This window comes from Sorex fumeus, unplaced genomic scaffold, assembly GCF_029834395.1.
Source record: "Sorex fumeus unplaced genomic scaffold, SorFum_2.1 ptg000128l, whole genome shotgun sequence".
In the NCBI taxonomy this organism is placed as follows: domain Eukaryota; kingdom Metazoa; phylum Chordata; class Mammalia; order Eulipotyphla; family Soricidae; genus Sorex; species Sorex fumeus.
Window position 1 is genome coordinate 5,699,580 of NW_026606185.1, and position 144,179 is coordinate 5,843,758.

Sequence of the window (144,179 nt, forward strand, 5' to 3'; positions counted from 1 at the left end):
AATAATAAAATTTATGTGGTTAAATATAATAATTTTACCAATACTGAGAAAGATTCAGTTATAAAAATTAAGTAGGAACATATATAAGTACCACGCACTAACCAATTGCACCACCGGAGCTCCATATACTTTAAACACCAAAGAAACTCCAATTAATAGAGAACAAAGCTCTAACTCTGCAATCACTGGTCCCTCCTTCTCCGTGGTATGGAAGTAGATGTTGTAGTCACACTTTTTAAAAATTTAGTATGATAGAGGCCTTTTTATTTATATTTAAGGAAGTCACACTTTTTAAAAGTTAGCATAGTTTGGGACACTTTATTTAGATTTACAGAAATAAAGGTGAAATATGATGAGACATGGGTTATGTGCAACACTAAAGAATGGGGTATAGGAGGGAGACTGTGCACTAGTCATAGAGAATAGAACAGGTACTCTGGAAATCTGGTTCCATGCTGTACATTTTATAATTCTGTGTCAGGGTATAGGTAAAGGTAAAGGCCCTCCCGTTGATCATCGATTTGCTCGAGCGGGCCCAGTAACGTCTCCATTGGAGACTTTGTTGTTACTGTGCTTGGCATATCGAATACGTCACGGGGAGATTGCCAGGCTCTGCCGTGCGGGCGAGATACTCTCTGTAGCTTGCTGGGCTCTCCGAGAGGTCAGGGTATAGGGAAAGGTTTTTTCCCATGGGATTAAACTACTGCAGTGAAACCAACAAAATCCACCAATGGATATGAATCCTGTGTATAAAGCAGCTCTTCAGCTGTAAGGATTCTGCCCTTGACAATGGAGGAAAATTAATTTGATGCCTAGATTTGCAAAACACTGAGGCAAACTCATTCTATGTCACAACAGAGTGATATAGAATCCTTACAGCTGAAGAGCTGCTTTATACACAGGATCCATATATAGGACTGGAGCGATAGCACAGCAGGTAGGGCATTTGCCTTGCACGAGGCTGACCTGGGCTCAATTCCTCCATCCCTCTCAGAGATCCTGGCAAGCTACCGAGAGTATCCCACCTGCACAGCAGAGCCTAGCAAGCTCCCTGTGGCATATTTGATATGCCAAAAACAGTAACAAGTCTCACAATGAAGACGTTACTGATGCCCATCGTGCATTTTTTATTAGTGAAGCACCACCAGAAAAGGTAATTATATCTTTTGTAATAAAATAATAAATATGTAGAGACTGGAGGCATAGTACAGTGGGTATGGTGCTTATCTTGCATGTGGCCTATCCATTTTTGATCCCCAGAAACATATGTGGACCCCCAAGACTAACCAAGAGTGATCTTGAAGAGCAGAGTCAGTCTCTAAGAGCCAGCCCTGAGAATCAGGTGTGACTCAAAAACAAATAAAAAACCCCAAAAAGTAAAATGTGTAATATAACTTAAAACATATTTAAAACTTAAAACACAGGCCAACATAAAACATTTTCAGCAAATGCATATTGCATTCAACCCATTCACAGAAAGTTGAAGATGTCCTACCTGGAAAAACTCTGAACTATAATAAGAGATTATTTTAAAATAAAACAAAGATCTAATTTAGCTTCGACGCGAAGACTGAAAGTTCAAGTAAAATGGAACTCAGGTGAGCAAAATAAGTACATATAGAAGTGGAAACATTATAAAAAAAGATATGAGTCTGGAGAAACAGTGCATTGAGCAAGCACTGCTTAGGAAACTGTATAAGGTCATATGGAATTGCTGAGCACAGAGCAGGTGTAAACTCTGAGTACTTCTACATAGGCCCCTAAACAAAATCAAACAACAACCAAAAGAACCCAAAAATTAAAAATAAGTAATCATTGAGAATGCCACATGACCTGAAAATAATAGAACTGGAAATTAGTAGATGTGTTTCCTTAGGAAAATAAGAACACGTAAAACAATTAAATTTATTAAAGGCCAGATAATATACAGACAGTTGAAGAAAGAGAGACCAGATTCAAATTAAATAACTTAAAGAAAAAAATGAATAATTATAATGAGGACAGTAAAGGATCAAAGTGGATATAACTCATGGAATAGGAAAAATGATATAAGTAATATTCTAAACTATTCCAGTTTATAATTTTTATTTTCTGTTTTCACTTGTTGTATATTGAAAAAGTTTTAACTTTTTATTTAAATGTTATGCTATTTAAACTTTTCATGACAGTAGTGATAACTCAGTTGTGAATATTACTGGCAGTCAATTTTTTTAGTACTTGTATAATATTTTCCTTCTGTTGAACCATAAGTAGTGTTGAGACAGTTATTTGTAAGGGTCTCTGTTAGTCCTCTAGTCATTCACGATAATTTACTTTATGGGGGACTCTGTGCCTTTCCCCCCTGTCTAATTAAATGGGAAAACAAGTCAGAGACCTCTAAGTATCACTTCTAAGTACTCTGTCCCAGAAGTCATGAAAACAACTATCTTCAAAGAGCAGAAGTCTGCTGTGAACTTACTTGCTAAGTTGCATGCATTATAAACTATGAGTTCAGGTTATTTCTTATCACTACATAATAACTTATTCCTGATTTGTGCAGAAGTATAAAAATCTAGAACATCCCAAGGGGAAGTCTATGAAGCCATCTTCCAACTATGAATGCCATAAATATTTTATCTGTGATTATCTGAATTACATGTATATCTATGTAAGTATGAATTATGTATGAAAATTCTTTACTTTGTTACTTAACATATATTTATTTATTTATTTATTTATTTTTTATTAGTGAAGCACCATGAGGTACAGTTATAGACTTACAAATTTTTGTGCTTGGGTTCCAGTTGTACAATGATCAAGTACCCATACCTCCATCAGCGCCCATCCTCCACCACCACGGATCCCAGCATCCCTCCCACCCCCCCCATTCCCCCATCCCACTTGTGGCAGGGCATTACCCCTTTAACATATATTTTGAAGCCCCATAATTTTCTGCCTTGCAACCCATCACACAAGGAAAAATTACTGTGTTTAAAAGTGTTCCTATTTGTCATTTAACCTTTTACTAGGGTGAGTCCTTACTCTGTAACATACTGAGGTAAACAATCTCTGTTCCCGAGATAGGTTGTGCTTCTCTTTGTCACAGCCCTCTTGGGGTTCATATCTGAAGATTCCTGTAGTGATGCCTAGTTGATTTTTTTCTGATTATAGAGTCTTGCCCAAATTTCTGTTACAAAATTTTGTATTACTAGTAATACCTCCAAATTATCTCCCCACTTGATTTTTTTGGTCCATTTTTGTTTGACTTCATCCCAGCCCTTAATATATTCAAGAACAGCTCATTAATATTGCTCACTGCCTCTGGCTAATGCTGTTCTTCCACATTAGTGTAGAGATACTTGGCAAAGGTGGAGAAAGAGAACTTTTCCCTACCAGAGCCTCGAGTAGATCTGTCACCTGATTTTGCATCTATTTTCAAAGTTATTAATCCAAGAAAGGACACTTGATATTGTGCTGCATTTCTTGTTGACTGCTCCTCAATCCACCTTCCTATCTCTACTATTATTTAATTAAACCATCTCCAGTTAGTACTGGCACATTTATGACTTTTTCATAAATTAATTCTAGCAGATAGGATTGAGAGAGTAAAGGATCTTTTTTAGAGAAATGCCCTGAATATGAGTATTTCATTAACTAAACATGAAGTTATTATACAAATAAACTGTTTTATAAGTACTTTTAAAACATCTGTTTTCTTTTGATGTTCGTTGCAGTGAGTTTTAAGTGTCCATAATAATTTATTGAGCTTTATCCCTGATTGTTGTTATTCCAGGCCTAGAGCATAAATTTCCTATGTCTTATTGGGAAATGAAACCCCTACCAACACAAGAGATTAAATATTTGATAGCCCTCTCTGTGAACACAGTTTTAGTGGATAAAATATTAAAAACATGATATTTATTATGTGATATTTTTTGTTTATTTCTCCTTAATAGGTATTTTTATTTCCCTGATAGAAAGGTGTTGTTTATCTCAAGGTAGATTTCTCAACACTCTGCAATGTCGAATCAAATCTAAGTATTAAGATAAAGTTGAAACTAAAACATAGGTAAAAAGAAATGTCTCTCTCTTGAAAGTTAATTAATGAATCCTCACTAAGCAATGCAAACTTCATTTGTTTTAGTCTTAAATTGTATAGTTCATCTTTGAAAATTTTTCTCCTAATAATTTTACTGGATTTAAAATAAAGATACAGCACTGTTTTGTCACCTTCTCTAGGTATCAGGTGGCAAACTAATTAACTTAATGGCTCAGTGTAAGCTTAAAAACACAGATGAGTAAAGAACGGAACACACATCTTTTTAATAACAGATCTGATCCTCATTTGTATTAAAGGAATAAAACACCCATCTCTGCTAAAGGTTATTGAGGTTTTATTGTATTGCTAGTTATCCAAGGATAAAGCAGATATTTTCAGATGGATTTCTCATAAAAAGTTTAAATATAAAGCTTCCTCACTTTCCAAATTCTTTTATTTTGGGTCTTTACCTAGAAATCTTATAAATGATAACACTTCTAATATTATTTTATTAATTTTATTATTATTTTGCTTTGGGGTTACATTTTGCAATGCTCAGATAAAGTTAATCCTAACTCTATGTTAACTGATAAATACTGGGTATCATGGGGACCATATGTGGTGCCAGGGATTGGACAAAGGTTGGCCACCTGTAAGGCAAGTGGCAGCTCACTGTATGATCTCAGCCCTTGATTAGTTTGCTTTAAATTAGAAACATTAAAAGCCAATTATTTGGAAAGATGCATAGTTACTTTGTTTGTAATGTGTCTTAGAGGTATTTGTAAATATGTTTTAAAACATTAAACTCTACATTTATATGCAAAATGAATGGAATTGTAAGATATCATGTTGAATGAAGTAAGTCAGATGGACAACCGCAGAGTGATCTCACGTATATATAGTATGTAGAATAACCAGATGAAGCAATGCAATGTTTGGAAAGAAGTAAACCTAGATAACCCTTGGGCCCAGGATATAAGAAGAAGAACAGATAAGGAAAAAAAGCAAAAGGGAGCAGGTCTCAAGGGGTTTGAATACATGAGTGAAGTCAAAGAGAGATATAGATAAATATCCAAAACATGTAGTCAACAGTACTGAAAACAAGAACCAGACACAACACACAAACTTAAAAATGTGCCAGTTAAGGTGGAGGGCTCTGGATGAGGGGGTGGGTGAAAGGGAATCTGGTAACTGATGGAGAGAAGATGACACTGGCGTTTGTATTTGTGCCAGAGCATCGTGTGTATATAGCCCAACTATAAATGACTTTTTAAATCAGTGTGCTTAAAATGTGTAAAAACAATACTAAGCCATAAAAGCAAAAAGTAGGTGTATATGCTGCCAAGCCCATGTGCTGCTTGTGCCCATGTGGCTGAGCAACTGTGTCAACCACATCTCCCCTTATGAGGTGTGTACTTCCATGCTTTCATGTCTAATGCTGGGATGTGTGTAGGAGCTCTCTCCACCCTTGCAAAAGCCTGGGTTCTCTCTCACCCTCTCTCTCTCTCTTCTCTCTCTCTCTCTCTCTCTCTCTCTATATATATATATATATATATATATACACACACACACACACACACACATATTCATTCATTTCTTGATTCATTCTTTCTTTGAGTTTCCCGGTCTCCTAACATTTGTTTGCCTTCCACATCCTCAGATAGTTCTAAACACCATTTTTAAAAAATTACTAACTTGATACCTAAGATTGCCTAAACATGATTTCTAACTCATTTATATTCTGGGTTAATAGGAGGATAATCTAAGATAACTATAAAGTGATATGTTAAGTTAGGCATTTAAGAAGATATTAAACCCTAACTCTGAAAATACCACTTCAAACTCTTTGAAAAGAACTTTTCATAAGAAGAATATGCACTACTGTAGAACGCATATTGGTCATATGATATTTATCCACATGAAACATTTGTGAGTTTAATGAATTGATAGAAAATATAATAATACTGACAAGAGATGTAAGAATGCCTAATCGACTTAGTGAGTTAATTGATAAAAGATACATAGCCAGACAGAGATATAGATGAGGTATGGTTAATACCCAAAATTAAGTATTTTTTCCCTAAGCCTCTTGGGGAAGTTTCAGCAACTTTGGTTAAGTAGAGTTGTGCTAAGTGAAGGAGAAACAGTCTGGAGAGGAGGTGCAGTGAATAGACTCAAGGCTGAAAAGAAGTGGAATCTTTGAGAATGAACCCAGAGCTAAATTACTACAATGCTTTAATACTAATTGTATAATTGCTAAGTGTATAATAAAGCATTTATCATTAACCAGGTCTTAACTTGCTTATAAATTTATATCAAATTTTGGATTTCAGCACACTACTATCCTATATTTCTCAGACTACTGCTTGCAGGGTGCAAAACTTACCAACTTTACTTGAATTTGATATAGCAAATTCTAATTGTAGTTTTTCACTGCATTGTCGAGTTAAGTTAAATGGATCAGCCAGGTCTCCAAACAGATTGACTACATGGAAACTATTTTTAAAGTGAGACCATGGGGGCAGAAAGATAGTTCAGTGGGTTGGGTACTTCCCTTGACCCGGATTGATCCTGGTACCCCACAAGGTCCCCTGAGATCCACCAGGAGTGATCACTGTGAAAAAAGTCAGTTTTATTTTGTGGGAGACACCCATTGATACTCGATAGTTGCTCCTGGCTCTATGCTTAGGGTTTGCTTCTTGTGATTACCTTTACCTTTTACCACTTGTATATGAATTTCATGACTTCATCTTTTCTAACAGCTGCATAGTACTCCATTGTGTAACTGTACCAAAGTTTCTTTAACCAGTCATCTGTTCTCAGGCACTCAGTTTTTTTCCAGATACTAGATTTTTAAAGAGTACTGCAATGAACAAACAAGTGCAAATGTCACTTCGACTATACTTTTTGGCCTCTCTGGGATATATTCCCAGGAGTGGTATTGCTGGGTCAAATGGGAGCTCAATTTCTAATTTTTTGAGGATCATCCATACTGTTTTCCAAAAGGGCTTAACCAGTCAGCTTGAATTGTTTTTTCACAGTTTCCATTTTATTAATTTCTGTACTATTTTATTTTATTTTTCGGGGCTTGAAAATGCTAACCAGTGACCCAAAGGAGAGGTAAAGGCCCAAGTGGACAAACAGGATAACCCATCCTGATGTGGGTGAAACACCCAGATAGGAGCTCGGGAGAATGGGCACCTCAGGGGCTGCCAGAGGGGCACAGATTCTGCATCCAGAGAGGCACCTCTAGGAGCAGATGGGCTGGTGTCTGGAAGACAGACTCTGCAGAGAGGCCAGCAGGCATCCCCGGAGACTAGCCCTTGTCTAGCTCTAGTAGAAGACCTCCCCCATAGAGCAAGGCAAGAGGGGGTTGTCCCAGGTGGTCCCCCAAACCACCTGGATCTGTCTCAGAGCACGGACGTAGTTCTGGGAGAAGCGGGCACTGAGCCCACGTAGAGCCTGGGCATAGATCTGCAGGGTTCAGAAGGAAGATGGCAGACCAGCTCAGCTGGACCGTGGTACCCATACCAGTAGTCCTGGCAATGCCTAGCAGGAGGCTGTGGGTGAGGGCACGGGAGCAGCGTGAGGGGCCCAGGATGGCTCTTGGGGTCAGTAACCTTGCCCACCTAAGACACATGCGCAGCCGAGGACTAGCAGGGGACAAGGCAAGGAGGCTTTGACAGAGCCAGGCAGAATAGTGGTGCTCTTGGGCGGACCCTTGCACTCACCCAGTGGAAGCAAAACATAACCAAGTCCAAGGAACAAGCACAGGAAGACGGACACAAGAAGAGACTCTGTTCCACGCTGTTTACACTCGGGGTGCCCCAGAGGAGGGCAGGTGAGAGCTCGCCCCTGCTCAGGGGACCCAGCCCAGGAAGCTGATCTCCACTACCCAACTGCTGTCACACTCCAGGCCGTTTTCCAGATCTCGATACATCATAAGTCACTCCCTACCCATTTTCCATAATTACCACACCATATTTCATGATATTCAGACAAATCATATAGAGAAATATATATATATATGTATATATATATATATATATATATATATACATATATATCGAAGAGCCTGGCAAGCTACCAAAAGTATCCCGCCCACATGGTCATAGCCTGGCAAGCTCTCCATGGTGTATTCAATATGCCCAAAACAGTAACAATAACAGGTCTTATTTCCCTTGACCCTGAAAGAGCCTCCAATTGTTGGGAAAGATGAGTAAGGAGAGGCAGCTAAAATCTCAAGGCTGGAAGGAATAGAGACGTTATTGGCGCCCGCTCGAGGCAATCAACAAACAACGGGATGACAATGATACAGTGACAGTGATTTATTTTATTATTTACTTCCATCTGTTATTAGAGTTCAACTTGCAATTCATGCAGGGAAAGGTATAAGGAACCTTGCCTATTCTTTCATATCTTTCAGGCCAGCAGTACCTCGTCACCCACCTTGCTCCTCCAATTCCTATACTAGACATGCATGCAGCGAACAAGAGAAACAAGAGATGTCCTGAGGGGGTCTCCAGGGAACTGCTGTCCATCCCACCAACTTTGTCATGTTCTAAAAGATATTGGTGCTCAGATGATGCTGAAATGGTGTGGGTTCTGCTTACTTATTATAAAGACCTCAGAGTTGAGTAAAGAAATCTGTGGGACTCCAAGATGGCAAAATCACTCTCATTGTGCTGGAACACCCCACTGTGGCCATGCAGTTCTCTGCATAGTTGACAGCAGCAGCTAAAACTATCATGGCAAGTTTGGAATGTTAAAAAGCATTCTGATAACTCATGTATGTTGGATTCCTAAGATCTTAAGCTCTAAGACTTACACACTTAGAGTTTAACATTACGATCACTGTACTAATGTAGGATTTCATCATAAATTGGAAAATTTTTGCCAGATTTGCCTCTTAGCCTGCAAAGTCTTGCACATTAATTTAATTCTTTTGTTTATTTGGGGGGAATGTGGATAAAATCCAACTTTGACTATAGGAATATTGATTTAATGGTTTTTAAAATGAATTGGAAAATGAAACACTAAATTAACAAAACTTAAAACAATGTAATATCTTTCTGGAGCCCTTATGAAGTTGTTGGTGAATGATTTTTAATAATTTATTATGAACAAATTGCATAGACAATTTATTTTCAAATTAATTAATGGAGTCACGGAATGGTGGGATTAGAGATGGGAATATTGTATGTCTCTAGTTCTATGAAAATCAATTTTCTAAATCTTTGCCTAAATTAGAAAATTAGCATATGTGTATACAGGAACTAACATTAAGTACCTTTAAGATACTAGTCTGTTAAATAAAAAATAAAGAAACCTTGCTACCAGAACAGATGGAAGCAGAAGCCATGGAGAGTGAGCAGAGTTCCTGTGTAGTGCACCTGGTAAATTCAAAAACAGGCTTTTCACTGCAAACTTAATTCCATAAAGATGAATGACTCTAACTCAAACAGCAGCAGTCATTTCCCTCCAACCGAGTGCTTGATTCATCGCTGTCTAACTTCACTGGTGTAAACCCACTTTCTTGCAGATCCAACTGACCTCTCTGGCTCTTTTCTGAGAGCAGCTGTTCTGTACCATGTTTGGGAGAAGGGAGAAGAGGAAGCAGGAGTCCTGTGGTGTGCCTTGTCCTAATTTCCACATCTGCAAACATGCTGAGCACACCAGGACCCTTCTTAGCTTTAAGACTTAGAGATGCCTGCGAATGAGCAGGCAGTGAGTGTCATGCAATTCAGAGCTGGAGCTCCCTCGAGGGAGTAATGGTGCTTGTTGATTGTAACAAGCATAGTTTCAATCCCATAAAGTCAGGCCAAATGCTGTGATGTGATTCAGGACTGAATTACACATGTCTTTTTATACTCCGAGAAATGAAAGAACCTGAATATTTTAAGTGAAATTTCCATATTCATCTAATTTTCCTGTTCAGAGCATATGAGGAAAAAAACATTTTAATGGCAGCAGTGACCTGAAAATAAAAGGTCGAGATGTGAACAGGTACTAACATGGGAAAATATCCCCAAAGAACATTACGGAAATGGATCAAAATATCATCTCTTATATGGAAATTTGATATGTTTTCTATATAAATGTTAAAAAGGAAGAGAACTGTTAGTTATGGAACTCTTTAATATAACTTCAAAGTTTGTTGAAAGATAAATGATTTGGGAGTTTTGCCTAATAAATATGTACACATGCAAAGCTGAAAGGAAGAAAAGATTGAAAAACAATTGAACTTATAAAAATATTTTATTATCATATATATTGCTTTTCAGTGCATTAAAAATCACTAAAGAAAAGATGAAAACTAGAAAGTCATGGACATAAATACAAATTTAAAAGATCGTTCTTTGAAAACTACCCAATCTTATTAAAAAATTCTTATATCACTAAAATAATAAAACTTTACTTAATGTGTTATCTTATGCAACATTTATCTCTAGCACTGTCCTCCTGTTCTTCATTGATTTGCTGGAGTGGGCACCAGTAATGTCTCATAACAAATTGTGAGACTTGTTACTGTTTTATTTTTTTCATATTGAATATGTCACGGGGAGCTTGCCAGGCTTTGCTGTGCAGACGAAAAACTCTCGGTAGCTTGCTGGGCTCTCCGAGAGGGGAGGAGGCAGGATCGGCCATGTCAGCTGCGTGCAAGGCAAACACCCTACCTGCTGTGCTATTGTAAAAATGTACTGATTATTCATTGAACTATTTCATATAAAATGATACAATTTTTAGTGTAAATTGCTCTACAATTATAAAGAATATTTGGCAAATTAAGTGTAATCCTCTGACTTGTGTCTATTTTCATTGGAGAAATTCCATTTACAGAGTAACTGTAAATGAAAAGATCATATTTTAGCAGATTACAGTAAATAGTCCATATTTTTAATTAGAAACAAGCTAAAGGAAGCTAACTTACCAGTAATTTGGGATTTGATGTTATTAAATTTTGCTATGACAAAATATGCTATTCCAGAAAGGTACATAGAACCTTAGGTATGACTATTGGACATCATTTAGCTAATTTTAAATGACAATGAACAATTTTGTAAACGAAGTGGAATCTAATTTATAAAATTAATAATATATGAATTTAGTAATGTATGTAATATGTTCACTTAGTTTTGATCTATTGCATTTCTGATGTGTCAAGCCATGTTTTAAGTAAATATCATTCATGTTGATGCAGCTTCAGCTACAGATTTTATATTCTGTCAGAAATGTGTCTTATAGCTTAATGAAGAAAAATATTAAGCAGTGCAATATTTATACTATAAATTTTAGGCCTTTTAAATCAGATAATCTGAGAAGAATTTTATGTATCTGATTCAAATCTAAAGTACAACATATTATCAGCTTTAATTTATTCAACTTTGAAAGTTAGCTGAGGGGCTGGAGCAATAGCATAGTGGGTAGGGTGTTTGCCGTGCATACGGCTGACATGGGTTCGATTCCCATATGGTCTCCCAAGCACTGTCAGGAGTAATTCTTGAGGGCAGAGCTAGGAGTAACCCCTGAGCATTGCTGGGTGTGACAAAAAAAAAAGTTAGCTGAATATTCATTCTCAGATGACAGGGATTAGGACCCATGTTTTGGTAAATTCCTCAATTGATTTTTTAATTTTAAGGCAATTAAAAAATAGAGAAGTAATGTAAGAGAGACAGCAGAAAGGTTAATGTACTTAACTTGCATGTTGCCTATCTCAATTGAATCCCCAGGTCAAACTATGTTTATCCCAGCGCCTCTAGGAGTGTTTACTAAACATAGAACCAGGGCAAAGTCCTGACATCACAAGGTATAAATTCACCACCATCCACCAAAAGAAGAAAAAAACAATAAAAACACACTCTAGGAAATGATTTGAGGATATAATCAACACAGCTTAGCTATTTATGTGCATCTTCAGTAATGATTCTTATTTTGCTTCCACAATCCAATTAAGTGTGAAATTCTACTGATTAAAGTGAAGGGAAATTAAAGTGGTAGGCCATTTGCCTTGCACGCAGCCAACATAGCCAACCCAGGTTCGATTCCTGTGCCCCTCTCGGAGAGCCTGGCAAGCTAGGGAGAGTATCGCGCCCGCAGGGCAGAGCCTGGCAAGCTACCCGTGATGTATTCAATATGCCAAACATAGTAACAACAAGTCTCACAAAGGAGACATTACTGGGCCCGCTCGAGCAAATCGATGAACAATGGGAGGACCGTAGTTTTATCTATAATTTATTTTGGTTCATTTATTCTCATTGGAGTGTAAATTTTTCCATGATTATGCCACCTTTGTTGTTGTTACTGTGTTTGGCATATCGAATACGCGACTGGGAGCTTGCCAGGCTCTGCTGTGTGGGCGGGATACTCTTGGTAGCTTTCCAGGCTCTCTGAGAGGGATGGAAGAATTGAACCCAGGTCCACCTCATCCAAGGCAAACACCTACCCGCTGCGCTATCGCTCCAGCCTATATTCTGGAGATATTATAAATTTTCAATGAAATATTTACTAAAGTAAATACTAAGAATAAAAGCTATATCATATTTTTATCATATTCTTCTATATTTTCTAAATGTAGTTTTTGGGTCAAAATAATATTTTAAGACATTTTTAATAGTTGTATATGAAATATTAGCTTTCCTATATAATGCATGGCAAGTAAAGTTACTGCAAGTTCACATCAGGTGAAAATGAAGTAATGAAGATGTTCAATGAACTCAATAAAACAGTGAGACAGCATCCAGTAAAATAAAGAAGAACATAAAAGAAATAATAGAGAAAATACAATAAGAAATTAGATCAGAAATTAGAAAGCTACTCACATAAATATCACAAATAAAAGATTTGGTAGATGAAATAAAAAACTCAGTGTGTGCCCTCAACAGTAGAATGGCTACAGCTGAAGACAGAATCAATGAGCTGGAAGATGAGCAACAGGAAGCCTACAGACAACAACAAACAATGTCAAGAGATCTCAAAATAGTTCAAGAGCGAATGAGAGTCCTAGGAGATGTAAGAGGAACAACATTAGAATCATTGGAATACCAGAAGCTCAGGGAAACATTCCCCAATGAGAAAGCCATGCTTAAAAAAAATCATTGCTGAAAAGTTCCCAGAGCTGGAGAATGCAGGCATTCAGATTAAAGGAACCCAAAGGGTGCCAGCTAAAAGAGACTCTAACAAAAACACTCTAAGACATATCATAGTTAGAATGATGGATGCCATGGATAAAGACACAATACTGCAAGCAGCAAGGTCAAAGAAGGAAATCACATACAAAGGAGCAGCTCTTAGATTCACAGCAGACCTATCAGAGGAAGCCCTCCAAGCCCGAAGGCAATGATGGGATATAGTGAAAAAACTCAATGAAATAAACGCTTCACCAAGAATACTTTATACAGTTAAACTCTCAGTGGAACTCGAAGGAATGGTGTACTATTGTCCGGAAACAACAGCTCAGGAACTTCTTTGACTCAAAACCAAACCTAAAAGAAGGGCTAAAGGGGCTACTGTGAGACAAGATAAAACCCTACAAACACAACAAACCGTTACAGAAAGATGACACAAAACCCCATGACAATAATCTCTCTCAAAGTTAATGGTCTAAATTCACCAATTAAGAGACACAGAGTGGCAAAATGGATTCAGAGTTGTAATACAACATTCTGTTCCTACAAGAAACACATCTGAACAGTTAGAACAAACACAGACTCAAAATCAAAGGATGGAAAACAACCCTGCAAGAGAAAAAAAGCTGGAGTGGGCTTACTAATATCAGACAACATAGATTTCAGGTTGAAAAAGATTAGAAGGGACAGTGAAGGCCATTTTTTTATTAATCAAGGGAATACATACAGCAGAAAGAAATCACACTCCTAAACATATATGTATCCAATGAAGAACCAGCCAAATACCTACAACAACTGCTAACAGACATTAAGAAGCACATTACAAGCAACACAATAGTAGTTGGAGACTTCAACACTGCCATATCACCCCTGGATAGATCAAGAAGATTAAAACTCAGCAAGGAAATAATGGCTCTGAAGAAAGTAATAGGGGGCTAAAAGATGTACACAGGACTTTATAACCACCCCCCCAAAAAAAGTACACATTCTTTTCCAGTGCACATGGAACATTTTTCTGAATAGACATGTGCTAGGCCACAAGTCATACCTCAACAGAATCAGGAAGAAAGACATTGTATCAACTATCTTTTCAGACCACAATGCGCTGAAGATAGACGTTAATCATGTACATACACTGAAGACCAAATCAAACACCTGGAAATTAAACAACTCATTGTTGAACAATGAGTGGGTCAGGAAAGAAATCAATGAAGAAATCAACAGATACCTAAAACAAATGAGAATAAAGACACAAGCTACCAGAACCTAAGGGACACAGCTAAAGCCATGTTAAGGGTAAATTTTATAGCTCTGCAAGCATTTCTCAGGAAAGAAGAAAGGGCCCACATAAATAACTAGTCTTCACATCTCACGATCTTAGAAAAGGACCAACAAAAGGAGCCCAAACCAGCCAGAGGAAAGACATGATAAAACTTAGAGCAAAAATGAACATGAAAATCGAGAAAACAATCCACAGAATGGGAAAGGATATTACCCAATACCCATATGATAAGTAGATAATATCAAGGAAATACAAAACCCAGGTTAAATTCCACAAGAAAAAAAAAACATTCAGGCCCAACAAAAAATGAAGTGATGAAATGAACAGAAACTTTCTCATTGAAGAAACCCAAATGGCTAATCACTTAATCGCTTAAGTGACTAAGTGATTAAGTGATTAGCCATTAATCACTTAACTTCCCATTAGTCATCGATTTGCTCGAGCGGGCGCCAGTAACGTCTCCATTTGTCCCTCTCACGTGCTAGTGTAGCCCAATGGCATCTCTTTGCTCCGGGAACATGAAGGGCCTCAAACCGATCATTCATGATCTTGACGAAGAAGTCTGACCATCTGGTAGGTGGGCGGCCACACGATCTTTTGACATCCCGTGGAATCCAGTCGGTAACAGCTCCAGTCCAGCGGTCGTCTTTAAATCTCATTACGTGACCAGCCCATCTGATTTTCGACACCTTGGCAAATGAGACAGCGTCCCTGATCCTTGATCGTCGACAGATGTCAGAACTCCGGATTCTTTCTCTCATTTGAGTGAAACGTGATATTCCAAGCATAGCTCTTTCTATTCTTCTTTGGGAGACCTGAATAGCATTCTCATCTTGTTTGCATAGGGCCCAGGTCTCTGAGGCATAAGTTAATGCAGGAAGAACAGTGGAATCAAAGAGATGTGCCCGGAGCCAGAGGTTCTTTGTCCTCTTAGCTATTTCTTCGACGTTCTTGAAGGCGTTCCAAGCTGGTCTCTTCTTCCTGCGCAGCTCGGGTGCCAGGTCATTTGTCATGTTGACCTCTCGACCTAGGTACACATAGCTGTTGCATTCGGAGATGGTCGTTCCATTGAGAGCGAATGGGGCGTCAGGAACGAGGCTGTTTCTCATAAACATTGTCTTCGTAAGATTCAGCTGTAGTCCTACCTTTCCACACTCACGGTCAAAGTCGGCCAGCATTTGTGCCGCGTGGCTGATGTTTTATGTTATTAAAACAATGTCATCAGCAAAGCGGAGGTGGTGTAGTTGCCGACCATCTATCTTCACTCCCATTCCTTCCCATTCCAGTCATCGCATGATGTTCTCGAGGTTGGCACTGAAGAGTTTTGGTGAAATGATATCACCCTGCCGCACCCCTCTCTTGACATCAACGATCACTTCTTTGCAGAATGGTGAGATCCTGGTAGTGAATCCGCAATACAGCTCACGGAGGATCCTGATGTATTGGGCTTGAATGCCCTGATTGGCTAGGGCTTCAGTGACCGCTTCTGTCTCAACAGAATCAAAGGCCTTCTTTAAATCAATGAACGTTAAACAGAGCGGCATCTTGAACTCCCGAGAAACCTCAATGAGCTTATCGTGTGGATATGGTCGATGGTGCTGAATCCTTTGCGGAACCTGGCTTGCTCGCATGGTTGTCCTTCATCTAGTGTTCTGCCAATACTATTTAGGATGACTCGAGTGAACAACTTGTAGATGACAGACAATAGGCAGATCAGGCGATAGTTGCTAATGTCATGGATGTCTCCCTTCTTGAACAGTAGTACAATCCTGCTGGTTTTCCATTGGGACGGAACCTTGCATTCAGACAGGTAACGAGTGAAGAGCCGAGTCAGTGTATTGATGAGTACTGACGGCAGGTTCTTCAGGTGTTCAGGTCTGACCTTGTCTGGGCTGGGTGCTGTTTGTTTCTTTACCGACGAGATGGCGTGTCGGATTTCAGAACGGAGAACATTGGGAACGACATATCCATCCTGTGGAATTTGGTATGTCGGCAAGTGGACATGGACATGGCTATTGAAGAGATTTGAGTAGAAGTCATGGATAATCTTCTCCATTGCCGTTCTGGAGGATGTGATGGATCCATCAGGATATCAGAGGGCAGTCATCTTGGTCTTGTAGTTGGCGAAGGATAGGCGGGCGTTAGTAATACTTTTCCCGGCTTCTGCCGTATCTACCAGTACTTCTGCTCTTCTCTCTTTGAGGTCGTCCTTGATCGCATCTCTGCACTGCTTTGCGAGCTCGGATGTTAGCCTGCAGTTGCATGAGGCATACGCCAAACCACACTGTCGAATTAGCTCAAGAGTTTTCGAAGATAGGCGATTTTTTGTGGCTATCTCTCTCTTGGCGTTCCTCGCACATTCATGGAGGTGCTGAACCAGTCGATCGTATTCCTCATCAATGTTGTCAACAATGGCATCTTCCTATGTTGCCGCAATAGTGCCAAAGAGTTCCCAGTTGGTGGTCGTTCTGGGAGTTCTCTTTTTGAACTTTGCAGCCCTTTTCCCCCGCTCTGTGAAGTAGAATTTTGCACGAAGGAGACGGTGGTCCGATCCCATTCGAAATTTTGGGACGACAGCGACATCAGTCAGGCACAACCGTCGATTGAATATGATATGGTCTATTTCATTGTGGAATCGTTCACCGGGAGACTCCCATGTCCATCGTTTAGATTCTGCCTTCTGGAACTGTGAGTTACCATGAATGGTCTTGGTCGACATGATGAACTCAGACAGTCTCTCACCCTGTTCGTTCCATTCTAGGCCATAGGTCCTGATGTGAAGTTCTTCAGCTGATCTTCTCGGTCCTATCTTGGCATTAAAATCACCCACAATGATCTTGTAGAAGGTGTGGTCTTCTTTATAGAACTTCTCTAGCTCCATGTAGAACTTCTCGATTTCTCTTTCATCATAATGAGATGTTGGTGCGTAGACAACGAAGATAGAAACTGCAGGCAGTGAACCACATCTATTCAAATGTAAATGTCCGATTCGGGTTGTTAGGCATTCGAATTAATCAATGTTCTTGGCCAAGTTTGTGTTGACAAGGACACCGACGCCTCCAACACCTCTTTTATCACATGTTCTGAGGAACAATTCTTCTCCAGTGTCGAAAACGGCATGGTGAGATTCGTGCCTTCTTGTCTCGGTCAGATCAATGATGTCGTACTTGATCATTCGCGCTTGTACCACCAGGTCCTCGATGGATGCATCTGATGCTAGTGTACGTGCATTGAAAGTACAGAACATCATTTTTGTCTTCCTTCATTGTGGCAGCCTAGGTCGGCCTTGAGATCTTGTCGGCCTCTCCTTTCTCATCCTTCTCAATGCTGCCATTTCGGTGAAGCCTTCAGGGTCAGGTGAATGAGACCAGTTGTAGTTACTGGTTTTGGCATATCGAATACACAACGGATAGCTTGCCCATCTCTTCCTTGCGGGCAGAATAATCTCGGTAGCTTGCCAGTCTTTCCGAGAGGGATAGAGGCTTTTGGGGCAACCTCTAATCACCCTAGTAGGTGTTACCATATTTGAACCCTATCAAATACAGTACGATAAATCCGGAAGATGGTTATTTAGTGTCTTATGATGTGTCGCGCGGGTCCGGAAAGCTTCCTGAAGTGTTGTGATGGCTGGCTAGTGGAAGCACATGAAAAATGCTCACTATTCATCAGGGAGATGCAGATCAAAACAATGAGATATCATCTCATACTACAGAGACTGGCCACATCCAAGAGAACAAAAGCAACCCGTTTTGGCACGAATGTGGTGAGATAGGGACCCTCCTTCACTGCTGGTGGGGATGCCGACTAGTTTAGACCCTTTGGACAACAGAATGGACGATTCTCAATGAATTAAAAATTGATCTCCCATTTGACCCAGCAATACCACTCCTGTGAATATAGCCTGGAGAGGCAATAAAATACAGTGGAAAGGACATCTGAACTTTTATTTTCATTGGTGCACTGTTCACAATAGCCAAAATTTGGAAAACCCCCAAATGCACGAAAACAGATGACTGGTCAAAGAAACTTTGGTACATCCATAGAATGGAATACTACGCAGCTGTTAGGAAAGATTTAGCCATGAAATTTACATACAAGTGGTTCTACATGGAAAGTTTCATGCTAAGTTAAATGACCCAGAAAGAGAGTACAAACATAGAAATATTGCACTAATCTGGGGAATATAAAGTAACAGAATTGGAGACGAACGCCCAAGAATAGTTGAGATAAGTACCAGGAGTTCTGCTCCATTTCTTGAAAGCCTTCAGCACATGTTGGGGAAAAAGCAGCTCAAATAGAGAAGGGAACACCAAGTAAAGGATGTTTGGAGGAATCACTTGGAATGCGAGATGCGTGCTGAAATTAGACTATAAACCAAACACGATGACCACGCAATACCTCTATTGTAAAATACAATACCGTAAAGGAAAGAATGAGCAAAAGGGAATGCCCTGTCACAGAGGTGGGAGGTGGGGGACTTGGGGTGAGGGTTGGGAGGGCTACTGGGATCATTTGTGGTGGAGAATGGGCATTGGTGGAGGCATTGGACTTGATCATTGTATAACTGAAACCCAAGCACGAAAGTTTGTAAGTCTAAAAAAAATGTTGTAAGGAAAAAGGAACTAAATGCAGAGGTAAAAAACAATTTTACAGTGCACTTTGTAGCAAACTAAGAAGATATTTGCTTTCTTATCGAAATCCTCCCTTTTGGTATTTCTTCTACCTTGTTTTCACCTCTCAATAGGATTTCATTAAGTGTTGTGTGTTTGAATTATATTGTTTCCCGAGATGTACATTACCAGTAATAAACTAATGCTGTAATTATCCATTAAAAAAAGAAAATAGCTTATGGCTTTCTGAAAATAATGGAATTGAAAACATGATTTGGTGGAGTCATAAGTGCATCAGAAGTTGTACTCTTAATATCAAACAGCTTCATCTTCAACCACTCTAGCAAATAAATCAAAAGAAAAAATTAAACATACAATATACCTTTATGTTTTGATATATTAATATGTCTATGTATTTGAATAGCACTGCACTGTCCTCCCGTTATTCATCGATTTGCTTGAGCAAGCTGGCCCAGTAATGTCTCCATTGTGAGACTTGTTGTTACTGTGTTTGGCATATCAAATACATCATGGGTAGTTTTCCAGGCTTTTCTGTGCAGGCGAGATACTCTCGGGAGCTTCTGGGCTCTCTGAGAGGGGTGAAGGAATTGAACCCGAGTCAGTCGGGCTGGCTGCATGCTCTGCAAATGCCCTACTGTTGCGCTATCGCTCTAGTCCATGTATTTGCATATATTACAAAAATAAATTACTTTCTACAAATTACATAAATTCTAGTTGTAGTGATTTTCCCAACAGATGACTTGAAAATATATTGTCAGAGTTATTACGTAGTTCTAACTCGAGTTACACAATATGAATTTTAGAAATCAATCTGTTAATATATAACTTTAAAAACAAGTTTCCATTAATTATTATTTTTAAGTTTAGAAACAAGGCAGTTTTTTGGTAATTATATCTAAATATGAACACTTTTCTTTCCATATCATTCTTATCCCATTATATTCATAACCTTCAAATTAAATCTTATGAAATTGACTTAATCTAAGTCTGATAGTTTAATTTTATTTTTTTTTACTTTTTAAGGAAAAATACAACATTGTATAAATAATATAATTGGTTTAAATTGAATACATGTTAATGGAGCGATAGCACAGCGGTTAGGGCGTTCGCCTTACATGTGGCCAACATGGCCAACCCGAGTTCGATTCCTCCGCCCCTCTCGGAGAGCCCGGCAAGCTACCGAGAGTATTCGATATGCCAGACACAGTAACAACAAAGTCTCCAATGGAGGCGTTACTGGGCCCGCTCGAGCAAATCGACGATCAACGGGAGGGCCTTTACCTTACCTTACATTACATGTTAAATATTGGGTTTCAAATTATCTTTCAAATATCAAGACCTAATGTTAAATTTATTAATCATTAATTGTTTTTAAATTATATTATCGATCAGAGTAATAGTACAGCAAATAAATTGCTTGCCTTATGAACTGCTTACCAAGACTGTATTTCCAGCAACTCTTACAGGTCCTCTATTAGCATCATGATTAATCCCTGAGAGCTGAGCCAAAAGTAAGTTCTGAGCACCACTGGGTATGACTTAAAACCCCAAATATTAGATTAATAATATTGCTTTCATATGCATTTCTTGATGGCTGAGAATATGCTCATTATAGTTATTGGTCTATTAAAAATTTGGTATTCATTTGCTCGAGCGGGCCCAGTAACGTCTCCATTGGAGACTTCATTGTTACTGTGTCTGGCATATCGAATACTCTCGGTAGCTTGCCGGGCTCTCCGAGAGGGGCGGAGGAATCGAACTCGGGTCGGCCTTGTTGGCTGCTTGTAAGGCGAACGCCCTACCCGCTGTGCTATTGCTCCAGGTATTCATTAGCTTCCAAAAATATTTTCAAATATGACAAATTTTAACGAAGTCAATGTAGCAAGTACGGTTTGTGAATTCGAAAAGACTATGTCATCACTTAAAAATGTTGGTGTATTACTATTTATGAGAATCTCTTATTCATCTTCCATATTAATGAAAAGTAATTATTTGAGGGTTAGATGATTAGATAAAGGTGGCTTCATATTAGTACAACGTCTATAGAAGATTATTTAGAAGATGCAATTATGGTCTCAATGAGAACATGATGAGCTGAACCTGACATGAAAAGCAAAGACTTTCTAATTGAGGCAGCCACATAGCTGAGCGTGAGGAGAGCATAAAGATTTCACATAAGAAACTATAGAACACAATTTCAGACGAAGGGGGTACCATATTTTCAGTAGTCTAGAAAGGAATTAGCATGATGTAGGGTGATTTTACAGAAAAAAAAATGGACCAAAACGAGAGCAAGAAATTGGAAGATCTGATGATAGTGAGTGAGATAAGAGAAAGATGGAATGATTTTATGTTGCAAATAAACATAATATTTGAAGATACCAGAAACACAGAACAGTTTTGCAATCTCTGTTGCAGTTTCTTTTTAAATAAAAAAATTGAAAATAATTTTTAAAATGGCATTTATGTTCAAAAAAATGAATATATATTTAAATAAGTGTTTCAGATGTAAAGGGGAACTGAGCCAGTTTTGTGGTCATATTATGGGAAAGAGGTTCATAAGGTTACCTGAATTTTAATATATATAAGAAGAAAAAATAGACTTTACATTTAGTGTGTGATATAGAATTCAGGCTCAGTGAAACCAAAGCGGGGAAAAAAACAGAGTTGGTGAACTGAGAAAGCTGGGGTCATAACTAAAAATGCGTATCACTAATTAGAACTGATTTAGACTGGATGAACTCAGATTGTAGCTGGTACCTAGTGGTAAAGAAAATGTTCATATTTCTTCTTGACTCCTCCTCCCTGTGTACTTTTGTTTGTTTGTTTGTTTGTTTTGCCTTTGGGGTCGCGCCCACCGATGGGGTTACTCCTGGTTCATGCACTCACTCAGGAATTACTCCTGGCATTGCTCAGGGGACCATATGGGATGCTGGGAATTGAACCCTGGTCCTCCACATGCAAAGCAAATGTTAGACCCGCTGTGCTATCTTTCCAGTCCCTCGGCGTGTGCTTTTATTGATTCAAGTTTATTAGTAGGCAGTGAAATCTGAGAGTGAGATAAATACATTCTAAAATTATTACACATATAGTTCTTAGAGCTAATTCTCAAAATATAATGTCTGATGGCAATGGTAACCAACGAGCTTTATGCAACTTACATTTTGCCACCCAGATATCTCTTTCCTTGGTTTCATTATCCTTTTGCTATTTAAAGATTTCTAAGCACTTTATACAACAAATATTCAGAACATCAGTAAGTTCACAAAGTTTCAGAGTGATTTAGTCCAGTAAGAAATCAAGACCATTTTTTATTAGTAGGAACTTATTTAAGAAAACATCTATGGACCTTCCTTTCAGACTTTCTAGTATTTCTATGTACTTAAAGATACATATTCCACCTTATTTTGATTACATATATAATTTTATGTTTTCAACTTAGTTTCTTACTGAACAACTTACTATAATCTAAGTTTCAAAAGTAGCATTTTTTTCTAAAATCTTATCTTCGAAACCTTTTATTACTCCCTAAATTCATATAAACTCTAAATGATTATGATATTTGATAAATAGAAATATTTTTAGCTGAAAATAAACACTCAGTGCCCTATTTACCTCCCATCTATACGTCAACTACCTATATCTTTTATGGGAGAAATGAATGTGTTTTGTTACCAGGGAGGTATCATAAGACACAAGAAGTTTTGTGCTTTATATTTTAAATATTGATTTTATTATAATTTTAGTAACATAGCTGTAGTAGTATTCATTTTATAATTTTGATAAATAAATTTATTATTATTTTTTAACACCATGAAAGTGCTAGAGAACCTCCACCTCTGTCATTGAACTTTAAATGCACCAACCCTCTTACTTGCCTAGAAGAGCACACTCTCCAAAACACAGGCAGAGCACTAGCGGGATGACCTGGTCATCCTGCAGTATAACAGTGGAGCACTATGTTTGTGTACCTAAGCATTGATTATCTATCCCACTCACCTCAGTATTGATAGACTCACCTCTGGACACCCTGAGCACTGCTGCAGAAACTAACATCATTTTCTTTTCAATGAAGTTGTTTTAGAATTAAACTAATCTAATGTCCTTGGTTTTTAAACAAGATTACTTTGGGAAAATACGTAAAATTAGTTTGTTTGTAAATAGGCATTTCTAAGTGTTTGAAATAAATAATTATGTCATTGCATTTGAGTTAAGTGGTAGCCCAGTCTTCTTACTGGTAAGCAATTTAGTTACAAAAAATAAAAGTTGCTGTAAGAAACTGGCTTTGATTAACACATTTTTCATTAGTAGTAGTAGTACTAGTGTTATTAGTATTATTATGAGTGGTTATGCTATTGTCCATACTCGGGGCTTCTTGTACAAGGCAAGTACCCTATCCACTGCGCTATCTGTCTGGGTCCTAACTCTGTTTTTATTTCACTTCAGTATTGCTGGCATTCTCTCTGCAGCACAGTTAAAACACAATCCTTTGAAAATAGTAAAAGGAATTACTTCATAATTAATATTAAGTTAAGTTGGATTTATTGAATGTATCTTACACATATAAAGTCCTATGACTCTCAACTATTAGTCATGGACATTATACTGATCATGGTTTTGCTGAATTGATGATCCACTACCCAGTGAACATGATGCTCTGGACGCTCGAGCTGAGCCTCACACATGAGAGAAGCCCCACAGAGCAGGTAAAGCAGAACTTTGTGACCTTGGATTCCAGGCTCAGTGGGACCCAGAAGCAGAGATCAACTGCCTGCTTCCAACAATTCCCAGTGAACCAGAGGCCACACCCAGAAGACCAACCCTGCCCATGCCAGATAAATACCTCATTGACTGACCTCCACTACCAAGTCACCACCTTGATCCAGGCAGCTTTCCAGACCTTGTGGGCACACAGTAGCCTCATGACATATCATAAAACACTTAGTACCCATTCTCTGCACGATATTTGTTGGGGTTCAAATATGATGTGAACCATGGGAACACCTGTAAAAGTGATTAGAGTCCGCCCTAAAAGCCTCCATCCCTCTCGGAGAGCCTGCAAGGTACTGAGAGTATCCCACCCACATAGTAGAGCCTGGCAAGCTACCCATAGCATATTGATATGCCAAAAACAGTAAAAACTGGAATGGATCTCATTCCCCTTGACCCTGAAAGAGCCTCCAATATGCAGCATTAAGAAGGATGAGTAAGTAGAGACTGGTAAAATCTTAGGGGCGAACTAGATTGCCAAAATGAAGAATGACTAAAATGACTGTCTGTACTTTCAACACATGTACACTGGCATCCAAACATTGAGGACCTGATGGTGCAAGCACAGAAGATCAAGTATACAACATCATTGGTCTAAACGAGATGAGAAGGCATTGAACACATCATGCCATTGTAAACACTGGAGAAGAACTGTTCCTCAGAACATGCCACAGTAGAAGTGTCGGTGGTGTTAGTGTCCTTCTCAACAGGAACTTAGCCATGAGCAGTGAATCATTCGGATGTCTAACAACCCAAATTGGGTGATTACACTTGAACAGATGTGGCTCACTGCTGGCAGTTTCTATCTTCTTATTTACGAACCAACATCTAATTATGATGAAGAAGAAATTGAGAAGTTTTACATGGAGCTGTAGAAGTTCTATAAAAAAGACCATACCTTCTACAAGATCACTGTTGGTGATTTTAATACCAAGATAGTACTGAGAATGTCGCCTGAAGAACTCCGCATCGGGACCCATGGCCTAGAATGAAACAAACTGGGTGAGAGACTGTCTGAGCTCAACATGTCGATCAAGACCATCCATGGCAACTCACAGTGCCAGACGGCTGAATCTAAACATTGGACATGGGAGTATCCTGGCAGAAAGTTCTACAACAAAATTGAACACATAATATTCAATGGTTGGTTTTGCCTGACCAATGTTGCTGTTGTTCCAAAATTCCAAACGGGATCAGACCTTGTCTCCTCCATGCAAAATTCTACTTCACAGAGCAGGGAGAAAGGCTTGCAAAGTTTAAGAAGAGAACTCCCAGAATGACCACAAACTGGGAGCTCGTTGGCACTATTGTGGAAACCTGGGAAGATGCCATCATTGACAACATTGACAAGAAATAGGATCAACTGGTTGAGCACCTTCATGACTTTGTGAAGAATGCCAAAAGTGGGAAAGCAACAAACAGACACCTCTCTTCAGAAATTCTTGACCTCATTCACCAACATGGTTAAGCGTCAGCCTCAGGCAACCACAAGCTAACATCTGAGCTTGCAAAACTGTGCAGAGAAGCAATAAAAGAATACCTCAAAGATAGAAGAGCAGTAGTGTTGGACAATGCAGTAGAAACTTGGAAAAGCATTTGCAACACTCACATGTCATCATTCACAAGCCAATATTACTGCCCTCCAAAGTACTGATGGATCTATCACATATTCCAGAAGGGCAATGGAGAAGATTATCCACAACTTCTACTCGAATCTCTTTGATAGCCACATCCATCTGCCCACATACCAAATTCCGCAGGATAGATATATCGTTCCCAACATTCTCCCTTCCAAAATCCAACACCCAATTTTGTTGGTAAAGAAGTATACAATACCCGGTACAGACAAGGTAACACCCAAACACCTGAAGAATCTACCACCAGTGTTCATCAATACACACAACTCTTCTTTTCACATGCTACCTGTCTGAATGCAATGTTCTGTCCCAATAGGAAACCAGCAGGACCATTCTACTGCACAAGAAAGGAGATCCACAACCTTAGCAACTATTGCCTGATCTACCTGTTGTCCATTGTCTACAAACTGTTCACTTGAGTCATACTGAATAGGATTGGCAGAACACTAGAGGAAGGATAACCATAGGAGCAATCTGGGTTCAGAAAAGGATTCAGCAAGTTCAACCATATCCACAAGGTAATCAAGCTCATTTAGGTTTTGTGGGAGTTCAAGATGCCTCTCTAACGTTCATTGATTTAAAGAAGGTCTTTGATTCTGTTGAGACAGAAGCAGTTATCAAAGCCCTAGCCAAACAGGGTGTTCAAACTCAATATATCAGGATCCTCTGTGAGCTGTATTACGGATCAACACCAGGATCTCACCATTCTACAAAGTGATCATCCATGTCAAGAGAGGGGTTCCGCAGGGTGATACCATTTCACCAAAACTCTTCAGTGCTACCCTCCAAAATGCCATGTGATGACTAGAATGGGAGTGAAGATAGACGGTCAGCAACTACACCACCTTTGCTTTGCTGACGACGTTGTTCTAATAACACCAAACATTAGCCAAATGGCACAATTGCTGGTTGACTTAGTCTGTGAGTGTGGAAAGGTCGTACTGCAGCTGAATCTCACCAAGACAATCTACATGAAAAACGAACTTGTCCCTGTGTTCCATTTGCTCTCAAAGGAATGAACATCTCTGCATGCAGCAGCTATGTGTACCTGGGTCGAGAACTTAACATGAAGAACGACTTGGCAGCAGAACTGTGCAGGAGGAAGAGAGTGGCTTGGAATATCTTCAAGAAAGTCAAAGAAGTTGTAAAGAGGACGAAGAACCTCTGGCTCCGGGCACATCTTTTTGACTCCCCCATTCTTCCTGCACTAACATATGCCTCAGAGACCCTGGCCCTATGAAAACAGGAAGAGAATGCTATTTGGGTATTCCAAAGAGTAATCAAACGAGTTATACCTGAAATATCATGTTTCTCTCAAGTGAGAGAAGGAATCAAGGGTCCCAACCCTTTTAATGATCAAGAATCAGGGACCCCATCTTGTTTGCCAAGGTGTCGAAAATCAGATGGTCTGGACACATAATGCGATTTAGAGATGACCACTGGACTAGAGCTGTTATGGACTGGATCCCACAGGATGAGTAAAGGACACATGGCCACCCACCTATGAGATGGTTTGACTTCTTTGTCAAAATCCTTAACAAAGGGTTTGAGGCTCTTCGTGTTCCTAGAGTGAGCAGACGCCTTTGGGCTACACTAGTACATGACAGGATTGAATGGAGATGATACTGGCGCCCACTCAAGCAACTAGATGAATAATGGGATGACAGGGGATACAAGTAATCCAAGTGACCGTGCAAGAACAAAATAAATATTAGGAAACTCATTAATGAGAATAAAAATTTAATCTTTTATAATCTTATTTTAAGTTTTCTGCAATAAATAGGTGTTAATAACCTCTTTATTTTGGAAAAAATGTAGAGCTAATGGATGATGGCACCTCTGAAGACTGCTCAGCATAGTGTAAGCTGGGTTCTGAAGCCAGAGCTGTGATATCAGCACTTCTTTCGGAAAAATTACCATGTAACTTCCTCAGTTGTATGCTGGGTTTTGTATCTTTTCTGGGAAGTTCACAGGAATAAATGCCTAGTGATGATTTTAGTTATTATTGGTACAACGCATTCACCACTGTGATTTTTCTTTTCTGTAGGAGTACTGCTATTGCTTCAGCCACCCATGTTACTTTTTTTTTATCATTTTATTTATTGAATCGCCGTGAGAGCCATTACAAAGCTTTCGGGTTTAAGTCTCAGTCATACAATGAAACAACCATACCTTCACCAGTGCCCATTCTCCACCACGAGAAACCCCAGTATACCCCCATCCCATACCTTTCCCCTATCTGTGGGGCAGATGATTTCCACATTACTCTTTCTCTACTATGACTACATTAAATATTTTAACACAAGACCCTCCAATAGTATTTGGGATTTTACCCCAACACTCAGATCTTTTGAAAATACAACTATAGACAAATTGTTTTCTATTGCTGGTTATGAATAAAACATGATGTCACACTGCTGCAGTAGTGGCTGCATGATTTTGAAATTCCAGAATTTTAACAATTAAATCTGAGGTTATTTCTGCCAAAACCTGCTGGGTTCTGAGATTTGTTCCTGAGTCTTGGCAACAGTAACCTACTGCAGTGACCGGATGCATTTCTGCCAAAAGCCGCTGGGTTCCAAAATTTGTTTCTGAGTCTCTGGGATCATGGTCATTAAGCAGCTTGATCAGGAGCCAGAGAGGCCTTTCGTGGGCGGTGACTCGGGGTCCTATTGGGACCAGGAGGAAAGGGCCGGCTCCACCCCCATCCTGTGAGGTCACTGTGGGCCAAAACCTGACTATCCAATGGCCTCTGGTGGATGGCAACCACCGCGCGAACAAGGGGGAGCAGGTGGAGAGACAGCACCCTTTTCTCCCTGGGGTGGCCCAGCGACAGTAACCTACTATGGGACGCATTTCTGCCAAAAGCTGCTGGTTTTCAAGATTTGTTTCTGAGTCTCTGGGATAGTGGCCGTTAAGCAGCTTGATCAGGAGCCAGAGAGGCTGTTCATGAGCAGCAACTCGGGGTCTCATTAGGACAGGCAGGAAAGGGCCAGCTCCACCCCCATTCCATGAGACCTCGTGTATGTATCTCATCACTGCAGACCCAAACCTGACTATCCAGTGGCCTCTGGAGGATGGGCAGTCACTGGGCAGCCAGGGGAACAGGCCAAGGCACGAAACCTATTCCCACCTGGAGTAGCCCAGTGCCAGTAGCCTACTGCAGGAACAGGATGCATTCCTGCCAAAAGCCTTTTGGTTCCTAGATTCAATTCTGAGTCTCTGGGTTCATGGCCGTTAAGCAGTTCGATCAGGCACCAGAGAGGCCATGCCTCCAATTATATAGCTGAGCTGGAGGTGGTTTGTGGGTGTGTCTCCCACATACCTAACTTTTGGCCATTTATTTTCTTGGTGAACTTTGCCCCAAGTGTTTTGGTCTGGCCAAAAGGCACAGCAGCAATTTTGGGGTATCTGGAAGTCTAAGGGTGTCATGAGGCTGCTGATGCACTCACCTCACAGGTACAGATTGACCTGGTGGTGGCACCATATCCCCATGTCATTTTTTTTTTTTGTGGAAAATGAGTGATGTATTTCAGATACTTTTATTACTTTCACTAAAACAACAATAATTACATTTAAATTGTTCTGCATTTTACAACCTGGTTTCTTGTCTATTTTCTGATAGAATAGGTAAGTGAAATATTTACTTGAAAAAGTATCTCCTTTTTCCATTGATGGGATTACATGGCAAGGTGGGGGAAGTTTGTGGGAGTTCTCCTCAGTCATGCAAATTCAACTAATATATTCATTTATTTTAGTTATTAATTTGTCTACCAGAGATAATGAACAGGTAAAGGCATTGTCTTTGCCCTCTTAAAGCATGTTGTCTATTAATAAACATTTATTTATTTTATTATTTGGGGGTATTTTGGGGGTCACATCTGTCAATGTTCAGGGGACCAGGTGGGATTCTGGAGATCTAATCAGGGTCGGTTTCTGCTTTGCTATATTATCACTCAGGCCCCATTCAGGAATAATGGATATGCAGAGGTGAGCGAAACAGGCATTGTCCCTATCCTCATAGAGCACATTTTCTATTAGTAAACATGCATTTTATTATCCAACCCACACAGAATAAAATAGCTCAACCCATGGAGAGAATATAACCAGAATAAGAGCATATAATTAAGAAGATTGTTGTGTAAGGTAGGGTAAGGCAGGATGCGTATTTATAGATAAGCTGTTTTTGTCAACTGTGTTATTAATATATTTTCTTTGCCCTGTTATCAGTTCAATCTATCATCCATGGTTATCACTGTATCACTTTCATCCCGTTGTTCATTGATTTGCTTGAGCAGGCAACACTAATGTCTCCATTCGTCCCAGATCTGAGATTTTAGCAGCCTCTCCTTACTTTCCTAATGCTGCCATATTGGAGGCTTTTCAGGGTCAGGGTAATGAGACCCATTATTGCTACTGCTTTTGGCGTATCAAATACACCATGGATAGCTTGTTGGGCTCTCTGAGAGGGACAGAGAATGTATATAAACAAGTATGTTAAAACCAAACACGTGTACTTTAGGTACTTTAGGTACATCAGTGGGCTAGACTATAAGAGGTCTCATGGCCACAAATGCAGCCACATGCTTCCGGGAACTTTGTTTTATAGACTCTGGATCTTGGCCATTGATGGGATTACATGCGAGGTGGGGGAAGTTTGTGGGACTGACTACTAAGCTACTGGAAAATGGGGCATCTGGGTGGAAGAGGGCAAGTCCCGAACCAAGCATGCTTGGAGATCTCACCCTGGGTCCCGCATGTCTGGATTCCTCTGTCTGTTCCTTCATGCATGAGGCTCATCTGAGCATGTGGAGCATGGTGTGGCTGGGTTCTGAAGGTTTTCGTCTGCCAGAGTTTTGTTTGGGGTGGGTAGGGAAACTGAACCTGCCCCCCTCTGAAAGCTCTGGGGAAGACAGCCTGGCACGAGGGCAGGAGATTCTGTGTCCATGGTGATGGTTCTCCAAAACAAGGACATTTGTATACGAAAGATTCTTTGTTTCATCTCCAAAATTAGCTCTGTAAAATATTAGTTTATACATTTTTATTAATCCCCATATGCCCTTCATTCATTTTTGGGTAAAAGACATACATAAATCCTGGGGAAGAAAAAAATAGACACATAAATTGCCATAGATAGAAAGAAACTATGCCAGACATGTAATTATTTAGGGGAGGAGACATATTTTGATTTACTGTTACTTTTTTCCATCAGTAAGTGGAACATTTTACATCAGGTCATAGAAATCAGGTTCTGTTTAGAGGGGATTGGGACAGAGAGATAGTACAGTGGGTAAGGCACTTGCCTTGCACATAGTTAACCCTTGTTCAATGTCCCTCACTGCAGGGAGTGATCCCTTAGTGTAGAGCCAGCAGAAAACCCTGGGACTGCCTAGTTCACCTACCTCCAATAATAAAATGGATTTTTTTTAATTAAGGAGTTTTGCCAGTGCATGAAAGAGAAAAAAGTACACCTTTATAAACACATTCTCCTTTAACTCGTTTGCAATTCTTTGAGCAATTTTATGAAAAAAAAGTTCAGTTAATCAAACACTAGTAGAATGCAACCCACTTATGAAAATGAATACACTTAGCAGTGAGATTAAAGAAACTTTTAACATCCCTGAATTTTTGTATCTATGTGACTTGTCTTGATAACAGTGAGTAGAAGACCTAAATTCAATGAAGTCTGGTTTACCTACTTCTTATCTTCAAAAACTCACTGTCACTGTCCTCCCATTGTTTATCGATTTGCTCGAGTGGGCCCAGTAACATCTCCATTGGAGACTTTGTTGTTACTGTGTTTGGCATATCGAATACATCACAGGTAGCTTGCCAGGCTCTGTCGTGCGGGCAAAATACTCTCGGTAGCTTGCTAGGCTCTCCGAGAGGGCCAGAGGAGTTGAACTCTGGTCGGCCATATTGGCTGCGTGCAAGGCAAATGCCCTACCACTGTGCTATCACTCCAGCCCGTGACGAATTCAATATGCCAAACACAGTAACAATAAGTCTCACGATGGAGATGTTACTGGGCCCGCTCAAGCAAATCTTCAAAATGTAAAAAAAAAAAAATTCAGTATCTTTTTAATCTTTTGAAAAAGATATGAGCTCATAACTCAAGATAAACCATCTCCTTTGTCTCCTTATCAATGTCTTACTTTTGTACATTTAGTTAGAGGTCTAATTTTCTTCAATAAACATCAGTATTATTCCTGCTATGAAGTAGGTAATAACATATGTCTATTTTTGGACTCTGTAATATTTTTGTTCTACTTACTGTTCTCTTCACAAACATAACATTATGCCAATTAATGAGATTTGAAAATCTTGTATTTTCTTACGCTTGAGTATTACCACACATGAGAAATCATTACATCCATTTAATATCCTAAACACATACAAAGATCAGTGAGTTAAAGTTTTGAGAAGAATACTTATAATCTCATAATAGCTTCCCAAAATTGTGCCGAGGAATTACACAGAGAAAACCAATTGTGTATTTGCAATATAAAAGTTGTGAAGCTAACCACCTTCATCAAGAGACCAGTGTTAACATTACCAGTAATTAGACAAACATTACATGATTTCTGACAACATGCACAGAAAAAGAAAAAAAAAACTCTGCCCCAAATCTATAACATAAGTTAAATTATAAGAGAACATCAAACTTGAATGGAAGCTCTACTGACTTGTACTCTTCAAAAAACCCATGTCATCAAAGTACAAAAATGACTGAAGATTTTACAAGTAAAAATTGATGGAGACTTATAATCAAGCACATTCACTGTAAAAGCAATGTCCTGGTCACTGGACATCCCACGGTCCAGCACTAGTCATGATAAATTGCTACAGCTTTGTCCAGCATTCTACTTGCACTTGATGGAAAAACCTGAAACCAGGGGATGCCGAACAACCACTCTATCCTACATTGGTTTGAGTGACTTTACATAACCTGGGCCCAGTTTTAATGAGGATGGTAGTAAAATAGAAAGAGAAGAGTTAAAGAGAAAAAAGTGTGGGGGGTGGGGGAGTCCATATTGGGGCTGAAGAGACAGCGCAGAGCTTAGGACAGTGTGTTGCACGGAGCAACGTTGCACTGGATTTTATCGCCGTTATCCCATACCATCCCCAGAGCGTCATCAGATGTGGCTCCAAATTAAAATTAGAAAAAGAAAAAGTTCAAATACATGACCTAATTTTTCACAGCTTGAAAAATTAGACACAGAGCAATAAATAAATCTAAAAGTAGAAGGAAGAATGTACCAAAAGCTAAATCATAAATCAATGATACAGAAACAGTAAAATATATAATACAAGGGATCAATGAAACCGGAATTTATTAGAGAGAAAAAAAGTAGCTATTAATAAGACAGCTGATAAATACGCTCAGCTACAAACATCAGGGGGAAAGAAAACAGAATTAATTTCTGTTATTCTGTGTTCTTCAAAATTAAATCTATTCTACAAAACTTTTGAATTTCTTAATAATAAATTTGTCATTATAGGTTTTTCAAAAATAAAATCTCAAACTCTTTAAAGGGTGGTTTCTAAGTCCTCAGAACATGCTGTTTATGCTGCTTGACTTTTATAAAGCTCTCCTCTCAAAATATTCACTTTCATTCTGTATAATGCATTCTTGCATTCTATTTAGCAAGTAATTCCGTTCTTGTCTACTACTTAGTGATTACAGAGCTGCGGGCCCAAGAACTGGAAGGTCAATGTAGTGAGTTCCTGGATGCTGTCCATTGTGGAGTTGTGGTCTGTTCCAGAAACATGGGTCCCAGTAGAGCGACCCTGGGAGAGGGTCTGAATGCTTCTGCTGGTGCCTGATTAACAGCTGCTGCTTCGCTCTCTAGCCGTCGCAGGCTCTTCTGTGTTCGTGAGTCAGGGAAGCTCATGGTGCTGGAGTCTCAGGGTCTGGGGAGCACTAGCATTGTCCCAGAGCAGCGCTGTGTCGCCCGCGCCCACTCCCACCTCTCTGAGCTGATCTCTTCTGCAGCCTCTCCACTAGCTCTCTGCTGGGGGAGGGTCTTGGCACCTGCTGTTGTATCTCTCAGCTGTAACACTGCGGTTTTGCTCTCCCTCTGTTGCAACGGGATCTTCTTTCCCAGACTGGAGTTGCTCATAATTACAGCTCTGCAGTTTTGTTGTCTCTGTGCTCATTTTCCCCAGGGCTTAGGAGCAGAGGTGTCATCCTCCCCCTGCATCCAGGCTCTCCAAGCTCATCTCCAGGGCCAGGGCCAGCAGGGTTTTAACTCCCCTCCTTAGCCAATTGCAGTTCCCTGGCTCATTGCTCAGGGCTTCCTCCTCCCACCTTCCTTACAGAAAATAAGCTGGTGCAAAGCCAAGGCCTGTTTCCTTACAGATGCTCAGTCACATATTCAAAGATTTGCTGTATTTCTTGAGCCCCCCCTGCCTTGGTTTCTGTCTCCAAGATCCCACTGTTTTGCCCCAAATTTAGGACTCATTCCCATCTTGGGCTCTCAAAATGTGCTATCAGGCACAAAACCCTTTTTTTTAGTCAAGGTTTGACACGATATCACAAAGAAAAACAACGCTTTTACCAAAATCCTTATACTAATTTTGTTTCTTCTACCCAAATCTAATTTCAGAGATGGAATGCAGATTTCTTAATTCTTTTCCATTTGGAAAAGATAATGTGAATTGCTATATTTGACCTCCGTGATGGAAAGCAGATTTCTTAACTCTTCTCAATTTGAAAAAATAATGTGAATTACTAAATTAATTGATCTCCCTTCTAATACCAACATCATTATATTCTATTTTATCCCCAATTAAGATATTTATGCATTATTGTTTTGTTGCCTTAAACATGATTATAGATATAATATATAATATATAATATATATAATATATAGAGTATATATAATCTAATTTTAAGGTAACCAGATATGTAACTGAACTGTAATTAATTCTGATGAGTTCTGATTCCATATTTTACATTATTAGGACCTAAGAAATTCTGTTGAGTGACGTTCTTCTTAAGAATAATGAAAATTAAGCAATTAACTTTTATAAACATTCTAAAAAGGGAGGCCAGAGACATTCAGGAGTTAAGGTTAAAACCATCAGAAAACTGCAAATCTTTAGAGATGAGAAAATTAATAATGCTATTATCATTTGCAACTTTATAGGTCACATGGTCAACTTTTACCCTTTTTCCTTGGCAAGCCATACATGTTTTTATCCACATCTACACATCTCTGATGATCTGAGTGGGAGTTATTTGACTTACACTTCTACTACATTTTTACAAGTCTATTTTATATATCCCACTTCATACCTGACTGTGCACAGCTGGTATTGAGTGAGGGAAGTGTGCTCAAATGTCACACTAAACTCTTGATAAAATGAGTAAGATAGGATGCTACAAAATGTGTAAGGGGATGGAGCAGTAGCACAGTGGGTAGGGAGTTTGCCTTGCATGCAGTTAACCTGGGTTCGATTCCCAGTATCCCATATGGTCCCCTGAGCACCTCCAGGAGTAATTCCTGAATGCAGAGCCAGGATTAACCCCAGTGCATGACTGGGTGTGATCCAGAAAGTCCCCCCTCCAAAAGAAAAAGTAGAAACAGAAGCTATTGATAAAATGAAACTTTTAAAAATGTATTTATTGGGCCAGAAAGATATATATAAAGATATAGATATAGATATAGATATAGATATAGATATAGATATAGAAATAGATATAGATATATACAGTGGGTAAGGAGCTTGCCTCACATGGCTGACCTGGCCTCAGTCCCTGGCATCACATACGGTCTCCTAAGCACCTTCAGAAGTGATCCCTGAGCTCAGAATCAGGAGTAAGCTAAGTGTGATATATATTAGAAAAATAAGATTTTAAAAATTGTGTATTAACACTATATTACAAAGTATTATATTCATATTTTATTACTTTATTATCATAGATCAAACTCTGACCCTAAAACTCTGGATGACTAATAAGCTTTTATTCAATGTTATTTGGAAAGTAAATAATCACATACTGAGTTCTGTTTGTATTAAATATTTATGTTCCTAAATTATGAGCCACTTTCATTCATAAAGTATACCCATTTTTCTAGAACTACATTTTTAATAAAGAGTGAGAGAATATCATTTGTTATTGTAAGTATTCATTGACCTGCATGCAATATCTGCATACAATATTCTTTGTTACTGTAAGTATTCATTGATTTATTTGATTTTAGATGTTTCTTTTTTCAATTTTCAGTTTTAGTGCTGTACGTAAAATTTTCTGAATTCATTGAAATAAACTTATCTCTAGAGAAAAGTAAATAAGTTAATCTATATCTCTCCTTTTATCTTTCCATTATCCTCTGCACTGCACTGCACTGTCCTCCCATTGTTCATCGATTTGCTTGAGCTGGCCCAGTAACCTCTCCATTGTGAGACTTGTTGTTACTGTGTTTGGCATATCAAATACATCATGGGTAGCTTGCCAGGCTTTGCCATGAGGGCGAGATACTCTCAGTAGCTTGCCGAGCTCTCCAAGAGGGGCGAAGGAATCAAACCCGGGTTGGCTGGGTTGGCCCGCATGCAAGGCAAATGCCCTACCACTGTGCTATCACTCCAGCCCTCCATTATCCTCATTCTATATTTATGTAATATATTTAAATTTAAAATATTATTTAAGTTATAGTAGATGCTGCCTTGGAACAGCACACAAAATTACAGTACTAAATTCAAAATAAAAAAGTTCCAGTCTTTCACCAACCTCCTCACATAAATTTCCAGATTTAAAATAGAAATTTAAAATATACTATGACTTAAAAACAGTAACATATATATTGTTTTGAACAATTTTCTGGAGACTTAAGATCATAAACTGGTCATTGGTGAAAACATTTTGCTCCTTATTTTTAATTTTAATATCTCAAATTTGAAATAAATTTCCCCTTGTTCTCTCAAAATGCATTGCTTCTCTGGCTTGGCTCCTAGTTCTGTGCTCAGGAATCCCTTTTGGCAGTACTTGAGGGACTATCTGTGATCAGACTAGGGTTGGCTGTGAGCCAAGTAAGAAGCTCACACCCCTAAAAGACAGCTCAGATAGAGAAGAAACCACCAAGTAAAAGGTGTTTGGAGGGCCTGCTTAGGATGGGAGATGCAAGCCGAAAGTAGGTCAGACATAATGGTGACTCAACTCCTATATTGCAAACCACAACAAACCAAAAGGAGAGAGAGAGAGCAAAAGGCAATGCCCTGCCACAGAGGCGGGGAGGGGTGGGGGAGATGGTGTGGGGGGTGGTAAGAAGAATACTGGGATCATTGGTGGTGGAGAATGGGCACTGGTGAAGGAATGGGTACTCCATCACTGTATGAATGAAACATAAGCACAGAGTTTGTAAGTCTGCAAGTGTACCTCATGGTGATTCATTTAAAATAGCACAGCAGTAGGGCGTTTGCCTTGCGTGCAGCCAGCCTGGCTGAGACGGGTTCGATTCCTCCACCCCTCTCAGACAGCCCGGCAAGCAAAGAGTATCTCGCCTGCGTGGCAAGGTCTGGCAAGCTCCCCGTGACGTAGTCAATATGCCAGACACAGTAACAGCAAGTCTCAAAATGGAGACGTTACTGGGCCTCCTCGAACAGATCGATGAACAACAGGAGGACAGTGTTTGGCAGTTTTAAAATAAATAAATAATAAAAAGAAACTCACACCCCTCACAATCTCCAGCAACTTCTCCCTTTATTTTACATATACTTACCTATAAATCACTACAATATGATCATCTTAGTACAATACACATGGGAATCTTTGTTTAAACACTAGTTTTAATTCCCCTAAATTTTGTAAAATCAGAATCAAAAGGCCCTAAACTATTTTGATTGTAATTCCCTACTCAATCCATACTAACAGCCTAGGAATGGTGGGTGGTATAGTTGATAGGGCTGTGGAACAGATGGTTGGCAGCACTCTTACCGTGCATGTGGTTGATGGGAGTTCAAGCCCTAATATCCTAGGTGGCCCACTGAATCCACCAAGAAATGTGGATCACAGAGTCAGGAGTAATCCCCGAGCAAGCTGGATGTGGCATTCCCTCAGGGAAAAAAAAAAGATTCAGAATCCCATCAACCGTAAAACAAACCTCATTTTCAAAATTATTAAAAATAAAATCTGATTATTAATCATATTTATAGCCCATTTCCAAAAATTGAATAAATTAAATAAGCAGACATTTTCTCACAGGTCAATTGTTCTGTAAATTAGAAAATGGTCATTCCCAGTGGTGCCTAACAGATCTTCTAATATGGTACTAAAATATAACTAATATTGTGAAGATGTTTGTATTGCATATTGTTATAATAATTTTATCAGCTGTTAAAAAACTTACAAATTTAAAAAGCAACTTATTTCTAGAAAATAACAAGCGATTAGAAGTGTGAATTGTGCTTCTCCCACGCCAACTAGAGAGTCAAAGACATTTATTTGAGCAGGATGGAGAGTATGGGGTTTGAGCTCTTCCTGCATACATGGCCAATCCTGACTTGATATGGAATCTCAGTGTGGTTCCCTACTCAAGCTAGGTGTGGGCCAACAACAGCAACAGCAAAAACATCTTTATGGAATTGGATTTTTGGAAAGAGGACTTTAAGGTATAATCTCAAGATTTTTCTTTCATTCTAAAGCCATACATTAAGGGGGAGGTTCCTTTTCACACTTTACCTTATAAATTTAAGGTGAAATATGAGAATATATAAGAAAACATCTAATACTTACTCTCCATCTCAATATTGATTTGAGAACAAGAATCACACATAGTCAAATGATCCCCCTTAATGTGTAGTATAGATAAATTTATCTGAACAAATATTTAATGTGCACTTTCAATAAAACAATTTAAATATATTCTCTCTTAAGCAAACTAGAATGCAGTCTTTTTGTAGCTAAAATATCATCTGCTAAATTATATATGCAAAGTCATTGTCATATTTTATGTAATGATTTATTTTTATTGAACCATTTCCCAACTGGTGCACAATTTTCTCCTCTGTGAATTAGAACTTAAATGAATAAATGACAAATATCCAACAGGTTTTAATGTTATTTTATCATTCACTCATCTGAAACTTGGTCATGACCAAATCAACTCTAAATTATAGATGACTGCAAAAATTTGAATAAACATAACTTATTTTCCCTCCAGTTTTTAAAATTAGTATTAAAATTTGATTGAGGAGGTAAAAGATCTATTTAAAAGTAAGATCAAAATGGATTAATGACCTCAACCAGAATCCATAAAGTTCATTGAAGACAAAGTTGGCAAAACCCTCCATGATACTGAAGCTAATGGTATCTTCAAAGATGTCATGGCACTGGCCAAGCAAGTAAAAACAGAGATAGACAAATGAGACTATCTTAAACTAAGAGAAGCTTCTGCACCTCAAAAAAAAAACAGTGACCAAAATACAAATACGGTCCACAGAATGGGAAAGGATATTCGCCAAATACACATCTGACAAGGGGTTGATATCAAGGATATACAAGGTACTGGTTGAGCTCCACAAGAAGAAAACACCCAACCCCAATGGGGCAAGGAAATGAACAGAAACTTTCGCAAAGAAGAAATTCAAATGGCTAAAAGGCACATGAGAAAATGCTATACATCATTAATCATCAGGGAAATGCAGATCAAAACAACAATAAGATATCATTTCACACTACAGAGACTGGCCCACATCCAAAAGAAGAAAAGCAACCATTGCTGGCGTGGATGTGGTGAGAAAGGGACCCTCATTCATTGCTGCTGGGAATGCCTTTAGGAAAACAGTATGGACGATCCTCAAAAAATTAGAATTTGAGCTCCCATTTGACCCAGCAATACCACTCCTAGGATTATATCCCGGAGAGGCAAAAAAGTATAGTCGAAGTGACATCTGCATTTGTTTGTTCGTTGCAGCACTCTTTACAATAGCCAGAATCTGGAAAAAGCCTGAGTGCCCGAGAACAGATGAACGGTTAAAGAAACTTTGGTACATTTACACAATGGAGTACTATGTAGCTGTTAGAAAAGATGAAGTCATGAAATTCACATATAAGTGGTACTACATGGAAAGTATCATGTTAAGTGAAATGAGTCAGAAAGAGCAGGATAGACACAGAAAGATTGCATTCATCTGGGGAAAATAAAGTAACAAAATGGGAGACTAACACCCAGGAGTGGACGAGATTAGTACCAGGAATTTTGCTCCATGACTTGGAGAACTGCCACATGTGCTGGGGAAAAGGAAGCTCAGATAGAGAAGGGAGCACCAAATAAAGGGTGTTGGGAGGATCCTCTGAGGATGGGAGAAGCATGCTGAAAGTAGACTATAGACCAAACATGATTGGCACTCAATGACTCTTTTGCAAACCACAGGACCCAAAAGGAGAGAGTACAAAAGGGAGTGCCCTGCCACAGAGGCAGGGTAAGATGGGGGGAATGGGGGGTGGGAGGGATGCTTGGACCCGTGGTGGTGGAGGATGGGCGCTGGTGGAGGGATGGGTACTTGATCATTGTATAACTGAAACCCAAGCACAAAAATTTCTAAGTCTACAAAAAAAAAAGTAATTTGACTGAAAAAAATAATCCTCAAAAAAATGAAATTAATTTAGGCACCCTGGCTTATGCTGCCATTAATGATGGCTAATAGATAACACACTTCAGCAAGATATACTCCACCAGACTTTCCACTTCACTCTACCCATTTCTCGATGTCTCCACTCACCCACTGCTCTCTCCCTACCTTCTTCCTCATGACACGCTTCCACTGAGGACAATTTTCAGTTCCATTGCCTTTGGGTATTGGTTATAGACAGTTTTTATTTCCTTATATATCATATATGAGAGAAAAGAGGCAGACAAGAAGTAGAATTGCTGGGTAATATGCAAGCTTGATTCTTGTTTTTTTTTTTTTTTTTGTAGTGTCCATTCTGTTTTCCAAAAGGGTTAGGCCAGTAAGCATGATATTCTCACCAAAAATAAATGAGGACAGTTTTGACCCAGATTCACATAAATATAGGTTGTTTATTTGTGATGTGTGTCAATCTCACTGATGTGAGGTTGATATATTGTTGTTTCGATTTGCATTTCCCTGATGATAAGTGATGCAGAGCATTTTTATTATATGCCTTTTAACATCTGTATTTCATCTTTGAGGAACTTTCTGTTCATGTCTTTCTCCTTTTTTCGATAGGGTTGGTTGTTTCTTTCTTGATAAGTTATAACAGAGTACTTTATGTATCTTGAATATTAATACTTTAGTGGTAGGGTTTTTTTCCTTACGCACAGCTGGCCCGGCCGAGTTGGGTTCGATTCCTCCGCCCCTCTTGGAGAGCCTGGCTAGCTACGGAGAGTATCTCGCCTGCACGGCAAAGCCTGGCAAGCTACCCATGACGTATTCAATATGCCAAACACAGTAACAACAAGTCTCACGATGGAGACATTACTGGGCCCGCTCGAGCAAATGGATGAACAATGGGAGGACAGTGACAGTGACATCAGAGGAGTGGTGGATAAATATTTTCTTCTAATTTGTTGGGTATCTTTTTATTATGGTCATCATTTCCATTATACTGTAAAAGCATCTTATTTTATGTAGTCCCAATTCTGTATCTTCGCTTCACATTGATTGAACAAAGGCAATTAAATCTTGAAGATATTTCTAGCTTCTAAGTCATGGAGTGTTCTATCCTTGTTTCACTCAATATAACTATGGAGTCAAGTTTCATATAGAGGATTTGACCCATTTTGCTTGGACTTTGTGCATGGTATGTTACTGTGTTTGGCATATCGAATAAATCTCCAATGGAGACATTACTGGGCCCGCTCAAGCAAATCGATGAACAACGGGAGGGCCGTTACTTTTACTTTACTTGTGCATGGTATAAAATAAGCATACTGCTTTCATCATTTCTGCATGTGTTTTTACCAGTTTTCCTAACACTATTTGTTAAAGCTGCTTTCTTTGCTCCAATCCATATGTTTTGTTTCTTTATAGAAAATTAACTTTTTATATACCTGAGGGTCATTCTCTGTACTCTTTTCTATTCTAACTGTTTGAGTTTGTCTTTATAATATTATACTGTTGATTGCTCCTATTTTATAGTATTGTTTGAAGTTGGGGCAAGATAAACCTCCCTTGCTTATTTTTGACTATTCAGTGGATGTTATTCCTTCACATAAATTTCAACTGAATTAAATCTGTCTTCAAAAAATGTCATAAATATTATTGTAAAGACTTAATTCAATCTGTATAATGTTGTGGGTGTTATTCTTATGTAAACGTACTACAGATTGTAGAAATATAACAAATGTATTGCTTATGAAAACATAAACTATACTACAAGGGCAGAAAGAACTGTGTCATCTCCAGCACTGGAGGATTTGAGCAGTGGCACATCTTGGGCCTTTGTCATTGAATTTCCAGAAAGACTATTGCATGGCAATTTCCAAAATTGCTTTTGCAGTTGTTCAGGGTTAAAAATTAGTTAAAATGTTCTGTTTGATTCTATCCTGTTAAGGTCATAAGAAAGTACTTAAATTAAAAATTTATCATTGAGGGGATGGGGTTGAATTTCTACCTTTCAGAAGCCCATCTGTTGAAATACAAGAATTTAGTTTGTAAAATTTACCTTCCAGTTTTATATAAATTTTCAGATTACAAAATTCACTTTTGGAATTAGGAATCTGGTAATATAAATGAGTTAGAACTATATTTGACATCAAGTTACTAAAAGTTTCAAATGACAGCCTAAAATTTAATTGCATCATGATTGTAACACATATATTCTCTTTCAGTTAGAATTGAGTATGGGGAAGAAGAAATGAGATTTGATTTTCTTTTTTTTTAATACTGAATCCCCATAAGACACCAAGTTAGAAAGTCATTCATGACTGAGTTGGCTGTGTACTGTGGGAGCCATATGACCCTGAACGTGCCCGATCTTGTCTGATCTCGGAAGCTAAGCAGGGTCGGGCCTGGTTAGTACATGGAAGGGCTAGAACACTCAATATAAATGGAACATGGATTCATTATTTAAAATATGTAAATTCCACTAGTAAGCTAAGAGTAAAAAAGCTTTCTCAATCTAAGAGAGGGCACCCATGAGTACTATGAATGAATGCCACGTTCAATTCCTTACATCACTTACTAAGGAATATTTTTCTCTCCATTGCCCTTTCTTGCCTCCTTTGTCAAAATTAACTGTTCACACAAGTGTCTGTGTATTTATTGAATCTCAAATAGAATTTATTTGTTTGTGGTTGAGTTTTTGTTCCAGTACACGAGTTTTCAATAACCATCTTTCCACATAGTTTGAAGACAGAAAGTGAGATAACTTCAACTTGATCTTTATTTTAAGAGGTTCTCTTAGTATATCTGGAGGCTTGTGTAATTTCCATATGTTTTTATAATTGCTTGTTCTAATTTCTAAGAAAATGACCTCAGGATTTTTAGCAGCATTGTATTGAATCTGTAACTTGTTAGAGGTAATATGATCACTCAAAAAGATCTTAATAAAAATAGGACAGAAAAGAAAATTTAGACCAACTTAATTGTTCAACTAACAAAATATGTGTATTTTATATGGTCAACAAATTATTGGAGAATAGCACAGTGGCAGGGTGTTTGCCTTACAAGCGGCCAACATGGCCGACCCGAGTTTGATTCCTCCGCCCCTCTCGGAGAGCCTGGCAAGCTACCGAGAGTATCTCGCCCGCACGGCAGAGCCTGGCAAGCTATCCGTGGTCTATGCCAAATAGACCAAATTGATATGCCAAATCCAGTAATAAATGGATCTCATTTCCCTAACCCTGATTATGCAGAGTCGAGAAGGATATGGAAGGAGAAGCTGATAAAACACCAAGACAGACATGGGCTGCCAAAACGCAGAAAAACAAAAATGATTGTCTGTAATTTTAATGCTCATACGCTGGCATCTGCTGCATCCATTGAAGGCCTTATGGTACAAGCACGAAAGATCAAGTACGACATCATTGGTCTGACCGAAACGAGAAGACATCAATCCCATCATGCTGTTTTCGACACTGGAGAAGAACTGTTCCTTGGAACATGTGATAAAAGAGGCATCGGTGGTGTCGGTATCCCTGTCAACACAAACTTAGTCACAAGCATTGATTCATTTGAATGCCTAACAACCCGAATCGGACGATTACACTTGAATAAATGTGGCTTACTACCGGCAGTTTCTATCTTTGTTGTCTATGCACCAACATCCAGTTATGGTGAAAAAGAAACTGAGAAATTCTACATGGAGCTGGAGAAATTCTATAAAGAAGATCACACCTTCTACAAGATCATTGTCGGTGATTTTAATGCCAAGATAGGACCAAGAAGATCAGTCGATGAACTCCACATCGGAACCCATGGCCTGGAATGGAACGAACAGGGTGACAGACTGTCTGAGTTCATCATGTCAACCAAAACCTTCCATGGTAACTCACAATTCCAAAAGGCTGAATCTAAACGTTGGACATGGGAGTCTCCCGATGGACGGTTCCACAATGAAATAGACCACATCATATTCAATCGGCAGTTTTGCCTAACCGATGTTGCTGTTGTCCCAAAATTCCAAACGGGATCAGACCACCGTCTTCTTCGTGCAAAATTCTACCTCACAAAACGAGGAGAAAAGAATGCAAGGTTTAAGAAGAAGACTCCCAGAACAACCACCAACTGGGAACTCTTTGGCTCTGTTGCAGCAACATGGGAAGATGCCGTCATTGACAACATTGATGAGGAATACGATCGAATGATTCAGCACCTCCATGATTGTGCAAGGAATGCCAAGAGAGAGATAACCACAAAAAACCGTCTTTCTTCGAACACTCTTGAACTTATTCGCCAACGTGGCGTGGCACGTGCCTCAGACAACCACAAGCAAACGTCCGAACTGGCAAAACAGTGCAGAAAAGCCATCAAGGATGACCTCAAAAACAGGAGAGCAGCAGTACTGGTAGATGCAGCAGAAGCTGGGAAAAACATTCGTAATGCCCGCCTGTCCTTCACCAACTACAAAACCAAGATGACTGCCCTCCGACATCATGATGGATCTATCACATCTTCCAGAAGGGCAATGGAGAAGATAATTCATGACTTCTACTCAGATCTCTTTAATAGCCACATCCACTTGCCCACATACCACATACCACATGATGGATATGTCGTTCCCAATGTTCTCCCTTCCGAAATCCAACATGCCATCTCGTCGGTAAAGAAACAAAAAGCACCTGGCCCAAACAAGATCAGACCTGAACACCTGAAGAACTTACCATCAGTACTCATCAATACATTAGCTCGACTCTTCACACGCTACCTGTCTGAATGCAAGGTTCCATCCCAATGGAAAACCAGCAAGACTGTACTACTATACAAGAAAGGAGACATCCACGACATTGGCAACTATCGCCCAATCTGCCTATTGTCTGTCATCTACAAACTATTCACTCGAGTCATCCTGAATAGGATTAGCAGAACACTAGATGAAGGACAACCATGTGAACAAGCTGGATTCCGAAAAGGATTCAGTACCATTGACCATATCCACACAATAACCAAGCTCATTGAAGTATCTCAGGAGTTCAAGATGCCGCTCTGTCTAACGTTCATTGATTTAAAGAAGGCCTTTGATTCTGTTGAGACGGAAGCGGTCATGGAAGCCCTAGCCAATCAGGGCGTACAAACTCAATACATCAGGATCCTTTGTGAGCTCTATTGCGGATTCACTACCAAGATCTCACCATTCTACAAAGAAGTAATCATCCATATCAAGAGAGGGGTTCAGCAGGGTGATACCATTTCACCAAAACTCTTCAGTGCCACCCTCGAGAACATCATGCGACGACTAGAATGGGAAAACATGGGAGTGAAGATAGATGGTCGGCAACTACACCACCTCCGCTTTGCTGATGACATCGTTCTAATAACACCAAACATCAGCCAAGCGGCACAAATGCTTGCGGACTTTGACCGTGAGTGTGGAAAGGTCGGACTACAGCTGAATCTTACGAAGACAATGTTTATGAGAAACAGCCTTGTTCCTGACGCCCCATTCGCTCTCAACGGAACCACCATCTCCGAATGCAACAGTTATATATACTTAGGTCGAGAAATCAACATGATGAATGACCTGGCACCTGAGTTATGCAGGAGGAAGAGAGCGGCTTGGAATGCCTTCAAGAGCATTGAAGAAATAACTAAAAGGACAAAGAACCTCCAGCTACGAGCACATCTCTTTGATTCCACTATTCTTCCTGCATTAACATATGCCTCAGAGACCTGGACCCTACGAAAACAGGATGAGAACACTATTCGGGTCTCTCAAAGAGGAATCGAAAGAACTATGCTTGGAATATCACGATTCACTCAAATGAGAGATAGAATCCAGAGTTCTGATCTTCGTCAACGCTCAAGAATCAGGGACGCTGTCTCATTTGCCAAGACATCAAAAATCAGATGGGCTCGACATGTAATGAGGTTTACAGACAACCGCTGGACTAGAGCCATTACTGATTGGATTCCACGAGACATCAAAAGATCACGTGGACGCCCACCTATAAGATGGTCAGACTTCTTCGTCAAGACCCTAAATGATCGGTTTGAGGCTCTACATGTTCCTAAAACGAACAGATACCATTGGGCTACGCTAGCACGCAACCAGGATGAATGGAGACGTTACTGGCACCCGCTCGAATAAATCGATGAATAACGGGGATTAAGTGATTAAGTGATTCCTCATAAATTACAAATTGAAGTAATGCAATTCAGAAATCCTCTGGAAATCTTTCTGGTTACTTATCAAACATAATTGGATGGAAGTAATTCTCCTTTAATCATGTATCACAGGCCCTGAAAATACAGTATTAAATATTATTTTCTATTTTCTTAAGATTCTTGCAATTTAATGAGAAAAAGAATTATTTTATAATATGGAAGTAACAATATAAAAATAATTTATTTAAGTAGCAAATATGTTACTATTACTTTTTCCTTCTAGGCTTAAAATGCCAAATTAATTTTGTTTTTAAATATCAATTTATATCTTCTTCAAATAACTATTTGCCATGAAAGTGGGAGATATTTAACCCCTCAAACTCACCTTATTTATTGAAATATAAAGCGTTAAGCAACTTTTGAGCCAAGTTTAATCATGAGTGTTTTTGAAGTTTGACACAAAGATCCCACAAATCAGTATCCCTTGGTACACTGGAACACTCTCTTTTAATTCCTATGTTTATACTGTTGATCCTTGAATAATAAATACTTTTTTTCATAAAGTTTTTCCTAGGTAGCTACTGGTTAAACATGTGTCTGCTGGATGCACAAGAAAGCTGGTAAAACAAGTGATGGTGTGTGCTTATATTGATACATCATGCAGCTATTAAAAGAGAGAAAGAAAGAATGATAGAAAGAGAGAAAGAAACAGAGGTAAGAACATCTTGCAGATTCAATCTGAGTGGTTGACAAGAAAAAAAATATTGCATTATGTTGTATTATTTGCATATTTTACTAATTTTTGAAAGCATTTTTGTTTAAAACAACAAATTAAAATGTGTTTGCTTTTATATATAACTAATCACGATATTTTTTCCTAAATAAAATGTTAACTTAAAGGCAGTGTCCAGTAATATACTTTAAATAGTAATGTCAATATATATTATATATCAAATTTTTAACTAACAATTTACAAATAGTTAAAACAGTCTTTGTATATGAGATTATCTGTTAAACATCAACAAGACCACAATTTGATACTTAACTTTAAGTCCATCTAAATATGCTATATATCATTAATATGAATTTAGATATTGACAATTTCAAAAAGGCAAAGAAAGTATGTCTTTGTCCTGTTGATAAAAACATTTCAGCTATTTTTTTCTAATGATCCTTTAGAGGAAATGCTCTAAATTTCAACAATAATTACAAAAGTAAATTATAAAAAAATACAAGTTAAAACAGTATGCTATTGAAATAAAAAGACAATTCAGTGGACTAGAATTAAGAGGCAACAAAAAGCGTAAATATATAATATATATACATATATAAGCAATACACTTATGAAAAATATGCCAAGAAAACACCATAAGGAAGTAAGCTCTGTATAATAAATATTATTAGAAAACTAGAGAGGCACATTCAAAATCACAAATTAAAGCACTATATGATATATGATACCAGCACAAAATTATTTCAAAATGGATCAATGAATTCAAAGTATAGAAGAAAATATAGGCAGTAAACTGAAATGTTAGGTTTATCTTCAATAGAAAAGGAAATAAATGTATTAAATATATATACTAAATAAATATAAAATAAGTAAATTGCACTATATCAAAGTAAAAGATCCTAGATAATAAAATAAACAATCAAAATTGAGAAGGTAACCTACTAAATGGGACTATATATTTCAAAATCATTCATCCAACTGGGTGTTAATATCTAAAACTTATAAATATGTTATATATTTTAGCAACAAAAATGAACTAATTAAAAAAAATACAGAGGATCTACATAAACATGTCTCCAAAAATGACAACCAGATGGCCAGTAAATACATGAAAAACTTTATCATTCTTGCTTTTTGAGAAAATGAAAATCAAAACAATATGATAGATTACCTCACACCTGTTAGAGTGGCTATCTTTAAAAATGTAAAACTTCCAGAGTTCTGTAAGATGTGGAAAAAGGTATCTCTAAAACACTCTTGGTGGTATTGAAAGTTGGAGCTAATACAGGTAATAAAACACTTGACCTGCACTGGGCTAGCCCAGAATTTGTCTTTATAATTGCATATAGTTCCCTGAACTCCACCAGGTGTAATTCCTGAGCACAGAGCCAGGGAAAGACCTGGAACACTTTGAGATTTGTCTCCCAAAACAGAAAAGACAGAAAAGGAAAAAAGACAAGGAAAAACTCACACTTAAGAAACATCTGTGGTTACAGAGGGAAGTTAAGGATGGCTGAAATGGGAGAGAGGGATCAAGTTAAGGGAGAAGATAAAAACTATACATGTGGTTAACCAATATGAAATATATGTAGATGTTAAAGTTTAATGATAAACATATAAACATGCTTTTACAAGCTAATGATATCTCAATGCATTTTAAGAGGTATCAGGAAAAAATGAAAGAGGAGAAAATAATTTGAAAGTAAATCAAAAACTAACAAAATAGGTGTATTAATAGCTTAATATTTAAATTACAAAATATAAAAGATATAAAGAAAGAAAAGATGCTTTTTTGAACTGTAAAATTTTGAATTTTAAATTGCAGGTATGAATTTGCAAAATATTGCACAAATAGTGTGCAAAATATTCTTATTATAAAATGGCTGTGCTATTCACAATATAATCATATTAAGTCGTGATGTTTAACACAATTTCAAAATGGCATATAATTAAAGTCATAACATTAGTGGGCTGTGGAGAAATCCCTGACACTGAACATGACCCCCCAATCTCCACAAGGAGTGACCTCTGATCACAGAGCCAGGAGCAAGCCCAAAGCACTCAAACTATGGTCCCAAAACAAAATATCAACAGCAAAAAATACTAGACAATTAAAACAGGCAAAATAAGGGAGGGATGGGTACTTGATCATTGTATAATTGAAACCCAAGCACAAAAATTTGTAAGTCTACAACTGTACCTCATGGTGTCTCACTAATAAAAATTTAAAAAAAAAATGAGGGTCCAGAAAGTCATTATTACTGAGAATCAGAACCAGAGTACTGTTGGTGACCCACGAAGGGATCTAGTAAATTATAGACGATCAGAACTGCAAAGCTGTATGACACCCACCTAGGGGCCCCAGTATGACACTATTAGTGTCAGGTGACTCTGCAAATTCCAGTAGGCGGGGGTCACACCCACCAACTGGCCCCCTGGCGCCGTGTAATCCCATCAAAGGCCAAGACTCAGAGACTATAAAAACCAGCTCCCGGAAGACATCTTATTATCTCATTCCTACTTTGGACAAACTGGCAGGCTACCGAATGTAACCTGCCCACACAGCAGAGTCTGGCAAACTCCCTGTGTCGTAACCAATATGCCAAATACCAGTAACAATGATGGGTCTCATTCTCCTAAAGAGCCTTGAATATAATCTCAGGTCTAGGATGAAGGAGACGTTACTGGGGCCTGCTCGAGGCAATCAACGAATAACAGGATGATCTGTGATCTGTGATCTGACTCTGCAGTGGTCTCTGAGAATGGAGTGTAAACACAGGCACTAGAGATCGTCAACATCACAGTTATTTATATCAACTCTTGTGTTCACCCTTTATCACCAGAAAAATTCTCTCTCCTCTTTCAACAAAAATGTATCAGCGGACAAGGTAAAGGCTAGAGAGGTGGCAGCAGTCAGTGCGGAAGGAAAAATCAAGGCTGCAGAACCCAGATGATTATACCTACAGACGGTAGAACTTGGAAAGAGGTAACAGTAGCACTAAAGTCCAGGAGGCGGAGAACAGGAATGAGGAAAGCCATAGAGATTGCTGATGCAGTGATTAGAAGACAGAGGAAATAACAGTGGAGGAGTATATGGCAGTAGTAATTCCCGAGGAAAAAAGCCCACCAGGGACTAACTGGACAGTGTAATTATACAGATTTCCTCTTCTTAGTTGAGTGCAACCAATGTCTGTCCAATCTCTGGCACTACATGGTTACTCTAAGCACCTCAGGACCATTAGCATTGCCAGGCGTGACCCTGGAATCTGGGTGTACTGAGTCTAAACAGCACCACTTCCTTGGGCCCTTGTCTTGAGCCACTCGACCAATTGGCCAAGAGTCATCTGTAGGGCCTGGGCCTACTGACATGGCCCTGGAGCAATACCTCCTGCCACCCATCCTCCCTCCAGTAACATCCCATTGCTAAAGTACATTAAAATTCTAATATTTCACTTATTGTTATGATCGATTTTCAGTTAGTTTCTATTTTTGTGCTGTCTGAATTTATTTTCAGTAATATCAATTATAAATTGGAAGGTTTTTTACTTTCCTCAATTTTATTTCAGGAAAAATGAATTAAATTCATTTAAAATATGGCTAATTATAGGGCTGCATACACATAAAGTTCCAACCCCATGACCTCCACCAGTGCTTGCTTCCCGTACCCAGTGTCCCAGCATCTCGCCTTCCAACATCAGTGCTTCCTTGTCTGAGTCCTCTGGATAAGCTTTGAGCTTCTATTGCCTTTGGCTGGTTGCTATCCCTATAGAGAGCAAATGTTTCCTTTTATCTCACATACGAGAGTTATTCATTCTGTATCTGCCCTACTTTGATTGACTTCACTCAGCATGATACCCTCTAGTTTTATCCATATGGCATCAAATAGTATGATTTCATCTTATAAATGAGTAATATTCCTCTGTGACTCTATACCAGATTCTTCATATAGTCCTCTGTTCTTGAACGCTTGTGTTGTTTCCAAATTTGGGCTACTGTGAATAGTGATAAAGTGAACATAAGAGCACAAGTATTTTTATTTTTCATTTTTAAATTCAAATCATTGTAAATAACAAACTCAAAAAGTTATTCATGATTCAGTTTGTCATGCAGTGCTCCAAGTCCAGCCCCTTCACCACTGTTCACTCCCCTTCAACAATGCTTCCAGTTTGCCTCCTACCTCCTGGCTTTGCCGCTACTTTAAAATGTGAAGAAACATTTTTTAATTTTTTTCTTTCCTCCCCGATTTTTGGCACTATGGTATACACTACTGTTTTTTATAGGGTATCACGTATTTCACTTTGCACCTAATTTTAGTCCAGAGTTATCATCTCATCATCATGGTGGGCCCTTCTCAGGCCTATCCTCAGCTGCACTACTTCCCTTGGCAAGCTTTCTACTAAGGAACAGTAATCCTGTACTTCATTTGTATTGCCTTTCAGCATTAATTATTCCTCTACTGTATTTATTTATATTCCACAAATATCTTTTCTTCATAGTGTGTTAGACCCTAAGAAGAGATGCAACAAAGTGGAAGTTCTGTGTCATGTGGAAGTATGATTTTGAGTTTTCTAAAATGCATTCATGTGATTTTCCATAGATTGAACCATTGACATGTCCACTAATAGTGGATAAGGGTTTTTTTACCCCCCCATATTTATGTCTACACTAATTCTATTTTTGTTATATATGTACAGTGTGTATGTGTTTGTGTGTGTATAAGCTAGTCTCAGTGGTTTGAAATGATTTTCCATAGTTGTTTTGATCTGAATTCCCATGATTTTAGGTAATGAGGAACACTTCTTCATATATGTATCGGCTATCTGTAATTGTTTTCAGTCGTTTGTATTTATGCATATAGGACCACATACAGTGTTGATTAGGGGTTACTTCTAGCTCTGCATTTAGGGATCACTCTTGATTCTTTTATTTCCCCCCCCACATTTATTCCTATACTAGTTGTATTTTTATTACATGTATATAGTGTTTGTGTGTGTATATGTGTTTGTTAATCTCAATAATGTGAAGTGATTTTCCATTGTTGTCTTGATTTGCAATCCCATGATTTTAAGTATGGTCCCCTAAACCATACAGGGTATAAGGGATTGAAATTCAACATTCACATGCAAGGCAAGTGTGCTGATAATACTCTAGAAGAAGCCAGGGAATCCAGGGAATTCAAAGAATAAATTTCTACCCTCAAAACGTAGATTTCATGAGAAAGTTTTTTAATGTTCACATTCGAATAAAAATTGTGCTGGCCATGAACTTTGGTGCAATTGGGTGTAAAATTAAGGTAAAGGTAAAGGTAAAGGCCCTCCCGTTGATCGTCGATTTGCTCGAGCGGGCTCAGTAACGTCTCCATTGGAGACTTTGTTGTTACTGTGTCTGGCATATCGAATACTCTCGGTAGCTTGCCGGGCTCTCAGAGAGGGGTGGAGGAATCAAACTTGGGTCGGCCATGTTGGCCGCTTGTAAGGCGAACACCCTACCCGCTGTGCTATCGCTTCAGCCAAAGTAAAGTAAAGGCCCGCCTGTTGATCATCGATTTGCTCGAGCGGGCCCAGTAACGTCTCCATTGGAGACTTTGTTGTTACTGTGTCTGGCATATCGAATACCCTCGGTAGCTTGCCGGGCTCTCCGAGAGGGGCGGAGGAATCGAACTCGGGTTGGCCATGTTGGCTGTGTGCAAGGCAAACGCCCTACCGCTGTGCTATCGCTCCAGCCAGGTATCCTATAAATTTTAGAATACAAATTTTGATGAAATTTTATTACATTTATTTTAGGGGGAAGCAAAGTGATTCTTATTGCAATTAATTTAAAGAGGTGTGAGAAGAGAGGAAGAGAACTGTGTGTTGACAGAAAAGCATGAGCTTCTTCAGAAAGTAACAAAAGTCCTTTAAAGAAGCTACCTTGCTCAGAAGTTACCTAAAGAAATATGCTTTAGTTTCTTAAAATAATTTTAAAAAATGCAAACAAATGTTGTTCTATAGTACTGATTTCCAAAATTGATGCTACATATTTAAGCCAAGGAAGATGGACTGCAAGGCATCTTAGCACCTGTACTATCACTCCATCTTGATTTAAGTTAACAAAAAGAAAAAGTGCAGGGATGCAATAGACAGTGTGATATAGGTCACGTCTGCTACTTACTGTAAGATTGTAGGAAAGTAACCAAACAAAAATTCGTAAAGGGGAAAAAACTTGATTCATAAACATTTTAGTTTATCAATAAAATTTTATCCTGTTAATTTGTTCTTGTCTTCTTTTTAAATTTTAGTTTAAACAGACAGGTTGATATTCAAAAAGTCTTTTTGTTGCTGCTAGATTTGCATCTCCATTCTTATAAGGGAATCCTCATGTGATCATTGCCATCACTTAATCACTTAATCACTTAACTTCCCGTTAGTCGTCGATTTGCTCGAGCGGGCGCCAGTAACGTCTCCATTTGTCCCTGTCGCGTGCTAGTGTAGCCCAATGGCATCTCTTCGCTCCGGGAACATGGAGGGCCTCAAACCGATCGTTCATGACCTTGACAAAGAAGTCTGACCATCTGGTAGGTGGGCGGCCACGCGGTCTCTTGACATCCCGTGGAATCCAATCAGTAACAGCTCTAGTCCAACGGTCGTCTTTAAATCTCATTACGTGACCAGCCCATCTGATTTTCGACACCTTGGCAAATGAGACAGCGTCCCTGATCCTTGATCATCGACGGATGTCAGAACTCCGGATTCGTTCTCTCATTTGAGTGAAACGTGATATTCCAAGCATAGCTCTTTCTATTCTTCTTTGGGAGACCTGAATGGCGTTCTCATCTTGTTTGCGTAGGGCCCAGGTCTCTGAGGCATATGTTAATGCAGGAAGAACAGTGGAATCAAAGAGATGTGCCCAGAGCCGGAGGTTCTTCGTCCTTTTAGCTATTTCTTCGACGTTCTTGAAGGCATTCCAAGCCGCTCTCTTCCTCCTGCGCAGCTCGGGTGCCAGGTCATTTGTCATGTTGACCTCTCGACCTAGGTACACATAGCTGTTGCATTCGGAGATGGTCGTTCCATTGAGAGCGAATGGGGCGTCAGGAACAAGGCTGTTTCTCATAAACATTGTCTTCGTAAGATTCAGCTGTAGTCCTACCTTTCCACACTCACGGTCAAAGTCGGCCAGCATTTGTGCCGCTTGGCTGATGTTTGGTGTTATTAAAACAATGTCATCAGCAAAGCGGAGGTGGTGTAGTTGCCGACCATCTATCTTCACTCCCATTCCTTCCCATTCCAGTCGTCGCATGATGTTCTCGAGGGTGGCACTGAAGAGTTTTGGTGAAATGGTATCACCCTGCCGCACCCCTCTCTTGACATCAACGATCACTTCTTTGTAGAATGGTGAGATCCTGGTAGTGAATCCGCAATACAGCTCACGGAGGATCCTGATGTATTGGGCTTGAATGCCCTGATTGGCTAGGGCTTCAGTCACCGCTTCCGTCTCAACAGAATCAAAGGCCTTCTTTAAATCAATGAACGTTAAGCAGAGCGGCATCTTGAACTCCCGAGAAACCTCAATGAGTTTGGTTATCGTGTGGATATGGTCGATGGTGCTGAATCCTTTGCGGAACCCTGCTTGCTCGCATGGTTGTCCTTCATCTAGTGTTCTGCCAATCCTATTCAGGATGACTCGAGTGAACAACTTGTAGATGACAGACAATAGGCAGATCGGGCGATAGTTGCCAATGTCATGGATGTCTCCCTTCTTGAACAGTTGTACGGTCCTGCTGGTTTTCCATTGAGATGGAACCTTGCATTCAGACAGGTAGCGAGTGAAGAGCCGAGCCAGTGTATTGATGAGTACTGACGGCAGGTTCTTCAGGTGTTCAGGTCTGACCTTGTCTGGGCCGGGTGCTGTTTGCTTCTTTACTGATGAAATGGCGTGTCGGATTTCGGAAGGGAGAACGTTGGGAACGACATACCCATCCTGTGGAATTTGGTATGTCGGCAAGTGGACATGGCTATCGAAGAGATTTGAGTAGAAGTCATGGATAATCTTCTTCATTGCCGTTCTGGAGGATGTGATGGATCCATCAGGACGTCGGAGGGCAGTCATCTTGGTCTTATAGTTGGCGAAGGACAGGCGGGCGTTACGAATACTTTTCCCGGCTTCTGCTGCATCTACCAGTACTTCTGCTCTTCTCTCTTTGAGGTCTTCCTTGATCGCATCTCTGCACTGCTTTGCAAGCTCGGACGTTAGCTTGCGGTTGCCTGAGGCATGCGCCAAACCACGCTGGCGAATTAGCTCAAGAGTTTTCGAAGATAGGCGACTTTTTGTGGCTATCTCTCTCTTGGCGTTCCTCGCACATTCATGGAGGTGCTGAACCAGTCGATCGTATTCCTCGTCAATGTTGTCAACAATGGCATCTTCCCATGTTGCCGCAATAGTACCAAAGAGTGTCTAGATAAAGTAATTCTCTTTATTATAGTTTCTGAAGTGTTTTTGTTTGGGGTATACCCAGCAGTATTCAGGACTTATATCTCAAATTCCTCAATCAACCATGTATAATGCCAGCCCATCAAACCAGGTAGGTTGTAATACCTGAAAAAATGGCTCCACTTCTGTGTTATCTCTCCAGCTACTGTTTTGGGAAAATATTAAATATTAAAGCTATGCATTTGGTTGAGGGTCAGAGACATAGTAAGCAAATAGGAAACTTGCTTTCATGTGGCAAACCAGGGTTTGATTCATGGCACCACCACACCACTCCACCCAAGCATTGTCATCCCAAGCAGAGTAATTCCTGAGCACAGAGCCAAAGATAATAAAAAAAAAACAGCTGGGTGTGACACACAAAACCAGACATATATATGTATTACTTTGTATTTAGCATTACTGACTCTGTGTTCATAAGTATGTAGTAGGAAAATGCTCAATAGTGTGAATCGCACAGTCAGTGAAAGACAAATCATGTCTCTGCATAGAATAGTCAACCCATGTAATATGTAAAAAACTTTAGACAAAAAGTCACCCTTCCTCCTGAGAGGAAAATGGGTCAATTATGAGGGATCAGTATTATCTCCAGCTCAGATTTGTAGATCATGTTATTTACATCCTCCTGTTAGGAGCAGGAACAGGCATGACCACTCCTGACCCTGCTCCTGTTATGTTCTGACTTCAACCTACAGTGATCTTGGGGAAGTCAATCCTCAACAGCTGGAATGTCTCCAAGAGCGTGCAACTGCTCAGCTGACTTAGATGTAGGTTCTTGAGAATTGTACACAAGACGAATAGTTCTATTTGCAAAAATAACTTAGGACTATTGTAGTTGAAATTTAAAAAAACGTTTTTTCTTTTATTTTTGTGAGATGAGCTTTCCAATGTATACAAAATCATATTTTTGCAAAAATTAACTTTTAACTCTACATTTTGTAAAATATTACAGAAACAAAAATGATATATTAGTGAGCTTATAAAAATCATCATAAGAAAATATTTGCTTATGATAATTCATTTTTAAATATTTGAATATAATATTTTATAAGGAAATCTTTTACCTATGAAACCATAATTTAAAGCATTGCTGCATACTTTGAAACAAATATTCTTATATTTTTGATATAAAGTGTTTTTCTTTGTTTTCTTTATTTCCTAGTCTTCTGATATTTTCTTCCAAACTTGGGAGGAATTATTATCCCTAAGTTTCTGAGTTTAGAGAGTAGGTGTCTATTTTATCCAGTACTTCTTCACTACATTTTCTCTTTATGCAATAAACAAAGAATTGTTCTACCTTCATTATGAGAAAACTGACTTTAAATAAATATAAGTATATCATTTAAATAATTTTAATACAAGAAGATCAGATATTAAATCAGCTAATAATAAAGGGGTTTAAGAAAACTCTGGGATAAATAACAACATGAAGTACATGAAGTAAAAGTATGTTTTTCCATAATACATTGTAGGAGAAGGGAACAGGTGAACAAGCCTATGAAAGTTGGTGTTTCTATGTAAATTACAAACCTGAGCCGTGCTGAAATTCAGGGCAAGCAGGAAGAGAAGCAAGGATTTGCATTGGAGAGGGAGAGCAATCTGAAGGCTGAGATGCAGTTCATTATCAGTGTCTCACTTTCCATTTCAGTCATGAATATGGACTCTTGTTAAGAGGAGGAAAACAGAGGAAGGGGTAGGAAAGAGAAAAGAGGAAGGGAGTGAGAAAGAGGAGGATAGAAAGGACAAAACATTAGGTCTGGAAGAAAAACCAGCAGATTCATGGAAATCACAGCTGTTGCATTGTCATGGTTCTTCAAGCAGATGGAATGTGTATCTCTTTCTTTGTGCCTTTGAAAGATCTTCTATATTGAAAGTGTCAAATCCTAATCTAGAACTATACAGAGTTTAAAAACTCTTGGAACTATAGTATCATCTTATTGCTGGTCATTTTTTAGTCTAGAACCCTTTTTCTTAAACTGTAGGCTGCTATCTCATATAGGGTTGCAAAACTGAATACAGAATCCAAGAAAATGAAATGTTCTATAAAATTAATTTTAGTGTATTAGTAAATATTTTATTTATATGTTTAAATCATATGCTTGAGTCATGTAAATTTGGAGGTCATGTGAGGAAAACGTTTAAGATGCCCTGGTCTAGACTACGTTATGTCATTCAAGCATTGAGGGTGCCGTGTTCAGAATAATATTCTGTATAAACAACGGAGTGTAAAAATTGAATTTTTTTCAAGCCAGGAAGTCAAAAAGAAAATTCATTTACTGACTGACTGGAAAATGATAAAATAAGTTTAAACAAAAATCGTCATGTACTTTATCATCAGCAATAGTTTTCTCGCTTATGTTCCCTGATGTGCTCAAAAGAGAACTCTTGATCTGTCAAGTGGTAAGACTTAGTATCTGTATTTCCTAAATTAAAACCCAGATTTCTTTGTAAAACTGACAAAGTTGCAAAATACGTTTTACACAACTTGAGCAATTCTTCAAAAAAGTGAATAAAGTTGATATAGTGAAAATTAATAAATTGTGTATTGCCATCACTTAAATCTAACTGAAATTGCAGCATGCACACTACTGTTTTTTCCCCATTTCTTCTCACTTTGCATAATACTTAGGGTTTTAGGTTTTCATGTCAGATTCTATAAGTTTTAATCTGACCCCTACCCATGTGCTATTTTCCTATGATAATTTATGATAATTTTTGATAGAAAATATGTCGTAAGAACTGAATTTATCTTATTGCAGTGCTGCAAGAATGAAATCAGTTAAAACTTTATATTAGAAAAAAATGACAGTCTGGTGTTGAGGAAGTTCTTAAGTTTACACCTGAACAGAACTTTCATATTCTCACTATTAGGGCAAAGAACAGCATATGTGTCTGAAATTCAAACTATTGTGGAGTTCAACCTATTGTGGAGTTCAAAACATTGTGTCTGTGTTTTGATTCTTCTCTCACAAAACTTAACAAACATAATTTCTCAGAAAACACTGATCGAACTTGTCAGTCTTATATATAGAAGGTCAATTTGTCCAAGAATGTGGTTTAATGACTATAAACATTCTGAAAATTGCCTTATGTATGTTTCCATCATAAACCTTGAATTTTAAAATACCCCAACATGTTTTCATTGGAAAACATTACCAACTTCTGGAATACAGTAATCAAAGTCACCTACGGCATCACCATATTCAAGAAAGTGCCCCTATCCAGTTATGAAGGATACACTGTGCGCAACATTTTTCTTTGTTAATTCACCTTGCCTTTGTTCTTCATTTAGTTACATTAACATATTCCATTCCACATTTCAAATAATCCATCTTTATTGGTGCTTAATCGTATTATTCACATTAAAAAAAACTTGCTTTTTCTTAGACTCCACATATGTTTAGCTCTTGAGAATTTGAGTTTGACAATTATTTTCTACGCTCAATATCACTAGTCACATACACTGTTGATTAATCAAAATGAAGTCTGTTTCATGTTACCTTTCACCCACTAAAAAGTCTCCTGTCAAAGTCAATGGTACCCTATTTATATTTCATTAAATGGATGATTTTTCATTCTATTTTTAACTGATATAATAGTGGCAAGTGAGACTTCTGTTTGCAATTCCTCATTTCGATATTGTATTTTCTACTTGATATTGTGTCTTTGTCTTCCCCATATCTCTTAATTTGGTGGGAAATTTTTATGAGCTGTCATTTCAAAATCCTCTTCCTCCTGCTTAAGAGTTAGTTTTTATAACAGTCATCTCCTTGTCCTGTTCTGGGTGTAAAAATCCCAACATTGAAACCTTAGTAGTATTGTAAACCATAGTTCTCAAAATGTTTTTAAAATAAAACTCAATGTAATCACATTTAATTCTGTATATTATGCATTTACTTCTATATGCTGATGGTTAATATATTTGTATCTAAGACATAATTCCTCAAGTTAAGACTCAGTCCAATTATGTCTAGACATCTCTATGAAGATATCTCATTCATGTTTCAAATTATCATCCTTCTTCTTTTATTACATTCTACATTTTTCTCCTTGCTGGATTTTTCCATTACAATATATGATCTACATCGTTCTCCCCTCTGTGTCCTCTTACACAGTGTAGCATACCAAGTTGTTTCTATTTTACCTCATTATTTCTCAAATCTGCTTATTTTCCTTATGTGTCATACCAAATCAAATCTGGTCCACTGTAATCTCCCTTTAATTTATTGTAAAAATCAGAGTTTTACCCCTGGTATTTTCTCCTTCCCTTTGACTATAAGTAGTTTTATAAAATAGCATAATTTGACATTATAATAGTAGTTTTAAAAAGCCTTACATTTTTCTATTTAGATTAAAAGAATAGTAATACTAAATTGATTTAAAAAGATTTTATTGAGAAATTTTCTGCTCATATGCTGCAGTTTTTCATTGTGCTCATTCCTCATTTTTGTTCTGAAATTCCTTAAATTATGTAAATTTGTTGTTGGTAATATCTTTCCTGGTATTATTCTCTCCTGTCTGCCTGCTTTATGACAGTTGACTTGGAACCAACCTTACTGAAGAGGATCTTCTCTGACTGTAAGTTACAAACTGGTTTTTGCCGTGGTAGGATGTTGGGGTGGGACTGGTAAGTGTTCAGCTACAGTCAGTGGGTCTCAGAGGCTGTTCCTGGCTCTGTATGATGCACTGACCACTTGGTCAACCACACAAAAATCAAATATTGTAATCTGTCTCCAGTCCCTAAGATAGATTATGGCTGTATTAAGTCTTGAACTGAGCCTTGAGTTTTCATTAAAAAATATTTAGTAAATTTTAATTTAAGTGGCTATTTTAACAATTGTTCTTTACTGAGAGGTTCTTTACAAAGGAACCTGGAGCAGGAGCAGTTGTACAGTACTAAGATGCTTTTACCCTATATGCTTTAATCCGGCATGGAGTTGCTGATCCTACTTCAATTTTCAGTACCAATTCAGGGATTCCTGAATATCACCAGGAGTAACTCTTATCACAGGAAGTATGTGAAAATACCACTTCATTCAATGGACTATCTTTTCACTCTATTCATGTTTTCTTTTGCTGTACAGAAATGTATTAAATTAATTGTTTCGCAGCTGTTTATATTATATTTAATTATCTGTTCATTTTTTTATATATTGGAACATCTCTGAGGCTTGTATCGTGAATGATTCACCTATTTTATAGTTTGTGATCTGTATTTAGGTGTTTGATACATATTTTTGGATTTATTTTGTACATCAGGTTAGAAAGCAGTCCAACTTTATTCTTTTTCCTACAACTACAACTTTCCAATGTCATTTGTTTAAAAGACTCTGGTTTCTTCATGATATGGTCTTAGATCTTATGTATAAAATAATGACAAGCATATGGATATACCTGGGATTTCAGTTCTACTCTATGATCTGTTTTTCTCTATTTTAGTGTCATGCAGTTTTAATTACACTTCCTTTACATCAAGTAAAGCAGGGTAATTGTTTAATTTCTTTCTGCAGGATTTCCATCAAATGACCTCCTGAACACCATCAGATCTGAGCATACTGAGTCCTGAAACCACTTGACCTGTAAGATTTTGACTGAATTAAATTTACACATTGTCTTTGATAGAATTAATGTTCCAATTAATGTCTATGTAGAATTGATGTCGTTCCATGTCTAAAAGACTTGATGTATATATTTAAACATTGTCTGAAGGGAGAGGACCCTCTCCCAGTGATTCTCAGCTCTGCGGGGTATATTTGACAGCTTGGCACCTGACCCAGCCTTTCATCATTGCTGTGGCGCCATGGTGCTGGGGAACCTGAGGATCACATCTCGTGGCCTTTGGGGGCCATGTGCTGAGGATTGAATTTGGGGCCCCCGTGGCAAGACTTGCACTCCAGTCATTTGAGCTATCTCCATGAACCTTTATAGTTTTTATAGTTTTGCTATAGAGATGGTCATTAAATATATTTCAAGATAATTTATTTTTAATTCAATTATGAATGGGATTCCTATTAAAATTTATTCTATTTCATATTTTTATATAACAATATAAAACATTTTTGTATAACTATTTTGAAACCAGCTACTTTGCTTATTTTTCTAATGGATAATAGAGATTTATGATTTTATCTGCATATCATATAAGCTTCAAATATGATGGTACCACTTATGTTTCAGTATGGTTTTCTTTTTTCCTTTTTGTTGTCTAATAGCTCTTGCTAAAACCACTAAAAAAAGTAAAATGAAAGGAATTTTAGTTGGTTTCTATTCTGATTTTAATTAAAATCTTTAATTTTTCATCATTACATTTTATTTATATTATAGATTCTTTATTTATCTACCATTTATTCTTTCTATTCACATTTTATTGAGACCTTAGAGGTTTGATGAATTCTGTAAAACATGTTTTCAGTATTTGGTAAAATTATCATGATATCTTTTTCTCTTTTTAGTGATCTAATAAATTACATTGATTTATTTACATATGTTAAACCGTGCTTGCAAGGCTGGAAAAATTACCCACTTCTCATAATGTATGATTCATATGACACATTGAAAAATGAATCTGCTACTACTTTGTTGGTAAATTTTTCATCTATAATCATCAATGATAGTGTTCAGATTTTTTTGATATATTTTGATTTTAGTATCAGGGTAATGTTGGGTCCGTAAAATGTGTTTTGAAATATTCAGTCTTTCTTTGGAATTACTAGGAGAATAGCACTGATTTCTTTTTTAAACATTTGATTAGGTAGGTAAGGGGGAAAACTCAAAGGATATGCCTTGTAAAGAGCCAGCCTTGTGAGTGCAAGTCCTGAGTTCATATTTTTTTCTCCTTTCGACTCAACATCACTGGTGCTATTGTTTTTAGTCTTGGTGACCTCAGTCTAGGATGGAACTTAGTAGCACTTTCCAGGTCCTAAAACATAACCCTCATATATGCACCACCAAACCAATTATCACCAGAACACTACTTCCTATGACCCTACTGGTTAACATCTAGTCTTGTGAAGTTCTCCACAACTTACACAGTTTTCAGTTTTCACCTGTAGTTCACCTGTAGTATCTTCCCATCTTTGGAGTCAAGTGAGCCCTGGTTGTGAGATGCTACTGTACTGGTCTCTGACTAGAGGTGGGAAGCATCGTAGGTGAGAATAATCCCAGAGCTGTCTTCAGGCATAGGTGGAGTAGGTGTCCTGCTCATCTGAGCATTAGATGCAGTGAGGATTATGGCAATTAAAGAGTCACTGGTGGAGCTTAGTTAGTTATCAGCAAACTCCTTATCCAGAGAGTGTCTCAAAATACAGCTGTGTCACCATAAACTAAATTGCCACTTACCATTCACAATTAGACTTCCAGCAAAAGTCTAATGGCTGCACTTGCCCTGAGCATCAGGGGTATTTGGCTTCTCCTTTAGTCCTAGATCCTTGGGCACTTATAGGCTGTTTGGTGCCTCCTATTTTTGGCATCTCTCTACTCCTCCAGAACTGGAATGTCTCCCACATCTTTCTTGCAGCAAATCTCTGTTTCTCATCTTCCTGTTCCTTACTCCTTGCAAATGAGACTTGTTCCAAACACACTGGTGTCATCAGTCCAACTCTGTTCTCTCTCCCGCCCCTACTCCCATTGAGGGCACTGTTTCTCTGGTCATTTCATTTTTGTTGAGAGCCCATGTCCACTTTATTAAGTGTTTAATTGAAAACATGGAAATGAAGAGTGTGTGATCTCAATTGATTTGCCATCCTTTGGGAATTCTGTGCAAATTAAATGAATTTTTTTAAAGGAAGTCTGATAAACTGATAAAATGAATATCATGATGCCAAAAATAATAATACATTGAGCTCACAAGGGAAGAGATGTAGTCTATTTTATCAACAGCAAAGTTGTTTTGTGAGCACAATTTTTTACTATGTTTTTACTATATTTTACTATGATTTGCAAATAAATTAACATAACAATAAAACTTGTCACCAGTATTTCTACCCTGTTTTACCAATAATGGTCAAATGTTAAAATGCATATGCTAGAGCAAGAAAGTACATGTGTAAGGCACTTGCCTTGCATGCTTCCAATGCGTTCAATGCTTAGAGCACACACAGCCCTCAGAGCTCCACCAGGAGAGATACCTGAGAGCAGTCAGCACTGACCGGAGCTGGATGTGGTCTAATCTCCAGTAACCCTTACCCCCCAAATCTGCATTTGACACACATCTATTTACAATGTTCACCTGGGTTCTCCTTTTCAGATTAATGAAAATACTACTTGTAATATTAAATTTCATTGAATATTACTTCTATGCATTTGTCCAGATTCTCTTTTAAAACATACTGTTGCTCATGAGCCTCTACAAGCATAGCTCGAGTATGCGGGAACCCAGACTTGGACTTTTACTCCAAACTGCAGGACCACCCCGGCTCCCAGGTAACCTCTGATTCCGGAAGTCATGCCCACAACCCTTCCCCCCAGCGCCATCTTTACAGCACACAGCCGCAGAGAAGAAAGACCGCTGGGTGGCTCCACAGCTCCTGGAGAATGCACCAGGTCCCAAAAAGAGCCGAGATCACCGAGAAGTCCCAGATGGGGTAGGTGCCGCATCCCACCTCCTCCAGATGGAAATCCGATGACCATGAGCCTCTACAGGAATAGCTCAACTATGCGGGAACCAGGACCTTGACTCCAGAGCGCGCGGCTGTGTACGCGGCAGCGCGACATCTCCCTATATACAAAGTGATCAGTGGAAAGTAAATCATCCAGTGTTTCTCCCTGAAAATCAGGCTTAACTCTTATACAAACCACAACACACAATAGGAGAGAGAGAACAAAAGGGATGCCCTGCCACAGAGGCAGGGTGGGATGGGGGGGTAGGGGGTGGGAGGGATACTGGGATCCGTGGTGGTGGGAAATGGTCACTGGTGGAGGGATGGGTATTCAAAATAAATAAATAAATTATAAAAAAAACATACTGCTGCTTCTTTCTATATGAAGTTCTATAGGTTTAACCTATTTTTATATTTTATGCCTCTACCCCCCCATAACTCATAATATTGCCAGAAGATACACCCTTCAGATTTCAGAAATATTTTCTTAGGTGAGTGAGTAAATAAATGCCTTCCTTCAAGAACATTCAAATTTTAAGTTTGTTGAAGTTCACAGATTTCTCATCTTTATTAAAGTTCTCATTAGTTATCATTGTATACAATATATGATGATTTTAATCGTACTCTCCAGATATGTTACTATTTATCTTGTTCACAAATTAATAACATTGAGGCAAATATCACCATTTTATTTCATTTATATTTATGCTCTGGAAGTAGAGACAAAATGAACATTGAGGTTAATAATAAAAGTTTAATTTACCTGATGATATAAAGATGATATAAAGATGAAGTTGTGTGGAGATTCTCGCTTTTTCTCAATTTAGTAGTGAGCAAAACATTTTGTCTCTTCTGACATATGTATATTTATCTTATAATAAATAAATAAATTCAATATGGCAAAGACTTTTTTCATATACCTTTAAGATAGAAATTAAGGACCATTCTGAGTGGCAGGTACTCTACATTGAGGAGAAAGCTACTGCTGAAGTAAAACAATGCATTGCTCCATCACAGAGTATCATGACATAATGTATTTCAGTCAGATACAGAATTATCTGCTTATGTGGATAAAGCACAGACTGCAGTAGGTTTAAATAAAGCACAAACTGTAGCCGTTTCATTGTTGCTATCTAGCAATTCTGTGGTAATAGTTAAATGATAGAAATATAAAAGAATTTGTAACCTACTTTAATAACTTAAATCCATTACATGATTATTATTTTATGTGCATATAAGACATTATTTTTCATAAAATAACTAGAATCCATTTAAAATTTTATGAATATGCCCTTTAAAGTTGTATCTCAAAATAATATAATAATGTAAATTTTGCAAATTATAGGAATTATGTTTTAAGGCAAATTGAAGGTATCACCATGCTTCTGATTTGCCAGTATTTGTAATTGTTCATTAGTAATCTTCAGAGTTTGATGTAATGTTTCTAAATTTAATTTTGTATAATAAACAGATACTGGAAATTGAATGAGAGGAGCACTTATATCTTGTAGAAGACTCTTGGGATGTTTTTCTTCTATTAGTGGTGATTGAATTAAAAAAAGTTTTTAGAACGTAGAGTTTACAATTACTAAAACATTAAAGCTAATTTTAAAGCAGTTACATTTGAAAGAAGGTCATCATCACAGTCATTTAAGAACATCTACCCTTGAATAAGTTTAAATTACAAAAATTTCATTTACCACTAAGTAAAAGTAAAATTATAGTTAGACTCCAGTTCCAGTTATGTCACAGTTGCTTAAATATTCTTGGTTTACATTGTTTTCTAACTTATACCAATACAGTCTTCAACGTTTGCAATTCGAATGAAGTACAGTTTACAAATGTAGTGTACACAGTCTATAAGACTTATATAAAATTACTAAATGTCTCGCAGCGAGGGCGAAGTGTGATCTAGGACATGATGTATGTGTTTGAGTGTGAAGGGAAGAAAGCAAATCTTAACTAATAAAGAAGAAGGTGAAGAGGAATATTTATGAGTAATGTGATATTTTCAAAGGGAAATGGATAAGATTCTGACTCCTGTGTACATTTATAGTTCATCATATTATTTCAGACAACACAGAAGATTCCACGACCATATCATAGACTTTAAATCAGATTAAACAAAGGTAGAAGCACAGTGACACAGAAGATAAAGAAGGCAGGTTCGATCAAGGTGCTAACCGAGTTGATGAACCAAACTGTCTGACTTTAATAACCCATTGTTGGCTGTTGAGCAATCTGTCAAATCATGGTCAGTTTGTAATACCAAATTAACTGTTTTATAAAATGTAATTACATCAAATGTAAAGTGGTCTTTTATGTTTCTGCTATCTACAGTGGAATTTTGCCTGCACTGCTCTGCAGTGCACTTATTTTTCTGTTGTTGTTTGGTTTGATCGAGGATTTGGCTCTGCACTTAAACATCACTCCTAGTGTTTCTGTTAGTGTTTCTGTTAGACTATATGAATTGAAGAGAACCCAGCCCTAGTGAACTGCATGCAGGAAAAGCATCTTACTCACTATAATAGATCTCCAGCCTGCAGAAATATTTTTGTTCAGATCTTGCATGGAAATTTAATACAATATCATTCTGTCTAGGAACTATATACAACCTAGCATGAATATAGTTCACTAAAAACCAGCTGAGTAGCTCTCACTTAACAAATGTACAAGTTTTATTATTGATTAATATAGTTTGAAGGTTTATAAACTATTTAAATTAATATTTTGTGCATTTGAGGGATAGATACCTAAAATGGTATAAATCGGTCAAATAGGAGCTCTATTCATTTTACGTATATATACATAATTTAACATAGAGCGGGACCATATGACATTCCCACCAACAGTGAATGAAAGTTCCTTTTTCATTACACTGCAATTAAATAATTACTGTTTTCAAATTTGTTGATATAATTCTCAGTGATTTGAGATGACATCTCATACTGTGTGGTAAATAAATATTTTCTTGTATGTTCATCATTAATTAGTATATTATATTAACAAAATTTATATTAATCTCTCTATTTTTATTTAAATTATGTTATTTTTTAGTTGTTAATCTTTCTGAGTATCTGTATTTTGGGTTTTAGTTTTTACCTGAAATATCACTTGTCAAACAGCCCCTAGACAGCCGGTGTTCAACCCCTGATCCGCGTGGGACGGGCACAGAGGCCCAGCTCTGGGCAACAAAGCTGAACGGCTCCAATTCCAAACAGGAGACATTCCCAATTCCTCGCCCAGTGCCAGGGACTCTTTCCGGAGCCGCGGCCGCTAACGCGGCCACGAAATATTTTCCCACTACCTATGCCATAGGAACCATAAGCTAACTTCTTAGATGGAAACTTCTCTATTTTAGCTCAGCCACTAGAAACACAGTTGCCAATAACTCATAAGCCTATCTTAACTCACACTGCATATCAAGCAGAATAGTAACACTGAACGTGAAGGACTAAACCACACCTCTCACAATGGTAAAGCAACGCAAAAGCCCACCAAACTTTCATATTGAAGAGTCTAGCCCAGATGACACCAACAGTACTGTAGTGTTAGACAACCTCTCTGACAAGGAATTCAGAAGGGAGCTACTTAGGATGCTTAGGGAATTAAAAGAAACAATGGAAACCAATGCCAATAGAAGACAAGAGGATCTGAAGGCAGAAATGAGGAAAATGCAATCAGAAATGTCAGACCTGAAAAATCTCATAGGCGAATTGAAAAGCTCAGTGGAAGGCCTCAGCAGCAGAGTAAGAGCAGCTGAGAACAGAATCAGTGAGCTCGAAGATGAAGTTCAGAGACTCTCCAGAAAAGAGCAGAAAATGGAAAAGAGACTCACAATTCGGGAACAGATGGCAAGAGAAGATCGTGATGAAGCCAAGAGGGGTAACATAAGAATTATTGGAGTCCCAGAGGGACAGGAAGAAAACCTCGATGAGGAAGAAACTGTCAAAGAAATCATTGCTACAACATTTCCAGAGCTGAAGAAAACTTGTGACCACATTCAGGAGGCCCGAAGGGTACCAGCTAGAAGAAATCCGAATAAAAATACCCCAAGACACATTCTGATCAAAATGACCAAAACCTTAGACAGAGACAAAATTCTGAAAGCAGCAAGATCGAAGAAAGAAATCTCTTACAAAGGAGCATTCTTAAAATTCACAGCTGATTTTTCTGATGAAACCCTCATGGCCCGAAAACAGTGGTGGGACATAGTAAAAAAACTCAATGAAATAAATGCCTCCCCCAAAATACTTTTCCCAGCAAGACTCTCATTCATAATAGAAGGAACAACACACAGTTTCACAGACAAACAACAGCTCAGGAACTTCATAGACTCAAAACCATGGTTACAAGAACAACTAAATGGGCTACTTTAAGGCAAGAAAGGCCCCTCAAATACACCAAATTTTAACAGAACAATGGGACAAAATCCCATAACAATAATCTCTCTCAATGTCAATGGGCTAAACGCACCAATTAAAAGACATAGAGTGGCAGGATGGATTAGAAAATTGAACCCAACATTCTGCTGCCTGCAAGAAACGCATCTCAATAGTCAAAGCAAACACAGACTTAGAGTCAAAGGCTGGAAAACAATCCTACAGGCAAACAGCTCCCATAAAAAAGCTGGGGTAGCCATCCTTATATCAGACCACATCGATTTCAGAGTGAGGAAGGTCATAAGAGACAGTGAAGGCCATTTCTTATTGATCAGAGGATCTGTACAACAGGAAGAACTTACAATAATAAATGTATATGCACCTAATGAGAGACCAGCAAAGTACTTAAAACAACTACTCATAGATTTGGAAAAAGACATCAATAGCAACACAATACTAGTGGGAGACTTCAACACTGCTTTGTCACCTCTTGATAGATCAACCAGACTCAAGCTTAGCAAGGACATACTTCATTTGAGGGAAACAATGGAAGAAAGGGACTTAGTAGATATATACAGGACACTTCATCCACAAAAAGCTGAATACACATTCTTCTCAAGTGTACATGGAACATTCTCCAAGATAGACCACATGCTGAGCCACAAAACATGCCTCCATAAAATTAAGAAGGTAGAGATTGTATCAACAATCTTCTCAGACCATAATGCGCTGAAATTAGAAGTAAATCACACACAAAAACAGAAAACTAAATCAAACACCTGGAAATTAAACAGTGTACTATTGAACAACGAGTGGATTAGACAGGAAATCAAAGAGGAAATCAAAAGATTCCTAGAAACGAATGAAAATGAGAACACGAGTTACCAAAACTTATGGGACACAGCAAAGGCTGTGTTAAGAGGAAAGTTTATAGCTCTACAAGCATTCCTCAGGAAGTAGGAGCGAGCACACATAAGTAACCTAACCTCACAGCTTAAGAACTTGGAGAAGGACCAAAAAAAGGAGCACAACCCGAACAGGAGAAAGGAAATAATAAAACTCAGAGCAGAGATTAACGAGATGGAAACCCAAAAAACAATCCGAAAGATCAATGAAACCAAGAGCTGGTTCTTCGAGAAAATTAACAAGATCGATAAGCCTCTAGCAAAACTCACAAAGAAAGGGAGAGAGAAAACCCTAATAAACCGAATCAGAAATGAAAAGGGGGTCATTACAACAGAAACCACAGAAATTCAGAGGATCCTCAGGGAGTACTTGGAGAAGCTTTATGCCACGGAACATCAAAACCTCGAGGAAATGGATAAATTCCTAGACTCCTACAGACTCCCAAGGCTGAACCAAGAAGACCTGGAATACCTGAACAGACCTATCACCATCAAGGAAATTGAAATGGTAATAAAAAGTCTCCCCAAGCACAAAAGTCCTGGCCCGGATGGATTCACTAGTGAATTCTTCCAAATCTTTAAAGAGGACTTACTCCCAATGCTCTTTAAGCTTTTCCACGAAATTGAAATATCAAAAACACTTCCAAACAGTTTCTACGAAGCAAATATCACACTGATACCAAAAGCAGACAGAGATACCACAAAGAAAGAGAATTACAGGCCGATATCCCTGATGAACACAGATGCAAAGATCCTCAACAAACTACTAGCAAATAGAATCCAACTACTCATTAAAAAGATCATACACCATGACCAAGTAGGATTCATCCCAGGGATGCAAGGATGGTTTAACATTCGGAAATCAATCAACATAATCCACCATATCAACAAAAGAAAAGATAAAAAGCATATGATCATATCAATAGATGCAGAGAAAGCATTTGATAAGATCCAGCACCCCTTTATGATGAAAACCCTAGCCAAAATGGGTATAGAGGGGACCTTCCTCAACATAATTAAAGCCATCTACCACAAGCCTACAGCAAGCATCATCCTCAACGGGGAAAAACTGAGAGCCTTCCCTCTAAGATCAGGGATGAGACAGGGATGCCCACTCTCTCCACTGCTGTTCAATATAGTACTGGAAGTACTTGCAATAGCGATTAGGCAGGAAAAAGATATTAAGGGCATTCAGGTAGGAAAGGAAGAAATCAAGCTCTCACTATTCGCAGATGATATGATACTCTACTTAGAGAACCCAATAACTTCCACCAAAAAACTCCTAGAAACAATAGACTCGTATAGTAAAGTTGCAGGTTATAAAATCAATACCCAAAAGTCCATGGCTTTCCTATATGCAAACAGTGAGAGAGAAGAAAGCAACATGAAAAAAACAATCCCATTCACAATTGTGCCCCAGAAAATCAAGTACCTAGGAATCAGCTTAACTAAGGAAGTAAAGGACCTGTACAAAGAAAACTACAAAACGCTACTTCAGGAAATAAAAGAGGACATGAGGAAATGGAAAGATATCCCCTGCTCATGGGTCGGGAGACTTAACATTGTCAAAATGGCAATACTACCGAAAGCATTGTATAAATTCAATGCAATCCCTATAAGGATACCCATGACTTTCTTCAAAGAAATGGAGCAAACACTCTTGAAATTTATATGGAACAATAAGCCCCCACGAATAGCTAAAGCAATTCTTGGGAAAAAGAAAATGGGAGGAATCAACCTCCCGAACTTCAAACTGTACTTCAAAGCAGTAATAATTAAAACAGCATGGTACTGGAACAAAGGCAGAACTGCAGACCAATGGAACAGGGTTGAATACACTGACATCTCTCCTCAATCATATGCTCATCTAATCTTTGATAAAGGTGCAAGTAATGTGAAGTGGAGTAAGGAAAGCCTCTTTAATAAATTGTGTTGGCATCACTGGACGGCTACATGCAAAAAAATAGGCTCAGAACTCTGCCTAACACCATGTACAAAAGTAAGATCAAAATGGATTAAAGACCTCAACATCAGACCAGAAACCATAAGGTACATTGAAGATAAAGTTGGCAAAACCCTCCATGACATTGAAGCTAATGGTATCTTCAAAGATGCCACGCCACTGGCTGAGCAAGTGAAAACAGAGATAGATAAATGGGACTATCTTAAACTAAGAAGCTTCTGCACCTCCAAAGAAACAGTGACCAAAATACAAAGACAGTCTACAGAATGGGAAAGGATATTCACCAAATACACATCTGACAAGGGGTTGATATCCAGGATATACAAAATACTGGTTAAACTCCACAAGAAGAAAACATCCAACCCCATCCAAAAATGGGGCAATGAAATGAACAGAAACTTTCTCAAAGAAGAAATCCGAATGGCAAAAAAAGCACATGAGAAAATGCTCTACATCATTAATCATCAGGGAGATGCAGATCAAAACCACAATGAGATACCATCTCACACCTCAGAGACTGGCCCACATTGAAAAGAACAAAAGCAACCGATGCTGGCGTGGATGTGGCGAGAAAGGGACACTCCTTCACTGTTGGTGGGAATGTCCACTGGTGCAGCCCTTCTGGAAAACAGTATGGACGATTCTCAAAAAATTAGAAATTGAGCTCCCATTTGACCCAGCAATACCACTCCTGGGAATATATCCCAGAGAGGCAAAAATGTATAGCCGAAGTGATATCTGCACTTGTTTGTTCATTGCAGCACTGTTTACAATAGCCAGAAACTGGAAGAAACCTGAATGCCCAAGAACAGATGACTGGTTAAAGAAACTTTGGTACATCTACACAATGGAGTACTATGTAGCTCTTAGAAAAGATGAAGTCATGAAATTTACATACAAGTGGTACAATATGGAAAGTATCATGCTAAGCGAAATGAGTCAGAAAGAGAGGGATAGACATAGAAAGATTGCATTCATCTGTGGGATATAAAGTAACAAAGTATGAGATTAATACCCAAGAATAGCTGAGATCAGCACCAGGAGGATTACTCCATAACTTAGAGGCCAGCCGGGTATCCTAGAGGAAAGGGCTGTTCAGATAGAGAAGGGAGCACCAAATAAAGGATGTTTGGAGGATCCTCGCAGGAGGGGAGATGCATGTCGAAAGTAGACTATGGACTGAACATGTTTGCCACTCAATGCCTCTTTTGCAGACCACAACACCCAAAAGGAGAGAGAGAACACAGGGGATTGCCCTGCCACAGAGACAGGGGGGATGGGGGTATGGGGGGATGGGGGTGGGAGGGATATTATCCATGGTGGTGGAAAATGGGCACTGGTGGAGGGATGGGTATCTGATCATTGTATAATTGAAACCAAAGCACAAAAAATTGTAAATCTACAACTTTAAAAAAAATAAAATAAAATAAAGGGAAAAAAAAAAAGAAATATCACTTGTATCACTTGTCATCCCGATATTCATAAATTTGCTCTAGTGGGTGCCAGTAAGATCTCCATTCATCCCTGTCACATGCTAGTACAGCCCAATGCCATCTGCTCACTCCAGAAACACGAAGACCCTCAAACTATTTGTTCAGGGTTTTGACAAAGAAGTCTGACCATCTCGTAGATGGCGGCCATGCATCCTTTTGATGTCCCGTGGAATCCAGTCGTTAACACCTCTAGTCCAGCGGTCATCTCTAAATCAATTACATGCCCAGCCCATCAGATTTTCGACGTCTTGGCAAACAAGACAGCATCTCTGATTCTTTATCATCGACAGAGGTCAAATCTCCAGATTCCTTCTCTAACTTGAGTGAAGCATGATACTCCAATCTTCACTGTATCACTGTCATCCCATTGTAAGTCGATTTGCTTGAGCAGGCGCCAGTAACATCTCTATTCCTCCCAGCCCTGAGATTTCAGAAGCCTCTTCTTATTTGTCTTTTCCCAACTATTGGAGGCTCTTTCAGGGCAGGGGAATTAGATCTTTTGTAGTTACTGTTTTTGGCATATTGAATATGCCATGGGGAGCTTGCAAGGCACTGCCAGTGTGGGTGGGATATTCTTGGTAGTTTGCCGGGCTCTCTGAGAGGCATATATTTATATAGTTATCACTATGATTTGTTAGTCCACTTGATATATGAAAGAACCAAGGACAGGGGAAGTTTACAGGGGGAATTAGGAAAGAAAGAAAGAAAGAAAGAAAGAAAGAAAGAAAGAAAGAAAGAAAGAAAGAAAGGAAAATAATTTTTCCTTAAGAATAAAAACTAATGGATTGTCATCAGGTCTGCCCTGATAGGCCACTATGGCACAAGTCTGAAATTTCCTACTGTTCTGTGTTTTAGCATCCTGCAATCTTTGGGCTTAACAACAGGATCAACGAATCACGTCCCTGGTCACAAAGGAATAAAAAGCAGAGGGGTAGCCCCCAGCCTGGGCATCTCCCTTGTTAGGGTATTTCCCTTCTCTCTGTGTAAGTCTGTTTGGGATTAGACCTTTTCCAAGCATAGCTCTTTCAATTCCTCTTTGGGAGACCCAAATAATATTCTCATCCTGTGTTCGTAGGGCCCAGGTCTCTGAGACATATGTTAGTGCAAGAAGAACTATGCAGTCAAAAAGATGTGTCCAGAGTTGGAGGTTCTTCATCCTCTTTACAACTTCTTCAACACTCTTGAAGGCTTCCCACACCTCTCTCTTCCTCCTGCACAGTTCTGGCACCAAGTCATTCCTCATATTGAGTTCTCTACCGAGATACACATAGCTGCTGCATTTGGAGGTGTTCGTACTGTTGAGAGCAAATAGAATGTGAGAGACTAGTTTGTATTTCATGAACATTGTCTTGGTGAGATTCAGCTGCACTCCGACGTTTCCACGCTCATAGTCGAAGTCAGCCAGCATTTGTGCCACTTGGGTAATTTTTTTAATGTAGGAGTACTGCTATTTATTCAGTCACTGATTAGCTGATTGAATTGGACATGAATTCCACCTGACATTTTTTTCATTATTTATAATTTTATTCATTGAATCACCGTGAGAGCAGTTACAAAGATTTTGGGTTTAAGTCTCGGCCATACAATGAAACACACATACCTTCCCCAGTGCCCATTTTCCACCACCAAAAACCCCAGTATACCCCCCTATCCCCCACCTTCCCCCTACCTGTGAAGCAGATTATTTCCACATTACTCTCTCTCTCTGTACTTTGATTAAATTCAATAATTTGACACCAGACACACCATTATTATTTGGGATTTTATCCCAACACTCAGATCTGCTGAAAAGGCAACAGTAGGCAATTTGTTTTTTATTGCTGGTTATAAATAACATATAATGTTAGGTGGCTGCAGTAGTAACCAAGCAATTTTGAAATTCCAAAATTTTAACAATTATATCTGGATGGATTTCTGCCAAAGCCTGCTGGGTTTCGAGACTTGTTTCTGAGTCTCTTGGATCATGGTCGTTAAGCAGCTTGATCAGGAGCAAAAAAGACCATTCGTGGGCAGCGACTCGGGGTCTTGTTGGGGTCGGGAGGAAAGGACAGCTCCACCCCCATCCCATGAGGCCCCACGTGTCTCATCACTATGGCCCAAACCTGACTATCCAATGGCCTCTGGAGGATGGCGGACACTGAGCCAACAAAAGGGAGCAGGTGGAGGAACAGCATTGTTTTGCCCCTAAGGTGGCCTGGTGACAGTAACCTACTGCGCAGTCTGGAAGCATTTCTGCCAAAAGCCGCTGGGTTTCAAGATTTGTTTCTGAGTCTCTGGGATCATGGCAGTTAAGCAGCTTGATCAGAAGCCAGAGAGGCTGTTCATGGGCGGCAAGTTGGGGTCTTGTTGGGACAGGGAGAAAAGGGCCGGCTCCACCCCCATCCCATGAGACCCCACTCGTCTCGTCACTGCAGGCCCAAATCTGACTGTCTAATGGCCTCTGGAGAATGGCGGCCACCAGTCTGCCAGGGGGAACAAGCCAAGGCACAAAACCTATTCCCACTTGGGATGGCCCAGCACCGGTAATCTACTGCAGAGACTGGACGCATTTCTGCCCAAACCTGTTGGGTTCCACAATTTGTTTCTGAGTCTCTGGGATCGTGGCCATTAAACAGCTTGATCAGGAATTGGTTAATGTTTGGTATTATTAAAACAATGTCATCAGCAAAGTGTAGGTAGTGTAGTTGCCTACTGTCTATCTTCACTCCCATTTTTTTCCATGCCAGTCATAAAATGATGTTCTCGAGGATGGCACTGAGGAGTTTTGGTGAAATGGTTTCACCCTGCCAAATACCTCTCTTTACGTCGACGATCACTCCCTTGTAGAATGGTGAGATCCTGGTGGTGATCCATAATGCAGCTTCTGGAACATCCTGATGTGCTGAGTTTGAATGCCCTGTTTGGCTAGGGCTTTGATGACCGCTTCAGTCTCAACATAATCAAAGGCGTTCTTTAAATTGATGAACGTTAGACAGAGCAACATCTTGAACTCCTGAGAAACCTCAATGAGCTTGGTCACTGTGTGGATATGGTTGATCGTGCTGAATCTTTTTCAGAATCTGGCTTGCTCAGATTGTTTCTTTCATCTAGTGTTCTGCCTATTCTATTCAGGATGACTCGAATGAACAACTTGTAGACGTCAGACAACAGGCACATTGGGTGATAGTTGCCAACGTTGTGGATGTGTCCCTTCTAGTACAAAATAACGGTCCTCCTGGTTTTACATTGGGATGGAACCTTGCATTCAGACAGGTAGTGTGTGAAGAGCAGATGCAATGTATTGGTGGCAGATTCTTCAGGTGTTTGGGTCTGACCTTGTCTTGACTGGTTGCTGTATGCCTCTTTGCCAACAAAATGGCATGTTGGATTTCGGAAGGGAGAACTTTGGAATGACATATACATTCTGCAGAATTTGATACGTGGGCAGGTGAACATGGCTATCAAAGAGATCTGAGTAGAAGTCATGGATAATCTTCTCCATTGCTCTTCTGGAATATGCTATAGATCCATCAGGAGGTTGGAGGGCATTCATCTTGTTCTTGTAGTTGGCTAAGCATTGTGAATACTTTCACGGATTCTGCTGCATCAGACAACACTGATGCTCTTCTCTCTTTGATAAAGGTCTTCCTTTATCAGTTCTCTGCACAGCTTTGGGAGCTCGGACATTAGCTTATGGTTGCCTGAGGCTTGTGCCAATCCACATTGGTTGGGATCAAATATGGTGTGAACCATGGGAACACCTGTAAAGGTTATTATAGGCCTCCCTAAAAGCCTCTATCCCTCTTGGAGAACCTGACAAGGTACCAAGAGTATCCCACCCACAAGGTATAGGCTGGTAATCTACCCATGGCATATTAGATATGACAAAAAGAGTAAAAACAATGGACCTCATTCCCCCTAACCCTGAAAGAGCTACCAATATTGCAGCATTAAGAAGGATGAGCAAGTAGAAGCTGACAAATTCTCAGGGCCGAACTAGGCTGCCTAAATGAAGAAGGACAAGGGCTGGAGAGATAGGACAGCGGGTAGGGCATTTGCCTTGCACACGGCTGACCCAGGTTCGATTCCCAGCATCCCATATGGTCTCCTGAGCACCACCAGAAGTAACTCCTGAGTGCAGAGCCAGGAGTAATCCCTGTGCATCTCCAGGCAGGTGTGACCCAAAAAGAAAAAAGAAAAACAAACAAAAAAAAGAACGACTAAAATAACTCTCTGCACATTTACTGCTTGTATGCTGGCATTGGGAGCATCCATTGAAGACCTGATCATACAAGCACAGAAGATCAAGTACAACATCATTGGTCTGACCGAGATGAGAAGGCATCAACAACATCACACCACTTTTGACACTGGAGAAGAACTGTTCCTCAGAACATGCGACAAAAGAGGCATTGGTGGTGCCGGTGTCCTTGTCAACATGAACTTGGTCATGAGAATTGATTCATTCGAATGCCTAACAACCCGAATCAGATAATTATTCTTGAATAGATATGGCTCATTGCAGGCAGTTTCTATCTTTGTTGTCTATGCACCAACATCCAATTAAGATGAAGAAGAAATTGAGAAGTTCTACAGAGGGCTGTAGAAGTTCTATAAAGAAGACCAGACCTTTTACAAGACCATTGTTGGTGACTTTTATGCCAAGATAGGACTGAGAAGGTTGCCCGAAGTACTCCACATTGGGATACATGGCCTAGAACGGAACACACAGGGTGAGAGACTGTCTGAGTTCATCATGTCGACCAAGACCATCCATGGTAACTCACAGTTCCAGAAGACCAAATCTAAACCTTGGACATGGGAATCTCCTTGTGGAAAATTTCACAACAAAATTGACCACATCATATTTAATCGTTGGTTTTACCCGATGATGTCGCTGTTGTCACAAAATTCCAAACAGGATCAGACTACCACATATTTCGTACAAAATTTTACTTCATGGAGTGGGGAGAAAGGACTGCAAAATTTAAAAGACAACTCCCAGAAAGACCACCAACTGAGAGTTCTTTGGCATTATTGTGGCAATGTGGGAAGACGCAGTCTTTGACCACATTGACAAGGAATAGGATTGACTGGTTCAGCACCTCCATGACTGCGTGAGAAATGCAAGTGGGAAAGCCATAAACAGACACCTGTCTTTGGAAACTCTTGAACTCATTTGACAATGTGGTTTGGTGCGAGCCTCAGGCAATCACGAGCTAATGTCCAATCTTAAATAATGTATGTGAATACCTTTTCTCAGACAGTTGCATATTATTTTATTTCAACCAGAGTTGTTTTACCATATAGAAACTTTCTAATTTCATGTAGTTCTGTTTTATTTTTGTTTTTAACAATTTTTCCAGTTGAACCAGGTCATTGACGATGACTTGAATATTTAGTAATAGGGAGCTCTGCCTATATTTTCCTTATTTTTATAATTTAATATCTAGGTTCTTAATCTAATTTCAATTAATTTTAGTAAGGGCTGGAGCGATAGCACAGCAGTAGGGCGTTTGCCTTGTGCACAGCCAGCCCGGTAGAGCCGGGTTCGATTCCTCCACCCCTCTCGGACAGCCCAGCAAGCTACCAAGAGTATCTCGCCCGCGCGGCAAAGCCTGGCAAGCTACCCGTGACGTATTCAATATGTCAAACACAGTAACAGCAAGTTTCAAAATGGAGATGTTGTTGGGCCCGCTAGAGCAAATTGATGAACAACGGGAGGACAGGACAGTGTTTATTATGTAGTAATATATACATGTGTAGGATAACACCATTTTGTCCTTCCTGCATAGCCTCAGGTAGTTTAGGTTTATTGGGTTGCTCCCATCACAGTGCTCCCATTCCTCTGTTTATTTGTAACTTCTTTCTTTGTGCTCTTTTGACTTGTAAATATTGTTTTTCTCTTCTCTAGAAGTCCTTTACATAGTTTATTCAGAACAATCTTCTTTTCCTATGGACACAAGAAAACATGCTTTTGTAATGTGACTCTCCGTGATATTTTCTTCCTGTGCATCTGTTCTCTCACCTAAGTCTCAGCTGCTTTTACTTCCTAGTGCCCCCAAAAGTAGGGTCCTGATGAGGAACTGGATGGAACCAGGGCAAGTGGTAATCTATGTATTACCCTAGCATCAAGATTGATCTGGTCAAAGCTCCATAATGTTTAATTATAAGTTAAGAGCTTGGTCATGGACAAATGCTGTTATGATACAAAAAGTAATAACTAGATTTGAACCCTGCTAGGATTAGGAAAAAATAATCTGGCCTGCAGCTGTAGTCTGAGTCTGTGGCAAGATGTTCCCAGGAGAGCTGCCCTACAAGTCTCAATGTTATCTCTTACTGTGTCTATACAAAAATAGCTAGTATTGATATATTGATAGTTATTAGACTGAGGAAAGGAGAAAAACACCTTAAGGAGGTATTTTGCCTGGGGCAGTCAGGAAGGGCTTTAGAATACCTATTAGGTGGGCCCTCAGAAAGGGCTTTCTTATGTTGATTTTGCTACTGGCTGGGTGCAGTGTCAGCCCAGACTGCAGGAGAGTTGGAAAGAAAAGAGAGCTGGAGACAGGAGACAGCAGGGCAGCAAGACAGACCTCAGAGAAGCTAGCAAGGGGGAACATGTGCTTGAGAGAACTTGGGCCCTTCATAACATAAATTTCTTCTATGGGATAAACTTCCTTGTAATAAACTGCTACTAGACCAACCAGCCTGGCCCTTGTCTCTTCCTTCATCTGCCCTTGGCCAACAGCTGTCCCTACCAGGCCACACACAGCAGTTCAAGAGCACTGAACGCAGGCAATAAGACAGAGCTGTCCAGAGAGTCTGTGAACATACAACCTTCAGCGTGCAAAGTTTTTTACACACATGTAGTCTCATTTTTTTTAAACTTTACAACTGTTATTCAGTTTCCCCACCATGTTTTGTTAAATAGGCTTAACTTGCCACAATTCATGCACCTAATTCTTTGTCAAACTTTAGCTGTCCATTTATTGCAAGATTAATCTCTGTCATGTCAGGTTATAATGCATTGATTTGTCAACCTATTCTTATTCCAATGTAATGGTGTTTTCATTAATATAGGTTCTTACTATAATTTACAGTCAGGGATTGTGATACTTTGCAGCATCATGTTTTTTTTATTTTTAGTGTAGCTTTTGTCTATTAAAGTTTTATACTTCCATACATATTTTTTATTGTTCATTGTAAATTCTTGAAAAAGAATCATTGGAATTTTGATGGTAATTGAAAATATATAACTCTTTTGGTAGAATACAAATTTCAACAATACTATTTCAAATCATGAATGTAGAACATTTTTCCATTTTCTAGTATTCTATTCCTTTTATAAATGACAAATTTTATCATGTAGTTTTTTTGCTTTACTTATTAAGTTTATTTGTGCATATTTGATGTTTGGAACTCTTCTTTAAATGGGGTGACCATTTTGATCTCTATACTAGTTTACCATTTGCATATGAAAATGCAACAGATTTTTGTGTATTCATTTTGTAGTTTGATACTTTGCTTTATTTTTTATTGAAAATAATTGTTTGTGGTTGTAGGTCATGCCAGGTGGTACTCATATCTTACTCCTGGCTCTGCTAAGAACTAATCCTGGTGGTGTTTGGGACATATGTAATATAGAGTTGGAACCTGAGTTGGCCAGGTTCCAGGAAAGTGCTCTATCTCTTAATTATCTCTCTGACCCTCTGTTGCTTTGTTTTTTCTAAGAAACTTTTTTTCAGTGTATGTAGTTTTTAGGTCTTCTATGTATGTAACTAAATCTGCAAAAAGTAATAACTTTTCCAAATTAATGTCTTTCACAATGAAAGTACAACATAACGACATAGAAACTATGGGTTAAAAGTACCATAAAGTATTAGATAATAAAAATAACATTAAAGAGTGGGAGAAACTGTGGTAGAGAGTACTTCTGAAATAATATTTAACTATATGGAATGAGTCAGTGATTGCTTTGAAAGAGATAAAGAGAATATCAATTAAAGTCCCATTTCCCTTTGGAGAGCAGTTGAACTTTAATAATGATTACTGAAGCTTCTTAAGATAACACATCTGTAAGAGAACATAAGAATCCCTTTCCTAATGTGAAGGTTAGTCCCACCAACTGCCTACCAATCTGAGAATGTGAGTATTAAAGCTGCTCTCTGTGTCCTGTGGAGAACAGTCACTGCTGAAACTATTTTACCTTCTACACTTACATTTATTGTAAATGGAGGAGTTTGGTTCTTCATGTGTGGCACTTCTGCATTGGGAGATAAATGAAGTTTGATGGTAAAGTTTGGCATTTTCAATTTTTGTCATTGTAGGCTGTTCAATTCTGGGAGGTTGAATTGAGAATGTTATAAGAATATTCAAAATGTTGGATTTATTCACAGTATCAGCTATGGGCATTCAAACTCAATACATCAGGATCCTCCGTGAGCTGTATTACGGATTCACTACCAGGATCTCACCATTCTACAAAGAAGTAATCATCGATGTGAAAAGAGGGGTTCAGCAGGGTGATACCATTTCACCAAAACTCTTCAGTGCCACCTTCGAGAACATCATGCGAAGAGTGGAATGGGAAGGAATGGGAATGAAGATAGATGGTCAGCAACTACACCACCTCCGCTTTGCTGATGACATTGTTCTAATAACACCAAACATTAACCAAGCGGCACAAATGCTGGCCAACTTTGACCGTGAGTATGGAAAGGTCAGAGTACAGCTGAATCTCATGAAGACAATGTTTATGAGAAACAGCCTCATTCCTGACACTCCATTCGCTCTCAATGGAAAGACCATCTCCGAATGCAACAGCTATGTGTACCTAGGTCGAGAAGTCAACATGATGAATGACCTGGCACCTGAGTTGCGCAGGAGGAAGAGGGCGACTTGGAACGCCTTCAAGAACGTCGAAGAAATAGCTAAGAGGACGAAGAACCTCCAGCTCCAGGCACATCTCTTTGATTCCACTGTTCTTTCTGCATAAACATATGCCTCAGAGACCTGGGCCTTATGAAAACAGGATGAGAATGCCATTAGGTTCTCCCAAAGAGGAACTGAAAGACCTATGAGTGGAGTATCACATTTCACTCAGTTGAGAGAAAGAATCTGGAGTTCTGACCTTCGTCGATGATCAAGAATCAGGGACGCTGTCTCATTTGCCGAGGCGTCAAAAATCAGACGGGCTGGACACGTAATGAGATTTGGAGATGACTGCTGGACTAGAGCCGTTACCAACTGGATTCCACGGGACATCAAAAGACCGCGTGACCGCCCACCTACCAGATGGTCAGACTTCTTCATCAAGATCATGAATGATTGGTTTGAGGCTCTTTGTGTTCCTAGAACGAACAGATGCCATTGGGCTACATACATACAAGTTTCAATTCAAGCACACGACAGGGACAAATGGAGATTTTACTGGCGCCCACTCGAGCAAATCGACGATTAACGGCAAGTCAACTGATCAAGTGATTAGCTATGCCATTTAGTCTATCCCCTCTTTGAACAGCAAGCATACTTTTATGGTACTACTGAAATTAACCTTTAGTAGGAGCAGGTGCTGAGAATACAGGGGAAGGAGAAGCACTGAAGAGTAGGTGAGGTAAACATGGTGTCCTGCCCCACACAGAGCACTGCATCTGTTCTGCAGCATCTCCTCAGTGAAGACTCCCTGTGATATACCTGCACCAAAGCCTCCAGATGCATCATGCGCTCCCTTCATGCCAAATCATTTAATTTTTTTAGTGACTTTACATGATACCTGTGATCAAGGACGACCATCATATTACAATAGATCCTGTGCCCAAGAGGGCGAATTGTCTAGTTTTAGAGAGTAGATCCAGTGGAGCAAACCTTCAAAGCTCCCTGTGGTTGGCACCTCTCCAGGAGCCAGGAAATAGATTCTCTCAGGTCTGTGAGTAGCTTCCTTGTACGTGATGATATATCTTCCGGATCATTAATATTTATAAATTCGATATAATAAACTTGTTTGATTTCTGTCTGCTAATTTGACTATAGCTTTTGTAAGATTACTAGAAGATTATGCTAAGGAAAACAAGTAACATTGAAGAGTTTATTTCTGTTGGTTCCTTCCTGTCTTCCTGCCCTCCCTCCCTTAGTTAGCTCCTTCCCTCCTTCGTTCTTTGGTTCCTTCATTCTTCCATTCTTTATCCAATGCAGGGAATTTAACCAAGACAATGACAATGAAAGACAATGATCTCTCACTGAGCAAAATTCTCAACTTTGACAGAATATTTTATAATGTAAGCACCCATACATATGTAGTGTTAGTTGTCACCTGCGACTGTGTTAGTCCTTGATTTTTTTCAATTGCTTCCCAACTGGTAGCCACTACAGATTAATAATATTTTGACACTTTAGGACAAAAAAAAGATTCTGGTTTTGACAAGCCACTAAAATCTATATCAGTCTTTTCCAATAGGAGTGGCTGTTTTTATATGGGCAGTGGTATGCTCATATAAGAACAGAAGCAAGATCACTTAGCCAAACAACATTAACTTTGAAGAGCAAATTTTCTTTGTTAAACCTGGAACCACAAGTGTGACCTGACTTTAAAATTGCAGTAGAGATTAAGCAGAATAAAATCTTTTTACATATGAATGGATAAAACAACTTTTTTTTTTGGCTTTGAAAATTCAATACTAATGGAATTGACATTCAGTGCAGGTCATTCCTAGGTTTTATCTTTAATTTGTTAGAGCTAAATGCAGGTAAATATTACAAACCTGACTGCAATTTAAAGCTGAGGGAAAAATGCAGAAGGAAATCTAATTCCCCTAATTCCTGCTCCTCCCATATTCACTTAAAGATCAGAAAGTCTGGGACTGCCAGTTTGGGGTTCTGACGTATCTTCTCAGTGTTATATTGTAAATTAATACAATAAATTGATAATTAGAATCTAAAATATGACTCTGTATAAAAATATGTGGTGTTGAAACCAGAGAGATACTCCAGGGGGTAAGTTGCATGCCTTGCGTACAGTTGATTCCAGTTCAAATGCCTGGTACCACATGTGGTCTGCAATCATTGTCAAGATTGATTCCTGAGCAGGGTCAAGAATAAACCCTGAACACAACCAAGTGTCATCCCATAACAAACAAAAAAATTAAAATATGTGCTGCTAAATATGTATTTTATTCAAATAAAAATTTTCAAAATTGCCATGTTTTACTTTTACTTACACGTTTATGTTTTTATTTGAACACTGTGAGTTAAAATACTGACAAGAGGCTTCATACATACAAGTTTCAATTCCACAGATTCCCTCCCAGGGTTCCCTTCGATCTTCCCTTTAGCTCCCACACTTGGTAAGCATAGTTCTGGAGACTAGTTTTCAGGTTCTGTTGTCTCTCGCCATGTTATCTCCTTACTGTGTTTCTTCATATCCCTTATACAAGATCATTCTGTACCCATCCCTCTCTTTCTGTTGACTTTCCTTAAAATATTCCATCCACCTAGAAGCAAGCATCATGATTACATTTTTTCCTGTGTAAAATAGTATTCTATGATACAACTTATTCTTTAGAAGCATCTATTTTATCCTCAAATTTTAATTTGAAATTTGTAATACAACAAACTTGTTCTAAACACAGTTTTAAAAGAAAAAAATGTTGTTTGCTCTTTTCTGTGCAATGCTTATGTTCAATGTAACTATAGTCTTTATTGAAATTTTGCCAGATTTTTTACAGTTTCAGGAGATTATCCAGTATAAAAGTTTATATTAAGCTTTGATTGTCTCCAGCATGGTGTCTCCTTGCTTTTCATTACTTTGACATATTTGAAGAGTTCAGCTCAGGGAGCTATAAAATATCTTCAATTTGAATTCAGCTAATGTTTTCTCATAAGTTAATGGATTTTGTTCCTGAGTTTTTATGGAAGAATAATAAAACATTAATTAATTTTCATTCTAATATATCAGTCTGGAGGCATGAATGTTGCTTCCATCTCTTGTTGTGGGTGGCCTGCTAACCTACTCCTTTGTTATTAATTACTATTAACAATAATATTGTTATAATAGTAGTTATATTGTTATATTATATATTCTATATAACATATCTAACATAATATTGTAATAATAGTAACTAATATTAATTACTATATTTTTCCATTCACCCGCTTTAAAAGCAAGTCACTAGACCCAGAAAACAAGAACTAGGAGGTTGGATGCTAAAGCCACACCAATAATTGATATGTTTAGGGAGATAAAGTTATGCTAAGCAAATATTCTGTTTCTGCAAGTTTTTATCATCATATTGACTATTTTATTATTTTCCTTATATTTATATAAAAGTAAAGGCCCTCCCGTTGATCATCGATTTGCTCGAGCGGGCCCAGTAACGTCTCCATTGGAGACTTTTGTTGTTACTGTGTCTGGCATATCGAATATGTCACGGGGAGCTTGCCAGGCTCTGCCGTGCGGGCAAGATACTCTCCGTAGCTTCCCAGGCTCTCTGAGAGGGGCGGAAGAATCGAACTCGGGTGGGCCATGTTGGCTGCGTGCAAGGCAAACGCCTTACCCGCTGTGCTATCGCTCCAGCCCCATATTCATATGTATTAATCAATATTTTCCTACAAGATCATGTGTCCTAGATCTTCTTTTGTTCTTTTATTTAATAGTTTTGTATATTAATATGATCTTGATGTTTCTTTGTTTCTTTATATAAAATAAACAACAATTAATTTTTTTGTCAAACTATTCCAGTTCTTTTAAATGGCAGCTCACTAAGTTATTTCATCACTTTGTCCTTTAATATTTATTCTTCTATATTTAATTTTTAAGTAAACATTGTTTTAAGAATCCATGATACTATACCTTACTTTTTATTTTCCTGCCCTCGTCTAGATGCAATCATTTATACAGGGACCTCTGGTTTATTTAGTTGTAAATGGATTTTGAATGTAAAATAAACAAAGGTTGGGGTTTTGGCTACTAATGACTTTTTTCTAGAATATCAGGGTCAGCAGCATCAACAATATTTTATGCATCAAATTCTGTTCATACATGTAGCTCTATCTGTCTATAATGATTTAGCTGTTGAATTAAATCTATACATTTTATTATATACAATATACCCTATTGAGAATTTATCTAATAATAATTTTTATATTTTACAAATCTTGTATATTGTAAATATGTTATATATGAATTGGAACGAGTTTATCTTATCCATTAATTATCTTTTTGTTGTTGTTATTTTGGGGACCACACCTGTAGATGTTCAAGTATTACTCCTGGCTCCACACTCAGGAATTACTCCTGGTAATGATTGGTAGACCACTTGGGATGCTGGTGATCTAACCTAGGTTGGAAGTCTGCAAGACAAGAAACCTATCCAATGAAATATTGATTCAGACCCCATCAATTATCTTAATACATCCTCTAACTACTTACTATCTATACTTAGTCAATTAAAATAAATATGAGTTTATGATGATGTAATTTACTTGATAAGTTTCTATCAGTGCTGTGAAGCAATAATTTTTTACTAGACATCTGTGAGGATGCATTTTTTCTTCACTTTGGCCTCAGAAAATCTGTGTTTAGATGCCCTGTTTGGAAAAAAATCAGTATACAGACTAAGTAAATGCAAAGGCTCATGTCAACATTAAACTACTTTTTTGGTAATGTGTGTATGATAGTGATAATTTGATTTTATTGATGAACAAAGTTACTAGACCCCACAACCACAAAAGTAATCAACACTCTTAACCCTTAAATGCTCCTTAATTCCTATAATGACTCCCCACACTGTACATTTTGCTCAAATATAATGCATCTTATCCATTTTTTAAACATTACAGCCCAGGTGGAATAAATGATTTTATTTAACTTTAGTTTTCTGCTTTTAAAAGCGATGTGGCAAAGCTAGTTTATGATATTTTGGGGGTTATATGTATAGAATATTATAATTTGTCTATTTCTATCTATTAAATTGTGGTCATCACCAAAATGCTAGTTTTCAGCCTCTACCACACAGTTGACCACCCTTTACCTAAATTACATACTCTTTCCTTCTGATAACCACCATTTTTATTGTCTTTGGCTTTGTCTTTTTTCTTTTATATGCTTATCTTCTATACATGAACAAAATCACATAGTGATTATCTTTTCATGTCTTGGTGTGTCTGAAGGAAAAAGTGTGTTTGTGACTACTGGAAAAATAATCATAAATATAAGTAAATGGAAATACTATTACACTTAGTATAATCCATTTACAGTTCATGAGCAGCTTTATACTTGTTTGTTTTATTCATATCTAGAGCCTAATATATGGAACCATAAATTATTCTAAATATATATATATATTCCCCCAAATCTGGTTTTACAGAGCTATAGAGCTTAGCTTCTTAAATTGTGAGTTATTGTTTCATATGTGATTGTGAAACAAAAATTTTTACTTTCAAATGAATTTATTTATGATTTATCATCAGTGACTATTTTATATGTTTTCTTATTATATGTAACCAGATTATGAACAATTTCTTGGGAAAAATGTCCTTATAACTCAAAAAAGTTTAAGAAGCTCTATTCTAAAGCCAGTGTTTGAAAAGTCTGTCCTTTAATGTTGAGACTAAGGATGATGGAGTATGTTTGAATTGCACAAAAGTCATGTAAAGCGGTCATTCCATTGATTTCACAATATTATCCATTAATAATATTTCCTGTAAACATTAATTGGAATAATTTCTTAGAGATTCTTTAATGCACAGTAGCTATTTTCTGATATCAAGCTAAAAATTTAATTTGGTGGTTTCTCCATATAATAGCTTTTATTCATTTTTAAATTAACTGTATTTCCATTTACTTATATTTATGATTATTTTTCCAGTAGTCACAAACACACTTTTTCCTTCAGACACACCAAGATCAGTGCTTGAGAGTTATATTAAAAATAAAGAAAGGAAAAAAATCTTAAAATGTTTATAGAAAATAAATTTGAAGTGCTTGGCCATAACTAAATAAATGATATAGAAGCAAAAAATGAACACAAAGAGCAAATTAAACCAGAAGCTTGTCTATGGTGGTTGTAGGGGGAGAAGACCACCCCTGTAGTAGACTCAGGAAAGAAAAAAGAGTAAAAACAAAAGAATAAATCAAATCTGAGACATAAGGGGAAAAATAGAAACAGATATCTGAGAATACAAAGGTCGTAAGAGGACACTATGAACAATACTCTTCTACTAAGCTAGAGAACTTAGAAGAAACAGATTAAATCCTAAAATTGCAAAACCTGTAGGACTGGGGCGAGAGCAGAAAAGGCATTTGCCTTTCACGTAGCTCACCTGGGTTTGGTGCGTGGCATCCCATATGGCCTTTGGAACACTCCCGAGAGTGATTCCTGAGTGCAGAGCTAGGAGTAACCTCTGAGCAATAATTAGAGTGTGGCCCAATAACCAAGATAAATAAATAAAGATAAAGTAAAACTTCATTCAAAAAGCAAAACAAAACACAAAAAAGAGAAATAAGAACTGAATCAAAAGTAGCAAACCAATAAAGAGAAGGACATTTAAAGGATAATTAAAATATCTTCAAGAACAGAAATGCATCTTGTGTTAAGTTCCCTAGTGTGTTCTTCCAAACTTTTAATCTCTTACCAAATACAGAAAAAAATATGAATCTTTTTAAGCTTTAAACTTCTATTAAAACAACTACTGATTTCCAGAAACAGCTCTGGACCCTTTATTTGAGAATTGCTTTAAGAATCAGCTTCACTGTCAGTTAAGAAAATTTACCCCTTGACTTAATATAGTAGTTTTGGACTCCTGATGGTTTTGTCCTACTTACTTCCCTGTGCTGTCATCAGATCAGACTCTGAGATTTTTGAAGATTCAAAGAAGTGGTCACATAATGAAAGGATTTTTTGCTTCTCTTTTTGGGCTATACCCAGAGGTCAGTGAATAATTGGCCCCCAAGATGCCACCTTCCCTGTGCCCAGGCCCCAGGTGTCCTCTCAGACACTGGGCCACCCAATCTCCCCGAGCACCTTATTCATCCCCAACCCACAGCTGGTTTTCTCCTTCTCCAAGGTAACCGCAGGGGGCGTGGCCTCTGTAGAGTGGGGGTAGCCTCTGCAGCAGTGGGCGTGGTCTGTTTGGGGATCCCTGTACCACTCATACAGCCGCAGTTATTTTACCCATACCCAGCAATCTGGTGTCTCATATAGGTCTCCATAATACCACCACGATATGAAGAAACAACCCAAATCCGCACCACGAGGAGAGGACAATGAAAAGAGTACAGAAGCCTCAACAGGCATTACTCACAAAGGTGAGCTCTCCTATAAAGAATTCAGAGATAAACTATGAAGATGTTTAATGAACTCAAAGATACGGTGAGACAGATATCTAGTAAATTAAAGGAGTACATGGAAGAAACAATGGAGCGGAGAATCAAGATATTACAGGAAGAAATGAGAGCAGAAATTGAAAAGCTATGCATAGAAGTGTCACAAATAAAAAATTCAGTAGCTGAAATAAAAATCTCAGTGTGTGCCCTCAACAGTAGAATGGCTACAGCTGAAGACAGAATCAGTGAGCTGGAAGATGAATTTCAGGAAGCCTACAGACAACAACAAACAATGGCAGGAGACCTCAAAATAGCGCAAGAGTAAATCAGAGTGCTAGGGGATGACTACAAGAGAAACAACATTAGAATCATTGGAGTACCAGAAGGCCAGGGAAGAAATCTCAAAGAAAAAAACACAAGTAACCAAATCATTGTTGAAAAGGTTCCAGAGAAGGAGAATGCAGGCATCGAAATTCAAGGAGCCGGAAGAGTGCCAGCAAAAAGAGACCCTAACAAAAACACTCCAAGACATATCATAGTTAGAATGATGGATGCCACCAATAGAGACACAATAATGCATGCATCAAGGTCAAAGAACGAAATCACAAACAAAGGAGCATCCCTTAGATTCACAGAAGACCTTATCAGAGGAAACCTCCAAGCCTGAAGGCAGTGGTGGGATATGGTGAAAAAACTCAATGGAATGATCAACACTTCATCAAGAATATTTTATCGGGCCAAACTCTCACTCAAACTCAAAGGAATGGTACACTATTTTGTGGATAAACAACAGCTCAGGAACTTCATAGACTCAAAACCACACCTTAAAGAAGGGCTAAAGGGCCTACTGTAAGACAAGACAAACCCCTACAGGCGCAACAAACCCTTACGGAAAGATGACACAAAAAGCCATGACAATAATCTCTCTCAACGTCAATGGTTTAAATTCACCAATTAAGAGACAAAGAGTGGCAAAATGAATTCAGAGACGGAACCCAACATTCTGCTGCCTAAAAGAAACACATCTGAATAGTCAGAACAAACACAAACTCAGAGTCAAAAGATAGATAACAATCCTGCAAGCAAACAATCCCCTCAAAAAGTTGCGGTGGTGTTACTAGTATCAGACAATATAGATTTCAGATTGAAAAAGATTAGAAGGGACAGTGAAGGCCATTTTTTATTAATCAAGGGATATGCACAGCAGGAAGAAATCACACTTCTAAACATATACGCACCCAATGAGGAACCAGACTACAACAACTACTAACAAACCTTAAAAAGGACATTGCGAGCAACACCATAGTACTTGGAGACTTCAACACTGCCTTTTCACCTCTGTAGAGATCAAGAAGATTAAAACTCAGCAAGGAAATAATGGCTCTGAAGGAAGAAATAGAAGACAGAGGGCTAATAGATCTATACAGGACTTTATATCCCCCCAAAAAGAATACACATTCTTTGCCAGTGCACATGGAACATTTTCTAGAATAGACTGTGTGCTGGGCCACAAAACATACCTCAACAGAATCAGGAAGATAGACATTGTATCAACTATCTTTTCAGATGGCGATGCACTGAAAATAAAAGTTAATCATGTACAGACCAGACGTAGAAACCAAGTCAAACACCTGGAAATGAAACAAATCAATGTTGAACAATGAGTGGATCAGGAAATAAATCTAGGAAGAAATCAAAAGATACCTGGAAACAAATAAGAATGAAGACATGGGCTACCAGAATCTGTGGGATTGTTAAGGAGGAAATTTTATGCTCTGCAAGCATTTCTCAGGAAGAAAGAAAGGGTGCACATGAACAACTTGACTTCATAGTGCAAGATCTTAAAAAAAGGACCAACAAAAGGATCCCAAAAAAGGCGGAAGGAAAGATATCATAAAATTTAGAGCAGAAATTAACAGAATGGTAACCCAAAAAAACAATCCAAAAGATCAACGAAACTAAGAGCTGGTTCATTGAGAAAACAAACAAAATTGATAATCCATTAGTGAAACTCACAAAAAGAGAACTCATAAACAAATCATAAATGAAATGGGGACATCACAACAGAAACCAAAGAAATTCAGGAGATCATCAGAGACTGCTTTGAAAGTCTGTATGACACAGAACAAGAGAACCTAGAAGAAATGGATAAATTCCTGGATTCCTATAATTTCCCAAAGTTGAACCAAGAATATCTGGAATACCTAAATAGACCTATTAATATCAAGGAAATTGAAACTGTAAATAAAAGACTTCCCAAAAACAAAATCCCAGTCCAGATGGATTCACTAGCAATTTTTTTCCAAACATTTCAAGAGGACCTATTGCCAGTTTTTCTCAAGCTTTTTCAGGAAATTGAAGAAACAGAAACTCTCCCAAACAGTTTCTATCAGGTTCATATCTCACTAATAGCAAAAGGAAACAAAGACACCACAACAAAAGAAAATTACAGGCCAATATCCCCAGTGAACACAGTTACGAAGATTCTCAACAAAATACTAGCATATAGAATTCAACAACTCATCAAAAAGATCATACACTACAACCAAGTGGAATTCATCCCCGGGATAAAAGGATGGTTTAAGATTCAAAAATCAATCAACATAATCCAACATATCAACAAAAGAAAAGACAAAAATTATATATTCATATTAATAGATGCAGACAAAGCATTTGAAAATATCCAGCACCCGTTTATAATGAAAACCCTCGCCAAAATGAGTATAGACGGGACTTTCTTCAACATAGTTAAAGCCATCAAGCAGAAGCCTATGGCAAGCATCATGCTCAATGGGGAAAAACTACGAGCCTTTCCTCTAAGATCAGGGACAAAACAAGGATGCCCACTCTCTCCACTGCTGTTTAATATAGTACTGATATAGTACTGGAAGTACTTGCAATGGCAGTTAGGCAGGAAAAAGATTTTAAGGGCGTTCAGGTACGAAAGGAAGAAATCAAACTTTCACTATTCACAGATGATATGATATTATACTTAGAGAAGCCTAAAACCTCTACCAAGAAACTCCTAGAAATTATAGACTTGTATAGTAAAGCTGCAGGCTATAAAATCAATACCCAAAAGTTCAGGGCTTTCCTATATGCAAATAATGCGAGAGAAGAAAATGACATGTAAAAAAGAATCCCGTTCACAATCATTATTCAGAAAATCAAGTACTTATGAATCAGCTTAACTAAGGACATAAAAGACCTGTACAATGAAAACTACAAAATGCTACTTCAGGATCTAAAAGAGACACGAGGAAATGGAAAGATATCCCCTGCTCAGGGATCGGGAGAATTAACATTGCCAAAATACAATACTACCCAAAGCATTGTACAAATTCAATATGATTCCTAGAATGATCCCCATGACATTCTTCTGAGAAATGGAGCAAACACTCCTGAAATTCATATGGAACAATAAGCCCCCCTGAATAGCTAAAGCAATTCTTGGGAAAAAGAAAATGGGAGGAATAAACCTCCCCAACCTCAAACTCTACTACAAATCAATAATAATTAAAACAGCATGGTACTGGAAGAAAGGCAGAGCCACAGACCAATGGAACAGGGTCGAATATACTGAATCCCCCAAATATACAATCAGCTGATCTTTGATAAAGGAGCAAGAAATGTGAAAGGGAGCAAGGAAAACCTCTTTAACAAATGGTGCTGGCAAAACTGCACAGTTGCATGCAAAAAATGGACTCAGATATCTACCTAACATCATGTACAAAAGTAAGGTCAAAATGGATTAAAGACCTCAACATCAGACCGGAATCCATAAGGCGCATTGAAGACAAGGATGGCAAAACCCCCATGACATTGAAACTAACGGTATCTTCAAAGATGACACAACTCTAGTGAAGCAAATGAAAACAGATTTAGATAAATGGGACTATCTTAAACTAAGAAGCTTCTGCACCTCAAAAGAAACATTGACCAAAATACAAAGAAATTCTACAGAATCGGAAGGATATTCACCCAATACCCATCTGATTAGGGGTTGATATCAAGAATATACAAAGCACTGGTTGAACTCCACAAGAATAAAACATCCAATTCCATCAAAATATGGGGTGAGAAAATGAACAGAAACTTTCTCAAAAAGAGATCTGGGTGGCTAAAAGGCACATGAGGAAATGCTCTACATCACCAATCATCAAGGAGATGCAATCAAGACAACAATGAGATATCATCTCACACCGCAGAGATTGGCCCACATCCAAAAGAACAAAAACAACTGGTGTTGGAGCAGATGTGGTTGGAATGCCGACCACTGCTGGTTGGAATGCCGACTGGTTCAGCTCTTTTGGAAAAAAAAAAAAAACAGTACGGACGATTCTCAAAAAATTAGAAATTGAGCTCCCATTTGACTCAGCAATACCCCTTCTGGGCATATATTCTGAAGAGGCATAAAAGTACAGTTAAAATGACATCTGCACTTCTATGTTCATTGCTGTACTGTTCACAATAGCCAAAATTTTGGAAAAAAAAACCTGAGTGCCCAAGAACAGATGACTGGTTAAATAAACTTTAGTACATCTACACAATGGAATACTATGCAGCTGTTAGAAATGATGAAGTCATGAAATTTACATACAAGTTATTCTACATGAAATGTATCATGCTAAGTGAAATGAGCCAGAAAGAGAGGGACAGGCAAAGAAAGATCGCACTCATCTGGGGAATATAAAGTAACAGAATGGGAGACGAACACCCAAGAATAGTTGAGATAAGTACCAGGAGGTCTTCTCCATGGTTTGGAAGCCAGCAGCACATGCTGGGGTTCAAGGTTGCTTAGTTAGAGAAGTGAACTCCAAGTAAAGGATATTAGGAGGATTCGCTCGGGATGCGAGATGGGTGCTGAAAGTAGACTACAGACCAAACACGATGGCTAATCAATACCTCTATTGCAAACCAAAACATCCTAAAGGAAAGAGATAGCAAAAGGGAATGCCCTGCCACAGAGGCGGGGTGGGGTTGGAGGGACGGGTGAGGAGGGCAACTGGGATCATTGGTGGTGAGAATGGGTACTGGTGGAGGGATGGATTTCGATCATTGTATAACTGGAACCTAAGCACAAAAGTTTGCACGTCTACAACTATACCTCATGGCATTTCACTATTTCAAAAAATACTACTTAAAATCAGAAGCAGACAATTACTAATAAATAATGTTACTGGAACAAGAGTAATGGTACAGCAGGCAGATCAATTGCCTTGCAATCTGCCAGCACAGGTTTGAAGCCCAGAGCCCCATGTTCTCTGATTTCACGAGGAACAATCCCTGAAGGCAGAACCACCAATAAACCCTGAGATCTGCTGGGTATGGACCAAATGTCCCATAAAAAATAAAGAAGCAAATACAAGGTACGTTGCAAACAATTATTCTTATGGTCCTATGGGCATCTATGCAAAAAATAGGCAACAAAATTAAATAAACAAAACATACTAACATGTCAAAAATGCCAGATGCCTTGTTCAAGTAATATTCATGTCAGAGATGTAAGAATGGCTCAATATACACAAATTAGTGAATGCAAAATACCATAGAATCCGAAACATAAGTCATATCAATAGATTCTGATAAAATCTTCACAATATTCAACATTTATTCATGATAAAAAAATCCTCAATAATATAGGTATTGGAAAAATCTTCTTCAAGATAAAAATAGCCATTTACAACACAGACAAAAAAAGCACAGCTAATATCTGACTCACTCAAGTAGAAAACAAAGATATTAAAATTGTGCACTATTAAGTATAGTTTGAAAATCCTTCCCATAGTGATTAGCCAAGTAAAATAAATCAAAGGGGTATTAAAATGAAGCAAGTTTAATTGTAGATGACATTATAATATACATATAAGCTTTATAAAGATTCTACAAAAATCCCTTCTAGAAATTAAATGCAAAATATAGAAAGCTACAAAATTAACACATGCCAAATAAAGCTGTTTGATTTTTTATTGTAAACATTAAACTAGATAAAGAAGAAATCTAAAAGGCAGTTGCATTTCAAATAGTGTCAAAAATAATTAAATACTTAGGAATAAATACGACACAGAATGTGAAAAACTAAAACATGGGAAACTTTAAGTCAAACTGTATGAAATAAAGAGAAGATACCAGTAAGTGGAAAAATAGAGTATGTTCATATAGTGGAAAAATTGATATTGTTGAATTCTATCTTAACCCCAAATTGTTCACAGATACAACCCAAGCAGTAGCATACAAGGCTGGTACTTCACTTGCTATACTATTGCTCTGAGAGATTTCTATACATTTAATCTTTGAAAGTGATTATATTAAGTGGAGGAAGAAAAGTTACTTAATCTCAGATAGTCTTGGGAAAACTGGATAGCCAAATGAAAAACAATTAATTAGATCCAAATTTCATGGGATACTAAACTGTTAATTCACAGTGGATTAATGACCCCAACATTAGACCAGAACTAACAAAATATATTCGTATAATCATTAGCAGAACTTCTCAGAATATAAAACTCAGATATTTTCAATGATTTGACTACATCAAAATCAAATGAGACTATATCAAATTGAAACATTTATACATAGCAAAAGAAACGGACTAAAATTTAAAAAGAACATCCACTGAATGGAGGAAAGTATTTGCATTCATTACATCCAGTAAATGATATTATGCAAGATTTATAAAGCACAAAACCCCATGGCACGAAACTTATAATCCTAGAGGGGAAATAAATGAGAAGAAGTGAACTGAAATATCCTCAAAGAAGGTATGTGAATAGTCAGTAAACATCTGAGAAAGTGCTCATTATCACTTATTATTAGAGAAATGCAAGGTAAAACAGCAAGATATTCTCTCACAAAAGCAAGAATGAAATATATATTTTTTAAAAACCCTTTAAATAATAAATGTTGGTCAAGATATAATTTACAAAATCCTAAATTACCGTTAGTTTGAATTTACTGTTAGCTGTTAAGCTTCTATAATAAATAGTGTGAAAATTTTGCAAATACCTAAGATTAGATAACCAGTATGACCTAGAGAGTCTATTTCTTGGCATTTACCACATAAAAAGTCTCAGTGAGACATCCAGCACACTGTGGATATGGACTAAGTCATCACTTATCACTTAATCACTTAATCACTTAATCCCCATTATTCATCAATTTATTCGAGCGGGTGCCAGTAACGTCTCCATTCATCCCGGTTGCGTGCTAGCATAGCCCAATGGTATCTGTTCATTCTAGGAATATGCAGAGCCTCAAACCGATCATTTAGGGTCTTGACGAAGAAGTCTGACCATCTTATACGTGGGCGTCCACGTGATCTTTTGATGTCCTGTGGAATCCAATCAGTAATGGCTCTAGTCCAGCGGTTGTCTGTAAACCTCATTACGTGTCCAGCCCATCTGATTTTTGATGTCTTGGCAAATGAGACAGCGTCCCTGATTCTTGAGCGTTGACGAAGATCAGAACTCCGAATTCTATCTCTCATTTGAGTGAATCGTGATAGTCCAAGCATAGTTCTTTCGATTCCTCTTTGAGAGACCCGAATAGCGTTCTCATCCTGTTTTCGTAGGGTCCAAGTCTCTGAGGCATATGTTAATGCAGGAAGAATAGTGGAATCAAAGAGATGTGCTCGTAGCTGGAGGTTCTTTGTCCTTTTAGTTATTTCTTCAATGCTCTTGAAGGCATTCCAAGCCGCTCTCTTCCTCCTGCGCAACTCAGGTGCCAGGTCATTCCTCATGTTGATTTCTCGACCTAGGTATATATAACTGTTGCATTCGGAGATGGGGGTTCCGTTGAGAGCGAATGGAGCATCAGGAACAAGGCTGTTTCTCATAAACATTGTCTTCGTAAGATTCAGCTGTAGTCCGACCTTTCCACATTCACGGTCAAAGTCGTTCAGCATTTGTGCCGCTTGGCTGATGTTTGGTGTTATTAGAACGATGTCATCAGCAAAGCAGAGGTGGTGTAGTTGCAGACCATCTATCTTCACTCCCATGTTTTCCCATTCTAGTCGTCGCATGATGTTCTCGAGGGTGGCACTGAAGACTTTTGGTGAAATGGTATCACCCTGCTGAACCCCTCTCTTGATATGGATGATTACTTCTTTGTAGAATGGTGAGATCTTGGTAGGGAATCCGCAATAGAGCTCACGAAGGATCCTGCTGTATTGAGTTTGTACGCCCTGATTGGCTAGGGCTTCCATGACCGCTTCCCTCTCAACAGAATCAAAGGCCTTCTTTAAATCAATGAATGTTAGACAGAGCGGCATCTTGAACTCCTGAGATACCTCAATGAGCTTGGTTATTGTGTGGATATGGTCGATGGCACTGAATCCTTTTCGGAATCCAGCTTGTTCACATGGTTGTCCTTCATCTAGTGTTCTGCTAATCCTTTTCAGGATGACTCGAGTGAATAGTTTGTAGATGACAGACAATAGGCAGATTGGGCGATAGTTGCCAATGTCGTGGATGTCTCCTTTCTTGTATAGTAGTATAGTCCTGCTGGTTTTCCATTGGGATGGAACCTTGCATTCAGACAGGTAGCGTGTGAAGAGTCGAGCCAATGTATTGATGAGTACTGATGGTAAGTTCTTCAGGTGTTCAGGTCTGATCTTGTCTGGGCCAGGTGCTCTTTGTTTCTTTACCGACGAGATGGCATGTTGGATTTCGGAAGGGAGAACATTGGGAACGACATATCCATCATGTGGTATGTGGTATGTGGGCAAGTGGACGTGGCTATTAAAGAGATCTGAGTAGAAGTCATGAATAATCTTCTCCATTGCCCTTCTGGAAGATGTGATAGATCCATCATGATGTCGGAGGGCAGTCATCTTGGTTTTGTAGTTGGTGAAGGACAGGCGGGCATTACGAATGTTTTTCCCAGCTTCTGCTGCATCTACCAGTACTGCTACTCTCCTGTTTTTGAGGTCATCCTTGATGGCTTCTCTGCACTGTTTTGCCAGTTCGGACGTTTGCTTGTGGTTGCCTGAGGCACGTGCCAAGCCACGTTGGCGAATAAGTTCAAGAGTGTTCGAAGAAAGACGGTTTTTTGTGGTTATCTCTCTCTTGGCATTCCTTGCACAATCATGGAGGTGCTGAATCATTCAATCGTATTCCTCATCAATGTTGTCAATGACGGCATCTTCCCATGTTGCCGCAACAGAGCCAAAGAGCTCCCAGTTGGTGGTTGTTCTGGGAGTCCTCTTCTTAAACCTTGCATTCTTTTCTCCTCGTTCTGTGAGGTAGAATTTTGCACGAAGAAGACGGTGGTCTGATCCCATTTGGAATTTTGGGACAACAGCAACATCGGTTAGGCAAAACCGCCGATTGAATATGATGTGGTCTATTTCATTGTGGAACCGTCCATGTCCAACGTTTAGATTCAGCCTTTTGGAATTGTGAGTTACCATGGAAGGTTTTGGTTGACATGATGAACTCAGACAGTCTGTCACCCTGTTCGTTCCATTCCAGGCCATGGGTTCTGATGTGGAGTTCATCGACTGATCTTCTTGGTCCTATCTTGGCATTAAAATCACCGACAATGATCTTGTAGAAAGTGTGATCTTCTTTATAGAACTTCTCCAGCTCCATGTAGAATTTCTCAGTTTCTCTTTCACCATAACTGGATGTTGGTGCATAGACAACAAAGATAGAAACTGCCGGTAATGAGCCACATTTATTGAAGTGTAATCGTCCGATTCGGGTTGTTAGGCATTCGAATGAATCAATGCTCGTGACTAAGTTTGTGTTGACAAGGATACCAACACCACCGATGCCTCTTTTATCACTACGTCATAAATCAAGTAAATTGATTACAAATTTGGTTCACCAAAGATCACATCTCAGATTCAGAATACATGTATAGATAAAAAGGGTTGGGGGCTTGATTATATGAGAAACTTAAGCTACTGGTTTTTGAATAGTTCATTCAAAAGTTCATTCATGATCTTTGCTCTTCGCCAAGTTCTATGCCAATCTCTAGTGCTCTTTTATGGACTCAAATTGTTGTAAGTTCCCATGAACATTACAGAAAGCACCAAATTCTAAAATTTGAAATAAAATTTCAGAGGAACTTTAGCTATTAATGAAGTCACAGAGAAAATAAACTTTTATCATTCAGATCTTCTTATTTTTAGAAAATGTCAATAAGAGTGAATGAGAATATACAACTTTCATTCACAATAGCTTTACTATCTATAAATATTAAGGCAAAAACTAGTCTATTTTCAGTTTTTATGAGATTTATAAATCATATTTATTAAACTGTTATTACTTTCAGTATATCTTTAATCTTAATATATTTTTCTCTTTGACTACTTTGATAAAAACTGAAAAGTAATATAAGTTCTTGAAAGATAAAATATTTGAGAGATTATTATTATTAAATAAAACATATTTCCCAAGTGTGTCATCAAGACATGGAATCTAGAGAACAACATTAGATTTAATATCCCATTTCAGCCTCTGAAGACATTATTGTTTAAACCCATCTCTCTAAAGTGAGATTTTATATTAGCAAACTTGAATATCTGTTGGACTTCCTTTTCCATGTTATATTTTATATTGTAGTGATTTTATTAGAACCTGATGAAATACATTCCATACTAAAATTTGGTTCATTTATGCCATTTTACTCATGAAGTCATATTTGAGCTCAATTTATTTGTAACAAATATTTATTGAATAATCTACAGATATCCTGCTAATGTCAATAAATTTATCAGATGCACACTCAATGGTGTATAACAATGGATGTTATACATATGGAGATATAGAAATATGGATAACCCTCCGAGTACAATCTCCATGAAGTAAATGCCCTGTATCCTTATAATGTGTTATCTGTGTATTCACTACATTGCATTTAATCACAATGTGTCGTGCTGAAACTTTCATTAAGAAGAATGAAACATTTCCTTAAGTTAACATAATTAATATTGTTAGTTTTTCTTCAATTGCAAAGATAAATAGTATGAGACTATCCTTAAGTGTTATTTTAATAAATATATATGATATATAAATTAATGATTTATAGTGTCATAATATGAAGAACTGATGCTTCTGATAAAATTAATGGTGATATTTTCACTATTAATAGAGAAGGACAGAGAATATCAGTGTCTGTCTTCAAAAGCAGAGACTTCCCCAAACCTTCCTGAATGATTACTACTTTGTGTTTTTGGAACACCAGAAAGGTCACATTATATTTATAAATAAGTTAGTTAGATTATGATATGGTCCTGCTGTGACTCTAAAATAACTTTTTATAGGATAAATATAAAATATACAATCATTTATAAATTTTGTATAATATCTTTATACTTGAAGTACCTTTAACTTTCATATTTCCAAGAATGTTGTATATTCAGAACACACAAATAATATATTTGAAGCAAACTTATCATTACATATTAGCATATTATAAGTAAATTTGTACATACAGATTGAATAATTCATGCAATTACTAAATTGTCACATTTTAGTGGTTATTTCAAATGGCATAAGGTGAATATTGAAAGGTAACAGTCAAAGCACTTTGAAAGTATTTCTAGACTGTTTTCTAGTATGACTTTGAAGTTCAACATCAATATTCAGAAATTGTCTTTTTTCTCTGGAAAATTAAGTACAGAGTGAGCACAAATAGAGGAATAAAATTTTAATTCCTGGCATACTTCTCTTTTCCTCATCCTTAAGCACATAGTGTTTTTGTTTTACACAATGTATTTGTTTTGAAAGCTTTTCAGTATTTTCTTAATTTATGGACTTAGGTTGAAAGCAAGCCTACAATATGATTTTTATATTATGAATCTTTCAATAATTTATTTTTATTTATAAGCATCTATATTTGAGCCAAAATTCCAATTCTGCTATATTTACCTCAAAAATCTTGCATTTTGATACACTGGCATTGATAAAAACAATTTACTTAATTACATTTGATATCATTATAATTTTATTTCTTCAGTGAAACACAGTATCATGCTTGCTTCTGTGAAAAGAATCTTAGGGTTTGGCAAATCATTATTTTAAGTGTTCCTAATATGATGGCACATTCATTAAACTTTCTTGCAATCGTCCCTCACCTGATTCTAGCTCAGTAATCCTCTGAAAAGCCCTTCAAAACAAAGTCTCTCATATACTTTTAGATTTCTTTGTGGGTACTTACACTTCACAAAGCCAATATTGATTCTTACAGGTACTATTTCAAGCAGTGGGAAGGAAATTATACTGCTCTCCTATAACATCATAAGTTTTTTGTATCTTGAAAATGCCTGACATGCATAATATGAATTGCACTTAAAATAGAGTTATAACATAAATAGTTGTTAAAAAGTAGAAAATCTCTATTTCTATCAAACTATTATTAATTATCTATCTTTATATCTTTTGTGTTTAGAAAGGTTATTTATTTTTCCTCAGGGTTGCCTTGTTCTTCATTTCAGTCAGACTCAAGTGAACTCCTCTCATATACGCACTTATTCTTTAAAAATTTTTGCATATTATTTAAAATATTGTAGTTTTCCTGGGAATGGTGTGTAAAGGTCCTCAGGGTAAATTAAACTTTAACACCTGCCATAAACTAGTTTATATACAATACAGCCTAAAACAAACTTTAGTTTGCAAAAAAACTGCAAAAACATTTTTGTTTGTATTGTTACTCTTTCTGGCTTAATTATGTAATATTTTATTTGTAGATTATTAAACTAAAGAAATTTGTCTTTAATAACATTGTTTTATGAAATCAATGTAGAAAGTTACTACTGATTAACCCGTGACCCCACAAAGTGCCCATGACCCTCTACCACTGTCCCAATTTCACTTATATTTTGATACTCATATATCTAGTAGATGAGTTGTGCTCTATTTGTTAATGAGTTTTGCAACTCAAGCCCAATATGTTTTGTTTGGGATTATGCTGTTTGGCATTATGGCTTGGAGTTAAATTTACAGTTATTGCCTGAGAACTACCTGTCTCTGTCATACACCGCCAATTTCTAATCTTTGTAACATGCAGCGACAAGCACAAAACTAAACCTTTTCAGATCATTTGTGCTGGTGTTTTCTGAGTCAGAGTGGAGAGTAATTCGGGGGAATCTTCCTTTTATTCTCACCTGGATGCCACTACAAGGAGACGCCTGAAATCTTAAAAATGGGCCCAGCCAAAGTAGAGCATAGACTTGTGATCGTGAAACAAAGACTGTGAAACTACTGGAATGTAGTTGTGACTGTGACCCCCTGACAGGCAGAGCAGGATGGAAAGGACACTTGCTTGGGCAATGCTCACTTTCATTTGGCTACATGAAATACCCAGCCTTGGCTCTTCATGTAGCCGCTGAATTTGTTTTGCCATTTTTTGGTTACTTTTTATCAAAAACACCATGATTTACAAAGGTGTTCATTTTACGGTTGTTTCAAGCATTTAGAGTTCTAATACCATCAGTGTGACCTGCCCTCTATAAATATCACCAGTTTCCCTCCCAATCCCAACATATCCCCTTTGTCACATAAAAAAATTTACTTTATATTGCTTATTCCAATAAAACTTTAAGAACTGGCAAATCAAATAATCAGAAAATAAATCCATAAGTGCCAACTAGTGATTGCTATATAATCTTGACATATGTAAATAAGAGAATTAAAACCACTTAACACAATAAGTGCCTATTCTCATTTACATGTACACATTTTCAACTCTTGAATCTAAGATATATTACATTGAATTTTATTTTATACTTGGATCTTATTATGGTAATAATCCTGTCTCACCTGTCATTAATAACACATTTAAAGCAATTCTGTGTTATATGGTTTGGAGTCTATAGGAAATAGGTAAGGCCTACATTTGTAAATTTCCCCTTTACATTTTATGTAAACACTGTGGTTTACAAAGTTTATCATGATGATTTGCTGCAGGCATCCATTATTCCAACACCAGTCCCACCACCATGACAACCTCCCTCCACCAGTGTCTCCAATTTGCCTAACAACTCATTAAGTCTACCTGCTAGCAGTCCCCCAATGATTTATTTTATATTGCTTGTGGTCAGTAATTTTTCTAAAAGAATAATCAAAAATGTGTTCTTAGAAACAGTAAAAAATTGTATCTCACCATGGAGCCAATAAATCCTTGTATAAGAGATTTCAAAATGTTGTTACAGGTTAAGCTTCTGTATTTATGTTTTATTGATAGAGATATGTTGTCTTCTACATTACAGTTTATTCGATCTGGTGGGCTGCTACTGGTTTATCAGTACTGTAGAGTTTAAGATGACACTCTAGGAAGTCTAGAATTTTTAACAGGGTAATACAGTTGGAGTTAAATTTTTAACGGTGTGGTGATTTGGGGGTACGTGCATGGCTATTGGGTCCTTGGGAAGTACAGGAAGATGGGGAAGGTTGCTCATTCCAACTTTATGAAAGCCTGGAGATTTCAGTCACATAAATCTGCTGAAAGGTTTAGCAGATTAGTTTCTTTGTGAGCCTCATCCCAAGAATTGGAATCTGGCTGGGTGAATGGTGGCAACTGTATGATTGTGGAGTTTTTGAGCAATGTGCTAGCAATCCAGTCCTCTGCCTGAGCAGGAACTAGGCTGACCCGCCACACCCATCCACGGTGCCCCAGATTTGCCTCAGCCTTGTGCAGGTGACTGGAAGAATCTTCTGATAACCATTGAATTCTAATGTATTTATTAACTGTCTTTATATCCCCGGAAACTTAAATAACCATTCAAATGTTAGGAGACTGGGTGAAGGAGTGATGTTATACTGAATAACTTGCTAGGCTTTGAGTTCACTGATAGCTGTTCAAGAGACCCTAAACCAAAAATCTGAAAATAATTTGATATTCAATTTATTTGAATTTATTCGAATATCAAAAAGGGCTGGAGCGATAGCACAGCGGGTAAGGCGTTTGCCTTGCATGCAGCCAACATGGCTGACCTGAGTTCGATTCCTCCGCCCCTCTCGGAGAGCCCAGCAAGCTACGGAGAGGATCTCGCCCGCACGGCAGAGCCTGGCAAGCTCCCCGTGATGTATTGGATATGCCAGACATAGTAACAACAAAGTCTCCAATGGAGACGTTACTGGGCCCACTCGAGCAAATCGATGATCAACAGGAGGGCCTTTACTTGCTTTCTTTACTTAATTTGATATTCATGAATTGGTAGAATCAACATTGTTAAAATGACCTTTCTACCCAAAGCTTTATATAGATTGAATGCAACACACATCAGAATTCCAATGATGTTCTTCAAAGACTTGGAACAAACTGCAAAAATTTGTATGGAACTAAGCAATAGTAAGTAAAAAGAAGAAAAGAAAATGTAATGCATTGTATAAGTTTGAATTGTATTATAAGATTCAAAATTGCATGTTATCTGATTACGCTTAAACTCACAGTTTAATAAAACTGAGATTCCCAAGTTAAACTTATAATTATGGCAAGTTAATACATGAAAAAGGAGCTAAATACGTGGATTCAAGCAAAGACAGTCTTCAATATATTGTGTTTATAAAAATGGACAGCCACATAAGAAAATGAAATTGGACCTGTACAAGAACTTCACATAATTCACAATAAATATAAATAGTTGTAAAGTCCCCAAGATTAAATTAAAATTAATATAATACATTAAATTACAGAGAACCCTTTAGGAAATGAATCTCACACTTATCTTCCACAAGTTGACAACTGCAGTAAATATAACCTAAATAAAACTAAGCAAATGAGACTACACCAAATTATAAATCTATACATCCAAAGAAATACAAGCTATAATCAAAAGATAGCTTACTGAATGGGAGAAAAAATTCACACATAATACATCAGTTTACAGAGCTGGTATCCAAGAGTCACAGAGCACTCAACAATTAGAATTTAATACTACTCAAAAATGGGGAGCAGAAATTAACAGACACTTCCCCAAAGAAGACAAACAAATCTCCAACAGGCACATGAAAAAGTGCTCATCACTTATAACTAGGGAAATGCAAATCAAAATAATAATGAGATATCATCTCACAAGGCAAACGCCCTACCACTGTGCTATCACTCTGAGATCTCCAAGCCTACTCGGATTTGGGCCGAGCATCCTCCACCCAGATACTCCAAATTCCAGTAGGCGGGGGTCACACCAGCCAACTGGCCCCCTGGCGCCGTGTAATCCCATCAACGGCCAAGACTCTGAGACTATAAAAACCAGCTCCCGGAAGAAGAACAGTGCAGTCTCCTGCCCCCGCGCCTGACTGTCCTCGCTGCTGGGGCCCCTTGGAGGGGAGTGGGTTGAGCTTTCCTCCCCGCCCTGACCAGGGCTCCAGCAGTCAAAGACCCCCAGGACCAGCCACCACCATGCTGAGACCACTCTCTGCACACATGAAGGTACTGGCAGAGGGACAAAGTCAACGCGGGTTCCGGGGCCGAGATCTCCAAGCCTACTCGGATTGGAGTCGAGCATCCTCCACCCAGATACTCCAAATTCCAGTAGGCGGGGGTCACACCCACCACCTGGCCCCCTAGCACCGTGTAATCCCATCAACGGCCAAGACTCAGAGACTATAAAAACCAGCTCCCGGACGAAGAACAGTGCAGTCTCCTGCCCCCGCGCCTGACTGTCCTCGCTGCTGGGGCCCCTTGGAGGGGAGCGGGTTGAGCTTTCCTCCCCGCCTCGACCAGGGCTCCAGCAGCCAAAGACCTCCAGGACCAGCCACCACCATGCTGAGACCACTCTCCGCACACATGAAGGTACTGGCAGAGGGACAAAGTCAACGCGGGTTCCGGGGCCAAGATCTCCAAGCCTACTCGGATTTGGGCCAAGCATCCTCCACCCAGATTCAGAGACTATGACATCCTATTATGACATCTTATTATCTCATTCCTACTTTGGACAAACTGGCAGGCTACCGAATGTAGCCTGCCCACACGGCAGAGTCTGGCAAACTCCCTGTGTCGTACGCAATATGCCAAATACCAGTAACATTGATGGGTCTCATTCTCCTAAAGAGCCTTGAATATAATCTCAGGGCTAGGATGAAGGAGACATTACTGGGGCCTGCTCGAGGCAATCGACGATTAACAGGATGATTTGTGATTTGTGTGATCATCTCACAACTGTGAGAATGGCATATACGAAAAAGTCTGCAAATGGCCAGTGTGGTGAGGAAGTTACCCTCAATCACTCTTAGTAGTAATGTTGTCTGATTCAGCTTCTGTAAAGGCAGCATAGGGATTTCTCAAAAAAAGTAGAAATAGAACTCTGAAATATTTCTCTGGAATCCCTTTTGGCATCAAGCTTCAATAGGCAAAAATATAACCTCAAAGTATGTATGCACACCTATGTTCATTGCAGTGCCTAATATAATAGCCAATATATTGAAGCAATTCAAGTATGTAACTGTGGATGAATGGATCAGGTAGTTGTGTATATGTACACAATGAAACACTATGCTGTAAGAAAGAACACAGCATGCAATTGACTGCTACATAGATGGAAGTACTATCATGCATATTGAAGTCAATCAGAGGGAAAGTAATACATCACTGAGTAGTGATGTATCTCATATGCAGGGTTTAAAGACAAACTGCTATAGCACAACAAATGAACAAAGGCAATTGAAATTGAGACTCTGTCCACAAGACTGAGTTTATGGTTGTGTGTGGAATGGTAGAATGGAAGAAGCTATTAGGATCCTGATGGAGGGAATTGGGTACGCTGGTATGAGTATAGTTTTGAAATGGTGTATGTAGGAAACTATCATTAACAGTACTATAAATCACACTACCCTAATAAATGTAGCACTGTCCTGTAGCACTGTCCTCCCGTTGTTCATTGATTTGCTCTAATGGGCACTAGTAACATCTCCATTGTAAGAGTTGTTGCTACTGTTTTTGGCAAATCGAATATGCTACAGGGAGCTTGCCAGGTTCTGTCATGTTGGAGAGATACTCTTGGTAGCTTGCCAGGCTCTTTGAGAGGGACAAAGGAATTTAACCTGGGTAGGCCATTTGCAAGGCAAACGCCCTACTCACTGGAGTGATAGCACACTGATAAATATGAAAACAAATCAATTAATTGAATTTCCTACCATTATTGTGTTAATGTTTTGCTCCAGTCCCCCATTAGATCAAATATATTAGTGAGTTTACTCTCCCTGAGATACTGATAAAATACTGATAAGATACCTATAAAATGCCTATTTCTGTCCCTTTTTATTTATTTTTAATTTAACTTTTTTTATTTGTTTGGTGTAAAAAACTATGCACGCAGAAGGTTGTGTGTTCGCGGGCTCTCTGGACGGCTCTATCTCACCGCCTGCGTTCGGTGCCCTAGAGCCGCTGTGTGTGGCCTGCATCGGGACGGCTGTTGGCCAAGGGCAGATGAAGGAAGAGACAAGGGCCAGGCCGGTTGATCTTAGTGGCAGTTTATTACAAGGAAGTTTATCCCATAGAAGAACTTACGTTACGGAAGGTCTAGGTTCTCTCAAGCACATGTTCCCCTTGCTAGTCTCTCGGTAGTCCATCTTTCAGCCCTGCTCTCTCCTTCCTCAGCTCCCTTCTCCTCTGGCTGACACTGCACCCAGTCAGGTAGCCAAATCAACATAAGAAAGCCCTTCCTGACTGCTCAAGGGCAAGATACCTCTTAAGGTGTTTTTCTCTTTTCCTCAGTCCAATAAACTATCAACTATTCCTGAGGTTATGCAGGAAGGACAGAACAGTGTTATCTTACATCTCCCCCTTTTGCTTTTTACAAAAAACACAAAATTTGAAACAGGAAAAATTACTAGCTAATTTTTGTATGTACACAGTAAGAGATGACATTGAGACTTGTAGGGCAGCTCTCCTGGGAACATCTTGCCATAGACTCAGAGTACAGTGCTCAGGCCAGATTAATCATTCCTAGCCCTAGCAGGGTCCAAATCTAGTTATTACTTTCTGGATCATGACAGCATTTGTCCATGACCAAGCTCTTAACTTATAGTTAAGCATTGTGGCACCTTGGCCAGGCCCATCTCGATGCCAGGGTAGCACATAGCTTACAGCTTGCCCTGGGTCCATCCAGTCCCTTGTCGGGACCCTGCCTTTAGGGGTGCTAGGAAGTGAGGGCAACTGAGGCTTAAGTTGAGAAAGCAGATGCCCAGGAATGAAATATCAGAGAGTCACATTACAAAAGCATGTCTTCTTGTGTCCATACAAAAAGAACATTGCTCTGAATAAACTATGCAAAGGACTTAAGGAGAAGAGAAAAACAATATTTACAAGTCAACAAAGCACAAAGAAAGAAGTTACCAATAAACATAAGAGGAATGGGAGCACTGTGATGAGAGCAACCCAATAAACCTGAACCCTACATCTCCCCTTTTTTCTTTTTACAAAAATACAAAATTTGAAACAAAGGAACAATTCTAAATACAAAACAGTCTCATTAGTTGTACCAAGATTTCAGTCCAATCCTGGGCCTAGAGCAGTGCTTCTAGTAAAGTGTTCAATTGTCCTGCACTGTCCAGGGGTGATTAGAATCACCAATGATGAGAGTCACTTAGTCCCATTCTGAAGAAACAAAGTGTCTGGATCAAAACTGAAGAGTTGTTCCTGTAACAGCATCAGGAGTGGTTGCAGCAATGATTCCCAGGGGAGCAGCTATTAGGAGTCCAATGAATTTCAGGAAGCGCTGGATCAGCCGGGGAGCACTGGAACAGGAGCATTACAACTTCTGGCAGGAGTACTTCAGTAGGGGAATGCAGCCATTCTCCTGTCAGGTTCATCAGCAGTCATAGATGTACAACCTAGCTTATGTTTGAGAAAAACACTTTTTTTAAAGTTATCAGAGGCTTTAACCATCAGTGTTTGGTCTCCGTGCCTGTGAGTAGAGAGAAAGACAGAGGGAAGTTCCAATACAAATGGATATCCTACAGAGAAATAAAAAGGTGTTCCTGTTTAAAAGCCATTCCTTTCTCCTTCAGGAACCTGTGAATTCCAAGAAAAGGGTAAAAGTAAAGTATCGTTAATTCAAAATATGGAAGCCGGGCGTTGTCTAATCCTCAACCTGTAAAGGGAAAGGCATAAAAAATGCCTTAATGTGAACTCATGATGTGTTAAAGGAGCTAGAGGCCTTGCTGGAGGTCCTCTGATGCAGGTTCCTCTTCTTTCCTTTGTAACTTCTAGCTGAAATCAGTTTGGAGATGGTTTGGGGCTGGAATTTGAAGGCTTGTGAGTCTCTGCTGGTCTGAGATCCAACTCAGGAAGATGAATTCGACTTCTGATGAGATGTAAGGGGATCCAAAGTTTCTCAGTGGGGTTATCAACTGTTGAAACAAAAGCATAGCCTTTTCCTCGAATGAGGAGTATCCGTGCTACATTCAGTTGAGAAAATACCTCCTTTTTCGTTTTTTATTAAGCATGCCATATGTCCACTGAATATGGAGAGGTGGTGTGCTTAAAGCTGCAGCATTCTCTTAAAAGTCAAACTGCTTCTCCCCAAAAGTAGCGCCTACAGTGCCTTGTGGGAATGGTCCCTTTATACCAGAATTTAATTTGTAGTAAAACTGGGTAGGGGGAATATTAACCGTATCAGGGCAGGGAATATCCACGGCTGCACTTCCTGCCGTTATTGGCTGCAGGGAGTATACTGATTGGAGCTCTGAAACTCCACACTGGGGAGAGGGGCTGCAGCTGGGAACATCCCGATACTGCGGGACCTGGGGCTGGTGCCCTTGCAGGTTTCCCGAATTGGGGTCAACAGCTGCATCAAAATTGAAGCGACAATCTCTGGCCCAATGATTTCCTCTCTTACACCTGGGACAGGGCCCGGGAGGTCCAAGTCTGGCTCTGCAGTCTCTGGCCCAGTAGTTTCCCTTCTTATACCTGGGAAAGGGCCCAGGAGGTGCTCTCACAATAGTATGTTTGGGAGGTGCCCTGCAGTCCTTACGAAAGTGGCCTGGTTTTCTACAATTAAAACATCTTTTCTGAGCTTGCCTCTGTACAGTATAGGCCTCAAAAGCCTTCATCTGCACCTTATATTTAACAGAACCAACATTTCTGCATGCTTTCAAATACCCCATTATATCTTCCTTCTCTTTGATAGGGCTCAGAATGGCCTGGCAATCTTCATTAGCATTTTCAAAGGCCAATTGTTTAGTCAACAGCTCCTGAGCTTCCTTACACTTAACCTGCATTTCAATAGCTTCCATCAACCTCCCTATGAAATCTGCATAGGGTTCTGAGGCCCTCTGGACAATCTTAGTAAAACTTCCCTTAAATTCTGCATCTGCATCAATCTTCTCCCATGCACGCAGGGCTATGTCACGGATATGAGCAAAAACAGCACGAGGCAAAGTGACTTGCCTTTTTGGGTCATGCCATTTCCCTTCACCTATTAACATCTCATAAGTCAATTTAATCCCTGAAAATCTTCGTCCAGCATGGCCTAGGCTCTGAAGCTTTGCCTTTGCCTCATCACTGAACCACATCCTCCACTGAAGGTACTGAGAAGGGCTTAAGCATGTTTTAGCAACCATGTGGAAATCTTGAGGTACCCAGTAAGCCTTACTCCAGTCTGTAAGTTGCTCCCTACAGTATGGAGATGTTGGCCCGTACGAAGCACAGGCCTTTTTGAAACGACCAAGAGAATCCATTCTTACCCTGCGATAAGATGAAGGCTGCTTCTTCTTAGCCTGGACTGGGCGATTGGGAGCATGTCCCGAGCGGTCAGGAGGCCGCTTTGCTGAGCTACTCTCGGTCTCATAATCCGAGTAAGTGCTAGCAGACTCATAATCCACATCACTTTCATCTGATGCATTGGAAGTGGAGCTATATTCATCAGACTGAGAAATATTTTCGCTATGAAAACCCTTTCGAGACTTAGGTATGGGAGGAGCTGAGGCCGTATTATCACTAATATTCTCCTCCTCCTCAACTGTGCTTTTCCAAAACAGGAGAATAGAATCAACAATCTCCCATGTATTCCAGAATTCTAGGGGGATCTTAGTCCCTTCCTTAGATGCCTTATAGACATTTTTCTTAACTTTTTCCCAAATCTTGGTTTCTAGAGTCCCTTCATCTGGGAACCATGGGTTAACTTCATAAACTACCTTAAAGCAGGACCGGAGCTGGTCTCTGGAAATGTAGAATTCTGGGTTCCCTATCTTGCGGGAGAGACGCTGAATCAAATCCATAAATGTCTTGGCCTGTTCAGTCTGGCTCAAGACACTATGAAAGATCTTGGGAAGGTCCAGAATCTGTCCCATCTTAGTGGGGGATTGCTGTTAGGATTCTAACTCTCAGCAAATTAAAAAATCCTGTTCTCCCACTCACTTTCTACAGTGGGGGCGCGCCGAACGCAATTCTTACCTTTAGTTGGTAGCTCGAGCCCGCCCAAGGGACGCCAGCTGTAAAAAACTATGCACGCAGAAGGTTGTGTGTTCGCGGGCTCTCTGGACGGCTCTATCTCACCGCCTGCGTTCGGTGCCCTAGAGCCGCTGTGTGTGGCCTGCATCGGGACGGCTGTTGGCCAAGGGCAGATGAAGGAAGAGACAAGGGCCAGGCCGGTTGATCTTAGTGGCAGTTTATTACAAGGAAGTTTATCCCATAGAAGAACTTACGTTACGGAAGGTCTAGGTTCTCTCAAGCACATGTTCCCCTTGCTAGTCTCTCGGTAGTCCATCTTTCAGCCCTGCTCTCTCCTTCCTCAGCTCCCTTCTCCTCTGGCTGACACTGCACCCAGTCAGGTAGCCAAATCAACATAAGAAAGCCCTTCCTGACTGCTCAAGGGCAAGACACCTCTTAAGGTGTTTTTCTCTTTTCCTCAGTCCAATAAACTATCAACTATTCCTGAGGTTATGCAGGAAGGACAGAACAGTGTTATCTTACAGTTTGGGGCCATACCTGGCTGTGCTCAGGACATTCTCTTGGCTCTTTGTTCAAATATCACTCTTTAAGGTTCAGGGTACCATTATGCAGATGGTGCTGTGGATATAAATAGGGTTTGCCTTATTGATACTGGTCACTGGTGACTTTTGATAGGCATCACCTGACTACTGCATTACCAAGAAAAATGGGTATATGGGTACCACTCTTTAAATATACTAAGTTTGTGGCACCCATTTTGAGTAGGTCTAGACTGCAGTGCAATGTTGAAATGATGATTTCCTTTGAGCACAAGAGCATTAAATTTGAGTAGACCTCATATGGATCAGAAGTTTGAGTTCATTAGTTCCTGAGGGTACCTGTACAGAGACAGTGGGGAAAGATGTCTGTGGGGAACTGAAAGATTATATTGACAATGCCTGGTTGTACCTATACACCAGGTTTGAGGACAACTGAATGGTGAGCAGAGGTATGTATAGCAAATGCAAAATGAACACCTAAATATAAACAGCCTTCATGGGTAACCTATGATACAAGATTACAAGTGCCTGGAGACAAATTAAATCCAAAGTTTCTAAGGTCTTGGAGGTTCAGAACAGAATTTTTGAGCTTTTGCATGCTTGGTGACATCTATGCTCTATGCTCTGAGTTTTACCAGACCTCATGCCTGAGTAACTCCATATCTTTTTATAGCATGATAGCATATTTTTTCTTATCATGAAATAATATTTCATGGTATGACTACACAATAATATGTATATCCATTCTTCTGTAAATGGAGTTCTTGACTTCATATATAGTGATGAATTAATTGGTTACAAATTTTCATATACAAATTTTCTGCCAGAGTAAAACTTTAAATCACATGTAAATATCTGAAAATTTTATCTACAATCATTTACTTAAAACTGTGTTTTTATTAGTAACACGTTGCCAAACTGTTTTCTAAAATGTCTCTACTATTTGATTCTACTGAAAATAAATCAGAATTGTTTTATTGCTACTCATTGCCAAAATGTGCTATTGTCAGTATTTTGGCTTCTAGTTACTTTAATTTGCATTTAGTGCTATCAAATTGCTATTTTATTTGGCACTTTAAAATGAAATATGTTGAGTACCTTTTCATATAAATATTTTAAACATATATCTACTTCAGTTGGAGTACATTAATATATTTTGCCAAAGTTTGTTTCTTTTGAACTTTCTATTTCTTAGTTTTAAAGCTTGTTAAGAATACAAGTTGTTTATACTTTAATTTTGAAAATACTTTCTCCAAGTATGCAGTTTTTCTTGTCAGTTTACCAGGATCTTAAATTTTAAGGAAATTCACTTTTTCTTTTTTCCCCCATGTATCTTTCTTTGGAGCTATATTAAACACTTATTGTCAAACACAACCTCACCTTTATTTTATTTCATTTTCTAGAAGATTTCATCCTCTAGAGTGTTGCAGTTTTGCAATTTACATGTTAATCTTTGATGTATTTTGAATTTATTTTATAAAAAATAAAATCTCACTAGCCTTTTTAAATATGCATAGTCAAATGATTGTGTTATTTATGAAATTCTTCATTAGTCATCGTACTTTTTTCAGTCCGCCAAGGTCTTTCCTCGCCCTGCCTTCTTCACCCCACCAAAGCCACTCTGTCCCAATCCTGCAAAGCAGCTGACGATGTCCAGCAGGAACCACGCACAGAGCTCCAGCAGGGATCACATGCGGAAGTCCATGAGCGGTGCACTGAGCTGCACTTCACCCAGAGCGAGATGGTGAGCTGCGTTAGGAAGAGCTTAGGCACCATCTTGCCTCCTGGATAAGAGATTGACTCAAAAGCCTCCATCCAGAGAGCCTGGCAAGCCACCCATGATGTGCCAAATATGCGAACAACAGTAGCTAAAATGGGTATAATTTCCCCAACCCTGAAGGAGTCTCCACATGAGTTGGGAAGAACGAGAGGGCTAGTACTAAGCAGATGGCGTGCAAGTCAATGGGCGGGAAGATGCCCTGCAAGCAGGTGGCCACCAAGTTGGCCTGCAAGAGCATGTCAGCCACTGGAGGTTTGAAGAAGCCGCACCACTACTGGCCGGACACTGTGTCGCTAGGTGAGATCCACCAGCTACTGGTCCAGTGCTGGTGTGTGAGATTGCGCAGGACTTCAAGACTGACCTGCACTCCCAGAGCTTGGCCATCATGGCGCTGCATGGGGCATGTGAGACCTACTTGGTGGGGCTCTTAGAGGACACTAACCTTTGCGCACTCCCCGCCAAGTGCGTCACCATCATGCCCAAGAATATCCAGCTGGTGTACTGCATCCGCAGAGAAAGAGCATAAAGTTTACGATGCTAAAATCTCAGGGCTGTCTTTAGGAAAACAGTATGGACGATTCTCAAAAAATTAGAAATTGAGCTCCCATTTGACCCAGCAGTACCATTCCTGGGAATATATCCCCGCGAGGCAAAAAGGTACAGTCGAAATGACATCTGCACTTTTATGTTCATTGATGCACTATTCACAATAGCCAAAATCTGGAAAAAACCTGACTGCCCGAAAACAGATGACTGATTAAAGAAACTTTGGTACATCTACACAATGGAGAACTATGCAGCTGTTAGAAAAGATGAAGTCATGAAATTTACATACAAGTGGTACTACATGGAAAGTATCATGCTAAGCGAAATAAGTCAGAAAGAGAGGAACAGACAAAGAAAGATTGCATTCATCTGGGGAATATAAAGTAACGAATTGGGAGACGAACACCCAAGAATAGCCGAGATAAGTACCAGGAGACTCACTCTATGGCTTGAGACCAGCCACACATGCTGAAGGAGAAGGCAGCTCAGATGGAGAGGGGAGCACCAAGTAAAGGTGTTGTGAGGATTCTCTCAGGATAAGAGAGGCATGCTGAAAATAGATTATAGATGGAACATGATAGCCACTCAATGCCTCTTTTGCAAACCACAGCACCCAAAAGGAGAGAGAGAACAAAACGGAATGCCCTATCATAGGGGTGAGGTGGGATGGGAAGTGGGGGGGGGGGGTGAGAGGGATCCTGGGAGCATTGGAGGTGGGGAATGGGCACTGGTGGAGGGATGGGTACTCAATCATTGTATAACTGAAACCCAAGCACAGAAATTTGTAAGGTCAACAACTGTACCACATGGAGTTTCACTAATAAAAAATAAAATAATAAAGCATTTAAAGCTATAAAAAAGGGGGGGAAAAGAAAGTAAAGTATAGACCAGACATGATTTCCACTCAATGCCTCTTTTGCCAATCACAGCACCCAAAAGGAGAGAGAGATAACAAAAGGTAATGCCCTACCACAGAGGTGGGGTCGGATGGAGGGGAAGGGAGTGTGGGAGGGATTCTGGGAGCATTGGAGGTGGAGAATGGGCACTGGTGGAAGAATGGGTACTCAATCATTGTATAACTGAAACCCAAGCACAAAATTTTGTAAGTCTACAACTTTACCTCATGGTGTTGCATTAATAAAAATTTTTCAAAACGGAAAAAAAATAATAAATAAAATCTCAGGGCTAGGACAAACGGAGACACTATTGGTACCCACTCAAGTAATCCATGATTACCAACGGGATAAGAGTGACAGTGACATTTTCAGAGATTATTTTGAATACATCTTCATATTTTCAAAATTTGGCAACTAATTTTGACCTATTGATTTTCTTATCTGTTATTTTATTAAGCCATGTTTCTTTGATTACCATCATTTAAGTTTTGAACTTGGCTCTTTTTTTTAATTTTATTTTTTTTATTTTTTAATATTTTATCTTGGTAATCATTTGCTTATTGACTTACCATTTATTACTGTTTACTATCTTTACAAAACTCTTGAAATTTTATTAAGTACATAAACGAACCTTGGAAAAATCCATCATCCTAATATCAGTCAGTTTTCCTTTCATGATCATCAGTTAAGAGATATATTAAGTTTAAAGGTTATTCTTTTCAAGAACTAGCATCCAGTTTAACTGACCTTTTGCTTGTTTTCTTAATTTCTTTATCAATTTCTGCTGTAATGTTTAAAATTTCTTTTCTCCAACTGATGTTGGGATTAATTTTTGTCCATCTTCTAGTTTACCTAGCTGTGTTAGGTCATTGACATGAGTCTTTCCTGCTTTCTTGATTTGGGTCTATATTGCTATGAATTTCCCCCCTTAAAACATTGATTTAAATAAGGCAAAGTGCTTGCCTTGAATGAAGACTATTAGGATTTAATCACACCAACCCAGTGGTCTCCCTAGTCCATCAGTAGTCATCTCTGAGCACAGGCCAGGGGAAGCCCTTAGCACAGTCAAGTGTGGCCACCAAGAATTAAAACAAGGAAGCCAGAGAGATAGTACAGTGAATAGGAGACTTAACTTGCATTGCCCACAGAGTGTAGGCACACCTTATATGTTTTCTGAGCACCGACAGGAGTGATTTTTTAGTTCAAAGCTAGAAGTGAGACCTGAGCATTATTGGCGGTGACCCAAATAATAACAACAAAATAAAAACAGAAAAAATTAATTCAAACAGTTGTGTGTACACGTATGTTTAATGTAGCTCTTAGTACAATACCCTGGATATGGAAGAAATCTAAATGTTCAGCAATAGACAAATCACAAAAAAAATCTGTGGTATCTACACTAAATAGATAAACATTGCAGCCACTACAAAAAAATCTAAAATCATGCAGTTGAAATTAATTTGGATGGAATTGGATGGTTTCATGCTAATAAAAATAAACCATAGACGCAAGATCAAAAGCAGAATGATATCACTCATCTGGTACATAGAGAAACAAATCATGGTTATGGAAATTATCAATCAATAATTAGAATACAGCTCTGAGAGGGTTAGAATTGCCATGGGGAAATCAGTAGGTTGCCATAAAGCAGCAGAGAAACATAATTGGTGTTTCTCAAGTTCATAGGCAGTGCTAAGGGAGGGAAGAATATGCAGTAAAAGCAACACCGATGGTCAACAAGCAACTGGACATGTGGTTAATAGGGAAAATTTGGACTTGAGTAAACATAGGAATTTGGAGAGGGGCATGGACTCTTCCTTGGCAGAGTTGTAAAAATCATCCCCTAAAACTTGAGCAATTTTAAAAATTAAAAGTTTTTATTAAAAAATTAAAATATCAAAAAATGCAATATAACATTCATTGGCTCAAAAACATAACTTTTTGTTAGTAGACACAAAACAATATCAAATATTAAGTTATTACTTCAAGTACCATAAGAACAATGAGGAAGTTGTAAACAACCCTACTAACAAATGCAAAGAAAATATGAAATTTGTAGGGACTCAGAAGTAGGATGAAAGTAAGTATTTTACTTATTTCCTTTAATTTTAGATAGAAGTGAGTATGCTAATTCTATTTTAAACTTTATCTAAAAATTATTTTATATAACTAAACTTTAGTTTTAGATAAAAGAATTTTACTTATTTTTAAAGTAAAATACTTGGAGATTTTAAGGCAGCAAAGCTATTGTTATGCTGTAATGGTGACTGTAATGATTAAATTTTTTTTCAAAACACACAAAATATATAAGATGCATTTTATACATTTTATACATTTATACAGGGTAATACTCAAAAGGTTAATCTTTGTGTTTTGAAATCAATGCCCTGAACTTAATCTTGTGCAAGCCACAATCACCTAGGACCTCAAAAATTACAATAGTGAGTACTGAACTAAACAGAGCCACTGAGCATCATCGAATGTGCCACAAAAATTATACACCAGTGTATAATTCTAAGATATGCAAATTCTAAAAAGCCACATAATGAGGAAATCAGAAGTTCAAGAAAGGAGCATGGGTAATAAATGAAAGCTGCTTAGTTGATAAAAAAAATACACTTGTATTGTACTTCATGGGTAAAGTTGATTGCAAAACTGTTGTGGTTTTGATGGAACTAAATTAGAATCAAACTACTTAGAACTAGTTGGGCTTCTCAGTGAGTCAAATTTACTATCAGTTAAGGAAAGAGTTTAGAGTGATGCATGCAATGATAGTTTAGGTTTGAGGCAATAATAATTCTTAGTTATCTTAAATGTATTTATAAGTGAATGCATGAAGAAATATTCACAAGTCTGCATAGACACACATATATTTCTTTACTCCATGATCCAAGGATGCATAAAATATATGACACTCTAAAATCAACGCAAACTCCTACTGTTTAGATCTTCGTTTCACATATCCTTTTTCAATAAAATGAAACAATGGTACTCAGAGAGATTACTGAATTCATGACATGAAATAGAAATGATATATCAGGAGTTATTTCAAGATCAATAACAATACTTGAACTAATTCTCAATTCCATGCACACATACAAATATATGCATAGATCTATGTACATACTTGCATTGAATTGTGATGTATGTGAAAGATATAGAAGAAAACTGGGTAGCAAAATCTGAAAAATTGTGCAAAAATTACTAAGTAATTTTGTATTATAAACTAATGTTTTAATTAAATTTCCATAAGACCATGCTGATATAAAGTAATGATTAAAGAAATTAGTAAACAGGAGGATACTTTCCTATGGGAAAACATATACAGTTACCTTACAGAGATGCTCAACTCTCTGGGAACAAGCAATAACTGCTTTTCTTCATGGGAACAAAGGTGACATTCATTCAAGGAATTCACAGTGAAATAATGACTTGCAAAGGCCTGAAAAACAATATCTCTGCTACATGATCTGCATGAGCACCAGCATACAAACATCTGGAAATCTGAGGTGCTATCACAGCCGAAAAATCCTAAAGAGGCATGAAAAACAAATAATCTGTTCATCTTCTAGATTAAATTTTACAACAAAAAATAAGTTAACTGAAACAATATTCTGAATTAATTGCGGACTTTAGGAGTCAGAGCAGTAGTAGTATGCCCCATATTTCCCCCCATGCTCTACCTGGAGTAATTTCTGAGTGTTGATTCAGGAGTAACTCCTGAGCACTGCCAGATATGGCTCAAAGCCAAAAGAAAAGTGTATGATTTATATGAAAATATCATATATTCACTATAGTATTGTGTGTATAGGCTATACACACAATACTATCAACACAGGGAAAAGCGTGTTGGAGGGATGTGGATTAACTCTACTCTCTTTTCCTTTACTCTCTAAAAAAAGTCAAACAAAAAAATAAATTTGAAAATTAGGACTTTTATTTAAAAACTAAGTAATTATATTCTAGTTAGGCATGCCATATAAGAATCTTAATAATTAAAACACACTTTGAAAGGTGTGATTAGAAATCCAGCATTAGTGTTAGAAGGTACATTTTAGTTGAAACAATGCTATGGAAATAGAAAGAGGAAATAAGTGTCACTGGAGAAAGAGATATAAGTTTAAAAATTTCTTTTAAGAATGACATATGAAGTCGATTGTAATTATCTGCTTCCAAATTATTTTACCAGACTGTAAACTTCTGTAAGAAAGAGTTCATTGCAGTCTTTGATGTGGAACCAAAGAGTGATTTGCACATACTCAACTCATATTCTTCAATATGTATCATAGAAGAAAAAACCTGTGGTAATCATTAACTTGTCAAGGATTTGAAGGTACAGAAATGACTGAATACAAAGGGAATATTTTCGAGCTTTCTTTAAAGTTAGTTTCCTTAAAGTGATTTTATTCATATTTCAATTTGATATTTTTGATATTACAGGTCTGTCAGAGGAACTTTTTTCAGTATTGCTAAAACTATCACTTTGTGAATATCATTTTCGGTTAAAACAGTTCACAGGAAATGCATAAATTCATCTACCTAGGCAAGTTAAATTATATTTTTCTTAAAGTAATATCTAAATATTGTTATCAAGTTTTAAATCGTAAAAGAAAAATATATTAATCAAACCTTAAGTATTTGTAAGTTTTTTAAGGATATGTCTGAACTCTTACTGAAGAAAATGCATATTTAGTAAAAAACTCAAGTATATCAAATTAGTGTTTTACTTACATTGTATAATTAAAATATATCTAAAATATTTTATGTTATAATATATACCTGCACATGTTTGAATGTATATACTAGTGTGCAAAATGTGTATTGATATATACATTTTTAATAATGCGATCATACTGGCATAGCTAATACAGTTAGTGATTATTAATAGAAAGAAGAAAGAATAATATACATAAGTCAAGAATTTCTGAGTCATACAGATCATGAGGCATAATAATGTGATACTTGTTTGTAATATGAATGTTTGACAAATTTATCTAGGCTCAACATCCATGTCTGTCAAGGGAAGAATTTTTTGGCCTATATTTAGGACTTATTTATATATTTAGTGGATAGAGTTCAAGGAATGAGCTCAATGACTTATATAACACGATTTTAATAGCATACAAATTTAAATATTACATAAGTGCTATTTTTTTTAGTTTACTCAACACATTCAGAATACAAAAATAGACTGCGATAAGTCAATATTACGCAGGTAATAACTAGGAAATTAAAAATCATAAATCACTGTCACTGTCACTGTCCTCCCGTGGTTCATCAATTTGCTCAAACGGACCCAGTAACGTCTCCATCGTGAGATTTGTTGTTACTGTGTTTGGCATATTGAATACGTCATGGGTAGCTTGCCAGGCATTGCTCTGTGGGAGAGATAGCGCAGTGGTAGGGCATTTGCCTAGAGTGCAACTGTCCGGCTGAGTTGGGTTCGATTCCTTTGCCCCTCACAGAGAGCCTGGCAAGCTACCCAGAGTATCTCACCCGCATGGCAAAATCAAAAAAATCAGTGTAAAAGTAACTTTAGAAAGAATCTTTATATATTTCTTCTATATCCAACTATTTCAGATCCAGGCTCAACGAGACCCAGAAACAAAGATCCTCTGCCTGCTTCCACCAATCTCCAGAGACCCAAAAAACTCACCATGCTGGAGCAAGATCATCATCAGTGACCTCCACTACCTCCATTAACCAGCTGCCACCACGGTCCAGGTCACTTTCCGGACACATCATAAGACACTTAATACCCATTTTTCATTATTACCACACCATATTTGATGGGGTTCAAATGTGGTTTGAACTATGGGAACACCTGTAAGGGTGATTAGAGGCTGCCATAAAAGCCTCCATCCCGGAGAGGCAGGCAAGCTACCAAGAGTATCCTTCCAGCATGGCAAACCCTGGTAAGCTATTTGTGGTGTATTCGATATGCCAAAAACAGTAAATACAATGGGTCTCATTACCCTGACTTGAAAGAGCCTCCAATATGACAGTGTTAAGAAGGATGGGCAAGGAGAGGTTGATAAAATCTCAGGGCCAAACTAGGCTGCCAAAATGAAGAATGACTAAAATGACTGTCTGTACTTTCAATGCACTTACGCTGGTGTCAGAAGCTACCATCAAGGACCTGATGGTACAAGCAAGGAAGATCAAGTACGACATCATTGGTCTGACCGAGACAAGAAGGCATCAATCACATCACGCCATTGGAAACACTGGAGAAAAACTATTCCTTGGAACATGCAACAAAAGAGGTGTTGGTGGTGTCCGTGTCCTTGTCAACACGAACTTGGCCATGAACATTGATTCATTCAAATGCCTAACAACCTGCATCAGATGATTACACTTGAATAGATGTGGCTCACTGCCAGCAGTTTCTACCTTTGTTGTTTATGCACCAACATCCAATTATGATGAAGAAGAAATCGAGAAGCTCTACATAGAGCTGGAGAAGTCCTATAAAGAAGACCACACCTTCTATAAGATCACTGTCAGTGATTTTAATACCAAGATAGGTCTAGAAAGATCAGCTGAAGAAATTGACATCGGGACCCATGGCTTAGAATGGAATGAACAGTGTGAGAGACTGTCTGAGTTTATCATGTTGACCAAGACCATCCAAAGGTCAAAGTGCAGTTGAATATCATGAAGACAATGTTCCAGAAGGTCGAATCTAAATGTTGGACTTGGGAGTCTCCTGGTGAACAGTACCACAGTGAAATTGACCACGTCATATTCAATCAACAGATTTTCCTGACCAAGGTCACTGCTGTCCCAACATTCCAAACGGGATAGAACCACCATCTCCTTCATGCACAATTCTACTTCACAGAGCAGGGAAAAAGGGCTGCAAAGTTTAAGAAGAGAACTTCCAGAACCACCACCAAGTAGGAGCTCTTAGGCACCATTGCTGCAACATAGAAAGATGCCCTCGTTGACGACATTGACGAAGAATACAATCAACTGGTTCAGCACCTCCATTATTGTACGTGAAAAGCCAAGGGAGAGAAAGCCACAAAAAGACACCTGTCTTCAAAAACTCTTGAGCTCATTCACCAACGTGGCTGGGCGCGAACCTCAAGGAACTACAAGATAACATCCAAGCTCACAAAGCAGTGCAGAGAAGAAATAAAGGAAGATCTAAAAGAGAGAAGAACAGCAGTGCTGGTAGATGTGGCAGAAGCCAGGAAAAGCATTCGCAACTCACACCTGTCCTTTGACAACTACAAGACCAGGATGACTGCCCTGCGACATCCTGATGGATCCACCACATCTTCGAGAAGAGCAATGGAGAAGATTATCTATGACTTCTACTCGGATCTCTTTGATAGCAATGTTCACCTGCCACATACCAAATTCTGCAGGATGTACATGTAGTTCCAAACATTCTCCCTTCTGAAATCTGACATGCCATTTTGTCGATAAAGAAGTGAACAGCACCTGGCCCAGACAAAGTCAGACCTGAACACCTGAAGAATCTGCTGTCAGTACTCATCAATACACTGGTTCGGCTCTTCACACACTGCCTGTCTGAATGCAAGGTTCTGTCCCAAGAGAAAACTAGCAGGACCATTATACTGTAAAAGAAGGGAGACATCCACGACTTTGGCATCTATCACTTGATCTGCCTGTTGTCTGTTGCCTACAAGCTGTTCACTTGAGTCATACTGAATAGTATTGGCAGAACATTAGATGAAGGACAACAATGCGAGCAAGCTTGGTTCCAAAAAGGTTTCAGCACAATCGACCATATCCACATGGAGACCTAGCTCATTGAGGTTTCTCAGGAGTTCAAGATTCCGCTCTGTCTAATGTTCATTGATTTAAAGAAGGCCTTTGATTCTGTTGAGACTGAAGTGATTATTGAAGCCCTAACCAAACAGCGTGTTTAAACTCAATCCATCTGTATCCTCCGTGAGCTGTATTACAGATTCACCACCAAGATCTCACCATTCTACAAGGAATTGATCATGCATGTCAAGAGAGGAGTTCGGCAGGGTGATACCATTTCACTGGAAACTCTTCTGTGCCACACTCGAGAACATCATGCAATGACTAGAATGGGAAGGAATGGGAGTGAAGATAGACGGTCGGCAACTACACCACCTCCACTTCGCTGATGACATTGTTCTAATAACACCAAACATTAGCCAAGCAGCACAAATGCTGGTCGACTTTGACTGTGAGTGTGGAAAGGCCGAAGTGCAGTTGAATCTCACAAAGACAATTATCCTGACAAAAGGACTCATTCCTGATGTTCCATTAACTCTCGATGGAACACACATCTCTGAATGAAGCAGTATATGTACCTAGGTCGAGAACTCAACATGACGAACCACCTGGCACCTGAGTTGCTCAGGAAGAATTGAGTAGCATGGAACGCCTTCAAGAGCATCAAAGAAATAGCTAAGAGGACAAAGAATCTCTGGTTCCGGGCACATCTTTAAGACCTGATCATTCTTCCTGCATTAACATATGCCTCAGAGACCTTGGTCCTGTGAAAAAAGGTGAGAACGCTATTCAGAGAAACCGAAAAAGCTTTGCTTCGAATATCACGCTTCACTCAAGTGAAAGAAGGAATCCAGAGTTTTGACCTCTGTTGACTATCAAGAATCAAAGATGCTCTTTCTTTTGTCAAGACATCAAAAATAAGATGGGTTGGACACATAATATGATTTGAAGATGACTGCTGTACTGGAGCCATTACTGACTGGGTTCCACAGGACATCAAAAGATAGTGTTGCTGCTCACCTACGAGATGGTCAGACTTCTTAGTCAAGACCCTGAACAAACGGTTTGAGGCTCTTCGTGTTTCTGGAGCAAGCAGATGCCATTGAACTACACTAGCCAGCAATAGAGATGAATGAAGATATTGCTCGCACCCACTCGAGCAAATCAATGAGTAATGGTATGTCAAGTAATCAAGTGTATCCAACTGTTATTAATATGAAGAGAACCTCCAAATATGATAGAACATGTTGCCTAAAAATATCATACTTATATAATTACATTAGGAACAAATCATCTACAAAGTAGAATATTAAATTCAAATAGAGAACACTTTCTAATATTGTGATTTATGTGATTTATTACTGATGATGAGTCCCTGAGCTTGCTTAGCTATTGCCAAAAATAATTAAATATTCAATTTGTAAAGTACCAAACGTTCCATTAGTTCAGTATTACTCTTTTATCTCCTTTATATTAGCAATTTATAGCTAACTATAATAATGGTGAAAGTTAGCTGATATTAATTATGTCTTTAAATTAAAAGAAGTCTTCAAAGTTACTTAACTGTCAACCAGAAATACTGTTAACAATTTGGTTTTATAAGATATTCACATTAATTTGAAAGCATATGTACTTCATAGATGATTCAGTGAAAACAGGTCATATTTTTATTTTACAATTAGAAGTAAAATAAGCACAGCATAATTATTTGATATTTCAATATTCATGTTACTCAACTGTTTTAGAATATGTTTGTGTTAAGTTTGTGGTAAATTGTATTTCTTCTGGATAAGATTAGTTTTGCAAGTTTACATAATCTGCGTGCAAAGATGTAGCCAGGCAAGAATAAAATAGGAAACTATCATCACCTTAATAATATATTTTAAAATGCCTTGCTGATTGGTCATGTAGATACCCTATATTTTGCTCTTAATGTATCTGCTAACCGTCATAATTACACCTGTCAATTCACCACTATCTCTTTTATCTGGAGTATGTAAAACAGGAGGTGGGAGGTGAAGAGCCGCTGCTGTGTGTCTCATACTCTGATTAACACAGGTCACAGGTCATAGTTGTCAATCTGATTGGTTTTACTCTAGTAAGTCACAATGCTTTCTAGCTAAAAAAGAAGAAACAATGATATTGCTATGCCTTACCATTAGTTTCCAAATTTAAAAGAACATTATATTTTTACGTTTATCTTTGCATATAAATCAGACTCAAGCAAAATGTCGCAACATTCACTTGACTTGAATAGGATTGGCAGAACACTAGATGAAGGACAACCATGCGGGCAAGCCGGGTTCCGCAAAGGATTCAGCACCATCGACCATATCCACACTATAACCAAGCTCATTGAGGTTTCTCGGGAGTTCAAGATGCCGCTCTGTCTAACTTTCAATGATTTAAAGACGGCCTTTTATTCTGAGACAGAATTGGTCATTGAAGCCCTAGCCAATCAGGGAACTCAAACTCAATACATCAGGATACTCCATTAGGTGAATTATGGATTCACTACCAGGATCTCACCATTCTACAAAGAAGTAATCATCGATGTCAAGAGAGGGGTTCGGCAGGGTGATACCATTTCACCGAAACTCTTCAGTGCCACCCTCTAGAACATCATGTGACGACTGGAATGCAAAGGAATACCAGTGAAGATAGATAGTCGGCAAGTACACCACCTCCGCTTTGCTGATGACATTGTCTTAATAACACCAAACATTAGCCAAGTGGCACAAATGCTGGCCGACTTCGACCGTGAGTGTTGAAAGGTCAGGCTACAGCTGAATCTTACGAAGACAATGTTTATGAAAAACAGCCTCATTCCTGATGCTCCATTTGCTGTCAACAGAACAACCATCTTTGAATGCAACCATGTTTGAATGCAAACATCTTTATGTGTACCTAGGTCGAGAAGTCAACATGACAAATGACCTGGCACCTGAGCTGCACAGGAGGAAGAGACTGGCTTGGAACTCCTTCAAGATCATCAAAGAAATAGCTAAGAGGACAAAGAAACTCCGGCTCCAGGCACATCTCTTTGATTCCACTGTTCTTCCTGCATTAACATACGGTTCAGAGATCTGGGCCCTATGCACACAGGATGAGAACGCTATTCGGGTCTCCCAAAGAAGAATTGAAAGAGCTATGCTTGGAGTATCACGTTTCACTCATATGAGAGAAAGAATCTGGAGTTTCGACCTCTGTCGACGATCAAGAATAAGGGATGTTGTCTCGTTTGCCGAGGTGTCAAAAATCAGATGGGCTGGACACATAATGAGATTTGGAGGTGACCGCTGGACTAGAGCCATTACCAACTGGATTCCATGGGATGTCAAAAGACCACATGGCTGCCCACCTACCAGATGGTCAGTCTTCTTCATCAAGATCATGAACGATCGGTTTGAGGCCCTTCATGTTCCTAGAGTGAACAGATGCCATTGGGCCACACTAGCACGTGACAGGGACAAATGGAGACGATACTAGCGCCCGCTCAAGCAAATTGACGATTAATGGGAAATTAAGTGATTAAGTGATTAAAAATAATTTTACAACATCTTAAAACAGATAAAACTTTAGAACCAAGACAAATGAAACTTGAGTTTTCAAGAATTTCTCAGCACCCTAGAAAGGCCTGAATGGTAACCATGGATACTTTGATAGTGAGAGTGTAGAGCATTAATGGGGAGTCTTTCAATGGCACTCTGAAAATATCAAAATTAGAATTCTCTTTCTTTTCACACAACCAGACACTACCATTTATTTTCCAGCATAAAACTAAAAGTTTATATTCTCAAAAATATTAACATTCAATTTTAACTCAGAAGTAAATAATAGAAATGAAAGAAGCATAGTTATCATGTTTTATCTTAGCCTATTCTTCAACATTATTTACTAATACATTTGTTCTCTATTTCATTCCTGTACACTGATAGCATATATACATATATGTATATATGTATATATATAGTTTTCCTGTATACTAAATCTATTCTGCTCTATCTGTTATTTAGTTTTAATCTGTTCTGAATTTTTACATCTTTGTTCCAGTGATAATATGCCCATTTAAAAAAAAATTCATTGTTTGAAGTAATTTATAAAAAAAAGTTATTTACAGGTATATCACTTCATTTGTCACTTGTCATCCCATTAATCATCAATTTGCTCGAGCGGGTGCCAGTACTGTCTCTATTCATCCCTGTCTTGTGCTAGTGTAGCCCAAAGGTGTCTGCTTGCTCCAGGAACACAAAGAACCTCAAACTATTTGTTTAGGCTTTTGACAAAGAAGTCTGACCATCTCATAGGTAGTCCGGTCACACATCCTTTTGAAGTCCAGTGGAATCCAGTCAGTAACAGCTCTAGTTCAGGAGTTGTCTCTAAATCACATTATGTGTCTGGCCCATCTGATTTCCAACACCTTGGCAAATGAGGCAGCATCCCCAATCTTCTATTGTCTACAGAGGTCAGAACTCCTGATTCCTTCTCTCAGTTGAGTGAAGTGTGATACTCCAAGAATAGCTCTTTTGATTCCTCTTTGGGAAACCTGAATAGCTTTTTCGTCCTGTTTTCTTAGGACCCAGGTCTCTTGAGGTGTATGTTAATGAAGGAAGAAAGGTGGAGTCGAAGAGATGTAAAGGGAGCTGGAGGTTCTTTCTCCTCTTAACAACTTCTTTGACATTCTTGAAGCATTACATGTCACTCTCTTCCTCCCGGACAATTCTGGTGCCAAGTCATTTATCATGTTGTTTCTTGACCCAGGTACACATAGCTGCGGCATTCAGAGATGTTCATTCCATTGAGAACAAATGGAAAATCTGGGGCTATTTCATTTTTTTTTGTTTTTTTTTTTTATTTCTTTATTGAATCACCGTGGGAAAGGTTACAAAGCTTTCAGGTTTAGGTCTCAGTCATGCAAATATCAAACACATTTCCCTTTACCAAAACTTATTTTTTACCATGAAGAACCCCAATAAAACCCCACCCCCCACCCCTCCCAGTCCCTGTGGGGCAGATGAATTCTAGTTAACACTCTATCTTCTTTGATTAGATTCATTGTTTCAATAAAAGATTCACCACTATTATTTAGAGTTTACCCCCCTCCCAAATCAGACATGCTGAAAAAGCATTGTGAAGTGATTTGCTTTCTACAGCTGGGTTCAAGAATTAAATGTTGGTTTTGGATTTCTGCTATTTTACTTATTGAACCTGGAAGTATTTCTACTGAAAGTCAGATAGTTAAGAAATTGGTTTCTGTGCACTGGAGACGTGGCCGTGCTGCAGAGCCGCTATTGGGGGGAAACTGGTGGCCTCGGTAGGGCGTGAAGGGCGGACCGAAACGCCCCCCTTCCCATGAGGTTTTAGTCGCCCCCACTCCCCCGGCTCATAACTGCTGTCCACAAGGCTCCCATGCGGCCGCCATCTTTCGTTCCAGAGAGGAGAAGGCGACTGGGGCAACACCCTTTCCCCTCTGGACAGACCTGATGGCCTGGATTAACGCATAGTCCATTCACTTTTCTGCTCCAAGCTGCTGGGTTCTGCATTAAGTCCTTGTGCTTCTGGGGCCGTGGCCGTGCTGGAGAGCCGCTCGCGGGGGGCAACTGGTGACCTCGGTAGGGCGTGAAGGACGGACCGGAACGCCCCCCTTCCCATGAGGTTTTAGTCGCCCCCACATCCCCGGCTCATACCTGCTGTCCACAAGGCTCCCATGTAGCCGCCATCTTTCTTTCCAGAGGGAGGAGGGCGGAAGGGACCAACACCCTTTCCCCTCTGGGCAGACATGATGGCCTGGATTAACGCATAGTCCTTTCACCTTTCTGCTCCAAGCTGCTGGGTTCTGCATTAAGTCCTTGTGCTTCTGGGGCTGTGGCATGCTGGAGAGCCGCTCATAGGGGGGCAACTGGTGACCTCGGTAGGTCGTGAAGGACGGACCGAAACGCCCCCCTTCCCATGAGGTTTTAGTCGCCCCCACACCCCCGGCTCATACCTGCTGTCCACAAGGCTCCCATGCGGCCGCCATCTTTCTTTCCAGAGAGGAGAGGGCGACTGGGGCAACACTCTTTCCCCTCCGGACAGACCTGATGGCCTGGATCAACGCATAGTCCGTTCACTTTTCTGCTCCAAGCTGCCGGGTTCTGCATTAAGTCCTTGTGCTTATAGGGCTGTGGCCATGCTGGAGAGGTGCTCGCGGGGGGCAACTGGTGACCTCAGTAGGACGTGAAGGATGGACCGGAACGTCCCCCTTCCCATGAGGTTTTAGTCGACCCCACTCCCCCGGCTCATGCCTGCTGTCCACAAGGCTCCCATGTGGCCGCCATCTTTCTTTCCAGAGAGGAGAGGGCGAATGGGGCAACACCCTTTCCCCTCCGGACAGACCTGATGGCCTGGATCAACGCATAGTCCATTCACTTTTCTGCTCCAAGCTGTCGGGTTCTGCATTAAGTCCTTGTGCTTCTGGGGCCATGGCCGTGCTGGAGAACCGCTTGCTGGGGGCAACTGGTGACCTCGGTAGGGCGTGAAGGACGGACCGAAACGCCCCCCTTCCCATGAGGTTTTAGTCGCCCCCACACCCCCGGTTCATACCTGCTGTCCACAAGGCTCCCATGCGGCTGCCATCCTTCTTTCCAGGGAAGAGAGGGCGAATGGGGCAACCCCCTTTCCCCTCTGGCAGACTTGATGGCCTGGATTAACGCATAGTCCTTTCACTTTTCTGCTCCAAGCTGCTGGGTTCTGCATTAAGTCCTTGTGCTTCTGGGGCTGTGGCCGTGCTGGAGAGCCGTTCGTGGGGGCAACTGGTGACCTCGGTAGGGTGTGAAGGACGGACCGGAACGCCCCCCTTCCCATGAGGTTTTAGTCGCCCCCACTCCCCCGGCTCATAACTGCTGTCCACAAGGCTCCCATGTGGCTGCCATCTTTCTTTCCAGAGAGGAGAGGGCGAATGGGGCAACACCCTTTCCCCTCTGGACAGTCATGATGGCCTGGATTAATGCATAGCCCATTCACTTTTCTGCTCCAAGCTGCTGGGTTATGCATTAAGTCCTTGTGTTTGTGGGGCTGTGGCCGTGCTCCAAACTTAACTATGATTTTCAGAGAGAAACGTTGGGTGGTTTACTTTGTATATATGGATCACTTTGTATGTAGAGAGATGTCACGCGGCCGCTTGCGCGACCGCGCGGTTTTGAGGAAAAGTTCTAGTTCCTGCATACTCGAGCTGTGGTTGTAGAGGCTTCTGGTCACCGGGGTTCCATCTGGGGGAGGCGGGATGCGAAACCTACCCCATCTGGGGCTTCCCGATGATCTCGGCTCTTTTTGGAACCTGTTTTTTTTTTTTCCTTCGGGATCTGCGGGTCCCGCCCTCCATGTTGTCCTTCTCTTTGGCTGAATGCTGTCGCTATTTCATTTTTTATGAACGTAGTTTTGGTGAGATTCAGTTGCAGTCTGACCTTTCCACATTCACGGTCGAAGTCGGCCAGCCTTTGTGCCACTTGGCTAATGTTTGGTGTTATTAGAATGATGTCATCAGTGAAGTGGAGGTGGTGTAGTTGACGACCAACTACACCATTCCTTCCCATTCCAATTGTTGCATAACATTCTTGAGGGTGGCACTGAAGACTTTGGTGAAATGGTATCACCCTGCTGAACCCCTCTCTTTACTTCGATGATCACTTCCTTGTAGAATGGTGAGATCCTGTTGGTGAATCCGTAATACAGCTTGTGAAGGATCCTGATCTACTGAGTTTGAATGCCCTGTTGGTCCAGGGCTTCAATGACCGCTTCAGTCTCAAAATAATCAAAGGCTTTCTTTAGATCAATAAATGTTAGACAGAACGGCATTTTGAACTCCTGAGAAACCTCAATGAGCTTTGTCACTGTGTGGATACGGTTGATCATGCTGAATCCTTTTCTGCACCCGGCTTGCTTTTATGGTTGTCCTTTATCTAGTGTCCTGGCAATCCTATTCAGGATACCTCGAGTGAACAACTTGTTGACGACGGACAACAGGCAGGTTTAGAGATTTAGAGGTGTAAAATATATCATTGTAAATGCACCTCAAATACTCTTTTGTGTTCTTAAAAAATTACAACCATTTCATAATTAGTAAACAAAAATCACAAACTTGAGAATTACAAATGAATATTGTATATATAGTCACAGAAAATACATGGTATGCTTCCATCAATATTATAGGTATTTTAGTGAACTATAGTAAATGTTTTCCATTGAGTACTATCTTAGTAACTTTGACAAAGTTCTCACCTCAGTTATCTTATGGAGGAATATTAGACTGAATTTCAGCACACAGAAATGTTTTAATTCTACACAGGATTGTTGCTTGAAATCTGATATGTCCTTGAAAATAATTTCCAAGTCTAACTATATGGCAAATGTTTTCCTGTAATTTTTATATGAAACAATGGCTCACTTTTTAAATTAACATCAAATTTTGGTATAGTATGAGTTTCTGGGGGGATGATATAAATTAATAAATGTATATATTAAATTTAAATGTATCTGTGATATTTTGCTCTGTTCTCATTCTTTACCCTTTGAGATTATTTTGCTATTTAAAACTCTGCTGTACACGTCATGCACACTTCGAATAGCAGTACTATGCATTGTGCACATACCTCTCACTGAGATGCTGAAAATCTATAATCACATGTTTATAGTGCATCTACCAGAAATTTTTTTCTTCCACGTAGTATAATCAATTCAAATATCACTTTTGCTTTAAAGAACATATTTACACCTCTTAATGACAGTTAACTACCTACCTATTATATATAGATATTCAAGCAGTTATATATTAATGGCCATATGAGTTGTTTCCATGTTTCAACTATAGTAAATAATGATGATATACATAGAGGTGTGCAAAGTAAAAACTGTTTCTATTTTTTATGACTTTGAAACACATCTGGCAGTGTTCTGGAATTTACGTTCAGCATTCTCATTCAGAAGTTACTCCCAGCAGTACTCGGATGATTCTGTGGTGCTAGGGAACAAACCTGGGCATCCAGTGTTCAAAAATTCATCCCACTTAATTATCTCTTTACTCTCACAAACATTATTAAATTTATACATATTCCTTGTAAAAAAGCATGGCAGTAATATTACAGGATTACATAGCATTTCCATTATTTTCATTTATTTGGTGAAGTCTCCCTTAGCAGACAGTAGGGGTCTTGGGAACCCTCCCAGCAATATTTGGGCAAGCAGGTGGTGCAGGTCTGAAGATGAGATGTTTCTGAGCCTGCGTTGGTGGATGCAGAATCATAGCCAGGAGTTCTATCTCCTAGCGCTCACACTCAGTGGTACAGAGGGTGTATGGAGTACCAGGGATTCCTGTCTAGTCCTCGTGAGTGCTAAACGTGTACCATGTTACTTTAACTTATCTCCCTGTCACCCACATTAAGAAAGTTAACTTTTTTTTCTGGAGAAGTTTTACCACATATCAGTAGTATACCAGCAATATTATATCTGTGTATTCAGGAGAATAGTTATTATATTATTTTTAATATATAGACAGCTCTTAAAAGTATGAGGTGACAGCTCATTTTTTCCTATTTTCCTCGAAACCGATGTTATTGACCTATTTTTTTTATATATCTCTGAGTCACCTGAATGTCCCCTTCGCATATGTGCCCACTCATGTCTCTTGCCCAATATTTTTTGATTGGGTGGTATTACCTTTTTTTTCCTATTTTTGATTTTTGGCCACGTTAGAATGTGCTCAGTCTTTGCATTCAGTGATAGTCCTAGGGAGCTCTGGGAACCGTACAGGGCGACAGGGATAGAGCCTGGGTAATCCACATGCAAGGCAAGCAACCAACTCACTGAACTATCATTCACACATTTTTAACTTTAGTTGTATGAGTTTCTAAATGGGCTGGAGTGATAGCACAGCAGGTAGGGCATTTGCCTTGCACGCAGCCAACATGGCTGACCCGAGTTCGATTCCTCCATACCTCTCGGAGAGCCCGGCAAGCTACTGAGAGTATCTCGCCTGCATGGCAGAGCCTGGCAAGCTACCCATGACGTATTCGATATGCCAAACACAGTAACAACAAAGTCTCACATGGAGACGTTACTGGGTCCTCTTGAGTTTTTAAATATTTTAGGTATAATACTCTTGCCAGATGCATTATGTGGAAACATTTTCTCTCAATTGCTGTTTCCTTTTTTTTTTTTAATTTTTGGGTCACACCGGCAATGTTCAATAATTACTGCTGGCTCTGTACTCAAGAATTCCCCCTGGCAGTGTTCAGGGACTATACGAGATGCCCAGGATTCAAGCCAGTTGGTCACGGAAGACAAACACCCTGCTCAGTCTACTCTTGCGCTGGACCCTCCATTTTGTTTTGTGGTAGTTTCAAAAACTTTAACTAGATTTTGTCCTTTCTTGAGTGAAATAGTTCTCTATGATAGTTTTATATTAGATATGTATGCCCTTTTACATGATTTGACGACCACATTATTAATATTGCATAGTTTATTACTATTGTGATGTTATGTCAATACCTACATTTTATTATAACAGATCATAAGTGCATCATCTTCTTTCCTTCTTTCCATTCTCCCTTCCTTCCTTTATTTATTGATCAATTCTAGCAATAACAGAGAAAACCTATTGAAAAAAGTAACACCAATAGATGAGTTTGAAATCTATGTTGAGTAATGAAAACCTGAGATGCATAAATATTTAAATTCCATAATCAAATATTATTATTAAAAAGATAATAAATTTTATAATCAGTAAATTATGAGTGATGTTAAGCAAAACTGCAATATGTGTCATTTAAATGTATAATAATATTTTGTATTTTCTTTTTCAGAGCAATGAGTCTATGTTTTTGATAAGAGTCACCAAATCATCAATTGAAGAGTTTCTGAAAGAGATTTTTTTTTTTGCTTTTTGGGTCACACCTGGCAATGCACAGGGGTTACTCCTGGCTTTGCACTCAGGAATTCCTCCTGGCAATGCTCAGGAGACCATATGGGATGCTGGGAATCAAATCTGGGTCAGCTGCGTGCAAGGCAAACACCCTACCCACTGTGCTATTGCTCCAGACCCTGCAAAAAAGTTATAATCAAAATAAAGACAGACTAAAAATAAAACCTACTCGAATTGGAGTCAAGCATCTTCCACCCAGATCCTCCAAACTCCAGTAGGCGGGGGTCACACCCACCACCTGGCCCCCTGGCGCCGTGTAATCCCATCAGAGGCCAAGACTCAGAGACTATAAAATCCAGATCCTGAAATCGCGCGGCCGCATTTGCGGCCGCGCGACATCTTAACAGAACTTTTTTTTATGACATCTTATTGTCTTATTTCTACTTTGGACAAACTTGCAGGCTATCGAATGTAGCCTGCCCACAGGGCAGAGTCTGGCAAACTCCCCGTGGCGTACCAAATATGCCAAATACCAGTAACAATGATGGGTCTCACTCTCCTAAATAGCCTTGAATATAATCTCAGGGCTAGGATGAAAGAGACGTTACTGGGGCCTGCTCGAGGCAATCGACGAATAACAGGATGATGAAATGAAATGAAAAAAAAATAAAACACAACTAACTAAATTGAAAAAATTATTTAAGGCCAGCACATGATATAAAGAAAGGATTGATATCTAGCATACACAACTTACTCACAAACATCAGCAACAAAAATCCAAAACCCCATCAAACAATGGATAAGGAAATGAACAGGGATTTCTCTGAGGAAGACAAACAGATGGCCACAGGTACATGATAAAATGCCCGTCATCATTTTTAGTAGGGAAATTCAAGTCAAGGCAACAGTGAGATATCTTTCGACACCAGTGAGAATCCTACCTATCAAAAACACTGGGAACAATCTATGTTGGGAAGGACGTGTGAAAAGAAACTCTTATCCACTGCCTGGAGGGATATTGTCTGATTTAACTTCTATAGAAAACAGCATGGATATTTCACAGCAGATCTAAAATTGCTCTCCCTATGACCCACCCAGCAATTCCACTTTTGAGGATCTAACCCCAAGGCATAAAAATATTAACCAAAAAGAATATACATACAACATTATTCATAGCAGTACTCACTCAATAGATAATATTTTGAATTAACCTAGATGTCCAACAACAGATCTGGTATCTATGAAGATGTGGTATCTATACATAGTGGAATATTATACAGGTGCCAAGAATGATGAAATCATGCACTTGACTGCAACAAAGATGTAACTGGAAGATGTCATGTTAAATGAAGTAAGCCAGAAGAAGGACAAACACAGGTTTATGTGACTAGTTGGTGTCCAACCATATCATGAATATAAGCCTTTGTTTGCTGCCCTGCAAGCAGGAAGCAGAACCAGGACCCAACATTGCACTAAGTGGGCCAACATAAGCTTGAGAGTCTGATTGATATGGGAAAGACAAAGCTAACCCTCTGTGGTCAGCAAATTCCTGCAGCACAAAGCAGCTGCTTCTCCTCCTCACATATTTCAGACCTATATAAACTTTAGATATAAAAATCCTCCCTTCTTTATCATAGACCCCAGGTGTAAGGAGGTTGTGAACTATATAATTGACTATGTTTTTGTTTCTATAACCATGTTTTTCTTTTGGAAACTGAATATGTTTTTCTTCCTTTAATTGATCATGTTTTTCATTTTCTCCTGTTCTTTGTTCTTTCTACACTTGAATTTTATTGGTTGTGATTATAATAAGCCAGCAAATAAAAGGAGTCTAAAAAGGCTTTTCTTTGTGACAAGACCTGAGTGAGTCTGTGATTCTCTATGAACCATAATTTCTTTCCATTCCTTGTCTCAGTATCTATACACAGTGGAATATTATAAAGATACCAAGAATGATGAAATCATGCAATTGATTCCCAAATGGCAGAGCCTAGCAAGCTATCCAAGGCATATTCGATATGCCAAAACCAGTAAATACAATCTATCTCATTCACCTGACCCTGAAGGAGTCACAATATAGCAGCGTTGAGAAGGATGTGAAGGAGAGGATGATAAAATCTCAAGGACAAACTAGGCTGCCAAAACGAAGAAGGACAAAAATGATTGTCTGTAATTTTAATGCATGTACTCTGGCATCAGATGAATCCATCGAGGACCTGATGGTGCAAGTGCAAAAGATCAAGTACGACATCATTGGTCTGACTGAGACAAGAAGGCATCAATCACATCACACCGTTTTTGACACTGGAGAAGAACTGTTTCTCAGAACATGTGACAAAAGATGTGTCAGAGATGTCAGTGTCCATATGTCCAAAAGAAACTTGGCCATGAGCATTGATTCATTCGAATGCCTAACAACCCGAATCAGAGAATTACACTTAAATAGATGTTGCTCACTGCAGGCAGTTTCTATCTTCGTTGTCTACGCACCAACATCCAATTATGGTGAAGGAGAAATTGAGAAGTTCTACATGGAGCTGGAGAAGTTCTATAAAGAAAGCCACACCTTCTACAAGATTATTGTCAGTGATTTTAATGCAAAGACAGGACCAAGAAGATCAGCCGAAGAACTCTACATCAGGACCCATAGCATAGAATGGAACGAACAGGGTGAGAGACTGTCTGAGTTCATCATGTCGACCAAGACCATCCATGGTAACTCACAGTTCCAGAAGGCAGAATCTAAATGTTGGACATGGGAGTCTCCCAGTGGACAGTTCCACAATGAAATTGACCACATCATATTCAATCGACTGTTTTGCCTGACCGATGTCACTGGTGTCCCAAAATTCCAAACAGAATCTGACCACTATCTCTGTCTTGCAAAATTCTACTTCACAGAGTGAGGAAAAAGGGCTGCAAAGTTTAAGAAGAGAACTCCCAGACCACTAACTGGGAACTTTTGGCACTATTGCTGCAACATGGAAAGATAACGTCATTGAAAACATTGACGAGGAATATGATCGACTGACTCAGCACCTCCATGATTTTGCGAGTAATGCCAAGCGGAGATACCCACAAAAAAAACTGCCTGTCTTCGAAAACTCTTGAGCTTATTTGCCAACATGGTTTCGCGCATGCCTCAGGCAAATGCAAGGGAATGTTCAAGCTCACAAAGCAGTGCAGAGAAGTGATAAAGGAAGACCTCAAAGAAAGAAGAGCAGCAGTGCTGGTAGTTGTGACTGAAGCCAGGAAAAGCATTTGTAACACCCAACTGTCCTTCACCAACTACAAGATGACTGCCTTCTGATGTCCTGATGGATCTCTCACATCTTCCAGAAGGGCAATGCAGAAGATTATCCGTTACTTCTGCTCAGATCTCTTTAATAGCCACATCCACTTGCCCACATACCAAATTCCGCAGGATGGATATGTCATTCCTAACGTTCTCCCTTCAGAAACCCGACACGCTATTACATCGGTAAAGATATGAAGAGAATCTGACCCAGACAAGGTCAGACATGAACACCTGAAGAACCTGCCATCAGTACTCATCAATACACTGGCTCAGCTCTTCATATGTTACCTGTCTGAATGCAAGGTTCCGTCCCAATGGAAAACAAGCAAGACCATACTACTGTACAAGAAGTGAGACATCCACGACATTGGCAACTATTGCCCCTTATGCCTATTGTCTGTTATCTACAAGCTGTTCACTTGAGTTATCCTGAATAGGATTGGCAGAATCCTAGATGAAAGACAATCATGAGAGCAAGCCAGATTCCTCAAAGGATTCAGCACGATCGACCATATCCATACGATGACCAAGCTCATTGAGGTTTCTCGGGAGTTCAAGATGCCACTCTCTCTTATCTTCATTGATTTACAGAAGGCCTTTGATTCTGTTGAAACAGAAGTGGTCATCGAAGCCCTAGCCAATCAGGGCATTCATACGCAATATATCAGGATCCTCTATGAGCTGTATTATGGATTCACTACCAGGACCTCACCATTCTACAAAGAAGTGATCATCAATGTCAAGAGAGAGAGTTGGCAGGGTGAAACCATTTCACCGAAACTCTTCAGTGCCACCCTCGAGATCATCATGCGACAACTGGAATGGGAAGAAATGGGAGTGAAGATAGATGGTCGGCAACTTCACCACCTCCTCTTTGCTGATGACATTGTTCTAATATCACCAAACATTAGTCATGCGGCACAAATGCTGGCCGACTTTGACCGTGAGTGTGGAAAGGTCGGACTTCAGCTAAATCTCATGAAGAAATGTTTATGAGAAACAGTCTCATTCCTGACGTTACATTCATTCTCAATGGAACTACCATCTCTGAATGCAACAGTTATGTGTACTTAGGTTGAGAAGTCAACATGACAAATGACTTGGCACCTGAGATGCGCAGGAGAAAGAGAGCTGCTTGGAACACCTTCAAGAGCATTGAAAAAATAGCTAAGTGGATGAAGAACCTCCAGCTCCAGGCACATCTCTTCGATTCCACTGTTCTTCCTGCATTAACACAAGCCATGGAGACCTGGGCCCTACAGAAACAGGATGAGAACTGTATTCGGGTCTCCCAAAGAAGAATCGAAAGAGCTATGCTTGAATTATCACATTTCACTCAAATGAGAAAAAGTACCCGGAGTTCTGACCTTCATTGACGGTCAAGAATCAGGGATGCTGTCTCGTTTGCCAAGGCATCAAAAATCAGATGCTCTAGACACGTAATGAGACTTGGTGACAACCACTGGACTAGAGCTGTTACCAACTGGATTCCACGGGATGTCAAGAGACCGCATGGCCGCCCACCTACAAGATGGTCAGAGTACTTTGTGAAGACCCTGAAGGATCGGTTTGAGGCTCTTCGTGTTCCTAGAACGAACAGATGCCATTGGTCTACACTAGTATGCGACAGGGACAAATGGACACATTACTGGCTACCTCTCGAGCAAATCAATGATTAACGGGAAGTCAAGTGATCAAGTGATCCTTATCTCAGTGCCTCAGACTGCTTAGCCCAACGTGGACTTGTAGGTGTTTTTTAGAGTAACTGGATGAGGAAATGAAGTGGTTTAAAGTGGAGAATTCTTAAATTATCCTTGGCCTCAGAATATAGGGAGGTGAAGAAATGAAATTAAGTTAAGGGGAACAGGAGAAGAGATTGTTGAGAAGCAACAGGGTCAGGGGTCAAGGACAATTCAGTACATTAGTGGTATTACGGAATGATAGGAAAGATCAGTGATGGAACATTATATGTTAAAAGCCTAATTATGCATAACTTCAAAATTCACAGAGATTTAATAAAATCGGGAATAAAACAGCCATTGATTGGGTACACTATAAATTTATGTGGTTTGTGGTATACAAGCAAAATTTTCTTAAATTTGATTTAAAAGCAATTATAATTGTTTAATTCACTAAAATTTATCTATATATGATAAGCTAATTGAAACATGATTGGTAGATTAGTAGCATCAGCTCATCAGCATTACGGAAACTTTATTAGAAACTTTATTAGAAAAATCAAGTCTTAGTCCAGTCAAATCTATAGCTCACCTACAGCAACTGAATCAGCACCTGACTTTTATGAAGACCAATTCATGATTCATCTGCACATAAAATTTACGAATCACAACTCGGACTTAAAAGATAAATGGGTGTGAAAACATAACTCTTAATTTTTTATTGCTTTTTCTCTATAATCATAACTATTTCAATACCTGTCACATAGTGAATCGGAAATAAATATTTGTTTAATAAATTATCCATCTTAATTCAACTTTCATTATAAAAATGTTTATATAGAGTTGATAGCACAACTTAAAGTCAACCACATAGCCAATAATTTTAAATAAAATCAATGTCAAGCATTTGAAAAATTAACTCAACTTCTAACCTCTATGCTAATTTTTATATTAGAAAAATTAACATGAGGACTTTGTATATTTTTTTCAAGATGATGGAATGCTACTTTGAGTGTAGGGGATCACAAGTTCACCTCTTGGCAGCACAGTTGTGTTCCCTCAGACCAATGACTCTAGCAGTACTTACTGCAAATATTTTTTTAACTTTTTTTTTTAAACAGAAGGAACATATTATTTTATTTTTATTTTTTAAAATTTTTTATTAGTGAAACACCATGAGGTACATTTGTAGACTTACAAATTTTGGTGCTTGGGTTTCAATTATACAATAATTGAGTACCCATCCCTCCACCAGTTCCCATTTTCCACTTTTTTTTTATTGAATCACTGTGAGACAGATCATTCAAAACTGTTCATGATTAGATTTCAATCATACAGTGTTCCAAAACCCATCATTCCACCAGTGTACATTTCCCAACACCAGTGTCCCCAGGTTCTCTCCCATCACCCTTATTCCCTCCACCCTATGCATTCCTCTGTATCAGACATGTTTCCTTTCTCTCTCACACACACACTCTTCTTTTGGGCATTGTGGTTTGAAATATTGATACTGAAAGGTTATCAAGAATATCCCTTACCTACTTTTAATCCTCAGATCTTGTCCAGCCTGATGATTCTCAGCTGGGAATTGTCATACTGGTATCAATCATACTGGTACCTTCTCTATCTTACCTACCTCAGCCCCCCACACACTTGTGGTTAGTTCCAACCATATTACTGCAAATCTTAAGCCAAACAACCTACCAAAATATGACTGAGAATGACCAACACATTTCCAAGTATCACTTGTTCCTAAAATTTAAAATAATAACTGTTGGAGTACAAGAAGCTTAGGTTTATCTAGTTACACCCATTAATCTGGTTACACCCATCACAGTGCTCCTGAGGCACTTCCACTCCATTGTGTTTATCTGTAAACAGTCTTCCCTATGCTCTCTTCCCCACCCAGATAATCAGCTTTCCCCTTAATCAGACTCTGTTAATTTGTAAGATCAGTTGCCCAGAAATCTATGATTTTATATGTATGAGTGAAATATTGCCTTTCTCCTCTCCTTATGCCTTATGAACAGTTTACCTTAAAGTAATATCCTTTTTGTATAGATACAGGAAGACCGTTAACATTATGCTTTGTAACTTAGGATTTGATTGGCTTTGAATATTATTCACTCCCAGGCATCTGCTTTTTCGACTTAAGCCTCAGTTGCCCTTAGTTCCTAACACCCCAAAAGCAGGGTCCCGACAAGGGACTGAATAGACCCAGGGCAAGCAGTGAGCTACCCTGGCAGCGAAATGGGCCAGGCCAAGGTGCCACGATTCTTAACTATAAGTTAAGAGTTTGATCATAGACAAATGCTGTCATGATCCAAAGGTAACGACGAGACTAGGATCCTGCTAGGGGTGGGAAAGACTATCTGGCCTGAGCACTGTAGTCTGAAATCGAGATGGCCCTAGGAGAGCAATTCTATAAGTTTAAGATATTTCCTACTGTATCCATACAAAATGATTTATATTATATATGCTTATATGCTTGTCAGAGGAGAGGAGAGGCACACCCATGGGACTCTGCTCTAGGGTGGGTCGTCCTGCTGAGAAAGGATCTGTCCTAGGAGCGGCCTTCCCTGAGGCTAAGATTTCTACCCCTATTGATTGGGACCGCACCTATGTGTAATTGTTCCCCCAATTCCTCATGGAGAGAGGATTTAACTGTACTGTAGGAGTGGGATAGGGGTCAGGAGGAAGAGAGCAGAGACAGACAAGAGGAGCAGAGACAGAAGCAGAGACAGACAAGAGAGACTGGTGTAGATGGAGAGAGGAATGAAATAAACTGCTACTAATACCAACCAGCCTGACCCTCCTTCCTTCCTCCGCCTGACCATCGCCATCAACCTCCCCGGGGTGAGAGAAGGGTGAGACTACCGAACGCGGGAGAGATAGAGCCACTGCCGCTGTATGCCGCGTCCCCTTTTTGTGTGAGTTTACACAAATAACAGTAAAATTCTTTGCACTTTGTTGATGGCCAATCGTTTTTGGTAATATTATATTTGTCTTCTTTTCTACTATGTTTTTTTTTAGAAGTTAACTATTTTCTATTGCTCACATTTAAGCATTCAACAGAGTATTTCAATATAAAACTATTTTTTCATTTAAATATACTTTTATTTCATATATTAACAACTAGTATGAATATTATAGTATTTAGGTGGCAATTTCACCAGTCTACTTTGCATGCATAACTTATTTATTTGCCCTGGTGCCTTTTGTTTTTAGTTTTGGATTTTGGGCCACAATGATTGTGCTCATGGCTTATTCCTAGCTGTGTTCAGGGATCACTGCTGCTAGTCCTCTGGAGATTTATAGCGTGCACTGGGTTTTACCTTGGATGGTTGCTTGCAAGGTATGTGCTCTACTTGCAGAACTCTCTGGCAGCACTCGTGACTTTTTGTATAATTCTGCAATAGGGTTCCCCAACATTAATTTTTTTTAATTATATTTAGCCTTCTATTTCCTAGCCAATTTCTGGCTTTTTTATCATGCAATATCCCACTGGGGCTGGAGAAATAGCACAGCAGGTAGGGCATTTGCCTTGCATGTGGCTGACCTGGGTTCAATTCCTTTATCCCTCTTGGAGAGCCCAGCTAGCTACCGAGAGTACCCCGCCTGCACAGCAGAGCCTGGCAAGCTCCCCGTGGCTTTTTTACTATGCCAAAAACAGTAACAACAAGTCTCACAATGGAGATGTTATTGGTGCCTGCTCGAGCAAATCAATGAACAATGAGAGGATAGTGCTACATTATACTATTATATGTTGTGTGTAGAATTATACATGGGCTGGAGCGATAACACAGCATGTAGGGCATTTGCCTCGCATGCGGCCAACCCAGGTTCGATATTCCACCCCTCTCAGAGAGCCAGGCAAGCTACCAAGAGTATCTCGTCTGCACGGCAAAGCCTGGCAAGCTACCTGTGACATATTCGATATGCCAAAAACAGTAACAAGTCTCACAAATTGTTGTAAGGTGTTAGTGGTGCCCACTCGAGCAAATTGATGAACAACGGGAGGACAGTGCAGAATTATACATAGATATTATTTTTTATATCCTTAAATGTGTTTAGCATTTTTATACAATTCAGAATTTTTTCACTCATTTGACATATGACTGTGTATCAGTACTTTTTCAGGGTAACTTTGCCCACTATTTGGCCATGTTTGATGGCCAAAGGAGAGATTATGTTCAGGTGCAAATATTCTAAGAGCACTGTGATTAACTGTCATAATTTGTCACTTCTGTGATAAAAAAGATTAGTGTTTTAATTTCACAAGGAAATTGATCTTTATTTATTAAAAGTCTCCGTAGATTTAATTCTTCATCCCCATCCTGAGGTCCTGAAAAATATTGGTCAATTCTCCTGAATCCAATAACTCTTTTCTTCATTTTAGCAAATCTGGGCCCTTTCCCCCAAAACTGCGGGGGCAGGGGCAGGTGGTGTTGTCAAAGCAATACTGTACATGGTCTAGTGCTGAATTTAAGGGATACTTTATAGAATATCATCCATTAATGACGACAAGCAAATCTGTGCTTTATGGATGCTACAATATTTGTCATACTAGATGGGATAAATCAGATTTGCAGCACATTAATATTCCAATCCTAACACCTGCAGGCAATATTATATTTTAAATGAATTCTAAAAAAAGTAATGCTATTCTCTCTTCATTTTACCTCTGAATAGCATGCTGTTTTCGAAGTTAGTATGATTTCAGGAAATAAGGCAAACTGATAATCTTACAAAAATTTGTTTATATATCTCTGAATTTTTTGTGAAACAATAATGTAAGAAAAATCTAGACCTGTGGCATATCATAAAATATAAATTATAATCCATATGTGGATTACGTGTGGTATTATTATTTATTAAGGAGAATAAATATATTGCATTCTATTATAGGCTAGAATATATGAGTACATTCTATATAATTTGGTGGACATCTATAAGTTATAAGCTCAGATGAACTCATAAGGAAACTCTGCAGGCTACAAAATTATATGAGGTCTAGTTTTATTTGAGGTTAATGAACGTATTGGTGCATATTTTAAAGGTTATAGAAATTTGGAATATTCAACTCAGACCTGAGAGTAATTAGTCACATTAAAATTGGAATCAGTAAATTCTATAGTATAATATAGTATAATATAAGACGTTTAAAACAGATGTAAATTATGTCCTTAAAATTTGTAGTCTTACAAATAAATATTTCTTCAAAAAATAAATTATAGGATATTATAGGATTGGAGCAATGGTACAGCAAGTACAACAGAAACAAATAAATGATTAAATAATTGTAAATAAAAATAAAATTTTAAAAATGTTGGTAACAATTAGATTAACTGAAAATAAACATTACTTAATAATTTAACTTACAGGTCTAAGGGATCATGCAGGGATTAAGATGTTTGCAGTGTCCATCCCCACAATG

General features: G+C 38.8%; 1 pseudogene; it reads left to right on the top strand.

Moving 5' to 3' along the window:
• Positions 1 to 112,342: 112,342 nt before the first annotated feature.
• LOC130045481 (histone H3.1-like) lies at positions 112,343 to 114,212 on the top strand (annotated as a pseudogene).
• The last annotated feature ends 29,967 nt before the right edge of the window (positions 114,213 to 144,179 follow it).